Source organism: Gadus chalcogrammus, chromosome 2 (assembly GCF_026213295.1).
Source record: "Gadus chalcogrammus isolate NIFS_2021 chromosome 2, NIFS_Gcha_1.0, whole genome shotgun sequence".
In the NCBI taxonomy this organism is placed as follows: Eukaryota; Metazoa; Chordata; class Actinopteri; order Gadiformes; family Gadidae; genus Gadus; species Gadus chalcogrammus.
Window position 1 is genome coordinate 13,502,615 of NC_079413.1, and position 130,007 is coordinate 13,632,621.

At 43.4% G+C, this 130,007-nt stretch overlaps 8 protein-coding genes, 1 non-coding gene and 1 pseudogene across 14 annotated transcripts in view; 5 read left to right on the top strand and 5 right to left on the bottom strand.

Annotated features, from left to right (window-relative positions):
• The first annotated feature begins 6,284 nt into the window (after window positions 1-6,284).
• On the top strand, window positions 6,285-14,651 carry sdr42e2 (short chain dehydrogenase/reductase family 42E, member 2). The gene is made up of 11 exons (XM_056605905.1): window positions 6,285-6,728; window positions 8,471-8,566; window positions 8,664-8,721; window positions 9,077-9,195; window positions 9,287-9,362; window positions 10,597-10,679; window positions 11,338-11,475; window positions 11,867-11,932; window positions 12,220-12,283; window positions 12,451-12,524; window positions 14,418-14,651. The coding sequence occupies exons 1-11, from the start codon at window positions 6,285-6,287 to the stop codon at window positions 14,649-14,651; spliced, it is 1,452 nt and encodes a 483-aa protein (XP_056461880.1).
• An 869-nt stretch (window positions 14,652-15,520) lies between these two features.
• Window positions 15,521-15,602, bottom strand: trnal-uag (transfer RNA leucine (anticodon UAG)). Its single transcript has one exon. It is a non-coding gene; the product is annotated as a tRNA-Leu (tRNA).
• Window positions 15,603-21,948: 6,346 nt separating this feature from the next.
• On the bottom strand, window positions 21,949-32,785 carry cdr2a (cerebellar degeneration-related protein 2a). Its single transcript, XM_056581969.1, has 7 exons — window positions 30,195-32,785; window positions 29,466-29,578; window positions 27,500-27,648; window positions 26,895-27,071; window positions 25,485-25,817; window positions 24,863-25,160; window positions 21,949-23,912 (listed from the first exon to the last, which is right to left on the bottom strand). Exons 1-7 carry the CDS (start codon window positions 30,271-30,273, stop codon window positions 23,628-23,630), a joined length of 1,434 nt encoding a protein of 477 aa, XP_056437944.1. The 5' UTR covers window positions 30,274-32,785; the 3' UTR covers window positions 21,949-23,627.
• mfsd13al (major facilitator superfamily domain containing 13a-like) lies at window positions 30,535-35,638 on the top strand. 4 transcript variants are annotated; one of them, XM_056581944.1, is made up of 9 exons: window positions 30,538-30,643; window positions 30,715-30,795; window positions 30,908-31,174; window positions 31,774-32,088; window positions 32,357-32,803; window positions 33,386-33,540; window positions 33,810-33,893; window positions 34,115-34,258; window positions 34,594-35,638. In XM_056581944.1, exons 3-9 carry the CDS (start codon window positions 31,016-31,018, stop codon window positions 34,733-34,735), a joined length of 1,446 nt encoding a protein of 481 aa, XP_056437919.1. In that variant the 5' UTR covers window positions 30,538-30,643; window positions 30,715-30,795; window positions 30,908-31,015; the 3' UTR covers window positions 34,736-35,638. The 4 variants fall into 4 exon arrangements, with proteins under 4 accessions (XP_056437913.1, XP_056437919.1, XP_056437927.1 ...); XM_056581952.1 differs by having other exon boundaries at window positions 30,542-30,643; window positions 30,723-30,795; XM_056581958.1 differs by having other exon boundaries at window positions 30,564-30,643; window positions 30,763-30,795.
• Window positions 32,892-45,956, bottom strand: LOC130374994 (immunoglobulin superfamily member 6-like). The gene is made up of 6 exons (XM_056581980.1): window positions 45,845-45,956; window positions 45,343-45,690; window positions 44,606-44,706; window positions 44,446-44,496; window positions 44,083-44,196; window positions 32,892-35,515 (listed from the first exon to the last, which is right to left on the bottom strand). The coding sequence occupies exons 1-6, from the start codon at window positions 45,894-45,896 to the stop codon at window positions 35,483-35,485; spliced, it is 699 nt and encodes a 232-aa protein (XP_056437955.1). The 5' UTR covers window positions 45,897-45,956; the 3' UTR covers window positions 32,892-35,482.
• A 3,696-nt stretch (window positions 45,957-49,652) lies between these two features.
• Window positions 49,653-52,310, top strand: LOC130401893 (leucine-rich repeat-containing protein 3-like). Its single transcript, XM_056605918.1, has 5 exons — window positions 49,653-49,826; window positions 50,706-50,831; window positions 51,167-51,331; window positions 51,517-51,595; window positions 52,096-52,310. Exons 1-5 carry the CDS (start codon window positions 49,653-49,655, stop codon window positions 52,308-52,310), a joined length of 759 nt encoding a protein of 252 aa, XP_056461893.1.
• Window positions 52,311-55,230: 2,920 nt separating this feature from the next.
• LOC130401901 (craniofacial development protein 2-like) lies at window positions 55,231-56,046 on the bottom strand (annotated as a pseudogene).
• Window positions 56,047-61,478: 5,432 nt separating this feature from the next.
• Window positions 61,479-71,800, top strand: psmd3 (proteasome 26S subunit, non-ATPase 3). Of its 2 annotated transcripts, none has more exons than XM_056582000.1 (13): window positions 61,479-61,564; window positions 61,646-61,828; window positions 62,587-62,777; window positions 63,285-63,425; window positions 63,631-63,767; window positions 64,621-64,811; window positions 65,490-65,593; window positions 66,676-66,790; window positions 67,698-67,817; window positions 68,200-68,303; window positions 69,326-69,481; window positions 69,820-69,870; window positions 70,293-71,800. In XM_056582000.1, the coding sequence occupies exons 2-13, from the start codon at window positions 61,669-61,671 to the stop codon at window positions 70,368-70,370; spliced, it is 1,548 nt and encodes a 515-aa protein (XP_056437975.1). In that variant the 5' UTR covers window positions 61,479-61,564; window positions 61,646-61,668; the 3' UTR covers window positions 70,371-71,800. The 2 variants fall into 2 exon arrangements, with proteins under 2 accessions (XP_056437975.1, XP_056437967.1); XM_056581992.1 differs by having other exon boundaries at window positions 61,480-61,564; window positions 61,664-61,828; window positions 70,293-71,796.
• Window positions 71,801-95,898: 24,098 nt separating this feature from the next.
• On the top strand, window positions 95,899-101,625 carry LOC130401909 (uncharacterized). Its single transcript, XM_056605939.1, has 5 exons — window positions 95,899-96,027; window positions 96,411-96,583; window positions 98,207-98,317; window positions 100,750-100,881; window positions 101,373-101,625. Exons 1-5 carry the CDS (start codon window positions 96,012-96,014, stop codon window positions 101,559-101,561), a joined length of 621 nt encoding a protein of 206 aa, XP_056461914.1. The 5' UTR covers window positions 95,899-96,011; the 3' UTR covers window positions 101,562-101,625.
• A 12,775-nt stretch (window positions 101,626-114,400) lies between these two features.
• Window positions 114,401-130,007, bottom strand: part of samd14 (sterile alpha motif domain containing 14) — a 49,896-nt gene continuing 34,289 nt past the window's right edge. For both annotated transcript variants that reach the window (XM_056582025.1, XM_056582029.1), the window contains exons 2-11: window positions 127,227-127,275; window positions 121,588-121,745; window positions 120,944-121,066; window positions 120,434-120,620; window positions 119,965-120,052; window positions 119,544-119,612; window positions 118,220-118,376; window positions 116,122-116,250; window positions 115,799-115,954; window positions 114,401-115,634 (exon numbers count right to left, since the gene is read on the bottom strand). In XM_056582025.1, the coding sequence (XP_056438000.1) occupies window positions 115,479-115,634; window positions 115,799-115,954; window positions 116,122-116,250; window positions 118,220-118,376; window positions 119,544-119,612; window positions 119,965-120,052; window positions 120,434-120,620; window positions 120,944-121,066; window positions 121,588-121,745; window positions 127,227-127,263 (1,260 nt within the window). In that variant the 5' untranslated portion in view covers window positions 127,264-127,275 and the 3' untranslated portion in view covers window positions 114,401-115,478. The remainder of the gene's footprint in view (window positions 115,635-115,798; window positions 115,955-116,121; window positions 116,251-118,219; window positions 118,377-119,543; window positions 119,613-119,964; window positions 120,053-120,433; window positions 120,621-120,943; window positions 121,067-121,587; window positions 121,746-127,226; window positions 127,276-130,007) is intronic.

The following is a 130,007-nucleotide window of genomic DNA, read 5'->3' on the forward strand; positions in this document are numbered from 1 at the left end:
GTGTGTGTGTGTGTGTGTGTGTGTGTGTGTGTGTGTGTGTGTGTGTGTGTGTGTGTGTGTGTGTGTGTGTGTGTGTGTGTGTGTGTGTGTGTGTGTGTGTGTGGGGTTAGCGTTTCTGATCATCTTAGCCTACCTGCCATTTCAAAATCACAGATTTGATAGGATCTAAGAATAATAGGTAGGCTATATGGCAGCAAAGGAATCTTATTAACCCGTCTTCATGGATGAAGAATGAAAACCAAGGAAGAATAGTTGTTGAAAAGTATACTGTGTCTGGTTTCCAACTGTATCTCAAGGCCAGCTCAAATAGGTTACATGGTCTCCCTTTTGTAAGTCTTACATATATATTTCCAATACAATCAGGGGATAATGTTCTGTGCAATAAACAAGTCTGGAATTCAACTTCCACTTGCAATTTGAAGTTGTATATAATAGGAAACATAGTATATGTAATATGTATAATATATGTAAGACTTACAAAAGGGGAGACCATGTAACCGATTTGAGCTGGCCTTGAGATACAGTTGGAAACCAGACACAGTATAATTTTCAACAACTATTCTTCCTTGGTTTTCATTCTTCATCCATGAAGACGGGTTAATAAGATTCCCATTTGCTAACATATAGCCTACCTATTTCTCGCAGCCTGAGGTCACTATGGAGAAGGAAAGTTACAGTTCATGTCAATATAAATGTTGTTAATGTCTAGCCAACAATTTCATCGCAATGATGGATGAATGCATTTGTCCTGCTTGTCGTCTAGTGATCTATGAAACCTTTAGTGAGATTTCCCTTTTCATCCAAAAACACATTAACCTGAGTGACAAACCCCTCTGTTACCTTGGAGCTCTGAAGAAGTCCTTGTCACGATTTACCGGCCAATCAAACTTTTCCATTCTACCCAGTTTGTTAAGGCAGGGCAACTATGCTGCCAAAAAGACGACAATCAGTTTGTACAATAAAATCAATCTTTAAGCACACATGTTTCACTAAAGTGTGATTTCCTGATTATTTCTGAGAATAAATTCTGCTGACTAAACCAAATTTTATGCAATCTGTGCCATTTTTTATTTTGTTTTAATGCATAGAACATTGTCATTTAACCTGCTATGTCAAGCCTTTATTTGTCCATCTCAATACTACCATGATAATATGGAGCAGGAGAAAATAATATTTCACTGGTGAAAATTTGAAATTAATACCGTAAGCCAGGTGGGAGGATATGAAGGACACAGACCTAGACTAGGTCAATAAGAGCATTATATCGGACCTGGTAGGCTTTCTGGGGAAAGGGAGACACACACACACACGCACACACACGCACACACACATTTTACGTAAAGGCTAATAAGAACGAAATAAATAGTAAAGTCACTCTAGCCAATTGATTAACACTTTATTTAGTCTTTCATAGCTTTAAGCTTTTAGCTTTCAGCAAATACCAACAATGAACAGAATAGAGTGCAGCTATGCCAACAACAGAGAAAACAACGAGAGCCTGTTATGGAGTATTAAAATCAAAAACTCAACTTATCCTAACAGGCTAAACAAGTTTGTTTGGAGCGATTAAGATCAGGCCGATTATAAAGTAATTTGTCCTCTGCATCCAAAACAGAATCACCACACTCCTATCTTATTTTTTCTTGCACAGCCAGGCATTTATTATTACATGTTGAAACCTACATGATGACACCTATAAGACACCTATATGACACCATGATGACTCTACAATAAGACTCAACTCACTGTACACCGCCAAATGTATTCGGACCACCTCCATCACTACAAGAATGCCCTCACCACTGCCAAAACCTCATACTACTCCAACCTCATCAACACTGGTACAGGCAACAACAGAGTCCTCTTCTCAACAGTCAGCCACTTACTTCAGCCTCCTAAATCCCTCCCTCCAGACATTTCCACCACCCAATGCACTGCGTTCCTGGACTTCTTCAGCTCTAAAATCAACACCATTCACCAACAACTGGCCTCATCTCGCACCCCCTCTGATGACCCACCCTGGATGATCTCTTCTGGCCAACCTCTCATCAGCTCCCTCTCTGACTTCACCCCAGTAACAGAACAGACCGTTTCAGAACTCATCCGCAAAGCCAAAACCACCACCTGTCAGCTCGATCCTCTTCCCACCTCCCTTGTCAAAGCATGTCTTCCGTCCATCTCCCCCATGATCACCAACATAATTAACTCCTCCCTCACTACTGGTACTGTACCCCCCACTCTCAAGCTGGCTGCCATCACTCCCATCCTGAAAAAACCTGGTGCTGACCCAACTGACCTTAACCATTACCGGCCCATCTCCAATCTCCCTGTCATCTCCAAAACACTTGAAAGGGTGGTTGCCGCACAACTACAGTCCCACCTCGACACAAACAATCTCCACGAACCGTTCCAATCTGGCTTCCGTCCAAAACACAGCACTGAAACAGCCCTAGTCAAAATCACCAACGACCTCCTCCTTGCAGCCGACTCTGGATTACTCACCATTCTCATCCTCCTCGATCTCAGCGCAGCATTCGACACCATCTCCCACCCTCTGCTCCTGGACCGCCTGGCTGGCATTGGGATCACTGGTGCTGCACTCTCCTGGTTTACATCCTACCTCACCGGCCGTCAACAATTTGTTCAACTAAGCAACCACAAGTCTGGGTGTTCAGGTGTCTCACTGGGTGTCCCCCAGGGGTCAGTCTTGGGTCCACTCCTGTTCACCACTTACCTCCTCCCGCTGGGCACACTCCTCCGTCACCATGGGGTCCATTTTCACTGCTACGCTGACGACACACAGGTCTACATCTCCACCAAACCCACCGCTGCCATCCCCCCCAGCCTCCCTCATCACGTGCCTGGAAGAGATCCGGAGCTGGTTGAGCAGGAACTTCCTGAAACTCAATGGAAACAAACCCGAGGCCCTGCTCGTCGGATCCAAATCCACCCTCACTAAATCACAACACACCCCAGCTCCACTCATAATCATCGATGGATTCTCCTCCAAAGTCAAGAGCCTCGGCGTCATCCTGGACAACACCCTCTCATTCGCACCCCATATTCACAACATCACCCGGACTGCATTCTTCCACCTGCGCAACATCGCCAGACTCCGCCCATCACTGACCCAATCCAGCACTGAAATCCTAGTTCACTCATTTGTCACATCACGCATAGACTACTGCAACGCCCTCCTCACCGGACTCCCCACCAAACTCATCAACAGACTGCAGATCATTCAGAACTCAGCCGCCCGGATCATCACCCGCACCAAATCATCTGACCACATCACCCCTGTCCTCATCCAACTTCACTGGCTCCCAGTACACTACCGCATCCAATACAAAACCCTACTCCTCACCTACAAAGCTCTCCACAACCTAGCCCCCAGTTACCTCTGCGACCTCCTCCAAGAATACACTCCCTCCCGCTCCCTCCGCTCAACCTCTGCTGGACTACTATGTATCCCCACATCACGACTCACTACAATGGGTGCCTGCCCGGTCATTCAGCTGTTCACCACCCAGGCTCTGGAACTCCCTCCCCCCACACATAAAACAGTCAGACACCATTACAACCTTCAAGTCACAACTCAAAACGTACCTGTTCAAACTCGCACACACCGTCTAACTGATCACTGTTATAATTGTTTGTTTGTTTTGTTTTGTCTTGTTTTTGTTTTATTTATTTTTTATTTATTATGTTTATTTATTTATTTATTTATTTTTTCCACAATGTCTTGTTTTTTTTTAAACGATTTATGATGACTATATGCTCTGTAAGGTGACCTTGGGTGTCTTGAAAGGCGCCTCTAAATTAAATGTATTATTATTATTATTATTATGAAACAACTGCATATCAACAAATCGTTCCTCACTTGGCAAAATAAAAATTGTTTGGGGGTTGGCTTGCTTTCCATGCTGTCTGAGAACCATCATCATCTCCAAACGGTACTCAAGACTAATATGACAATCATTCTAAGTTTGTTTCTACTATATGTTAGATTTTGGGTTGCATGAACATGGCTATTCAAGGCTGACCAGCGACACAAAAAAAACCTGAAGAAACTTTGGTCGCCTAGCAACCACATGTGCCATGCTTCCCACACAGGCTTCAGTTGGAGTGGGAATGCTCACGTATGCCCAGTGTGTTTGCACACTCAGCTCACAGCACTTCCTAGAATGGTGGTAACTCGGGACTCAAAAGAGAGGCAGATTTTGCGGATGTATAGTCGACCATAAACATCTGATAAAATAATACTCTATATTGTATACTTGAGCAATTTAGAGTCCCTGGATACTGGTGTTGTTTAAGTATTGCCACTATTGATGTTAACCTATTATGGGATGCAGCACCATAGCATTTTCTGTCTTCACCCTGGTGGTCAGCTGCTCCAAGGCCACATCAACAAGCAATGCCAATACACTGTCCCTGGATGGGCAGGCATACACACACACACACACACACACACACACACACACACACACACACACACACACACACACACACACACACACACACACACACACACACACGCACATACATATATGTATAATTTTTTTATCATATGTTTATTTATATATATATATATATATATATATATATATATATATATATATATATATATATATATATATATATATACACACACATGTGATAACACACACAAACACACACAAGCTTTGAACAATGGAATTGCGTTGCAAGCAATGACTGCTGCATTTTTGGTGAGCATTGGAGTAAATAAAGAACTTCAACACACAACCTACTAAAAACATTAATGGAGCACATGAACATCGCAAACAAATTAGTAGCCTAATTTAAAACAGAAAAAAAAAATCATCCATCAGAAACTTTATATAGCAAAGAGATCGTATTTCTCGGCTGACTTCTGAGCATCTCCCGCCAGTACCATGGCCAGCACGATCAGCTGAGAGAGGATGACGTCACATCCACATGCTTCTTCTTATTCTCAGGATTATTTCAAGAAGGTATTAGTTGTTGTTTTTACGAGACACATTGTAGATTTATTTATTTATTTATTTATTTTTTACCGTTTCAATATTTATTATTCAGTATTTCTGGCATTGAGTGCTTTCCACGTGATGCAGCATCGCGCACTCGTCGAGCCAGTGTTCAGATGGGCCGCTTGCCGACTCCGTAGATTTGGGGCGCAGAGCTCTGCAGCGAGTTCTTTACCTCATTACATACGACAGGGGGCACTGGATCCTTGGAGATTTGTGCCCCTGCATTCTGGAATCCGATATTGTTTTCTTTCTTGTTTGTTCAGTAATCACTTGAATACTGCCAGCCAGTGGCGGTGGGTCAATAGAGGGCTCAACACTCGAATATATCTGCCGACTATGAATCCACCATTACAAATACGAAATAAATCATCAAAAATAAATAGGCTAGAATTAATTTGCATTTGCTGAAATGTTGTAGGCCTATAGTGATGACAATAAGACTCAATATCAGAATAATAATCATGGGACAAATAGAGATAGCTGCAGTGGAATGGCCATAAAGTAGAAACCATTCTGTCCAATCATCTGAATCTATCTGAATACCCCCCAACCATTATACATTGTTTTAGTTAATTTCCAAATTAATGTTCTTCTTGGTTATTTATTTCTCTCTGTGGAAATGTGTATGACGTAATCCACTGTAGTGTTTATGCCAAATAGTTTAATTGAATAGTTTAATTGATTCAAATCAGTTCATTAATAGGTAAAAAAGAATTGTAGGAGTTTTTTTGGCTTCATATTGTGAGTGGTTCCGCAACCTTACAGTAGGCGGCGACTTCCTTCAAGACAATTAGAGGTAATATAGGCCTACAGGCACGTCTAATTGTTACGTTGGGGATGATCTCACACACACTGTCCTCGGAAAAGGTCTCTCTCGCATACTGTATGCAACGGAACGATTATACGGTAAGATAATGATTACAATGTTAATTTATAGGCCCTTATTGGCTATAAGGACCTCTTATCACTATGGGTCAACGTTTTTTACTTTAAAAGTTTATTTTTTTAAATGCATTATCAACGGGTCCGATTAAAATGAAATGAAAGAAATTGACCGAGATCACAAAAATAACATATTTCTAAAAACATTGTCAAATGCTGACAATTTTAAAAACAAAACTTTATGTAAGCTAGTGCACCCATATGGATACAGCCTGCAACCGAATAGCATTTTATCAAACTTTTTCCTTTTGTTTTGTCTGCTTATTATTTCTTTGATCAGCGCAAGTCGGTTGGATCTCTAAACTCAGGTGGATGCAGATCCCGTGCACAGGTGGCGCTGACCCCCTGCATTGGTGCTTCGACCCCGAGCAGCGTCGTGTGTCGCTTGCTAACGACCGTACCCCCACTCCGTCGCCCTCACCCTCACACCCACCCGGAGCCATGGGCCGACCCAATCGCTTCAAGACCACCGTGACCGGCTCTAAATCCACTTTTGCCAACCGACACGTGGCGAGCGGAACGGTGGGGGTCAGGTGCAGCAACAATAGCAGTTGCGGGGGGAAGGTGGAGGGGTCCGAGCGTGGAGAAAGGGCATCGCTGGGCAGTGGGAGCCCGCGAAAGGTGCTCGTGACAGGTGGAGGGGGATACTTTGGCTTCAAGCTGGGGAGAGAACTCGCGAGTAGGGGGATGAAAGTCATCCTGCTGGATATACAAACGCCCCAAGCGGATCTTCCGGATGGAGCAGTGTTTTATGAGGTTGGTTGTGACGATAGATTTCTTAATATTGATTGAACAGTGTAAAAAAAAATAACCCAAAGAACTTTCGTTTATTATTTAAAGTTGACACATAGCCATACACATTAGATATGTAAGCCTACTCTGAATTGTGTTGTTTATGTGAGATATAACGTTATTATAACTAATATTTGTTCAGAACATTATTTATTTTTTCACGTTTCAATAACATTTAACTATGTTTGGAAGAATTATGTCAATGCTATTTAAATGAACTTTTATTGATGTGTAATAGACTATTGGCTGTTTAAATAGCAGACGTTTTATAGAAACTTGCTGTGTATGCCGTGATTGGTTAAATTGCTAAATGTACTAATGAACTACTAAGGTTTTCCTTAAAATAGCTTCGGTGTGTCTTTATGAGGCTGTGTTTGTTTGTGTGTGTGTGTGTGTGTGTGTGTGTGTGTGTGTGTGTGTGTGTGTGTGTGTGTGTGTGTGTGTGTGTGTGTGTGTGTGTGTGTGTTTGTGTGTGTGTGTGTGTGTGTGTGTGTGTGTGTGTGTGTGTGTGTGTGTGTGTGTGTGTGTGTGTGTGTGTGTGTGTGTGTGTGTGTGTGTGTGTGTGTGTGTGTGTGTGTGTGCCAGTGCGCGAGCCTTAACTCGCATTGGCTAATTCTGCGTTGTATTTACAATGAGCCGGGAGACAACTGTTGCTTTGCCACGAGAGCTTTAACTTTGTGTGGGAGCACATTAATCTAAACGTCAGTGCTGTCTGTCTCACACTCACTATCTCTCCAGCAGGGCATCTCTCCGACTCGCGAGCATGTTAAATTACAACATCTGAATTAACATACCCACTAAACAAATGAATTTAAACAAAAATACAAAAATAGATTAAAGGAATAAAAGGATCCTTGGTGAAATATAACGTAACTATAAATACACTGGTTACATGCGCTCCCATCCATGTGTGGGTGTGTGAGTGTGTGAGGGGGACCAATACCTTAGTGAACACATGGACCAGGTGAATGATCCACCCCAAGCAGCAGGTGCTAAGTGCCTGGGGCGGGGCCCTGATTCAGGTTACCAGGGCCAGACCCCGTGCCGCTGAGCAAATGGGATCATGTCTTGTATCCAGCTCTCACCTTAATTATACAACCCTCGATTCTAACGCACCAGGTAGCTTGAGCCACTTAATACACCTCACAACCTCACCTCAACCGCTCCACAAACAACCTGCTGTTATCAATAAAGTCAAGTCTTTTAGAGGAGGCTTTTTATTCCAAAGTGACCTCTGATGAAATAGATATGAAAACGGGCTGGTATACAGGAATGGGGCATCTTGCTCAAGAACGACTAAAGGCCCACTCTCTCTCATAGTGGACACATGTCATGATTAAAGGGTGTCAAGACAAATATGTGAGCCTGGTTTTCCTTATAATTCATAATAATTAATAATTCATTGAATTTATTTAGCGCTTTTCTAGACACTCAAAGACGCCTACAGTGAAGGGGGGACCTCACTAACCACCACCAGTGTGTAGCACCCACTTGGGTGATGCACGTCAGCCAATCGGCGCCAGAACGCTCACCACACACCAGCTTGAGGTGGAGAGTGAGGGATGAGGTGGAGAGTGAGGGAAAAGAACATTTAAACACTATCGACCATAATTAAACCCTATTATATTAAGGGGCATCACATGTTGGCCATTAACAATAACCATGACTGTAGAAGAACATAAGGACAGTTCTTTTGTCACTTTCAGGGGGACATCCGGGACTATGCCTCGCTCTTCAGGGCGTGTGAAGGAGTAGAGTGTGTCTTCCACACAGCCTCCTGCGGCATGTCTGGTCCAGAACAGGTTAGGGAGTAGCGATGTTGACTAACTATTCCAGGATATGAATGGATGTGGAGTTTTTATGATTTCTTATGATTGTTTTTACCTTCTTGTGACGAAGCTGAGGAAGGAACTCGTTGAATCCATCAACGTCAGCGGTACAAACAACATCATCAATGGTAAGAAATCAGACCAAAGCAATCATGTTTTCAACACACATCATATGATGATATATTGAACGTGAATTAATGGTTGCTATTACACATTTATTGTTTCAGTATACGTTGCAATCTTGTGGGATTCATTTTTGCAGCAATCAAACAGATATAGAAATTAAACCTTGAAGAATATGCATAAGTGCAGTAAAAGCATCAAGCGGGGTACCAAAGTAAAAGCGTGTGGCCGCAGCATCATCTCCGCAGGATAATTCATATTTGTGGCTGTATTTTCTCTCCTTGTGGCTTCACAATTACAATCATACGAATATGAATACCATTGCCTTCTCCAATTAATTGACCTTTCCATGTTTTCTAGTTTGCAAGGAGCGAGGCATCTCTCGGCTGGTGTACACGAGCACCATCAACGTGGCCTTCACGGGCCAGCCGATCGAGGACGGGGACGAGGAGTCCCAGCCCTGCGTCCCACTGAACATGGTGAGTGGGTGAGTCCCAGTACAACATCTATGGGTTTGCCTGCTAGGCAAAATAATGCATCTAAACCGTGTGAGTATGCTTTCTATTTCAGTATTTAGACCACTACTCAAGAACCAAATCTATTGCAGACCAGATGGTCCGTGAGGCCAACGGATGCGGGCTAAAAGGTTGGGGTGCATGAAACCACCATGACGAAACTTTTTGAATCATGTGATATGTTATTATTGTAATCTTTTGACCGCCCAATTACACTCTACGCTTAATGCGTCCATTTCCTTAAAAATGTCCTTTTCCAACAGGGTTTGTGTGAGCCGTTACTTGGTTAGCGCAGTGTAAAAATACAACTGCAGCCCATTTAGAACCTACATCTGATAAAGAGCTAAGCTTGACTGGAGATGAATTGACTTTTTGGCGGTCTGCGCTTCATTCATGGGCTACAATTCATTACCAAGCAGCAACGTCAAAACAGAACAGCTGTTAAGCCTTTATTTCCTTTCTTTGTGGCAACTCTATACCTACTCACTGACTAGTCTCGCTAATGTATTCAATTATTCTAAAAACCAGTAGACCGGGTTTCGTTCGGCTATATATACGCACACACACCAGTCTACTGTTCCAGCTTCGCCCGCTGAGGATATGCTATTCATGCATTATTTAAATACGGTGCATTAATTATTACACGATTTGTGACATAGATCTTGGATATAACATCTAAAAGGGTTATATAAAACCCTCTCCGGAGCTGTATAGATTTCACCTGGTGTGTATGGATTTACAATCATCTGCCTTTACACCTTTCTGTGTGTTTTTGTGTGTGTGCCTAAGTGAACAGATATGTTTGAAGTTTTCTTAGTTGTTGTTAGTTGCTGGTTGAAAATGAAAAAAAACGTCAATGGTAAAATGACTTGTTCTCCGCACCATTTGCTGGAAGTTGCTGTAGCAATGGTTAATGTGTACATATATGTAATATGCCTTTGCATTGACAAAGGATTGTCAATGGAGATCAAGGATAGAAGGAAAAAAACGAATTTTAAAGAAAGTGGGTACTTTCCCAGAATTATCTGGTAAATGATCCACTGGTAGCAACTCAACTCTTTTTTTATTCATTATGAAAATGTGGACGGTGAGCAGTCAAGTGTCGGAGTAACAGAGATCCGGAAGGGAGTCTAGTTGCTGAGGAGCTCTGTGAGATACTGAGGGCAAGGGCGTCAGGGATCTGGGAATCGGAATCTTGGCCATTTATTTCTGCTCATACTGGAGCCTATCCAGGGTTCTGCCGGGAACCCCTGATAGGAATGCAAACACATAACTTCCTGTTTCCCAATGTAGATTGAACAAATATTTCCGGTTCATAAAAGGGTTCATAAATTGTATTATTCTTCTCATTTATGTTGAACACAGGTGGCGGTCGCTTGAGAAGTTGCGCCTTGCGTTCCTCTGGCATCTATGGGCCCGGAGAGAGGAGACATTTCCACAGAATGATGGTGAAGAACCCACACAGATAAACAAAACAACAAAACAAATCAACAAGACACATTTCAACTCATGTCTTATTCTATCCCAGTTGACGATGGGCTGTTGTGGCAGAATGTAGGTCTGCCTGGAGAATGTACATTATTAATCAGACGTTGGCAGGTATCCAGTTGCTGTCTGTTCTTTCATCCCTGTCTGTTTTCTGGTTTTCTAGATGGATGGGGGCGTGTTTGGGGGGGGCGGGGGTTGAGGAGTGTAGGGTTTGGACCGTGATGGAGCCCCGGTTCTGCTTGTGCCTTGTTGTTTGAGGCCAATGACTTCTTGGTGGAAAATATAGACATGTGTTGTAATGAAATGTACAGATAGCCCTATTGTTACGCATACACCCCCACCTCTCCATCCCACATAAGACTTGTTATCAATCTCTACCCCTTCCCTCTCCTCTGTTTCGCATTAAGCTTTTTAGGAGACACTTTCATCCAAAGCGACTTACAGAGGATTCTAAATACATCTCATTAATGTAGCAGGGTTAGGAGTTCAGCGATTGACTATAGGTAGGTTGCATCGACATTGGGGGGAACCGAAACCAGTACCGTAAGGCTGGTAGTCGAACACCCTAGTCACCACTACATAATCCTCCTCTCCTCCACCTCCTTCTACTCTCTGCAGGAGAACCTGAGGCGTGGTTTGATAGGCTTCCAGTTCGGTGAGGCCCGGGCTAAAATGAACTGGGTGCATGTTGACAACCTGGTGATGGCGCACGTGCTGGCGGCTGAGGCTCTCACAGCCCAGAAACATGGCATAGCTGTGAGTGACTTTATGCACCTCAGCTGGCTGACCAAAACAACTGGGCCATACATTAAACACTATGGAAATATATATGTGGGTATGAATGAATGAATGGATGATTTATCTTTCTTTTCAGTGTTTTTTACAGTTTTGGGACCAATCCACTGCGAAATTATAAGACATTTTAAATCAAATATATATTATTCAAATAATAATGATCGTAAACATTGGCCGTACTTGTAGTTATAGGTTGTTGTAACACATGTTGGCCTATTACCCTGAGAGGAATGCAAGGTTGGAGTGAGCTGTGTTAGTGTGTTTGTGTTTGCGTTTGCGCATGCATGCATGCATGCGTGTTTGTGTTTTAATTGCCCACTTTTAATGGACTGGATTTTTCATCCTCTTTCAGAGTGGCCAGGCCTATTTTATTAACGACGGCGTGTCAGTCAATGTGTTTGAGTGGCTTAATCCATTGGTAAGTAACTATTCACTCCTAGTATTTAGTCATTGATAAGATGCTTTTACCAAAGTGGCTCACTGTGAATTTAGACACAGGTCATTGAGGGATAGGTAGGGGGTCATGATCTGTTGGATATCAGGATGCAGACTGCTGACCTTGGTGATCAAACACAATACCTTTTGGCTGGTAATCAAACACCCAACATAATCAACAAGCTGCTATCAAACTTTATCAGTATCAATGTATTATTGAGGAGTCATCATTTTGTTTTATGACATGTATCTGCCCTGTTATCGTTGCAGTATAAAATGTTTGGTCACAGAAGACCGATGGTACACCTGCCAGTTTCACTGGTCTATTGGATAGGTAACTGCTTTCTTGATGACCTTGTTTGTTTGCCTGTGTCTGATTGTCTTTTTAGTTTTGATAAGTTTTGTAAGTTCATTTACTTTTTTTGATATTTGTTTTTTATTATTAGTTTGTTATTTTTAAGCAAAACTGTAAGACTAACATGTGTATTTCCCCCCTGTCAGCCACCATTCTGGAATACCTTCATCTAGCTCTGAGACCAATCGCTGAAACCCCGCTTCTCTTCACAAGAAATGAGGTGATTAGACTCATTCAAAGCCGAACACAATAACCGCACTAAAAATGCTTAATTTTCTCTATTTATAAAGGTTCACATGTTGCAAAACACCCAATGTGCTTGTCTGTGTAAGGGACCATTGTTGTACTCATTGACACATTGATCTCAGGTGAAATCCGTTGGTCTGTCATACCTGCTCTATAACCCATCTAGTCAAACAATCAAGAATAGACATACCACCGCTATTAACATTGAAAAGTGTGTGATCTTCTATTTGTTGGTATACGTGTGTGTATATGTGTGTGTATATGTGTGTGTGTGTGTGTGTGTGTGTGTGTGTGTGTGTGTGTGTGTGTGTGTGTGTGTGTGTGTGTGTGTGTGTGTGTGTGTGTGTGTGTGTGTGTGTGTGTGTGTGTGTGTGCGTCTGTCTATGCATGTGTGTGTGTGTGTGTGTGTTTGTGTTTGCATGCATGTGTCTGTGCATTTGTGTGGGTATGAGTGCACGCATGTGCACTTGCATCTTTGTGTGTATCTGTGCATGCCTGCATGTGTCACTGTGGGCACGTGTCTGAGTGGAGCTGAAGAGTTTTGATTAATCCCTCAGTCTCACAGCTTTCCTCTTCTTAATGCCAGACTCTCTCCCCCCCCTATCCTTTAATTATGCAGAATTCTAAACCCAATTAAACTATGGATAGATAGGGAGTAACTGTTTATGATCGTTAGGCGGTGATTGGGTTGGTCTCAGCTAATGAAATACCGCCTTTCCTAGGCGTCATGCAGATACAGATACATGAGTTATCGTAACAAGGGGTGGTATGACACGACTGTGGTGTAGCTTGACACTAAAACATTAACGGTAAAATTTCTCAACACCCTAACAAGACCATATTAAAGGGACCTGGTTGGCGACAAAGCCTCGGAGGGCTTCATGAATGTGTGATGAGTGGGGAAACTATAGCTGGGACTGCTGGTCTGAACCGTGCGCAATGCGTTCTCTAAGACATCTCCTGGCTGTTTGCTAGGATATCACTGTTTGCAGCATGAATAAAATATAAACTTGCTTGGGCCACAACGGAAAGCTTGTGACGGACACGAAGGGTGTGAGACAACTTTGGCGTGCAACCGACTTTATCTGCCAAATTTGAATTCAGGCTCGAATTTATGCTCCTCTCCCGGGAAGGGCAAACAAACCAGTAAATGTATCAGCAAGGTAGAGACCGGACAGAAGTAACATTTGCCCAAGCCAGTCAGACAGGCCAAGGTCCCGCCCCAGGGTGACCTGTGTCCTTGAGTATCTGGCCTGTCCACGGGCTTCCGCCAGTATGTGTTAACTTTCCATTCAGTCACCCAATCCTGAGACAGTAAGTAGATAGGCCTGACGACGGAGATGCTGCAAGGTGACGTGAGGGCATTTCTAAGCTGAAGGCCCATGGATTACAAATTCATTAAATCAATGAAATTGAAGGTGCTATGTGCTTGTAGAGGGGGCTTTTGTTTTCAGGAATTAATTAATGCTAAAGACGAAATAACCCTTTTATAATGTAAGGGTTGAAGAGGTGGAAATCCATGTAAAGGGTAACATTCTGAGGTTTGATTGATTAATGGGACTAGGGCTGCAACTAACAGTTATTATCTCTTTAGATTAATCTATCTATATTAGTCTTTCATTGTGTTACCTTGCCTTTTATGCAGTTAAGAATTTTATGTAGTCATCCAAAAAACTGAAGCATTTAAAAATGTGTGTTATTTTTTCTGATCATTCAAACAGTTACATTTAAAATGGCTAATATACCTGCGAATGGGCAATTAAAAAAACATTTGAATCGATCAAGGTTAATCAATGTTTTCAGCGCGACTTGTGGCCCCCAGATATCCCTCAGCTAATCCAGATCCATAAATCTCCTGTGACGCCAGGTGAGGAACGTCGCTGTGAGCCACACCTTCAAGATCGACAAGGCCCGCAGAGAGCTGGGCTTCTGCCCCAAGCAACACGACCTGGGGGAGTCCGTGGAGCACTACGTCAAGACCCAGACGCTGACCTCCGACCCCTGGGACCTCAGCCTCCGCTGGAAGTTCCCCGCCTCATCTCACACCTTCGTCCTCCTCCTCTTCATGCTGGGTCTCAGCGTGGTGCTGATTCTGATGTAGTGATGACAATCACAGACCACCAAACGATCAATAACACATGTTCAATGGCCAACGTCTCTCTATAGAGGAAACATGGCATCTGTGTAATCCATTTGAATTTAAAATGCCGAATTAGGGGATTCATTACATTTGGAGTTGTGGAGAGGAGGGATCCATTATTTAGTGTCCATTTATTTCAGGGAGTAGGTAGAAGGATTTGAAGTCGGTGGCAGTACGTTGACTTCATCTTTGGAATGATGAGCTGCATTTTGTGATTTGTTGTGATCAGATTGGGTACAGTATCAATATGATTGAAACCATCTAGAAATCGATATGGATTTGCTTGAATTTGAATATTTTTGCAAACTAAATGTGAAAATGCTATGCCGATAACAGTAATCAAATGTTAATATCAATAAACATGTTAATTTGAATGCTTCATTCGCTGTGTTTTTTTAATGTGATATGCATGCAACAGTGATAAACAATGTGTTATTGAATATAATAGTGATATTTGCATATGTCTAATGTACCCAAAATGTATTAACAAAACCTGACGATTATGGTAATCTAGGAGCTTCAATGTAGGCTACAATATTTAAAAAAAAATGATATTGTACAGAATGCAAGGTATACGTTACAGTATATGTCATAGAAAATGTATTTTGGTAAAGCTATGATTTTTTTTATTATTAGCATAGTATCATAACATGATATACAATTAATAAGCTGTTAGTGTATAGTGTTAGTGTAAGCAGTATACTGTGTTAGAGCGATATAAGCTTCCTTCCAATGCGGGTTGATTGGGGGAGTTATTATATAATAGATATTGACGTTTTGTCCAAATTTCTATTCGACAACATGTTAAATTTGTATCCTGAAAAAATAACTGGCAGCGGTGGGATTCGAACCCACGCCATCGAAATGACTGGAGCCTAAATCCAGCGCCTTAGACCACTCGGCCACGCTACCACAACATGATATAAAGATATTCTCAAATATTAAACATATAGCTATATACCATATAGTCGTTTAACTAATATTGGCACTTATCTAAATAATAATAGATAGTTTGAGCATATAATTATTTTATTAATTGTAGTACTGTCATTATTATAAAATTGCTGTTTTAATTTAGTCTATGAAATTGTATTTCTTGGTTAATCATTAATGTACCTGTATTCATATTAACATGAATGCATTATGAAGGCCTTGTTTTCTGTTGGCGGGTCGCCACCGTGGATACGACAGTTGCTATGCAATCGCTGAAAACACAGCTATCAAATTACGTCAGTTCTCTAGGTAACGTTGACATAGGGCCTAACTAGAAAATGCATTTCCTGCAGAAAATGAGGTGAATGCTGTAGTGCAAAGGGAGGTTGAAAATATGTTTTAATAAGTCACATAGTTTAAGACGTAAAGAAATGTTTAAGATCTTAAATCGAGTGAAGGGATTTGATGTTCAAAAGTCTAAATGAAGTAAACAATGTACACCAAAATGTAAATGGTTGGAAACAAATAAAATGACAGCTGAATGAAAAGCCCAAAGCATTGCTAAAAATTCAATATTCTGTGCCCGTATCGGTTGAGCCAAACATTGTCAGAATAAGTGATGCCAGTTCCTGATTGTGGGGTACTGATACTGACTAGTATCAACGGCTGCACACAGAAACCTGATTTGCATGCAACTATGTTTCTCCTTTATTTTTATTTATTTTTGCATGCAACCTTGCGGGCCAGAAAAAAATTAAGAGGGGCCGCATTTGGCCCACGGGTCGCTAGTTGAATAGGCCTGGGCCCCGTTTCCCGAAAGCGTCGTTAGCCTAAGTGGATCGTGAAGTGAGTCGAAAGGGCATCGTAGAGTTTTCACCACGTTTCCCGAAAGCATCGTTGATCACGAACGTCTTGAAAACGCTCGTAGCTAACGAGTACTCCAGGGGTGCTCGTAGGTACTCGTAGGACGCTAAGAGCATCGTCAGCTATAGCCTCAGTGGCGTCACCATCGGACATTCCGTATATTGGATGCGTTTTATTAAAACGCATTGCGCCTTTATGTTCTTAGTTTGGTAATTAATAAAGATTATTAATCAATTTATTAATAAAGATGTTAAAATGGCCAAAATAAAACGTGACAGTCCAGAAAATGTTTGCGCAGGCAGGGTACTCAAAATGTGTGAGAGAAAGTGGGGGGATTTGTGAAGACTGACATAGGCTACTCATAAAACGTAGCATAAAATAATGTAAAAAAAAAAATTAAATTAAAGAAATTAAAAAAAATTAAAAATAACGAAATTAAAGAAATTAAAAAAAATAAATAAATATTTTTTTTATAAAAAACAAGCAAAGGAGCAGGCAAAAGGCTGGGATATGGTGGGGATTGGTCACGTTGACGGGAATGTTTAGTGACATGAGGGAGGGTGGAGGGGGTTAAAAAAAAGTCTCAATCACTATTCGACGCGCATGAAAACCAGCCGCGTAGTTATGAGGGAGGCCGTCCTCACACCGATCTTCCTCATCGTCATCGTCCTCAACGTCCTCCGGTTCAAGCAATGCCACCCCAGCCTTAGCTGCAATGTTGTGCAACATAGCCGTCACACATGGTGTGAAGAGGAATTATTTCAGGGGGGAAAATGCCGTGAAACGCACAGTGCATTCAGGATTAGGACTGATATATGTCGGTTTAAGCCTAATCAATTGTGTTTTGATTAGGCTTAAACATCGTTATCGGGAAACGGGGCCCAGCTCAGTTCCGAGGTCGCGTTTCAACCTGGTTTCAACTGCCGACAGTACCCTTTGTGGTAGGCCGGATGTCGGTCGCCGCGGCAGCTACGTAAACATCGTAAACAACGTCCTCCTCCCCAAGAATGCAGACGAACGTCTCCACCTCCTTGTTCGCCCAAGCAAGCGTTTTACGCGACATGTTAATTGTAAAGAATAATACCTCGAGGCTACTGTTTGTTTGTTTTTATCCCCGCGTCACCCGGAAGTGATGATTCTGTCGACCAATCAACGGAGGGGGTGTGTAGCTAGAATTTCCCGGGACCCTTTCAGGTGTCTCGTCTCGTTTTCAGTACCCCAACGGAGGAGTCCTGAAAACGAGGCCAAAACGGGTACGGCTAAGTCCGGGTCACGCCCACTTTTGCCGGTGGAAACGCGACCCGATCCGCACCTTTGCGATCCGATCCGTTCCGCACCCTGCAGTGGAAACGCGCCATAGGTGTATAATTGTGGCAGGAGATAAGTCCCAATGTATGTAGAGAATAATAAACAAGAAAGAATACAACTTAAAGAGCCCATGCCATTAAAATCACATTTTTCCTATTGTTTGTTAAATAACATAGGTCTGAATAAGTTTGTGAGCTGTGGTAAGTTTGAAATCTATGCAGTTTGTCTGCTGAATGCAATAGGCAATGAAAGGAAAAAGGCAGAAGAAATGAGCCGATCTGGATAAGGTGACACTGTGACGTAGCGTTGTCAAACTATTATTCATGGCCCTGCCCACTCGCTGGGTTCGTAACCACCCACAAGAATTCTGAAAGAGTCGTGATTGAGCTAGTGCTAAATGCTAATACGTGTACGGTAGTTGCTTAGTTCGTAGTAACAGGCTAGTTACAGAATTTTGAATGCAATGGCAGAACGACATCGAAGTACATGAACTGCGACATGCTGCCTGCCGCCGGTTGCCGCGAGGCACCACCGCCGCGAAGCACCACCGCCCGGCAGCGGGCAGCCGGGCGGTGGTGCCTCGCGCCGGCAGCAGGCAGCAGGCAGCGCGCGGTTCTGTCTACTACAGATTGATGTGGAAGTGGAAGAACCAGAGACGTCGGAGAACCCGACGAAGTCCTTTGTGATTCATTATATCGTCTGGACGTGCACACGGCTTTTGGCCGTGATAATATGTATTATTTGATATAGATATCTGTATTATATGATATTATTTAGATATAGAGCTCCAGGACTGTAACGCAATTGTTGTACACTTCCTTGTTATTTGGATAACCGTCCTGCTGTTGGTGTGATGGCGCATAACACGTCGTACTCTCGTCTCTGGTATTTCTACAACGAGACTCGTAGTGGGGGTTATCTCAGCCATGGCCAAGGGATTGTTGACCGCGGTCGTCTCCCGCCGGAGTCTCGCTGCCGATGGACCACCACCTCGGCTTCAGGAGGCGGTGATTAGCGCTGACCGCTGCCGAGGCGGTGGGAAGCAGGGCTCAAGCGGGATACATTCGCGGCCAACAATCCCCTTCTCCTCCATGTCGTGGTTCATGTACTTCAGGGAGTCAAAGCCAAAGTTCCTTTCCCCCAATTCATTATCAACCATGGCTGCGATAACCCCCACTACGAGTCTCGTTGTAGAAATACCAGAGACGAGAGTCCGACGTGTTATGCGCCATCACACCAACAGCAGAACGGTTATCCAAATAACAAGGAAGTGTACAACACTTGCGTTAGAGTCCTGGGGCTCTACATCTAAATAATATCATATAATACATAGATATCTATATCAAATAATACATATTATCACGGCCAAAATCTGTGTGCACCTCCAGACGATATAATGAATCACAAAGGACTTCGTCGGGTTCTCCGACGTCTCTGGTTCTTCCACTTCCACATCAGTCTGAAGAAGACGCGGTCGTTTGAGATTCATAATAGCCTATCGTCTGGAGGCTCACACAGCTTTTGGCCGTGATAATATATATTATATATTATATGATATAGATATCTATGTATAATATGGGTTTCTAAGAGCCATTGCGATACATCCACCGTAAACAGAGCGCATGGTACCGTGGCTACAAGCTGCTCAGGGCCAGGTGATATTATATAGATATCTATGTATAATATGGGTTTCTAAGAGCCATTGCGATACATCCACCGTAAACTGAGCGCATGCTACCGTGGCTACAAGCTGCTCAGGGCCAGGTGATAATATATATTATATTATATTACATAGATATCTATGTATAATATGGGTTTCTACGAGCCATTGCGATACATCCACCGTAAACAGCGCATGGTACTGTGGCTACAAGCTGCTCAGGGCCACACCCCCACCCCCCTCCTTGACCTGCCTTGACACGCCCACCGTAACCAGAGCGAATGGTACTGTGGCTACAAGCTGCTCAGGGCCACACCCCCACCCCCCTCCTTGACCTGCCTTGACACGCCCACCGAAACAGCGCGTTTGGGGGAAGCTCAATGTGCGACTAGTTCGGAGTGGCTGTAACTCTGCCCCACGGCTGAATTTCGGGGACGTCTTTGAATACTGTGTTTGTGGCCCACTAATACCTATATTAAAGCATCCATAAAATAGCATGGCATGGGATCTTTAAAGATCCCATGGCATGCTACTTTATGGATGCTTTTATAAGTGTGTTGGTGGGCCCCTAATACAGTACTTGAAGTGTTCAATAAATTCACTCATGATGCACAATTACAGCAACTACGAGCCAGTCCCACAATGATCTTTCCACAAACGTGCCGTTTTTATGGCGCGTTTCCACCAGAGGGTGCGGTTCGGTTCGGTTCGCAAAGGTGCGGCACGGATCGCGTTTCCACCGCCAAAAGTGGGCGTGACCCGGACTGAGCCGTAATGAGCCGTACCTACTCGCACTCGTCTCGCAGCACTCCTCTGTTGGGGTACTGATGGTGTGTTCCTGAATCCTCGGACGCCAGCCTTCCGAGTTGGACTTGTGTCATGAAATTGGCTAGTCGTTCTTTATTGTTAGCTACATTAGCCTGTTTAGCAAACCAGGCCGAAAACAAACAACACAACTTTACATTGTATTGCACGCCCAGCAAGACCATGCAATGTATAAATTGGTGACCGGAATTAAGTAGGTTTTTAGGCACTGTGGTGACTTTTTAAGTCGCCGAGGGATTTGTAGACAGAACTCTCGCTTATGATGCTACAATGATAACAATGCTAGAAAAAATATATATTTCTGCATCCGGCCGTCATGCACTAGGGCGTTGCTAGGCTCCCATGATGCGGAAGCAAATCTCTCCTTGATGTTGCCCTGCGCCATTGAGCAGTTTTCATAGGAATGAATGGGTGCCATTTTTTTATCCCCTGTCCTTTCTTTAATAGGTCCATGGGTCCCTGAGCAGCTTGCGGCAACGGTCCCATGCGCTCGTGTTCACGGCCAAAAGCTGTGTGTGCCTCCATACGACATTATGAATCTCAAATGACTGTCGGTGGTTCTTCCAATTCCACATCAATCTGAAGTAGACTGAACTGGACATGGAGGAGAAAGGGATTGTTGCCCGCGATTGTTGAACGCGATGCCGGAGCCCCGCTGCCGAGGCACCACCACCAGCGGGCAGCAGGCAGCGGGCAGCGGGCTGCAAGGCTCTGGCGGGAGACAATGGCGGGCAAAAATCCCTTTCTCCTCCATGTCGCAGTTCATCTACTTCAGGGAGTCAAAGCCAAAGTTCCTCTCCCCAAATTCCTTCTCAACCATGGCTGAGATAAGCCTCCACTTCCACATCAACCTGTAGTATACTGAACCGCGACATGGAGGAGAAAGGGATTGTTGCCCGCGATTGTCTCATGCCGGAGCCCCACTGCCCGCCCCGCGGTGGTGGGGCCTCCGGCGTGAGACAATCACGGTCAATAAACGCGGGCAACAATCCTTTCTCCTCCATGTCGCATTTCATGTACTTCAGGGAATCAAAGCCAAAGTTCCTTTCCCCCAATTCCTTCCCCCAAATCATTTAATGGCTGGGAAAACCCCACTACGAGTCTCGTTAAGGAAATACCAGAGACGTCAGAGATCCTGACGTGTTATGTGCCGTAACACCAACAGCAGAACGGTTAACCAAATAACAAAGAAGTGTACAACACTTGCGTTACAGTGTGTGTGTTCACACATACACACTTGGCGCTCGCACGGTCGTAGCTCATCGTCTCATTGCTGATTGGCAGGCCAAATTCTCGGGGCGGGCAAAGCAGAGAAATGTCCCCATATGGCAAGTCTGAGCTTTGTTTTTTCAAAAGCAGAGCAGGATACCTAGTGCTTGTTTTACACCTAACGCTATTTCTAGCTACTGGGGGACCATAGGCAGGCTAGGGGAACTCAAATTAATTGTAGCAAACTCATAAAGTGAAATGTTCATGCCATGGGACCTTTTGGAAGAACAATAGTTGAGCACTGCATGCACTAACCTAATAATATCACTATGAAACACTGTTTGGTACCTATTTAAGTGTTTTCTATGTTATACAAGAATACATTATTTATAATACATTTTAAATCATAACAACACATTGTTTATATTTCAATATCTTTGTTAAACTGTATTTCTACACTGAGGGACAAACGAAAAAGGTAGAGGCGTTTGCATAAGTGCTTTAATTATTGAACAGGACCCTAGAAGCAGTAATTCCTTCATCCACATCAAGCCCAACAACAACGATATATTGCTGTAGTTATAGGCTACTGCACAAATTTGCATCTTAGAACAATGATCACCAGCAATAACAATCTGTATACTTAGTCAACTAGAAAGGCTTACAGCATTTTCTGAAGCACTTACCATCAGATACCATTGTTTAATCCACTACGAAATTGATAGTGCATAGGTTATTAATAATAATTAAGAAAAAAGGTATAAATAGCATTTCCGAATAGAAACAACTATTGTCTAAGTACAGCAACAGTTATCTCTGACGACTATTTTGATATAGAAGATTTATTTAAATAAATTGAGTTAGGGTGTCGATTCAATGTTTATCCAACCAGGTAGGGATAATTACAGTAGTGTTAGTCTTATGAATAATAATCATACAAAAATATACGTTATTTAGTAAAAAATAATTTAAATACTAATTGGCCTCCAAACATTTGAGAGTAAAACGCTGTTCAAACAACAATAATTTAGTTTGTTAGGAGTGACTGTAAGACACATATGGAATTAAATAATTCCTTATTTTCGAATATCAATAAATACAACTGAACGGCATTCAGTATTGGTCAAATTTAAATCTTCAAAGTATTTTGAAGTCAGTATTTAGAAATAATAATCACATTAAAGATCAGGTACACAGTGACATCTTGAAAAGTCAATAAATCATTGAGAAAAATAAATAGTTTGACAATTATAAAAAAGCAAAAGTAGTATCCTATTGGCACTGGACTATAATCTTTTCATCAGATGCAATTACTATAGCATACAGTGTCAAAACAAATCATCAGAACAATCAAGAGTTAGCATTTCTGATATAAAATCCACCTTGTGACCTATTAAGAAATTGTTACAGTCAGCCAATGCATTCTAACATGCATTCTGTGGGGTCTTTTTCTCTGTATTGCTGAGAAAAAGACCCCACAGGTTTTTCCTCAGGAATACCCTTTGATAGTTACCAACAACTTCAACAGTCCAACCTCTTAACTGTACAAAGCCCTCTATTCAGTCCAGTCCATGGTATTACGGTTTTTGCATTATGAAAAAAACCTGCATGTAATAAGCATTAGTGTGAACAAATGGCCTTGATACACTGTTCATTGAACTATGCAGCAAAAGCTCAAATACTGGAATATAATACTTCTCGATTTTAAATACCGTAAGAGGAATTTCAAGCTTTTGCAAAACTATAAAATACAGCCCAACTCCCCTCTATCAATACATTGACTCAATATTGATAATAATACATATCTGGTTGAAGGAAGTATTCGGGTGACCTAAACAATTGAGGTGTATACCATCTGAGGAGACAACATCGATCAACATTCACGGATAATTTCAAGTGTGTGCCAAAAAAACACAATATAAAATAGTAGAAAGACCGGATTGCCAAACCTTTCACATCCATCGACATGGATGATGTGCATATCTACATACACAGTACAATCGGTGCACAGGGTCATTATTGGAGGTCTCTGAAACAATGGACATGGCATGTTATCCTTTCACCAAAACACTTAATAGTAAAAATGAGTGACACCCCGTGAAAGGTGTAGGAGAATCGTGCGCGAGTGCAGCCGTCAATCAGAACAGAGGACGGGGGCAGGGCCCTTCATCTGGGGCCCTCCGGCGGTTCTGACTCAGGTCCTCCTTGGTCTTCTGGATTCGGGAGAAGATCTCTGCGAAGAGGACCTTGTACTCAGCTGGCGGGCCGTCCTCTGGAACGATAGCCTGCGCTGAGGGGGAGAGGTCTGGGGGAGGCAGGCCGGCACCGGGGCCCCCCACCTGTGGAGTCTGCATCGCCTTGTGGCTGAGCACCCCCGCCGAGCCCCCCTGCTGGCATCGCTGCAGGAGCTCCTCATACTTCACCTGGGAAACACATTATGGGATGATAAATGTGAATCAAATATATATCGAGCAGCTACCTAACTCATGGCTCCTGGTTATCGTTAGGTTGCTTTCATGCAGTAACAGTAAACGGCATTGTCAAAGAATACAAGAATCTGTTTATCAGGGAGTGTTAAGGATATAAGGATCACAATAATGATAAAAAAAAAGGATCCACACTGTTTAGCTATAAAACCTCGGCAATGTTGCTTTGTCATTTTTGTCATGATTTATTTGAAATCATGTGTAACAATTATTAATTCACTGATTCACTTTTTTGTCTTTTCTTCTTGCAGGTAAAATAGGAACCCCCCCAATTTCCACTGCATGAACGTTTAAGGCAGCAATTATACAATCCGAGACAACACCAGTTATGTGTTAAGGGGCCCACACAAAGCCCAGACTCAAACCAACGGCCAACTGCCTTTATCCGACCAATCCTTTGCCTCTCTTCTGACCCGTTCGGCAGAAAAGTTGCATTGAGAGACACCGCGAAGATTCCAGCCAACTACATATTAGTTTGTAGGTGTACGAGATGCAATAAGTCTCCTTACCATCGGGTGGCACTACTCTCATGGCGCTAGTTTTCCCCCTCCCAAACACTGTGCTGATTCACAGGTTGTGTGCGAGCAGCACATAACCAATCAGAATATCTATTTGCTCCATTCCTCAGACCGCCAACGCTCTCAGACTTTGCATTTTCGGACCAGACACCGTCCGCGCGGTTCCAAAAGCTTCCAACACTGAATGCAACGCTGACTACACCAAACAGATGTTATTGAACTTGTCCGAGGCTCCCCAAACAGTACTGATGGCTAACAGTTGGTTCAGTGTGTACCACACTTAAAACAACACCAGTATGAGGGTAGACAACACAAGTATGAAGTAAGAAAACACCGGTATGGGGTTAAACAACACCAGTATGAGGCTACCTGCAGAGCACTGTACTGAGCGTCCACCTCGTTCAGCAGAGACACGCCCCTCTGCTTCACAGCCTCCGCCCGCCGGATACACATCTGGTCGTGTCTGCGGCTAAGCTCCTCCGCCAGCGCTCCACTCAGGAAACTGTCGCTGCTGCACCTCTGACGCCCCAGCCTGGCTCGCTGCAACTCATTCTCCGGATCCTCCTCCTTCTCTCTCGCTTTCTCCTCCTCCGGCTGCCCCACCTCGTCATCATTCCTCGTGTCCTCCACCAGGGAGAAGAAGACGGTGTCTGGCAGGAGGCGGGTACTGCAGCGAGACAAGACGACAAAAACGTGCTGAATCCTACAACAACTCCTTATAATATTATAATTTCAAATAGAAGTTTTGATAGAATTATTATTATCTCCACTTTTTTCATTTACTAGCATGAGGGGGTTTGGAATGCCTTAACAAAGATGCAAAAAATAAGCTGCAGAAATGAGTAAGGTTGGCCAAGTTACCTCAAACCCTAGTTACCAGGAATAAAGTAAAAGAAAAGGTTTGCTTGGGAAGTCGATTCGACGGTTGATTCTCACGTTTACAACTACCAGCCCATCCTCGTGACACATACCCATCCCTGGGAGACCTCACCTGCTGGCGCGTTCCGACCTCCATAGCAGTCGCATCTCCTCCACCTCTGCCTCCAGCTCCACCTGCCTGGCCTGGCAGCCCTCCAGCTTGGCCAGCTGCTCCTCCAGCGCCCCCTTCTCCCCGGCTGTCACCTCCGTCTCCCGCTCGGCCGCCTGCCGCCGGCTCCGCTCCGCACTCATCTGGCTCTGCAGGGTCTGGATGGAGCGCTGCAGCGCAGCCTGCTCCACCGCGGGGTCCGCGTCCCACAGAGAGTCCCTCCGCCATGGCGGTGGAGCGGGGGAGGACCAGGGCCAGTCGGAGTGCCACTCACCGTAGCCACTGTTGGACCTGGATCTGCATGGATGTAAAAGGAGCCTGCATCAGACCGCAGTGATGGAGCTACTTGGGATAAAACAACGTGGCTGCAATTCAAGTTTATTTCATGACATTGGTGGCATGTGATAAATTATATTGGTATTTTTGTAGAGTGGAAAAACAATGCAAATAAGGATATTATATTCATTATATTTCTATATAATTGTATCTTGATAAATTAAAACATGGGTGTTTGCTGCCTTTTTAATATCCTATTACGAGAACCACCATGATAGACAGAATAACAAACATGCACAACTATTATAGATACATCAATTTACAGATAATAACAAATACATGTCAAGCTCAAGAAATGTGTCCTATGAAAACTGTGAAGATTAGAATATGAATAGAACCTAACCTTAAAGTTATGTAACAAAATGTAAAACAAGAATGTGTGTTGTACATTTTGAAATACGTATTTATTACGCAAGAGGATTATCCAAAGGCCTTGGGTAGGACTAAGTGGCTCTGTGTTAGCAGGCAGGGGATAAACAGTACTCTGTTTACATGGAAGAATCCAGTGCCCCAGTATGAAACACACTCACAATCTGAAATAAACTTCCTGGTGTAATCGCTTCACATTGTTTAAACTTCCTTCTTGAGAACAGTTCCTTCTTACCCTGATAATTGCACTGATATCTGATCATAACACACACACAGACACACACACACACACACACACACACACACACACATATATACAGAAACACACAACACATTAAGGCTCACTCACACACCTGTATCAAACTATTCAATTGTTATTTGTCTTACTATTTCTATGAAAGTTCTATATCATAATCAATTGCCCCTAACAGAGTGCTTGCCACACACACACAGCAAACATTCTTCCTCTACCACTTGCATTCAAATACTCTCACACATAATGTTACCATTCTCTCTCTCTCTCTCTCTCTCTCTCTCTCTCTCTCTCTCTCTCTCTCTCTCTCTCTCTCTCTCTCTCTCTCTCTCTCTCTCTCTCTCTCTCTCTCTCTCTCTCTCTCTCTCTCTCTCTCTCTCTCTCTCTCTCTCTCTCTCTCTCTCTCTCTCTCTCACCTGTTTAGTTGCAGGTTGTACAGCTCCTTCAGACAGGACACACTCTGGGCCCCTAGGGTGCGTTTCGGGTCAGCCAACTGCCTCTTGGCGCGCTCCACTTGGGCCGCCTGAAGCTCCTCCATCTGGGTGTGCAGTTCCTCCATGTGGCCCTGGAGCCCTTCTACCGTGTCAGTCAGACTGACGAGGAGACAACAGTAGTGGGGGGGTATGCATTTAGCGCTTGAGGATCCAGAAGCAAAACATTCTTGCAATGCGCAATATGAGCAGAATGATGGATCAAAATCTTCGAAAGCATAATTTATAGATAATATATCATTGATATAATTTTTTGGATTCATTGCGGCAGTGCAGCACGCTATTAATAATGACACAATTAGGACTTTAATATAGAAAACCCAATTAAAAGGACCATCTCTGCAAACACAAATGAATAAACCGGTGTATCAAAAGACAATACACATCAGTGTAAAAAAACACATTACTATAATTGAGGAGCTATAACAGTAGCTTCAACTCAAGGAACTAAAGGAACTTTCATAGTGCAGGTTTAAATAGTTACTATGAGGGAACCACAGGCCTGCACCATGCCAGGGTTTGATCCAGACCTGTTGATCCTGTGCTGGGCCAGGCGGTTGTCCGTCACCAGCCTCTGGTTGCTGTGCTCCAGGTCCCTGGCCACGAGGTCCAGCTGCTCGTACACCTTGGCATGCTGTTCGTTGGTCTGCCGCAGGAGCTCCACCTGCTTGCTCAGGTACTGTCCGAGGGGTAGAGTCCCATTTTAAGTCGATTACGAAGCGCTCCACATACATAAATCAGATGTTGATGCCAAATTCTCTGGCCCATAGGGGAGAAGAGAGGAGTAAATAATTTCAGTCACCAAGTTTAGCGGTCCTTTATAAGCAGGTTGCAAAGTGCTCCACAGATAGGCCTATACAAATCGGATATCGGTACAAAATTGTTGAATAAATGTTACTGTAAACGCAACAAATGTTGTTTTTTAACCGCAAAAAATATGGAGTTGTTTGGTCTTCAATGCTGGGGCATTATGGATAGGGGTGTGTAGCATTTCAACCACTTTATGGCCTAGCCTACAAAGGCTCTTAAGAAGTACAGTAGTTCACCCTATAGCTCTGCTTGCTACTTAGTATTTGAACATCCAACCACAGTGAATCACATATGATCATATGATAGAGTCCTCTCTTGATGCACTGAGGGCAGGTTTGGACATAGGCAAAAGTATGGACATTTTTTAAGTTCATATTCAAAGTTAATAATACAAATGTGAAATTCAGGAACCTCAGAAGTTGAAGCTGAGGTATGGAGGAAAAAAGTTGGATATTGGTCAAAATAAAATACTCAATAAAAAGGGACTTTAGTGTATATCGGTAGAACTGGGGTAAAGCGTGATACTAAACAACGTCACCACAGTGATGAAAAATATGAAAAATGTAAGAAAGATGACCATAAACATGTATTTCAAGTACAGTTCTTTAAGTCAAGTCCCTCAAAATGGTGACTATTTGATAAACCAGTCCAGTCTAGAGTCTAAATATCAACAGAACTAAACTTAAACCAACGATTGGCAGCTATCTAGGTGTGTATCAGCAGGGATAGGGGACTTACTCTGACCTTTACAGTATAGGCTAAGGCTGGATGCTAGATAGGGGTCAGACAGTTATAGATAATCCTATTAAACTCAATCTCCCCTGAAGCCACCGGCCCACTTTCTGCATATTAAGGCTATTATCTCTGACGAATGGCCTGTCTTGCAACCAAGAGATTAATAGTCCAAAATAGGCTGTAGCGACGGCACAATGAATGAAAATAAATGAAGGTTAATTATGAATGTTGCAGGTATTCTGCATGTTACTAATGGAAACTGGTTAGCATGCCCACACTTAGGTTTCAGCTCTATCCTCTTATGGTAAACCACAAACTAGAACATGGATTAATACGGTTGAGCAATGTGGATTTGCATAACAGCACTACAGATTGCTTCATATTCAGGACTTTGCAAACAATGTCATTTACAGATGGTTGTTTGTTCGGCCACCCGAGACAAAAGGTTATGCAATCTTCTCTTGCGCCAAGTAATAACTGGCATGATTGGCGACAAACTACAGAATGTTTTTCTGTCTTTTAATGTCTCTTTTTTTTACCGGTTTAACTTGTAACAAGGTAAAGAAAAATACATTGTTTGAAGTATTTTAAGTATCATTTTCTGTGATGGTAATGAAGCACTCGTAAAGGTGTCGCTACCATGAAAGAGAATGGGGGTCTAGCATGGATCTGTCAATGCAATACTCTTCATCCCATAAAATGGGGTAAAGTAGGTTTAAATAGCCTACATCAAATGCATACATAAATACGTTCAAATTGAAACAAACTGCCAGGTGTCATTATAAAAATGAAGGTTATTAATATGAGTTGACCAGAGAAGTATACCGATCCTTTGAATGTTGATAAGGCATCACTCTAGGCTGCCAAAACAACAACAACAACAACAACAACAACAACAACAACAACAACAACAACAAGACAACAACAACACCACGACAGTTTTCAGGTCACCTCTATCTCCTGAAGCTGTTCGCCGTTGGTTGCATACATCTCATGCAGAGATTGTTCCAGCTCATGGTTCCTGTCCAGTAAGGTCTTGCCCAGTTGGGCTGCCAATTGGAGATCTATGAAAACACACGGAGACACGGAAGAATCATTCATCATTCTCAGAAGAAAACCTGAGAACGATATCAATCAGCTGTCAATCAAAAACGATTGACAATAAAGCGCTATGATCCGATAATAAAATGACAACCGTCAAAACAATACCATGACCAACATGAAAAAGAACTGCCTAGGGGAAAAGGGGAGAGAGAAGATAACTCTCACGGGTTATCAGTGAGCTCTCATGAATACAAAGTGTGACTTTCACAAGAGTAGGCTATATTTCATGTAATCGATTTTTCATGATTAAAAGTACTATTTTATTTTTATTTTTTATTTTTATAATGCGTAATTATCTGTAATAAGTATTATACATTATAAATTAATTATTACTATTATTATTATTATGATTATGATTATTATTATTAATAACTCGATAAAAAGCGCAGGATGTTTAACATTAAAGACTTGCAACTTTAGAAAACATTTTAAAAGGAGCAGCGGGTAGGATACAATGTTGACATTTGTAGGCTATTGAATCAATTGCTACACCAATCAGATGGTATATTGCTATAGCAGAAACCCGTTATTATGATAACAATTGGCTGTAGGGCGCGACCGCCAAAGGTTCTTTACCATGTTCGAGATCCTGCCTTCCATACCAAGGCTCTTCATCCTTCTCAAATTCTTCTTCTACTATCATATCTGTTAACATTTTCGGAGGGAACTTTCGAGGAAGCCTCCGACCATAATAAAACCAGTGGCCATACAAATATAGATGTGTAGGCTATGTATAGCATTTCCCAAAGGAAGTAGTAGCCTGCCTACTACTTCTCCAGGCATCTCCCGCAACGTGGCAGACAAACGCTTATACAGGATAGACACCCGAAGTGGATTTCAACTCCATTTGACGTCAGCGAGGATAGAACGATGATTGACCAATTGATAATAACTGGGCGGGGCCAACAAATTCCCTTGTCCAATAGAATCTGTGTTGACAACTGGAAGCGGTGCACACATCCTATTTCCGCGTACATTCAACAGGATCTGCAAAGATTTGTCTGGTGAAAGTGTTTTCTACAAAGGTAAATAAAATAACTAAAACGCCGTTGCAAATAATTGATTACATTACTTTAACTGTTTCAAACGGTTCAAGAAATATAGAAGACGGAAGATGGATTTTTAACGACTGCATCCCATGCAGGACTAAAACGCTACTATGTAAATGTATCCAGAGGTAGGCCTCGATGTTTAAGAGCTGTATCCACAGTTAAATCTTACATTAATCAATGGTGACGCTCTTGAAGATCAACGGTTCAAATTCTAACGTATACATTCTTTACCAATAGGTTACAGTGACTCTGTGGGACGTATGACATTTAACCACCGAACAGAGATACCCCGCATCAGAGATACCCCGCTCAGGTGCGCGCACCTACGGCGGAGGAATTAACGTCATGCGACACCTGATAAAACTCGGGGCCAACCCTGCAGCCGTGGCCTTCTCCATGACGACTCTCGGTGCTGGCATGATGAACAGTATATTCAGCTTCTATTATGTCAAACTCTTTCTCAATAAGTACCAAATATCAGAGGGTGCATTCCATCAGTCACAAGTATGTAATTTGTGTTAGCATATGTTTTTATTCAGAATATTTGCTGTGATGTGTAGCCTGTCCTTAATATATATAATGTATAACTTGTTTACAAGGACAAACAAAATCAGTATGTCTCTCTTATGATATTTATCTTACAATATTCTATTTGTTTATATGTTAATCAGAATAATGTGTCCTAATATACAGCACGATATATAACTGGTATACATGGACAAACTAAATCAGTGTCTCTGTATTTTATTAATGTCAGCATTTGTTATATGTTATTTAGAATAGTGTGTAGCCTAAGCCTGTTAATAATAAACAGAACGATATCTAACATTTCAAGGTCTTTTTTTTAACGGAAACATGTTATGCTCAGAACAATATACCAACCCTGAAGGATATGGCCCTAAGAGTATTTGGTCATAGCCTTTGTATCTTACTCCTAACGTATCCAGTGGACTGTAAGACCGAAAGTGGATAGATAAAGGTCACATATGTTTCCTGTCCGTTTTTGTTGTCTCTTTGTTGAATACTGATGCATGCTGCTTGACCTGGCCAAGATATATACGTATATATTTTAAGGCTTTCATTTCCTTCCTGTTGTCCATCAGGTCGTGTACATGATCTGGAACGCGGTGAACGACCCTCTCTTCGGTTACCTCCAGGACAACTCCAAAGTGCAATGCTGCTCACGCCGCCGCCTCGCCATCCTGTACGGCGCGCCGCTCTACTCCCTCGCCTTTCTGCTGGCCTGGTATCCATGGCGAGAGTACAGCCCCGGCGATTGGATGTGTGGCCTGCATCTCACAGTGGCGTTGTGCGCGTTCGACGGCATGCTGACCTTTGTGCTGCTCTCCCAGTGCGCCCTGTTCGCCGAGATATCCGGCCACCATCAGAGCCGCTTGAGACTCATTAAGTACAACCAGGTGAACAACTTAACAACAAATCAATGACATTTTTCTGGATGCATGTAAAACAATCATTTAGACATTGACTGTATCCAAAGAAACAGACATTTAGTTCAAATTAATTTCATTAGGAATGGATGCTTAACTTGGTGCCCATCTAACTCCTTAGCCACACCAATATCATACATACATACATACATGTATGCATGTATAAGAGAGAACAACCACACCATTCAAAGGATCCACCTCTCCTATCTTTCATCCCTCTCTTCTGTGTTCCCCCCAGGTGGCGTCTCTGATTGGCTCATCCAGCGTGCTGTTCTGTGGCCTCTATTCCAGGAACATGGAGGACTACTCGGCCTTCCAGAGTGCTATGGTTTTGGTGGCGGTGCTGAGCTGCGGCTGCATGTTCTACACTGGCCTCCACAGCGAGAGCCGCTTTGACAACAAGGGCTCCGGCACGTCATCGCCGTCGTCGGCACCGACAGAACCCGGGGACGACAAAAAATCCGGCCAACCGGCCCTCTCGTTCGCCGCGGTGGTCTCCATGACATGCCAGATCCTGTCTGAACGCAACTTCCAGCTGTTTGTGGTCATGAACTTCTTCCAGGTGTTCATGTTGGCGTTCTTCAATAACTTCACCATGATAATCACCGAGCACCTCATTCCACTAAATGTGCTCCCGCCGCTGGCGAAGAGTCTGATGTACGGCGCTGGATTCATATGTCCACAGGTAACCGTGCATCTCTCTATCTCTCTTACTCTCACTCTCCCCTCTCTATCTCTCTCCCTCCCACCCAAGGTCTTTTTGCGACCCCGACTTCTTCCACTGTACTTCTGCTTCTGTTTCCATACACATCCTTATCACTCAATCAACATCTGCCCATTATGTCACTGTCCCAGCCAAGGTTTGCACATTGCACAACGCTGTTTCCATTGTGGCTATGAATCATTAGGGGGACTGTTTTATATACAGGATTGTTTTGCATTAAACATATCATTACGTATTTGTAGATTATAAGGTTCTGACCACATATGCATATCAGGCGACCCCAAATGGTTTTGGTAAACTCTGAGATTGGACAGTAGGATCGATATTTTGTGTCATTCGTGCTGTAGACCCCACAAAAATCAAACAGGACTCAAACAGTAACCCCTGACAAAATCTTGGGACTGTCGCCTATTATTTTTTCACTTAACAATACTACAATTTGGGGATCAGTTTGTGTTTAATTTCTCAGTAGCACATTCAAGACATCAGTCATTTCTTTGTCATGTGTGTACAATTCTTAAACACTACCTCTTTCCTCCTCAGATCCTAGTGCTGAGCAGCCAGAAGCTGCTCCTTGATCTTGGGTACTACAAGATGATTCTGTACACCTTCTATGTAGAGGGGGTCATGGCCATGGTGATGCTGGCCCTCGGTCCCCAGCACCACTACGTCCTGGCGGTCTTTCTCTCCGTCAACATGTAGGACATTGATGTTACATTGTTGTTACAGTCAGGAGTCACACACAGTTGAATTGGTGCGGATTGTTCCAAAGCAAGAGTTTAGATAGAGGCAAAGGATGTTGTGGTTAAGGTCCTATTTAATTGGACCACATAGTCCAATATATGTGCACTCAATGTGTGTGTATGTTGTCAATATGCCTAGCATTTAATGTGTATTTAATCCATGTATGTCTGCTATGTTTTTGCTATCCATGAAAGTACTCCATGAATTTGTTTCTTATCAATAGGGTTTTAATACAGGCATCGTTCAGTTTGTTCAACTTGCCTTTGGCTGACATCATCGACTCAGACCTACAGAAGTATAAACGCAGGTAGGATTTGTGTGTGCAAGTGCGCGCACGTATTGGTCGTACATTTAAACTGATCGCTCATGGTGATAATTGGAACAATGCAGCAAAGAATCTAGTCTTGTAATCCCAAATGTAAAGTTGAAATGATGTGGTTGTCATTCATTGACATTGCTGCTATCCGACATGATGTATACTGTATATACTGCGAAAGATTATTCATTTCCCCCCCTCCCCATCTGCAGCTCTCCTCTCTCATCAATGGTGTTCGGAACCAATGCTTTGTTCACCAAACCCGCCCAGTCTCTGGCCCCTATGCTCGTGGTGACCATCCTCAACCAGTTTAACTATGAAGACCTGAAGGTTATCACCAAGACCTCCAACCCAGAGTAAGAACACAAAGATATTTCATAAGAAAGCCTACGGAATATGTAATTTCCTCTTTCTAAGGGAGTTACCGTTTTTAACGGAATGTCCACTCTGTGCTAAGTTTGTGACTTGCAAAACAGCTCTGTCTGGTTGGTGTCCTTCTTGGTCTTTGGTTTATCTTGTATATCTTGTCTCTACAACATTCACAATCTTTAAGTATAACAGAGAGCAAGCCGCAAGTATTTTAAAATGATTATATAATTAAGAAAAAAAGATGGATACATGTTTAAACAATGCTGACTCATTATAACGCTAACGACTTTTATAATCACGTCTGCTCTCGTCTTACTTCCAGAGCCACGGAGAGCCTGCACAGCGTCATGTTCTACCTCGTGTGTTTGATCCCCCTGATAATCTCCACCACACAAGCCCTGGCCTGGAGACCGTTCTCCATCCGCAACAGTCACACAGTCGACACAAAGTACATCGACGGATAACTTCAGCCGCAGTTTAACCTTAGACAACTAGTTTACAGTTGTAGGTGACGTCAATGTAATGTAGCATTTTAGAGGACAAGGGATCTTTGTCATTTACTGTGGGGGGTTTTCTGTCGTTACAAAGGGAACTTTTATATTACCAGCCCCCATGTTGAAATTAGACTGTGAATGTTATCTATGTTCTTCAAAGCTCTGGAGCCGGTCTGTGCCTTTAGTTATCTACTACAATGTAGTAGACGTACATCTCTTGATTTGTTTTTGTGAATGAGGGAGAATGTGGTTTGGTATTTTTTTTTGTCTTATTATAAATCAAATCAAACAATCGCCTAATTTGACTTTGTATTTGTTTATTAAGAAAAAATTATGAAACTAAATTAATATACAATAATATATAATGCTGCATTAATAGTTTGACCACATCTTGACTGGATCTGTGCTGACTTAATTGATGATGAAGCAAAACAATAAAGGATGTGATTTGGGGAAAAATAGTTAATGTCATTATTTGACCCTTCCATCCTTCCAGAAAACTATTTTCAAAGCTTGACGGCCTGTCTGACACAATCGAAAAACATCCTAGATTCTGTAACAACCCTTTCAATATACATATTGAGATGTGATTGATAGTACACATCTCCCAATTTTCTTTCATTTATTTCGATAGAAAACACCAATGCGTAACTTGTTTGGGGTTTTGGTGTCACCTTGATGCGTATTTCATTTCCTCGGGTCGGTCGGGAACGGTGCTTAGACATTTTGATAGATGTCATCATTGGATGCCTGTCAAAAGATGTTAATTGTTTAGTAATTAATTGTGAATTTTTTTTTAATGCATGCTTGTTTCCACAGTGTTTCTCATGCGAGTCGAGGCAAAACAAAGTTTTATTTAGGTTACAGGGCGATTCTAGGGTCAGAGCTTTAGGGGAGCTGAGCACTCAATGAGCCCCACTGCCACACCACCCACCCTTTTTTCACACAAAAACAAAAAATATGTCTATTGAAAAATAACTATCATTTTAACATTGGTTCAACTAACTCAAAAGTTTTTTTTTCTTTTTTTGGAGCCCTTTCCAGAGCACCATCTTTATTGTGACAGTTCACACAGCCCCCTGTAACAAACACAAAACCCTCTTCACTGACCGTTAACTCCATGTGCCTCCTTTTGTATCAACAGTCATTAGATTAGATTAGATTAGATAAAATTCAATTTTATTGTCATTGAACAAAGTAACAGGTACTTGGACAACAAAATGCAAGTCATCTTCTGCAAATTATTTACAAATGGCCATCTCTAATCTACTTGGTTGCACACCTGTCTGAACTTTCATAAAACAAGCTTCACATCTAGAGCAAGAAAAAGAAGGTAAACCCAAAAAGTAAAAAATACTTTACCCAGGACTTGAAAATACTTAGAAATTGAATATATACAAAAAGAAAGAGAGGGAAATCTTTGATAGTATTTCCCCTGAATCCCCATCTGGCTCTTCCATGTATGCAGGTAATACACTCTACTTTGGGAGAGTTAATCTATGTCGCCGAACTTTGAGGGTGGCAAACCTGTCAATGACCCTTTGGTGTTCAATTCTTTCAAGCAACTCCTACTCAATTGTAAGGGATCCTGATATTTAAGTTCCTGTTTTTTCAGCAACAAGTGTTTTTTATTATTTATTCACATTTTGTAGGTCAGTTGGTGGTGTTTTCTGTTTGTTTTGGATTGCAATGTACTTTCGACTCCACCCTGCTACTTCCTGCTTTTCTTTGGTTTGCTGATATCCCCTGAGTTTGTGAACACACCTGTTGCTAATGTGTGTTGATTGGTTTGTGGCTACTTAAGCTCAGTGTGCCCATTCAGTCTCTGTCGGATCGTGCCTGTATGATACCTGTGCCTTGCTGGAATAAACTCCGAGAAAATTCTTATAACCAAGCCTTCCGTCTGCGATTGGATCCTTTTGTACCGAAAGCCTAACATCAATGGACATCACAGCTAGGTGCTGGAGTCTGCTTTGGCCTGTGGTCCTCCTGAGCCATGTATGGAGCCGACGCAAGGCATTAAAAGACCGCTCACATGTACAGCTGCTAACTGGTATTGTCAAGGCAACCTGCATAACAGCTTTCAGTGAAGGGAACATTTCAGAATCTAGGAGTTTGTACACTGCTAGCATGTCCTGAACTGTACCTGCCTCACTCTTGCGCTTTCTCCTTCTCCATCTTTCTCTCTTTCCCTTGACACTGACAATAATACACAAATATATTGCAGGAGAGTTGAGGTCAGTTTGTCATGTCAAATTTTTTTTATGGAGACCATTTACAGATTCTAAGAATATGATCAAAGGCACACAGAGGCGTGTCATTTTAAATATCTTTATTATTATTATTATTATTATTGGGCTTAGAAACACAATAATGTTTTAATCACAAATTCCTTTCACAAGAGAAGCTGTTCTCCATTGCGGGTTTGAAAAAAGAAAGAAAGCAGGGGACCTTTGCCCACATAAGTAATTTGATACAACATAGAGATAGCTGGTTTATATTATGTTACTTTAGCTTAACACTTTTCAGAAAAAAAAGAAAAAGAAGATCCCTAGTCTCTCACCTGAATCCGTCTTTTTTCTTTTAAAGAATTGTCGTATGTCCATTGCTCACTGGCAGGCCACACACACACACACACACACACACACACACACACACAGAGTGTAACGCTAGGAGTTAGACTGCTACGCCTGCATGAATGTTATGTGATTATTATTGTTGCAAAGCCTGGTTCAGGTTAAATCCTCTGTAAAACATGAATGAATACAGCAAAAGAAAAACATTTAACTTTAATTATTGTCGAGTTTGATAGTCAGACACAACTGAAAAATAACTGATATAAATCTATGATGATGATCTATGATGATCAGAATCGGAACAACTCTAGGTAAAAGGAAAGAAGTGTGAGACACAGCTTTGGAGCAACTTACTTAGTTGATTCACAACACTACAACTAAACGGATCTCACTCTGCGTGAGTCGCGCTGGACGACGGTCGGGCTGCGGAGCGTTGCAGGTACAGAAGAGAAGGAGTGGGTGAGAAGAGGATGATACCATTTGCTAAGCGGGGATGTTTTCATTTTCGTCCTTAACATATTCCTTTTAAACCACAAACTACAGAGTATGTTTTGGACATTATTTAACAATTTCAAAGACAATCTTTCTTCACATTTTTTTAGAATAACAACATTTCTTACTCCCAAGTTTTAGGGGTGCTGAGCCCCTTTTTAGGGGTGCTTCAGCACCCCTAAAAATGGGCTAGCCTCGCCCCAATGCCGTTACACTATCATTAAATGCCGCTTTAGGATTTTACAGTAATTTAAGAAAACCCTCTTGAGTCCTCTCTCAATGGAGGAGTATCAACAAAAAAAATCAATGATGCATTGTGTGATGTAAAAGCTCTTTAAAGGTGCCATGACATGCTATTTTATGGATGCTGTAATATAGGTATTAGTGGGCCACTAACACAGTATTCAAAGACGTTCCCGAAATTCAGCCATGGTGCAGAGTTACAGCCACTCCGAGCCAGTCGCACATTGAGCTTCCCCCAAATGCGCTGTTTTGGTTTCTGCAGCTATAATGCAAATGAGGAGAAGCGAGGCGGGTCAAGGAGGAGCGTGGGGGTGTGGCCCTGAGCAGCTTGCAGCCACGGTACCATGCGCTCTGTTTACAGTGGATGTATCCAATACATCCAATACGCGGCGCACACAGCCTTTAGCCGTGTTCTGTAAATATTCTAGAACACACGGAGTCCTTGAGCTCTATATCTAAATAATTATGTAGCAGAAACTATACCAGAGTTCTCTAACACTTCGACTAACTGAGAGATAGCAAAAGAAACGAGGAGTCTGGAGCAAGTATTGACAGAGACTTTACTGTTACCCGCAAACAAGCAACAACAAAGCCGAGTGAGGTTTGCAAAGACACTAACGATCATAAGATCCCGGGCTATTTAACCTCACAAACAGAGCTGTTCTCCATATCGTATGCCTGCCCACAGCCGGTCAGTCATACATTACTAGCTATGTGGTCAACATCCTCAGCAAATCTAATCCAAACATTAGGTTGACGCTAATCTGAACATTAGGTTGACTAATCTAAGCATTAGGTGGAGCTAATCTAAACATCTGGTGGACGCAAATCTAATCTAAAGAGGGTTGACGTCAGTACGCCTTGACCTCAGACTCTCGGGCACCATGCCGAGTCCCGTAGTATGCCTGTGAATTCAGAGATGATTTTAGCTGCTTTCCACAATTAATGTATCTATATGATATATATGTAACGGGTATAAGAAATACTTTAATTATTTTATTGAAATTCCTGCTAAAATGTGTATATAGCCTGTATATTGAATTGTCCTGCAATGAGTTTAATTGTGCCATCTACTGTTACCTTTAAATCTATATATATGATCGCAAACCGGATGCTCTTCCAGTTTTCCAGCTCTCTGCTGGGGTAAGCCACTGTAATGTATTGTTTGATTTACTCCCATGACTACGGTCTGTTCTGTCCCTCCTGGGTACCCGTAGTGCCGTTTGTACGCATGCGCAGTTTAATAAACCTACTGTTGTTCATAATTCTACTTATTGACAACAAGCATCAGTCAGCTCGTCAAAAAACTGCACCAAGTGTCGAAAAGACCCGCAGCACAAGTGGAACCAAGGAAAGTGTCCAGCAAAAGGCTCTGTTTGTTCCTACTGCCAAAAACCCAACCACTGGGTGGCAGTGTGCCACAAGCGTGCAGTAAACACTGCGAGTATTGACTCGGACCAAGACTCACCAGATGATGAGGGAATGCTGAGCATAAGTATGATGCAGCCCAAAGACCCCACTGTTGATAAATGGGTGGTCAAATTGGAAATTCTGTCTAAAGAAGTGAAATTCAGAATTGATACAGGCGCAAAGTGTAACACATTGACTCTAAATAGCTACCAGTTGCTTGCCCACACAGGTGAGTTGAAGCGCTCTGAGACAGTGCTCCGCTCATACTCCAATCACCGGCTAAGGCCTGTAGCTGCTGTTAATCTACAAGTCAAGTCAAAAAAGTGTAAAGAGACCGCAGTGTTTGAAATTTGGACATCGCTCAAGAGAATGTGCTCAGTGGCGCTTCAGCTGAAGCGTTGGGGCTGATTGTGCGCCTTGACTTACTGGAGAGTGATGCAGATAGGCGCTACACACGAAACCCTGACAATACTGAAACACAGCGTATTCCTGCTGGACTTCTTGAGTTCCCAGAGCTGACGCGCACCACTGGAACCATGCCAGGTAAATACACCATAAAGCTTGAACCACGTGCAAAAGGTGTAGTTCATCCTACGGAGGTAACCAGCCGCTCTCAGAGGCAAGATACTGGAGAAACTGCATGAAATGGAAGAAGATGGCTACATTACCAAAGTTGAGCAGCCTACTGAGTGGGTGAGTTCCATGGTCGCCGTAGTAAAAATTGGCAAGGTGAGAATCTGCATAGACCCAAGTGACCTAAATAAAGTCATAAAGAGAGAACATCACCCCATGCGAACCGTAGAGGAGGTTGTCTCAATGATACCAGGTGCTTAAGTCTTCTCAGTCCTAGATGCGAAATCAGGATTTCTGCAGATAGAGTTGGATGAATCATTGTCCTTCCTCACAACTTTCAATACACCAATAGGTCGGTTTAGATGGCTTAGACTCGGTTTAGAATGCACGCCTGAAATCTACCAGTGCATCATGGACCAGATGCTCGAGGGCATTGAAGGAGCTGTAAGCGTGATGGACGACATCCTTATAGCTGCCCCCACGGTGCAGGAGTATGATGCAATTCTGCGCAGAGTGGTCGAGAAAGCTACGAGCTACAACCTGACGCTTAACTTCAATAAATGCCACATACGCCAGCCTTCTGTGCCATATGTGGGACAACTGATAACAGCTGATGGTCTGAAGCCTGACCCAGCGAATGTGGAAGCTGTTCAGGGCATTGTCGCCACCGTTGGATAAAGAAGGTGTCCACCGCTTCTTGGGCTTCGTTACTTCGTTACTTGTCGAAGTTCATCCCTAACCTCAGTGAAGTGGATGCGCCGCTGCGCCAGCTCCTAAAGAGATAGGTGGAGTTTGCATGGCAGCCAGCTCAGCAACAGGCATTTGACAAACTAAAAGAGCTGTGCACACATCCCCCAGTGCTGAAGTATTTTGATCCTGCAAAGCCTGTTGTGATATTCTGTGATGCCAGCAGCAGTGGACTAGGAGCGGTCCTGCTGCAAGAGGATCAGCCCATCGCTTTCTCCTCAAGGTCACTCACTGACGCAGAGACGCACTATGTGCAAATTGAAAAAGAGACACTCTCCATTGTCCATGCCTGCACTAAGTTCCACAATTACATATTTGGAGCACATGTCACAGTGTACAACGATCACAAACCTCTCGAAGACATCTTCAAGAAAACCCTGTTGTCTACACCCATGCGGATTCAGAGAATGCGTCTTCGCTTGCAGTGGTATGATCTCACTAAACAAGTATAGAAGAGGAAAAGACATGGAGCTCCCGGACACACTGTCCAGAGCACAGCTATCGGAGAACACGCCAGAGATGGATGGCTTAGAGTGCATCTCCATGCTGAACTTTGTCTCTGTCAGTGATCAGAAATATACAGAACTACGCACAAAGTACGCACAAAAGGAGAGCTCAGCTGTCTCCAACAGATTATTCAGTGTGGCTGGCCAGAGCACAGGCGTGAGGTGCCTGTTCAGATTCAGCCATATTGGGACTCGAGAAGCCAGCTCGCGTTGTCTGATGGACTCATCTTCAAGGGACTCCGAATAGTAGTACCCCCCACCATGCGTGAGCACATGCTGAGGCTCATACACCAATCACACCTGGGAATAGTTAAAAGCAAACAGCGAGCTTGTGAAGCCCTCTACTGGCCAGGTATGAATGCACAAATTGAAGAAGTAGTCAGAAACCTCCGTTTGTTTGCAGATTTTCAAAATAAACTGACAACTGCTAAAAACCAACTGAAACACCCAACATTCCCTTTGAGAAGGTAGCATCAGACCTCTTCGAATTCGAAGGGAAACAGTACATACTGCTTGTGGACTGCTACTCAAAGTTCATTGAAGTGGACGGATCGAGAGACACGCGCAGTCTGCGCACTTTGGCAGGCGCAGTTTGGCAGGCACGGCATCCCTGCAACCATGAGGACAGACAATGGCCCACAGTGCTCCTCAGAGGAGTTTAAAGACTTTTGCAAGAGTTACAGCATCCTACACGTCACGTCTTCCCCACAAACGCCACACTCAAACGGTGAAGTGGAGCGTGCCGTGCAAACTGTGAAGAGGCTCTGGATCAAGGCACCAGACAAACATCTTGCACTACTGGATTACAGGTCTACTCCCCTTGAGTCAGTAGGCCTTTCACCAGCTCAACTGCTCATGGGAAGGAGGCCACGCAACAAGCTGCCTATGGCACGTTTTGGATCAGTTACAGTTAAATGTGCTTATAGGGTAGGCTACCAAGAGGTTGTCAAAAATAATATGAGTAAATAACATAATGCATGAATGTATTACTTTTAACAATTTAACTATTACGTATTTAAGTGCTCTCGTAGTTCATTATCGTGAATGTTGTAGCGTACATGGGTCGTCGGAGGTTCCATGTACGCTTTCGTCTTAAAACGTAAAACCTAAAATATGCCATCGCTTTCTGTAATAAGTTGCTCAACTTGTGATGTTCTGATATAATATAAACACTAATTTTGACTAATATTGTCAGAAGGAAGAGCGCCTCGAACTAAATGAAAATATGGGGCGTTGACAATAAGTTAATGCGTGTTCACGCGAAGGGGGGGTTGTAATATGTGGGGGGGGGTCGAGATTCGGCACAACACCGGGTGGTGGGGCTTCGTGGCGGCGGTGCCTCGCGGCAACCGGCTATGGAAAGCCAAGAAGGCCGGACACTGGCCCAAGAATGGCGCGGTAAAAGTGCAAAACCGCACTTGCGGTAAAAGTGCTAAAGTGCTAAACGGTTTAGCACTTTTACCGCACCATTCTAGGGGCCAGTTTGTGGCCTTCTTGGCTTTCCATAACCGGCGGCATGTCGCAGTTCATGTACTTCAGGGAGTGAAAGCCAAAGTTCCTTTCCTCCAATTCCTTCTCAACCATGGCTGAGATAACCCCCACTACAGTCTCGTTGTGGAAATACAAGAGAAGTCAAAGAACCGACAAGAAACACTTTACACACGTTACAGTGTACACACATGTGGCGCTCGCACGGTCGTGTCTCATTGGCGGGCCAAGTCTCTGGCCGAGTAACCCCTGACTGCAGCTCGCAGATCGAGGAGGAGCTAAATGTGGGCGGGTTTAAACGTTTAAGCCCGCCCACATTTAAGGAAAATTCCGCGCAGTATCATACGTTCTCCCGCTTTCGAGCGGAGGAGCTAAATGTGGGCGGGTCTAAACGTTTAACCCATGGTTTTATCCTCTCGGGCGCCATCTGGTGGCGGAGATCCGGCAGCACATTCTCAAACATCAATACAGCACAGCACTGCACAATGACTTACCGGTAATATGGAAAAGGGTTCATGTATTTGATAGACATTCCTACTTTTAACTTATTTCGTACACTCGTACACAATTATATTAGCTAAGTCAACTAAACGAAGCGGGAGAACGTATTTCCGTCTGGTCCATGATACTGCGCGGAATTTTCCTTAAATGTGGGCGGGCTTAAACGTTTAAGCCCGCCCACATTTAGCTCCTCCTCGATCTGCGGGCTGCAGTCAGGGGCACTTGCTCTGGCCGGGCAAGGCAGAGTAAGGGGAGGGGCTTACTGCAGTGTTACGACATAAGAAACCAAATTCCAAATCAGCGCGCTTGAGCCTCCGTTTTCTTCGAAGGCGAGCAGAACACCTAGTGCTCGTTTTACACCGAACTCATGTTTTAGACACTGGGGGACCATAGGCAGGCTAGGGGCAGGGCCGGATCTACCATTAGGGCACACGGCACTGTGCCCAGGGGCCCCAACCATTCCCAGCCAGTGGGGGGGCACCACACTTTTTTTTTTTTTATGAATGTTTGTACTCTTAAAATAGTTATACATGGTATTATTAAATAGGGTATTCATTTAAAATTCATTATTAAAACGAAACTTCAGACATTTGTGCCCAGGGGCCTATGATTTGTTAATCCGGCCCTGGCTAGGGGAACTCATATTTATGTTAGAAAACCTCATAAAGTGAGATTTTTATGCCATGGCACCATCAGGAGGGCCTGACGAGGCTAATTTCTTTCAAAACAAGCTGAAACACCGATGTCTTGATGCAACATCAGTGGGTGGGAAATTTCTCACCTTGCCTGGCGGCTCTTCTCCGCTACCGTCATCTGAACCTTTGCCGTGCAAGTTCCTCCTGTTGTACAACTCTTCCACCACACTCCGGAACTGCACTCTTGTTGTTGAGGAACTCTATAACAAATGAATAACAAACAATATATCTTTGTCGGTTCATAACAAGCATTCACTTAACATTGAGGAACTTTGAAGTTTGAGGAAGGAAACAGTCTCATAAAGGACTCTGAAAAATAATGATTAACCACAGCCATAGTTTTTCTTCCTAAGTCTCTGCCAATGGACTTACCTTTAAGGCCGATTGCGTCGAGATTGCTCTATAGGCCCGAATAACCACAACACACAAGATACCATCGATTAACTTACCTTTTTAGGCGACTCACAGTTTCCTATAGAAGAATTCCGGTGAGGACCTGCCTGAAATGTAGATAAAAAAACAGTGCATTGCTGTGAGTTTGATGGTTTGAGGCTTATGAAGTGGTTGTGTCACCGTTACAATGGAAACGTGAAATAAACAAACAATGACCTTCTTGCGGAAAATCAGGATTATTAATGTAAGGGTGTAAATGGCCAACAGGGTGAAGAGCAGCCACAGCAGGCTATGCCAGACTTTGTGCATGACCTTCCCTGAAAGCACAGAAAGACAACAGCAAACATTGCTCAAAACTCAGCAGCAGATAATTCAGACTAAGTTAATTTAGCCCACATTAACTTAAGAGCAGGATGTACGGAGTTCAGTAAACATAAGTTTGGTTGAAAGTCCATTCCTGTTCCACCACCTACCTACCAATCACCACCTATATTTAAACCCTCATTTATCCACGTTTCTTCTAGTGTTCTTCACTCGCACCCATCAACTCCCCGTCTCCTCCCTACTATCTCCTTCTCCCGGTCCAGAAGGTGGATCCATACATGGAGCGCAGGCCACCAGACGTCCACCCTGGGGCTACAGGCCAATCTTCACTGAGTTCTCATCTTCCCACTACCTGGCTCGTACTTTCAGAATCTATAAACTAACTCAATTAACACACTGTTGAAGACATGGTCTCTACTCGTGAAATGTCTTTTGGCTAAGGTGTTCCCTGCTGGAAATTTCTGGGTTTGAGCCCCAACGCCCGCTGTCCAACCTAAGTCGTCCTTGGTTAAGCTGCCCAATCCCCAACCTGCTTCTTCACAACTACGTATCTAAAATTCACTCTAAAAGCGTCTTGGATAACAGGGTTTTCTAAATGACTACATGTAAATATCTGGGGATACTCTTACCTCTCACGACGAGAGTAGTGACTGTACCCATCACCACATGTAAGGGGGTCAACTTGCTCCGTACTGCACAGAGGTAGTAGCCACTGTCATCTGGGCTGAGCGAGTGAATGGTTAGGTTCTCCGCTTGGAGGGTATAGTTTAACCCTGGAGACATTCTCAGCTCGTGATGGCTTCTCTTCGCGTCAAACACAATCCACAGGACATCGGGGGTCCCCTCTTTACATTGTAAGTCGATGTTGCAGCGGATGGAGGCGGATTTCCCTGTCTCTGTCCAGATCACCCCACTCGGGGGCAACAAGGATAAGCAACCTTTCTGAGAGATGTCTGTGGGGAGTCCATGGACACTTACTGTCATTGTAATAGAAGACCGGAGAGAGATACGTTTTAGTACAGTAACTGAGTTAAAATGGTTTAAACATTTTTTATTAATATTGTCAGACCTCAATCATTCTCCCTCCATCTGCGGATGAGAGTCTAAAGCAGGATAGGGCAGCACTCTTACCTGCTACAGGGTAGTAGGTGAGAATGAGGGAAATCCACAACATCAAGCTCATTTCTGAAGACTGAAAGGGTCTGATTGTCAAGGAACTCACGAGTTGTTTCACATAGACAACCCTCCGAGACAAGAAGTGGGGAAGTCTGAAAGTCCCCTCCCATTTCCTTCTTAGTACTTCCCTTGCGTGACCTGTTGGTCATTGTTGCATTGGATGATATTAAGGAAATATGTGTCTGTGTGTGTGTTGGTGTATGTGTGGTCTATGTGTGTTTGTGTGTGTGTGTGTGTGTGTGTGTGTGTGTGTGTGTGTGTGTGTGTGTGTGTGTGTGTGTGTGTGTGTGTGTGTGTGTGTGTGTGTGTGTGTGTGTACATAATAGGATAGCTCAATGCGCTTGGTCACAGCTTTCATTTAGTATGAATTTCATGTAGTTCCATTCATGCTCTTTTGCTTATATATATATATATATATATATATATATATATATACATTGCATTAAAGAAATGTAGACACATTTAGCTTTCTAATTATATGCTAACTTACTTACTGTATTCCAACCATGGTCCTATTAAAGAAGATTAAAACCAATACACATTACCATTAATACCGTTAATAGTTTAACAAAATGCAGAGGTTTCATTTAAACCTCAGTAAGTTTAAAACTAAATGTCTAGGCTTACTTGTGTATTGTTTTTATATTGAACAATCTATTATGTTGTCCATAGTGTACATAGATAGACCGACCGACCGACCGACCGACCGACCGGCCGACCGACCGACCGACCGGCCGACCGACCGACCGACCGACCGACCGGCCGACCGACCGACCAATAGATAACAACTTTATTAATCCCCCTTTGTTAAATTCCTTTGTTAAAGCATGACTTCTACTTGCAACTGCACAATATATATATATATATACAGAATACTCATACCATATTCTACTGGTATTCCTACTTATGTTCATATTATTCTACTGTGTGTATCTTATTATATTAATCACCACGGTGATACTGTCAATTCTGTTCATGCTTTATAATGTTTGTCTTAATATTTGTATACTCCAATACTTATGTACACTTTTGGCACTTCTGGTTAGATGCTTAACTTCATTTTGTTCTCTCAGTACTTGTACTCTGTGCAATGGCAATAATTGTGAAACTAACGTTATCTAATTAATGTTTGTTTGAAATGAAGGCCTATCTTTTCTTAGTTGAAATGTATTTGCAGGAGAACCTCTTAATTTTTATTTTCATATAGGCTATACATTGTTGTAAACAAATGTCCAAGATAACACATTATTTTGAAAATAATATTAAAGATTGAGTAGAATTCTAGAAATAATATAAATGAATCACTGCCTAAAGTCTAGTTAACGTCATCATACTTTTTTTTATCGATTGAAACAACATGCACATAGCGTCAACTTGTATACTAAATTGAGTTTATTATCCACTAGTGGGCAGCGTTGCTCATCATGAATTTTCTATTTTATCAAACGAAATATTCTGGTGTTGTTTGGCAGGCTATTATTATTCATTTTTAAATAAAAATGTATTTTTTACAGTATGGACCTAGGTCATATGATGTTTCCATGTCCGTAGCATAGCCTATATTTGTCTAATTTAGCGCCTTTTTATTTTTTTACCATTCAATCCATGGGCTTCCAAGACGCGCATGTCTATGGCACTAGGTCCGCCTGCACTGCCTGAACTGTCTTGGGGACTTGTGAAACAACAGCGTCAGACCTGAGGAGCTCGGCTGGTTTTCATCTGATAGGCCTACCGCTTCTTCCCTGCAGGATCACACTCAGGTAAATATACAACTTTTAAATTGATCAGCCTTTTACATTTACCAATCCTTCTAATTTTGATAATGCCGTTACAGGGTCCTGACCAACATGTGAGCACTCAATTGCAACTTGAATCGGTGGGCTACTCCTGGACTATAAATTTGTAATATAATTTAAAGAGTCCATAATCGATAGTATATTTACATTAACTAATGTTAGTTATGCTAATGTACCATTATGTTTATGAATGATAAAGAAAACGCAAATTGTCCCTCCGATTTATTTTTTCTTTCATTCCTTCTTTCTCTCGTTCTTTCTTTCTCTCTTTCTTACTTTCTTTATTTCTTCCTCTATTTCCTCCCTTCCTTCTTTCCTGTCTTCCTTCTTTATTTAATTTTCTTCTTTTATTTATATTTCTCCATTTCTTTCAATCTCTCTTGAGTGTAATTGCTAAATGTGACGTGTTGAGAGAAGTAAGCCGTAAACCCAAACCAGACACCACCACACAGCAGGGTAGATCGTAGAAGATCGTTTAGCGGGCTTGTGCGCCGCAGAAACGGCTGCGGCTTGCTCCTCACGAGCCCTTTACATAATCAAGAGAAGTTGAATTCAATATCTTAATTAATGCGGAACATCAATGGATCACTTCCTTTATTGCATCGAATAGCTTTTTCCGGTTGTGTCACTGCTGTTAAGTCACACGTTGTTGGAGCAAAAGTGTAACATTTAAATAAATGAATAACCTATAGGCTAGGTCTGGATAATAATGAGTTTGACCATTCGTAGCAGCAATAACACATCAAGAAATTAAATGTGTAAAATCCTAGATTTACAGTAGATAAAAGGTTGTCAATTTCAAGAAAGTAAATCGGACAATCCAAAAAATGCTCAAACGAGTTTATGGCTGCGGAATTCTATCGTAGTATTTACTAAGAATGCTGATCAAGGAAATAATAAAAAATGCATCCCCACAAAAATCGGTATAATATTGTTGTCTCATGAAAGAAAAGTAAGCTAACACACACACACACACACACACACACACACACACACACACACACACACACACACACACACACACACACACACACACACACACATGCAGTTATGACTATTGAATTGAAGTGATTCTTTTCCCCTTCACAGGAGGCCTCCCCCCACAGCAGACATCAATTACATCACCTGACATTTCCCAGATCTGAGGAGAGAGAGGATCTTACAGACTAAGGCCACCTGCTCTCTTCCTTCTCTCTAGTCCACTGCAGCGCCATTTCAAGACACAACGAAGTCAGCTGGATCCTTGGTCTAAACATCGTTGACATGTTTGACGATCATTTAACAGGAATGCAATCTCAGTCCCCACGGCGATAACCGTGCATTAATCCAAGTCACGGCTGGTATCATTAAGTAAAGTTAGTCGTTCATTTGGAAGGCCTAAAGGAGACATTTAAAGCAACATATTTTTCTCTCCGAGCACTTACCCGATCAGAAAATACCGTGAATGGACCATAACTCTCTTCCCATCACTGTGACGACCTGAAATGGGAAGTGTGAAAGGTCTCTCATGGGACTGGTTTGGCTGTGGATGCACCGCTCATTCGTCTTATGAAAGGCCACTTTAAAGGCTCGTTCGCTGCTGTTTGCGCTTGTCTACAATGAGTGAGAAGATGGACTAGCTGAAATAAGCGCCATTTCAGAAGCGTGTTTGCTAATGAGTGGTTTCCAACCGAAACACAGGCCAATAATTGGACTCTCAACAAAGGAGTTTCTCAGTGGATGAACTTTTTTTGGGTTTTCCTACTTCATATTTTGAGCTGCTCTATGAACCTCAAATGAAAATCACGGCACCCTTGCGCAAAAGAACATCAGTAGCTTAAAAAAATCTCTCTTTAGGGTTAGAATCATGATGTTACATAGAAAGATCTTGATCTGCTTCTCTTAAACAAAGGGGATATCCTTTTCCCCCCATAATGCATCACCATGCAGTTCATTGGATAATTTTCACATCTTCTTTTGTGGACTTAATGTTGATGATTGTTCTCCTGCGGCCCACAATTGTTATGACATCGTCCACTGTGGCACTCTTGCGCCATGGCGATGACATGCCTGTAGTCATGGTTACAAGTGATGGCTGCTACCAGTCCAGGACAGAGGAAGGGGCAATGACTGTACGCTGCAGTTGGATGGGGTTGACACAGGTGAATGTGTGTGTGTGCGTTTTAGGTAGAGGAGTGAGTGTTGGAGACGGTGTGTGAGTCTGTGTGTATGTGTGTGTGTTTGTAATTTGTGTGTGGTGGAGGAGGGGGTCCAATAAATCTGTACGTGGGTGATTGTAGTGTAAGGGGGAACCGTCTGTTTGTGTTTGTTAGTGTGCTTGTGCTCTTAAGTTTGTGTTTGTGTGTGCGTGTGTGTGTGTGCGTGCAACATGTGTACAAAAAGAGTAAAAACTCAGAATTACTGTAATGAATTTTGCATGCAAAAACATTACAGTCGACAATTCTCGCCTCACCCCACCCGCAAAAAATGTATGCATGTTGAAGTCGAGCAGGCATAATGTTGTCAGTCAGGCATATTGCAGACGGCCAGGATAGATAGCATGGGGCTGCTCGGCTGCCTCATAATAAGTGAATAATAATAAGTACAAATGTGGACAGGGCTAAAAGGAATGGGAGCTGTGGAAGTGTGCCCTCACTGATGCACAGATCCCAGCACAGGCCGAAGGCCCAGGCTGGACTCCTCCTGGACATTATGATGTTCAGCCAGACCTCGTTCCGAACTCCATTCCACCCAAGCCTGGAGGGCCACTTCATCACAACGTGGCCCACATGACAGGTTTCCGTCAATCTGTCATAGTGAACCCTAGCGCTGGGAAATATCCAATAGGCGAGGAGCATGGGCCTTTTCTGCAACAAAAGAGGATCAACCTTTATTGATCAGTGTAAAGAAAACAAGCAAGAAATTAACATAATCATGTTGCTAATACATTTACTATTATTTTTACTTTTAGTTTTTTTATTATCAAAGCTAGTTTTAGTATAATTGACTGTTCTCATTTTTACGTGTGCGTTTCAACCCAGGTCCCTGCGGGCATTCCTAACCTGACCTTTCACCTGTTACTGGATAACAACCAGCTCAGCTCGCTCCCTTCAAACTCCTTGTTTGGTCTCAGAGTGCTACACAAGCTCGACCTCTCACACAACCAGGTACACACACACGGGATGGTACACCAACCACTGCAGGTCCCGCTGGAGCTGCCTGAAACTTTTTAAGGGTTTTGCTGATACTTTACATTTGCGACTTTCTGTTTAGACTCTGACGTACCAACCCACGAGTTCACTGTGTTTACAGAATACAAAAACATGGGACATTAGAGTATCAATTATTTTTCTTTATTCCGCCTGTGCTTTTGAATTATCTGCAGTCATTTAATGTTATTTTTAGCACCCCTATCAACCATCCCGGCTGAAGCTGTTGCTCACATGTCCCACCATGCCATGCATGACCCATCATCACTGACTCCTGTTCTCCTTCCTTGCAGCTGACCCTTTTGGAACCAGGCTGCTTCCGTGATTCAACACCCACGTTGCGCTTCCTGGATCTGTCGTCCAATAGACTTTCAACTCTCGATCCGGCTGCCCTGGGGGGGCTGCGAGCCCACGCTAACCTCACAAGCAACCCCTGGCACTGTGACTGCAAGCTACAGGTAGGGGAGGGCTCGTCCAGTTCGGATTGGCTTGGGTGTATGCGTAAAAGCAACTTAGAACTCTGATCAATTGCTATCTTTGTACACCTCTGCTCTCTCTCTCTCTCTCTCTCTCTCTCTCTCTCTCTCTCTCTCTCTCTCTCTCTCTCTCTCTCTCTCTCTCTCTCTCTCTCTCTCTCTTTAAGGTGTCTATGCCCAAGTTGGATCTGGACCCCTCCTCCCTGGCAGATGTCATATGTCACAGTTCGGATGTTCCTGAAATGGGTATGTTATTCTCTTGACCTTTGACCTCCTCCACATGGTTCAGCCAGGGAACCAATGACCATTATATCATAAGAAGACTGAGAGCAGGACATTAGAAATTTGAACCAAGAGGATGGACTGAGACGCAGCCCTAGATACATTGCATTATATTTATTTAGCTGACATTTTTGTCCCTAAGAAAACTGTAAAGAAGTATCTGTAAAGGTTTCAAACAGCACTGTACCAATACGCATTTGAATCCCTTATTGAAAGCTTCATCCATTCTCAATTCTCACGCAAATTAGTTTCCTGTTTAGAACATCTCTGTAATGAAACAGAAACAAGGCAAAACCTAACCCTTTGTTGTCTCTGGTTTCTGGCGCAGGCTCTGTGTTGGCTCCCCCGTAAAGTTGTAGTGTAACATAGTAGGGCGGCTGGATCCGACATGACCAGTGCAAGGTGTTCAATCTAAAGCCCATGCAGTGCTAACGCCCTCTGCTTCCTCCTCCTCCTGGCCTCAGGTGGGGTGGGGGTGCCGTTTGTCCTGCTGGCGGAGGAGTTGGACCTGTGTCTCTCCATGAGGAGAACCACGGACGTGGCCATGCTGGTCACCATGTTCCTGTGGTTCTCCATGGTCATCTCTTACTTGGTGCACTACGTACGTCACAACCAGGAGGACGCTCGCCGGCATCTGGAGTACCTCAAATCCTTGCCCATGCCCCAAGTGCAACTTTAACCCTGGGTGGGTCGATGGATGGATTGGTGAATGTGTGGATGGATGGATGAATGGATGGGTGGATGGGTGGATGGATGGATGGATGGATGGATGGATGGATGGATGGATGGATGGATGGATGGATGGATGGATGGATGGATGGATGGATGGATGGGTGGGTGGGTGGGTGGGTGGGTGGGTGGGTGGATGGATGGATGGATGGGTGGATGGATGGATGGATGGATGGATGGATGGATGGATGGATGGATGGATGGATGGATGGATGGATGGATGGATGGATGGATGGATCGATCGATCGATCGATCGATCGATGGATCGATGGATCGATGGATCGATCGATCGATCGATGGATCGATCGATCGATGGATGGATGGATAGATAGATAGATAGATAGATAGATAGATCGATAGATAGATAGATAGATAGAGATGATGTAACTTTGCATGATTTCTCTTTCGAATATACCCACTCCAATACATCTATCTATTAGTTCCAGAAAGTAGCCGGTCATATATATTTTTTAATCTTTTTTGTGCTGAAAACAAATAGTCTTGTGCCATGAATGTATGAGCAACAATGTTTAATGTCTGAGTAATGTATAAAGTTATATACGTTTAAAGAATAAAGAGTTAATTTCCATGATCTGGGTTCAGGCAAGGCACTGTCAAAATATGGGCAACATTTTATGAATAATTTCAATAATAAATTTTGCCCCACCAATATTAATTGACACACTTTAAATAAGAGTGTGTGTTTGTGTTTGCATAAACAGAATAGAATAAAAAACGATGCTGAAAATAAAATGTCATCCTATCATTCTTAAATACTCTTTTTGCTTTGAATGTACATTCAAAAGCTTAAATACATTTTGAAATGTACACATTTAAATGATTCCTTTACATAAAATACAAAGGGAACCCATTTGGCTGTGGAAAGGACAGTTCTTTCCTGAATCACAAAGCCTGCATGTATCTGCTGGGTGTCCCGCTGGTGTCCCTCTGTCACAACAACTTTAATGTCTCTATTAAAAGTTCACAGTGTTCAGGTTCTCCGCAGCTGGCTCGGTCCTATGAGCTGAGTGACGTCAGCCGATGGGCTATTATTCCGTTGTCCAGGCAACAGAAAAAGACAGAGTTGCGGACATTAGAGATAATGTCCTGAGTCGTGGTTTATTTCGCGATATGACCAGCTCACTGTAAATGACCCGCTGGTTACATGGCTACTTACTAAAGAAATCAATAATTTGAGGCAAAATATTTAAAATAGATTATTTGAATGATTTGAAAATTATGTAATTGCTTCCACTGAAAACATAGTCTGTTAAAAGACCCCTCCGCTTCGGTTTATTACATGATAATAAGCGGTTTATTATTATTATTAGTAATCCTCTTCGTCCCATGTGGGACATTAGGCCTCCACAATCTGCCTCCATCGGGCCCTGTTTTGCACTGCATGCTGTGCCTCGCCCTATGTAAGATTCATCTCCTTCAGCTCAGCGGTCACGGTTCGTCGCCAGGTTGTTTTTGGTCGACCTTGACTCTAGGGAAGGCACCGTGGGCCTTCCCTAGCCTTGCTCTGATGTCCTTTGAGTTGTCTTTGCTGGCAAGACTTCCCAGGTAGCGAACACTTCGACATTGTCGAGGGTTTCTTCATCCACTGTGATTGGTGCATCTGGAATGTCATTTATGCACATCATTTGTGTTCTGGAGGTGTTGATGTTCAAACCTGTTTGTTTTGCATACCGGTTAAGTCTGTCAGTCTTCCCCGGCAGGTGAGTGTATTTAGAGGAGAGAACAGCAAGGACATCGGCAAAGTCTTGGTCTTCGAGTTGGGGGAACAAAGTCAACTGAATGTCCCTGGGTTTATCGGCAGTTGTCTTCCTCATTACCCAGTCGATGGCCATCAGGAAGAGAATGGGAGACATGGTACACCCCTGTCGCACACCTGACTCTACGGTGAACCAGTCCGATGGTATTCCATTGACGATGACATTCGAAGCGGCGATAGAACAGCCCCATTAGTGTGACCATCTTTGGAGAAATTCCACATGCTCTCACGATCTTCCATAGGGTGCCGCAGTGAAGGCTGTCAAAGGCTTTCCGGAAGCCTAAAACCAGAGTCAATTCTGCCGAGTAGAATCCTACAAAAGACTTTCGATGGTATCGACTGCAGCTTGATCCCCCTCCAGTTGTCACCGTTTTGGAGGTTGCCTTTCTTGGGCAGTTTGACAATGAGGCCCTTGTCCCAGTCATCAGGTATTGTTTCCTTATCCCAGATGTTTCTGAAGAGTTCTGTGAGCACCTTAGTAGAAGTGGTAAGGTCTGCTTTCAGCATCTCGGCGTGGATGGCATCTATGCCGGCAGCTTTCCCACCCTTCATGGCTTGGATGGCACACTTTACCTCTTCATGAGTTGGGGGACTGGTGTTGATGTTATGTGCATCCTCTGCTAGTGAAGGGTTAGCAGGATCGTCTGGCTCGGGAAAGTTGAGTACCTCACAAAAATGTTTTACCCATCTTGTGGTTTGTTCTTGTTCTGTCCTGAGGATGTTACCATCCTTGTCTTTGACAGGGGTCGCCTGGCTGGTGTATTTGCCACTGGGTTTCTTGATGATGTTGTATACCGTACTCATCTCGCCTCTTATAGCAGCTTGCTCTACTTTTTATGCTAAGTCCTCTATGAAGGCCCTTTTGTCACTTCTGGCACTCTTCTTCACCTGACTGTCTTTGTCTTTGGAGGCTTTTTGAGCCCGCTCTAGGAGCCTGGGTGATTTGGCGCACAACATCTTGGTCTTAAGTTGTTTTCGTTCCTCTATTCTTTAGGTGCCAGCAGTAAGCCATTCCTTGTTGTTTTTCTTTCTGTAGCCAAGGACCTTAGTGGCTGCCTCTACATAGACTGTTTTGATTGCCTCCCACTTGTTGTTAATATCTGGGTCTGGGTCTTCTGTATGGTCGGGAAAAGGCACTGAGGCGGTTTCTCAGCTCTATTCCGAAATCTCTGTTGGTGTTAGGCCATTTCAGCTTTGCTACATCAAGGTGTTTGTGTTTGCTCTTCTTTGCCACCTTCCTTAACTTCAGCTTAACTACGGCAGTTAGTAGGTGGTCGCTGTTCACATCGGCTCCGCGGCAAGCTCGAACATCTTGGAGGGACCTGCGCCACTTTCCAGTGATCAGGATGTGGTCTATCTGGTTGATTGTGGAACCATCAGGTGACTTCCATGTGAGCTTGTGAATGGATTTGTGTGGGAAGATGGTACCGCCGATTACACAGACATTGTTCAGGCAGAAGTCAAAAAGGCGTTTGCCGTTGTTGTACATCACACCGCATCCGTGTCTTCCCATAGCTCTCACACAGTTGGAGTTGTCATCGCCAACTTTGGCATTAATATCTCCCATGATCAGTAACATATCGTGCTGAGGATCTCTGGAGACTGCCTGCTGTAACTACTCATACCAATCATCTTTGTCCTTCTCCTCCGCTTCGTTAGTTGGTGCATAGCACTGGATGATGGTGAGTTTGCAGTGCTTGGAGTTGAAGCAAGCCCTCATCAGGCATTCGCTAATTTCTAGTATGTCCAGCTTGTATCTACTAATTTCCCCAATGACCTGTGCTGCTTTGGATGTCTCGAACATCGTGCAGACATTCCATGCACCAAGGCGGATCTTAACTTTGGGCCTTAGCAGACTTTCTTTCCCTCTCCTGACTTCCTGCTGGAGGCTTTCATCAGGAGAGTTCATGCTGCAAACGAGTTGGCTCAAGTCCACTGCTTGGTCCGTGATGGTAGTAGTGATTGTCTTAGTTTCCGTAACATGTAGTGTTTTTTACAGGATGGGGGCATTGTCCCCACGCCAAACCCCCAACCTGCCGGACCACGCGCTGATTTTTGTCTGGCCTCTACCTGGGATACCTCTCAAACATGGTTGAACCTGCTGGGGGCTAAGTCCCCGTCGGTATAGGTACCCAGGTCATAGAGACACACAAGCTTCCCCACCACGACAAGGTAAGCAGCACAAGGGGAAGAATAAGCGGTTTGCTGTAGCTATATCATCTCGTACATGTTAAGCATTATTTAGTCTTAGTGATTAGCATCGATTTTTAGAAGTTCAAGATCTGTGGTGCATTAAAACATATGTGGTGCATAAAGGCTGGGTCATGCTTGGTTCAAACCCTGGGAAAAGGGAACGGTTAAAGGCACCCAGTGCAACTTTATGTAAACATTCAATGAAAAATAAACATTCAATTTCTAGTCTTTTTTAAACGTAGTAAGTTTCAATAACTCCATACCATTACATATCGACATTCAAGGAGCAAAGATGAGACGTCGCTCCTCGCAGACGTCGCAAACAACAACAATCGCCGGTGGGGAGAAGCCATTTTTCCATTGACTGGAAGCCTGCTTTATTTATTGTAGGTTACAAAAAATAAAGAAAATGGCGGCATTGTTGTTGTTATCGATTTTCTATCAGTTCTCACCACACAACGACGTCTCATCTTTGCTGCTTGAATGTCGGTATGTAATGGTATGGAGTTATTGAAACTTACTACGTGTAAAAAAGACTAGAAATTGAATGTTTATTTTTAAGCCTCGAAAGTTGCACTGGGTGCCTTTAAATCATAAATGTGTACAGTTAATAATGATCTGTTGGTTGTCCTAGGCCCAGCAGGATATTGCTAGTTGGCAGTTCTTTAAACGTTTCATCAAATGTTTTTTTTTATGAAGAACATTCTTTCAAGGAAAACAAGAACCATGCATTAATTCAAACATAATTAGGCTCCCTGTAGGGAAACAAAAACAAGAAAATGTTTAGAGCCGGAATGGGACTTTATTGACCAAGGAACATTGACGAGTTCCCTGGTGTGTCTCTAAAATTAGAATGTTTAGGATTGGATCTGGTTCTCCTGCTGAGCTGTGTGACGATTTCCATCTAACGATCAGGTGTTCAACACGCAGAACACTCCAATAATACATTCACATCCTCTCTCTCTCCTTTTCTCTCTCTCTCATTCTCTCTCTCTCCCCCCCCCCCCCTCTCTCTCTCTCTCTCTCGCTCTCTCTCTCTCTCTCTCTCTCTCTCTCTCTCTCTCTCTCTCTCTCTCTCTCTCTCTCTCTCTCTCTAGTAGTGTAGTGCAAAGACAGAGCCTTCCCCAGCTCTAAAGACATGTAATTGTAGTCAGGAGTGAAATTTACCATTAGAACAACTTCGGGGGCTGAGTTACTGCAGATGGTGTTACGCTCCTTAAGGACTGACTGTTAGGCAATGATTGACCTAATTGGGAGTCTGAGTGCAGGACCTTCATGATTTGAACCAACGAGGCACTTCTCTGTGCGATCGTCATTCGAATTCACATCCTTTCGAACAAAAAGTTTGTAGTAATACCACTGATGTACTTTGTAATCAAGACGGGACATTTGAGAACTCGGAGGAGAAATTAAATACAACTACATAAAGCGATTTACTATTAGACAAATATTGCTACAATAATGCATACCTTTGTCAAACTAATTTTGAGAAATAGACAACGATATACCAGGGAATGCAAATGCATGGTCTTGTTAGATATGAGTAAGCAAGCTTTACTTTATGAGATGCAAAACACTGCTGTTGTCTTGTTATGTTCTGTTTATTAATGTTACCAGATGCTTTCCAATCACAAACCTGACCTTTGGCACGACTCACTTGAATAAATGGCTTCAATTACAGCACAACCATCCTGCTTATACGCACTCTCAATTCATTGAGATGTAGGACGATGGGCCCATAATGTATTCGATATAAGACCCAATATGTGTAGCCTTTCTAAATAGGCTCTGCTTGTTGCCTAAATTTAAACCAACTGACCAATAAATGCAATAGGTTATTCCGCTACTGGTTTTAAATACAATGATATGTTATATGCAAGAGTGCTACATCCGTAAGATATGATCATTATTTCTAAGGCATCTCAGCCATGACATTGAAATTCTAATGAGAGGGGAAAGAGTGAAACAGGGGGTTTATTTCCTTATAACATCTCTCTAAAGCAGCTCCTTGCTTGGTTTCATTCTGTTGCAGTCTGGGTAATGATCTGTGGAAAGGATAGAATGGTGGTAGAATGCTAAATGTGATTTTCCTGGATTTCCTCTTTTTCCTTTCTTTTCTATCTGTCTTTCTATCTTTTTCTTTCTTTCTTTCTTTCTTTCTTTCGTTCTTTCGTTCTTTCTTTCTTTCTTTCTTCAATTAGTTTTCTTTCTTTGTTGTGTTACCCGCACATGTTCGAAATAAACTATCTAAACTAAACTTCAAACTTTCTTCATTCCATTTTGTCTTTGATTCTATTTATTTATATATAATTTTTTAATTAATTCGTTCTTCCTTTTTGCTTTATTTTTTTCTTCCTTCCTTTCTTGTCGTCTTGAATTCTGTATTTCTTTTATGTTTTTCTTTTCCTTCTTCTTTCCTTCTCTTCTGCCTATTCTCTTCTCTATTTCCCTTCTTATAGGGTCATTACCCTAAACTCTGTTCCATTCTGTTCCTCTACTCCTGTTTTTTGTTCATCCCCCTGATTGCTAGCAGAATCACTGTTATTTCACCTGATTATCTGCTGTAATCAACAGCTGACGGCTTCCGATTGCATCCTCCCAGCTGCACACAGTGCCTTCAGAAGACTCTCCTACACATGTCCTTCCTTCTAATTTTTCTTGTGAAATCATTGTGAATGTCTGCATGGGCTTGCACGTGCATGAGTGCATGCATTTGTGCGTGTGCTTGGGTGTGAGTATATGTGTGTATGTGTGTGTGTGTGTGTGTGTGTGTGTGTGTGTGTGTGTGTGTGTGTGTGTGTGTGTGTGTGTGTGTTTGTGTGTGTGCGTGCGTGCGTGTGTGCGTGCGTGCGTGCGTGCGTGCGTGCGTGCGTGTGTGTGTGTGTGTGTGTCTCTGTGTGTGTGTGTGTGTGTGTGAGTGAGTGAGTGTATCAATTAGTGGAATAGCATTAACAAAAGTGTATGTGCATGTGTACAGGATGTGTGCAACTTCCAATTAAATGTACAACACCAATATCCAGCTAATGTAGCTTAATCAATGCAGCCATCTTGGTTTGTTGCTGCCAAGCATCACAAACCCTTTCAGTGTGATCATTGACTGCATTCCCAACCTACGCAACAAAGTCAATATGCAGTTGTGGTCGTTTTACCACAGTAAAATCATGCCATCTTCGGCCATTAAAGACAATGGTCTGAAACCTGGAATGGGTAACTTAGCCCTTTCTTCTTCCGTCTCCCGGGTCTTGATTGGTACTTAGAAACAGAAACACAAGAAATACATCGAGAATTGATTTGAAAATTATTTTTGATTTGCTTTCTACAACATCATAGACATCATGTTTACACAAACAAACACAAACACACACACACACACACACACACACACACACACACACACACACACACACACACACACACACACACACACTAAATGTACACACAAATACACAAACACATAAACACTAATCTCATCCAAGGTGGATATTCAAATAATCCTTAATATGTGTTGCATGTTTTGTCTGCATTACTAATAATAAAAAAAAGCAGAGCTGTATGGTGATTTTTAATATTGAGTTACACGTTGCACAGTGATTGTGCCAAATGATGATAATGTCAACTCCCTCAACCAAATTATTTAAATTCACCTATGTAACAATAGCTTTTAACAAGATACATGAGAGTCATGGAAGTAGCTCAAACCGGAACATGCGGGAGACTTATTTGCTTCAGGGTGATTCATCCAGTGGAATGGCTGTTTCAGGGAATTAATTAATGAATTAACAGTTTAAAACAAATCGAATGCTCGCAGTGAGGGGAAGTGGGGATGAGACAGTATAATAACAGGATGAAACTGTTAAATTAATGTGTATGACTGGTTGTGACTTAGTACACAACACAGCGCGGGGGAAAGGCCATTTGTAATTAGAATTAGCTCCAACTTAACAAAACAAAAGAGGAGGAAGTATCTGGGAAGACAGATAAAGACAGAAACAGAGAGACGATGAAAGCATCAGCGGTGTGCTCCATTTTCTACAGTGTTCAATGTTGTTTAAAGGGAAATCAAACAGTCTTTTGATGGACTATAAACCAACCCAATCAGGGCCACAAAAAGGGAGCAAGGAGCAGAAAGGCAGAAAGATGGAGAAAGGGTCCTAAATATAAAGATTGAGCTATAAGGAGAATGATCAATTAAAATACAGAGAGAGAAAAAAAGGGAGAGAGAGAGCATACAGAGTAAGAGAAGGAGGAAGGCAGAATGAGAAACATAGAGAGAGAAAGAGAAAGAAAGAGGGAGAACAAAAATATGTGATACACACGTCCCAGTGGGGGGTATTTACTGTGCCCATGTCCTCCCCTCAGCTCCTCATCACTGCCTCATTCCCCAGAGCTATGCTTATAACTGATGTCTGTAGTCGCATGACTTTGCTGACTCTTCCCGGCTCGCGGCTCATCCTTTGTTGCTATGGAAACAGGTGGCCCCTAAAAACACACACACACACACACACACACACACACACACACACACACACACACACACACACACACACACACACACACACACACACACACACACACACACACACACATTTTCCTCCACTTGCACCACCAGTGTATCATTAAGAAGTCATGATCAATCAAACAACCTCTTCCCTCTCTGGTGAAGAGATGTCTGTGTTTTCGTCTCTGCACTCCCAATATACTGTTTCCCTCTCCCCAAGCATACCCTTAAAATTGACATTTACACACACTCTTGTGGTTTTCTAAATGTATAACTTTTGATTAATGCACAGAAGAAATAAGGACATTTTTCACCCCAAAAAGTACATATCTGATTAAAAATACAGACAGTCCGGTATCACACAACAGGCACAAATTAGAGAAAAAAATAATGCATAAAATAAATAGATGAAAGACAGTAATTGGGGATGGAATATTCACAATGGTTATCCATTTAGTCCTGTTTTGCTTTTTAGATTTTCCAAAGTGAATTGTGCATTTATTAAAGATAATCCATTTTTGTAGATCATTGCATCATTGTATATTTGTTTGTCAAAATATTTCAAACTTGTGCTGCATGACAATTGCAAACACAGAAGACGAAATGAGAGGCATAAACTGAATCTGATATCCACTAGTTGCGACTGTTTATCCTGTATTGACCAGTAGGGTCTGTATCCCAGAGTCCTTTGCGCACCACAATAGTTGCCAGTCATCGCCGAACGAAACGAGCGAACGTGAGTTATGACTTGCTGATAAAAACAACCAGAACCTTTTATGCCCCATTCAGATCTATATTTGAAAGGTTTTATCAATAGATAATACTGTTTTCACAGACACTATGAAGGAGACAACAGCGAAACGACGCGAGAAACCCAAGGACTCCAAAGCCGACAAGCAGAAGGATGCGGGCCCCGACCCGCAGGACGTGGAGATGCCCGAGGAAGATGCAGCTAACGCCGTCAAACTACCCAAGGAACTGGATAACCTCACTCTCGACGGTAGGATCGGGTCGTAATTACAAATAACCCAGGGAAATCACACAGTTCACAGTAACTTGGTTTAACCTCTCGCATGTTTACCATGGTATTGAGCTACTACATAGCATAGCCAGCTAGCAAACTAGCAGTCGAAAAACTGTCTGTAGTCTTTTCAGACTGTACACATGAACTTCCAAAACTGAAATAAGGTACCCATTACCTGTACATGTTAATTGAAATGTGTTCTGATAAGAATGTGATGCTTATGGCGAAAGATCTTATGCGTCACTCAACAAATACAAGTCACTGTTATGACTGACAGCAATTGGAGACCCGTTTTAGCTAAGCTAACATTAGCTATGTTTCTGCTGTGCTTGTGTCAGTGACTTATGTCCTCGTTGTCTGCGTATATTGTTTGGCTGGATTTTGAGAAAACCTTCTATTCTGTTTTGATATGAACTGTGGTTTTTACCTTGTAATTTGAAATTGATGCATTAAAGCAGTGATTCTTAAGTTTACAATGGCATTTCTATAACCTTTAGATTAAGTGTCAATGTTATTTTTGTGCTGCCCATTTATTGAAATTCATATGCCATGTGTCTCTAAACATTTGTTCACAGTACTGTTTACCATCCCACATCCCACTACTACCTTTGGTCTCATTGTCTTGTCTCACATATTGCCCTGTTGCCACAAACCACAAACGTTCCCTCCCTTTCTCATCCCCGCTCTCTTTATCTCACTCTCTTACTCTCTCTGCCTCGTTCCAACCTCCTCAGACATCAAGGAGCATGTGAAGCAGATAGAGAAGGCGGTGTCTGGGAAGGAGCCGCGCTTCGTACTGCGCGCTCTCCGGGCGCTCCCCTCCACCAGCCGCCGTCTCAATGCTAATGTGCTGCACAAGGCCCTCGCTGGCTTCTACACCAGCAACGCCACGGCCCGGGACTACCTGCTGGGTTTCCTGGAAGAGGTAGGGTCTGGCAGGAGAGGCACTGCAGCCTGTGAGCTGAAGGGGAAGGGATACACCAGGGCTTTCATAAGATGTTCAGCAGTTATCGGATTAGATTCACTGGACCTGATTTTTAGTGGGATCCCCTAAAGTGGTTCTGGGTCGAATCATGTATTTAGAGCCTCACCACTCACTTAAAGAAAAATGTAGCCAGGAATACTACAAGCTGTTTTGTCTGACTTTTTCAGACTTTCTGTGTTCATTGAAAGCTTTGAAAGGTTTCAATTCATTACTTGGCCTGCTGTACAGAAATTAGCTGTACCCTCCACTAGCTTGACGGCAAGCATCTGTTAGTCTCTGTCTTTACATCAAACAACATCCTATTCATTATGCTATGATATGCAGGGAGCTGCCAGTTCTACATCCTGATAGTGATGTAGATCTGGGGAGGGAAGCAAGACTTGGAGCTCCTCATTATTCTTAATTAATGTCTATCCCTCCATCCTCTTCTCCTTCGTCCCACATCAGCCCATGGAGACAGTGGAGGGGGACATCCCCTTCCGGCCCAGGACAGGGAAGGCAGCCGCCACACCTCTGCTGCCTGAGGTGGAGGCCTACCTCCAGCTTCTGGTGGTGGTCCACCTCACCAACAACAAGAGCTACACAGAGGTGGGTTGTCTTTATGAATATGTCCTATTGAAATGTGTCTGTTCAAATGGAACCTAAGGCATGGGTTTTCATTGTTACCTTGGCTTACGTTTTGAAGAGGGCCGAATCAAAACCACTTTTGACAAGTTTTCCAACTGCTTGAGCACTTTGAACCATAATAACATATTGATTGGTAATTTTCTTTTTTGGGGTGTTCTCCCTGCAGGCCCAGAGAGTGTCTGACGACCTGCTCCAGAGGGTCGGCTCTCAGAACCGCCGGGCTTTGGACCTGGTGGCCGCCAAGTGTTATTACTATCACTCACGCGTCTACGAGTTCCTCAACCAGCTTGACACCATCCGCAGGTACGCACATACACACACATACTGCGGACTAGGGCCCGACCGATATTGATTTTTGAGTGCCGATGCCGATGCCGATTATTTTAAGAGAAAAATTACGATTACGATTTAATAGTTCGATTAAAAGCAAAACAAAAAAAAGCCTATAAAACTTAGTTTTTGATACCTTAAATATACTTTAAACACTTTTGACGAATATGTGAATTGAATGCAGAACCTTTGAGTGTTTTACATATACATTTACAGTCAAAAATGAGGAATGTAAAATAAATAATTAACTCCCAATGTGCTGCGCTCGTGAGCAGTGACTAACACGTGCGTGCTGAGCAGTATGGTCTCACCGTTAGAGTCTACAGTATAACAAATTAACATGGCCTGGGACCTAAAGAAAAACAGGCACAGCATGCTCAAACAACGCGTCTTGTGTACATTGGTGAGGGAGCGAGCGTGCTTTCATGTTGTACGGTAAAATTCTATCTCCTCTTTTTTACTCCAGCTAAAGTTGTTAGTTAGCAAGGCGAGTAGGAGCGCAATCTGCAGGATACTAAGCGCAATAACATTTCTAAAAAAATAAAATAAATCGGTTGTAATCGGCGTCTTTTTGGCAGATGTCGATTATTTTCAAAAAGGCTATAATCGGCAGATTAAATTGGTAGGCCGATGAATCGGTCGGGCCCTACTGCGGACATAAAGGATCGAGCCAGGTACATTCTGGGAGTGCAAAGGCCCTGGCCACTACACTATATAAAGCATTGCTAGCCATCATTAGTGGCTATTGAAGCACTACATGATTACAGGCGGCTTACCCAGACTAACCCTAGCAAAACGTCTCCCTCTCTCTCTGCCTCGAAACCAGTTTCCTCCACACCCGGCTGCGTACGGCCACGCTACGTCACGACGCAGACGGGCAGGCCGTGCTTCTCAACCTTCTGCTGAGGAACTACCTCCAGTTCAACCTCTACGACCAGGCCGAGAAGCTGGTGTCCAAGTCGGTGTTCCCCGAGCTGGCCAACAACAACGAGTGGGCCAGATACCTCTACTACACCGGTCAGTGGTGGGGGTGCTACCAAGTCCCTTCGCTCGAAGAAAGGCGTGTGGTGTTGGTTTTTCCACTGTACATACGCTGTGTGTGCAAAGTGGTACCAACAAATCAACAGCTTGTAGGTGGCCCAGATTATGAAATTGTTGGGATGGATTGAGATGTTGGAGTAGTTGGGATGGACTGAGCTGTTGGGTTAATTAAGGAGACCCAGACGTGGATATACATCCAAATACCCTGCTAGCATTGGATAAATTAGTTCAAATTTTCCTTTTGAACCTGCAAGGTCTGCATTCGAGAAGTTACATAGAATCGGTTGGGGTTTAATCTAGAACACTGACTCTTAACATCCTCTGAAGAGAAATTCGGCCTGCAAGTGGCTCAGAAGATCAGCATTGGCTCCCTTGATTGCCGCCCAACATGTCAGTCCAGGGCCGGCGCTCGGCATAGGCACCTAGGCGATCCCCTGGGGCGGCAAATGTGTTGGGGGCGCCCTCTGGTGGCATCTTTAATTAATTAATTAAAATATACGAAACAGGCTAAATGAAACCAAACATGGTCCCAAATGGAACGGAGAAGGGAGGGGGCGGGGGAGTAATTGTTAAGCCCCCCCCCCCCCCTGTGTCAGTCAAGGAACGAGTGCATTAGAAGCCGGCTGATGGGATTCCCCCCTCCTGTCTGCCCAGGTCGCATCAAGTCCATCCAGCTGGAGTACACTGAAGCCAGGCGGACGCTGACCAACGCCCTCAGGAAGGCTCCTCAACACACCGCCGTGGGCTTCAAACAGACAGTGAGCCCAGCACCCCGCGCATGCATGGGGAGCCTACATGTGCTCATCATATAACCTTGAATTGATACTGTTTGCTTTAAAGGACAGTCCTGGTCTCGGTAAACACACCATTGTCTCCCCCGGCTTCACATTAATGCGCTCCAGTCTGTACAGAGTCTTTGGACAAAATAAAAGTAAATCCCCAATAGGGTTACCGCGGTATACGGTATTACCGGTGTTACCGGTGTTGAGCCCAACACCGATTACTCTGTGTTGCACACCGGCAACACCAAGTTTTTTTTTTCAGTAATAAAAAACAAATTCAGTAAAAATGAATAATATAATTAAGAAAATTAAAATGTGTAGAATAGGCCACAGTTCTGCTCTGTGCGGAAGAGAATTGGCGCGCCGAGATTTGGCGCGCTTCCTTACAAGACCGGTAACCATAGCAACGCCGGTAAACAAACCCTGCAAAGCCCAATCCCTACGTGAGCTCCCCGCGCTACGGCCACCCGGAGGCGAACAGAGCTTTTGGCCTAGATATTATGTTATATAAAATTATATTATACTATTATATATAGAACGTTATAAGACGCCGATAATTGGCACAAGAAGTGCTGTACTGCCTTGTTTACATTAGGGGCAGGCAGGTGCAAGCAAAATGCTCTTTGGTTGAACCGGTACAACAACGGGAAGAAGTTATATTGTTAACGGAAGGGTCAGTGAAGCAAGGGGCGAAAGTTGCGATGCTTTGATCACCAAGACCGGTATTGTTCTTCAATGTTATGGTGAAGAGATTAAGTTATCTCTGAGTGAAAGGATGGGTAATGCATTTAACAATGTTACCCATGTTGTGTTCTCCTAATCCATTGGTTTGGTATTAAATATCAAAGTCTAGACTGCAGTGGGTTCCGTATCATTGATATCGGGTCAATTACGGACCATCAGTATTTTTAACAGCTCGATGGGTCATATGGTTTCGCTTTATCCTTTTCAAATAAATGTATGTTTTTATTTCACGCAGGGTCCACGTAAGGGTTCCATAAAGGCAAGAGAAGAGATGTACTTACATGCCACTCAAACATGTCACATCTGCTTCTCAGGTCCACAAGCTGTTGATTGTGGTGGAGCTGTTGCTAGGGGAGATTCCAGACAGACTGCAGTTTAGACAGCCCTCACTCAAGAGGTCCCTCATGCCGTACTTCCTTCTCACGCAAGGTAACTCACTCGCTCACCTACACTCGCTCACTCCCTCTTAGGGCTGGGCGATAAACCGATTTTATCGATTAACTCGAGTGTGTAGCTCACGGCGAATTGTTTAAATGAAAATCGGTTTTCTCTTCAACATCCACCAACGCTTCCCTCTCAGCTCCCGTAGTTCGGAATGGGCTCAGCCTTCCCCCCGCACAGAGTGCGCATTTACCAAAGTGATACACAAACATGGCAGCGAGCGTGACAAGTTGTATGCAACAATTTATTCATATATGTATAATCCATTTTGAGGTAAACATAATTCATTTGAAATATATGTGTGGTTTAATAATTCGTCGATCTGTTGGTAATTCGTCGATCTGTTGGTAATGCCTCGGGGCTCCAGTAGGGGGATCGCGGTCCTCTTCCTCATTCAATACAGACGAGAGAAGGAAAGGGCTGCGTGTGTGTTTTTCTCATTCTTCTCCTGTTACTATTCCCTTTTTTAAGGTAATTGCCGTTTGCAAAACAATGTATATTTAGGAACACATGTTGAAAGTTTGAATGTTATGTTGGCACTTTATCAGAATTACCTCTTATCATTAGTAATATTTGATGTTTACAGAAATATTTTATTTTACATTTTATGTTATGTTACAGGTTACACTGTTTACAATGGCAGGGCCTGCCATAATGCCTTTTTATCTATTTAAATCGGAAATCTGATTTTTTGTGAAAAAATCTGGGATTTTTTTTTTTAGGCCATATCGCCCAGCCCTACTCCCTCTATGTTGGCCCTAAACACAACGTGAAAAAGGGAAACAAAGAAACAAAACAACAAATGAAATCTGTTTTTTAAAGGACACCTAAATATTATTACTTATCCGAATCAAGGTGTGTGAGTAAGAGTGTATCGTGGGTTTGTGTCTTGCAGCGGTGAGGATGGGTAACCTGGCCAAGTTCAACCAGGTTCTGGAGGAATTTGGGGAGAAGTTCCAGGTGGATGGGACATACACACTCATCATCCGCCTGCGCCACAACGTCATCAAGACCGGTGGGTCACCGGGCTCCAGCACCAACTGGTTCAGTGTCATGGTCGTTGTTGGGATTATTGTGGGTTTTGAAGTGGATCTGTAAACTCCACTTAGAATCAAGTAATCGGTTGTATGGTTGGACGAATTATTTTGAAAGCATTTTTGGTTCTCCAATAAATTTTAATTTGTATCTATGAATAGAATAACCTATACCAAATTCAATTCATCAAATTAAACGCTTACAAGTGATGTATTTGATTAGCCCTAACCCGTTCTGTACCAAAATGATAAATTAATGTATGACATAACATTTTGCTTTACTCTTACTCTGTACACCGCCAGCGCTAGTTTAAATGAAGTCCTGTAGTTTGGGATTATAGATTCTTTACATATACTTTCCAGGTGTGCGTATGATCAGCCTGTCCTACTCTCGCATCTCATTGGCCGACATCGCCCAGAAGCTGCAGCTTGACAGTCCAGAGGATGCCGAGTTCATTGTTGCCAAGGTAACATTCACTCTCCCAAAAAGAAACTCGCACACACATTTGCACAGAGACATGGAACAAATTGTATGCGAATTGCAGGTGTACTCGTTGTGAAACTCAAATGGTATATAGGTCATAAAATGCAGTTAAATTAAGCTATTTGTTTTGAGATAATTGGAAGTTATCCTACTCTTATTCTATGCAATCCTATGTGATATTTTATTTTAATTTTTTCCAATATTAAAATGATATTAGAAATTAAAAGGAAAGACGATCTACAGAAGAACTCGATTCTGCCGAAGTGGTCTTCACTCCTATTCGTATTTGTTTGGATGTGACAATTATACAAAGCTTAAAGTTATGTTCTCAAGCCATCCCAGAAGCTGAACAACAAGCCAAATTGACTACACAAATCTCCTTCCTACCTGCTTTGGAATTGTGAGTGCAGTGCCTGAACATGGAGTGCTTATTTTTAGGAAAGGAGGGAAGAAGAGTTGGACGCAGAAATATTTAGGTTGACTGCGATCGGGACGTTTGTATGACTTGTCTGCGATCATCAGTCAGTTATACAAAAATTTGGCTTAGCCCTTGTAGTTGTATAATGAAGGGGGAAAGCTGCCCTATAGACATCTGAAGAGTAAGTCCCGCCCTCGAGGCACCGGTATCATCGGTACAATGTCTATAGGAAAAAACATGTTTTTTTTTAATGATCGTACATAACAAACTGTAGGTGGCGAAGCTACTCATGTTTTGAACTACACACTTTTTCCATCTAGATTCCACTTGGGTTTTGGATTGTCAGTGCCATTAAGGTAGCAAATGATTATAAATGCTACTTTTTACGGCAATCCAAAACCCAAGTGGAAACTAGATGGTAAAAGTGTGTAGTTCAAAACGTGAGCAGGTTTTACTTCGCAACCTACAGAATTTGAAGCTCAGCTTTTGTGCTCAGTGTAGCTCCTGGGTTACACAATGCAATTACATTTTATCATACTATTCACCAATGGTTGCGCATTGGAACAATGTGTTTATTTGCGATGCAGGCCATCCGCGACGGAGTGATCGAGGCCAGTATTAACCATGAGAAGGGCTACGTGCAGTCCAAGGAGACCATGGACATCTATGGCACCAGGGAGCCTCAGCTGGCCTTCCACCAGAGGATCTCCTTCTGTCTGGACATCCACAACATGTCTGTCAAGGTCAGAGTCCATGCACTGAGCAGCACACAGACCCACTCACTCACTCACTCACATGCTGTAGTGAAAATAGGGAGCATTTAATTATTATTGAACAAGAGTTAAATTCAACTACTCTTAAAACGTCTGTTTCCAGAATGTTCCCATGTGCATATTAATCGAGCCCTAATGAGCCAACTTGATCTATACACGGAGTCATGGACGATATCTGACCTATGTGCATGTTAAACAAGCTTGAATCATGCAAGGCCTTAGGAGCTCTTGGCCCTGAGGTTGGGGAAACACTGTTGGAAATGTCTCCTGTTAACCGGCTTGACTCAGTGTTTTAACTCCCACTACAGGCCATGCGCTTCCCCCCCAAAGCCTACAACAAGGACCTGGAGTCAGCCGAGGTAATGGTTTCGTTCTTTACCTTTTATTTTACTCCATCTCTTAATTTCTCAATGTAGACGTTTAGTTGGGTGTAGCGGTTAGGGTGTTTTACTCCCAGCCCATTGGTTCTGGGTTCGTTCCCCAATGTCTGCAGTCGACCATGCCTTACATCTACCTGCTGTTTAATAAAATGTATGTTAGGATTAGGGATCGACCGATATGGATTTTTTTATTGCCGATAGATTTTTTTTTTCAGCAGCCTTAGCCGATAACCGATACTGATTTTCTTGAGCCGACACTATCCTGGAAATCCAGAGTAAATATTGACCGATTATATCAGCCGGCCGTTATATCGGTCGATCACTAGTTAGGATTATAGTGGGTGCTGTATGAACGTGAACGTTCATACATTCTCTGAACGTGTTTCCTATTCGGTCATCAGGAACGTCGGGAGCGCGAGCAACAGGACTTGGAGTTCGCTAAAGAGATGGCTGAGGATGACGACGACAGTTTCCCTTAGTTAGAATCCTGCTTCCTGTGGCCGCAGGATGTTTGTTTTGTTCCGTTCCGTTTGTATGCTGCCATCCATCGGTAGATCATAAACACCCACAATACCTTTTATCGTCCTTCCTCCTTTTCTTTTGGCTCTGTATTTTCCTGCCTTACCGTTGCACAGTTGACTGTAGAGCGAGCTAAATCTGGCCTGACATGGTCCATCCGACTAATCTAACCTATAGCATGTGTCTATCTGTGAGGCAGGGCTTGAACTGAAATAAAATGTTTTGTTTTTTTTGTCTAAATAAACTTGTTTGTGTATGATGTTATGGGGTATGTTTAGCCTATTTATGGTCAGCTAGTGCTACAGTCCCACGTGTCAATAGGTAGGTTAAGGGTAAAGAATGCAAAGAATTAACATGTATTGGACTATGCATGGAAATTGTATATTTTAATGTAACTGGTGGGGTGGCATTGAGAATTAACATATTGTATCCAGTCTCACATCCTATACAAACACATCTGCTGCCCTGATGCTCCTGAACAAATATATCATTGACCTCGTTGAAACGTATGTAACAGTTCAAATGGCAATTTCTGGGGTTAGGGAATTAGTCCGGTTGATGTTGCCAACGCTGTTTATCACACTAATATAGCTCACCGACCTCTACCAATGCTCAATATGTGCATGTATCGCTTTGCCAGTGATTGTGATTGGAAATGACTTGCATAGTACGTTATATTTTATTGGTGCGACCACATCGCTGGAAATTATGGGGAAAACGTTTTCGCGACGTCGGAAAGTTTGCGTGAACGACACCTCATGTCATGACTGTTATGATTCTACTTCCGTTCGGCAACTTGGGACAAATTTAGATAACAGTTGCCCTGTGGGTGACGTACGGTTTACTAGTGACGCGCATGAACAAGCGGAACATGAACATTTTACTCAATATAAAAGAACCATCCATCATATCACATACTTTACTATTGATTGACGTTGTAACGTCTGTTGGAAATCGACTTTGCTCAGTTTTAAATGTTTACTGGTAAACCAGCTCTAGATAAGGGGAAGTGTTGCCTTCGATACAGTGGCAATACTACTGTATGTGCTTCTCATAATTAAAAACAAAATGATAGAAGGTGATAGGCATCAAGGGACAAAGGGCATGCAAACTTGAAACTGATCCTAAGTTCTGTTTAGTTCTGACTGGTTTTTATCGGAACCCCCCCTGCTGTGTAGAACTTTTAGATTCCGGCTGTTTCCCAAGTGCACATGAACGGTCGCTGTCGGGAACCCGCGTAAGCGTGACCGTCATCACTGGCGAGCGTTCTCGTTATCACCAGGGGGGTATACCACGAACCTCGCTGAACATTCCCAGGCTTTCTTGGGAAAACCTGGCTTGACAGAGACGCGACTCGCAATCAGAGTCAAATGGTACCACTACCACGACGCTCACTTTTGATTCAATTAGTCGAACCAGTTTTTCCTCTTTAGGTTAAATGCGCGTTCACATAAAAGGGGCGTTTATCGCGTCATTTGACTCACCCATATGCAAAATGAATCGAGCGAGAGCGGTATATTTCACCCAAGACGAGCAGTGCATTATTATGAATTCCTACGAGGAATTCAAAGTCCAAATCACAGCCAAGGGGTACACGGTTGCCCATAATAAGGCTAGGGTGGCGTGCTGGCAAAAAAAGCTGACCGTGTTAATTCGTAAGTGAAAAGATTCTGCATATTGTCTAAAAATATCATGTATCATCATGCCTTTTACCCCCATGTATGTGGTTCCAGCACGCTCCTACAAACATGGGGCCAAGTCAAAAAATAATTATAAAGATATTATTCAATGTGGTAAGTTCACATGACTCTTCCTTTTGATCATTTATTCTATAGAGAGAAATGGCACTGGATGGGCCACCTCCACCCCCTCAAGAGACGGACAGGGTTTTTATTGAGGTTATTCCAAGGTGCGCCACAAGGCATTGACCATGGTAACTGAATTACGATTTTAACCCATAATTTCTTTAGATTGGAACAGACACTATAGGGCACTGTACAAGCGCAACTTGGAGCTGGACAACGATATTAAAGTCTTGGTGAAAAAAAAATTGAAGATCGAGATCCAGCTCGGAAATTTTTTATTGCCTAGATTTTCTTTGGTTAAGCTCGACTGACTACTGAATTAATGTTATTTTTTCTACTTTCACAGCAAATGCATGGCGATGCGACGGCTAATAAATAAAATAATTCAACACTTGTTTTTCTTTCCATTGTATTTATTGAACAAAAGTCATGAAGTTAAATGAGACTATCAAATGGAATGACACATTATCATTCATACCAAATGTAACCTACTTAATAAGCAAAAACCAGACAAAGTGATCTAGAGTTTTATTGACTCACTCAGTGTGTGGGATGAATATGAAATTTACGGAATACCACAAATTAGGGAATTGTAAACAGGCGGTCACTTAGGACCCTGCAAGTGTAATTGAATGTAAAGTAAGTGGAACTAAACTAAATAATTTCTGATACGAAAAATAGGCTACAAAAGAGAATGTGCGTCAATTTGGATTAGTCCCGTTAAATAAATCGCGCAATTAAAGCGTTGACTTGCCCAGCCCTAAAAAAAAAAAAACTGCATCCTTGCAAGAGGAAAACTAAATGAAACCAAAAAAATAACCAAAAAACTGGTTAGAGATGGCCCGTCTGACCGCCGTTCCGGTGGGATGATCCACCGTGATGGGGTCCACGACATCATCTGCCACCAATGGCACAAGTGGGGCTCTCTCTTTACGAATTGTTGCAATATTGTGGAGCACCACACATGCCGTGATGATTTGGCTTGCCCTCTCCGGCTTGACCTCAAACCACGGAGGCAGTTCCAGCGGGCCTTGATTACCTCTATCCTCACCCGGCATGTTCTTAAGGCCCTGTTGAACCGGGCCTCCGATTGAATCTGTGGGTCGCCGTACGGTGTCATTAGTATATAGTATTATTTATTTTGCACTTTATTTTGCACTATGGGTAGTGAGCACCACCCCAATTTCATTGTACAAGTGACAACAATGACAATAAAGTCTGAATCTGAATCTGAATTAGGAACGGCATGCAGGCGTACCCTCTGTCCCCAACAAGAATTCCATCATAACGGCCTATTACAAAGAACATAATGTGATCAGTGCCTTAATCAACATTTACAGTTAGTGATCTTTTGTATTGCGCCACACCTTGCTGAAACAGTCGGCAAAGACTTGACTCCCGAGAAATACGGGAGTCATGGACCGAGCCAGGCCATTTGGCATCCACACTGGTAACCATAAGTCGATGGTCACAAGTCATCTGAAAACGGCATTTCCATAATGGCCCAACAATAGTTGGGCCATTATGAAGCATATAACAAAGTTTTAGTATACCTGCATGCAATTTCACTTCCCACATAATATAGCCCAGATAGTAGTTACTTTACCTGCACATTGATGCTATGGGTTGACTTTCTGTTGACAAAGTCAGCCTCATGTTCCCCTAAAGGTCCAGTACATTAGTGCAGTCAATTGCTCCAATCAGTTTGGGGAATCCTATAAAGGGATTCTGTAGAATGTTACAAATGCAAACGTGTACACACTGCATTATTCCGTAACCTTTAGTGAATCAGTCATATTCCATATGACATAAGAATTGGGACATTTTAAGCTACATGTAACCCATGCTATTTCACTCTCTCTGCTAATATATGTATATGTCAATTTATATGAATGTATATATTATAATAATATATATAATGTAGTGTGTATGGTGTATATCTATAGTATATATATATTCCCAGTATATTGTAGCGACCAGTGTTCACGTGCTACAATGTATTCCTGACGGCCGCTAACTGAAACGGTTGCCTGGAGACCGTGTTTTGTTGACGCTCCCAAAAAGTGGCTCTCTGCTTGACGCGTAAAGAAGAGCGAACATAGACTTGAAGAGCGAACATAGACTTGAAGAACGAACATAGACTTGAAGAGCGAACATAGACTTGAAGAGCGAACATAGACTTGAAGAGAGAACATAGACTTGAAGAGTGAACATATAGACTAGAAGAGAAACGAAGAAAAGGTTATATTCCTGACGGCCGCTAACTGAAACGGTTGCCTGGAGACCGTGTTTTTGGTGACGCTCCCTAATAGAGCGAACATAGACTTGAAGAGCGAACATAGACTTGAAGAGCGAACATAGACTTGAAGAGTGAACATATAGACGAAGAGAAACGAAGAAAAGGTTATTACGGAAGAAATAGAAGATATGGAGGAAGATTTGACGTTACTTTGAACAAGAGGACAGCCTGTCATCGACTGGCCCCTGCTCAAGAGCGTTCGGCCGTAGCGGTAGTGGTAGGAACAGAACGCCCCCTTTCATTTAATCGAGTGCACTCAAAGACTTGCTGGGTACCCATTTTATTTAGTTTGTTATTTTTCCTCTTTTGGGTTCAGTGTATTGAGTTCAGTGTTTTAGGTTCAGTGTTGTTATTATTATTATTATTATTATTGTGTAAATAATCTGATTGATTCTGATGGTTAGATATGGTTAGATCGTTAGACAAAAGGTCAAACGTGCCTCACTGTGTCTGTGTGTTATTCCTTTTATCAGAGTTCTATTAAGAATACAAGTCAGTCTCCTTATAACCTGGGATTGATGCACCACTGCATTGTTATATTACCTTTAAAAATACAGTTGGTTACATACACATAAATGCACATCACTTGGGAGACGAATCTCGCACGCCGAAATTCAAGACTGACGCGCTACCTCCACTCAGGAGGTTTTATTTGACCTGAAAGTGTGTAAAATCCTTCCTTGACAATTTGACTGGGCAAGAAGCTGGGTAACGCCAAGAACATATTGAGCAAAATATAGAGCTCAGCTACAACCTTGTGATTAGCACTTGTATCTCTCATAATGAATATCGTCAGATATTCGGTTCTGTCCCGAAAAACCCTTTGTCTCCTGCACGATTAGTGAGGATGGGCGGCGGTTTGCGCCGCTTTATATACACGATGCCTTGGGAAATGTGGGCGGTGCCCACGTTGATTGGTGCATAGTTGAAAATGTTCAGCCCATAAGGAGAAGCCTAGATGGCGTAGCGGTCCCCAACCACCGGGCCGCGAACCACTGGTGTAGTCCAGGGTATACGCGGGTATACGGCGTATACCCACTTCTTTTTCAGTCATCATTGCGTATACCTGCGACGGGGCGACAAGATCCCATACAAGTGAACGTAGAGACGCGTATCGGGCGAATTTTTCGCGAGAAAAAAGTTTTGATTTGTCGCGCCACACTTTCGCCGTGCACAGGCGAGCGTGTTCACGAGGATTTGTGCAGCGACAAATTCGCTCGAGTTGAAATATTTCAACTTTGACGCGAATTTCGCGTGATGACAGCCAATCAGCGTTCAACAGCGTGGCCACTGAGTGACATATGTAACGTAACAGCCAATCAGCGTTCAACCGTCAAACGCAGTGCAGTGCAGTCCGGGGTGAACTGCAGCATGGATGAGAAAGTGATTGTTGCCGTTTGCGACTACCGGAGCTCTATATATAATAGTATATAATATAATATCACGGCCAAAAGCTCTGTGAGCCATGACCCACCCTACTCTGCCTCTTATTGGCTAATACTCGCTGCCTTTACTGATTAGATTGTTGAATAATTTGAATGATGATGTTCAATCATCATATGATATTTATATATATTGATATTATATATATATATCTAACGAGATGATTGATGTGGAAGAGAATGATGTGCGTTTTTTTTAATCTAAGGTGAAATATGAACAAGGATTCATTGTCAAATTCAGATCTGAAGTATTTTATTTAAATAAATGTTCAAAAGATTACTGAACACCATGTTTGCCTCATCTATATTTTACATTCATGCAGGCTGCATGTGTGACCAGTAATACCTACAAACTGCTCCTGATCAAGTCATGTTAATTTTATAATAGTGGCCCACTCTGGCCCATACTATGTGTTGCAAATCAGCTGTTCAAAGACACAGTTTACAAAATAAATTACTGACTTGCCAAGTGAGAGAACAGGTGTCATTCCAGGAATAAGGAATAGTTCATTCAAAATGCATAGTTGTCTGTCACTAGTCTGTGGGCCAGTATTGGTTTAGTAATTTCATAATCCTTCCTCCCTGAGATCAAGCAGCAGAAATTATGTGACAATGAGCAAATACTACTGAAGGATTTTTGGGTAAACTAAATAGATTAGTCTCACATGTCACTGTTTCTAAAACAGGGCGTTTTTCTGGGCTGCGTTAAAAAAAAAGGGCAAACATTTAGAGTATACCCACTTCTCCAGGGACCACTACACCACTGCCGCGAACGTGTACACACTGCATTATTCAGTGTGTACTGAATAATGCAGTGGGGAGAGGCATCGCCGTTGTCCCTTGCTGAAAAGGTTGGGGACCCCTGGCCTACATGACATAGAACCCTCTGTCTCCGGAGAGACGCCTGTACGATAAGTGCACCGAGGTCCACGGGAACACCCACAAATGGTGACGGCGCCATTGTCGGAGGAGGGGCTAGGAAGCTGCGCACGCCGATTTAAGTAGCCGATCGTCACCATGGTGATACAGCGACGCTAAAAAAGATCGACTTTCATGGTCCAGCTAACCCAGGCTTTGAGCTCAACATACCTCGAAAACCCTCTAATCGAGGTTCGTAGTACACAGGCCCCTGTGAACGCGCCTTTAGTCCCAATCTCTTGCCGCCTTCAAAACGGTCAGTTTCCGGGAGGTTCGGACCTTTGTTCCTGAATCCTCGGACGCCAGTCTTCCGAGTTGCATCCACTCCGTCATTTCCGGTCTCGGAGTATTTATAGCATTGTTCGTCTTTGTGATTGTGTCATGAAATTGGCTAGTCGTTGTTTATTGTTAGCTACATTAGCATCTTTAGCAAACCAGCCCGAAAACAAACAACACAACTTTACATTGTATTGCACGCACAGCAAGACCATACAATGTATAAATTGCTGACCGGAATAAAGTAGCAATGTAATCAAGTGTGTAAGAGCATTTAAAATGACCAACGTGGTACAAATACAAAAAAAAAAATCTCTTCACGGGCTCAGCCTCTGTCTAATGTCAGATTTCCGAAAGAGCCATTTTTGTTGAGAGCGTCATCAATGCTCTCCTCTCGGTCTACTCTCAAGGCTCGATTCCACCGGAGGCGTACGAGCCGCGGTCACCGCTGCTGATCGCTTCCACTCTAATCAATGAGACCATTTCCACCGGGCGCGCCGCGGAACGTTTCAGCAGCGTCCCAGGAGCGGCGTGCCGCGCCGCGGCGCTATCTTTCCGTCGCACTTGCCGCGAGCCGCTGCTAAACCACGTCAATTTCAACAGAACAGATCGAGCAGGGCAGGAAGTGAAAAAGTAAAAGCCATAGAGCATCCGGTCAATTTTCAAAATAAAACACAATACTCAGCTCATGTAACTTCACATCAACATTATTACGTCATGACCGGTGGCACCAGGTCAGCAGTCAATCAATCAAAGGGTCTCAGAGGGTCGGCAACATGGACGACGAGAGACTCATTGTCGAAGTTCAGCAACATCAAGTCATTTATGTACCAAATCATCATTTTTATAAGGAAAATGTCAGAAAGGACAAAGCGTGGCATTTAATTGCAATAGTTTTGGGAGTGGAAGGTGAGTACATTAGGTTTAGGATTATCGCGTGGTCTGGTGATCTCGCGTGAATACGGCTGGCTCGCAAGGCAGCGCTACGCTGCCGTCACGCGCCCGGTAGGAATGGACACAGGGCAGAGGACGCAGCCGTTCCGCGGCGCAGCCGTTCCGCTGCGTGTAAAGGCGGCTGCATGCTTCAGCGTTGGTGTTACGTTGTTGCGCAAAATTTACTCAAAGCAATTCATGCTCCCTTTTAGGTTGCGCGTAATGCGCGTGTTGCCAAGCAATTTACCGCCAGAACAGTAGGTGGAGTAATATGTGGAGGAAAGTTTTTCGTTGAAGACGACCTCGAGAATGACGTCTTTGTCTGTGAGAGTCGTTGGTTTGTTTATGTGCCAGATCGTGTTCTCCCCATACACAGTGAATGATGGCAACAGACAGAGGAATAGGGGTGATGAAGTTGTTGATCATTGGGGTTGTATAAATGTGCATATCTCTCTACATTTTAAAACGACATAATGTGTTGGCAGCAAAGTTAACTTCACTTCACGTTAATGCTTTTGTATATGAGCCTGCCGGGTGATACTCCAGACAGGAAGTAGTAACCAGACCAGCAGACCAATCACAGCCTTGCAGGCTGGGCGGCTCGCGTAAAAGCTTACGTAAAAAATGACGCAAGTCTAGAAAAATCGCCCGACGCACGCAAGACGTGAGAAGTCGCGCAAGGGGTGCGCAAGGGCGCGCAAGGGCCTCTTGCGCTTGCGCTTGCGCTTACGCTTACGTAACTGAGCATAAATCGGCCTTAAAGGCCTCTGCATACCTCCGGATACGGACAGTTTCGTCCGGTCCCGGAGGTGTTTCGTCTTATCTATCTATCCATCTATCCATCCATCCATCCATCTATATATATATATATATATATTATTTGTATATACTTATATTATACTATATACCTGACATTTTTATTTTATTGTTCATTGTTATTGTTCCCACGAAACACCTCCGGGACCGGACGAAACTGTCCGTATCCGGAGGTATGTAGAGGTGGAATCCTGTTGTCAGAATTCCGAGATGAAGACAAAAAGGGGGCGTGCCACCGAGAAATGCCGCAAGAAAGCTGGGAGATCTTTGAGTTTCGACTCGGAAGTCTGGCATCCAAGGATTGAGAAACACACCATTAAGCTCGGAGGAAAGTGCTTTGAACACTGTTGGGTCTGAGTTTTCGCTTGGTGTTTCGTGCGCAAGTAGAGCTACCCGAGTCCTCCGAGTTCACGTCACAACAATGGCTCGGGAAATCTCCATTATCTCCCAGCTTTCTAGCGGCATTTCTCGGAGGCGTGCCGCCTTTTTGTCTTCATCTCGGAATTCTGAGAGTAGGCCGAGAGTAGACCGAGACGCTCTCAACAAAAATGGCTGCGCCCGTGAAGAGATTTATTTTCTTTCTATTTGTACCACGTTGGTCATTTTAATGTCGATTTTAAATGCTCTTAATGCTGATTACATTTCCAATTCATTTCGGGCATTGCACGGCCTTGCTGTGCGTGCAATACAATGTAAAGTTGTGTTGTTTGTTATCGGGATGGTTTGCTGAAGAGGCTAATGTAGCTAAATAAACATCGACTAGCCAATTTCATGACACAATCACAAAGACGAACGGGAACGCTATAAATGCTCCAAGACCGGAAATTACGTCAAAGGTGCAACTCGGAAGGCTGGCGTCCGAGGATTTTGATTTGGCGCGCCACACTTTTGCCGTGCACAGGCGAATTTGTCGCGCGAAAAATTTGCTCGAGTTCAAATATTTGAACTTTGACGTGAATTTCGCGTGATGACAGCCAATCAGCTTTCAACAGCGTGCCCACTGAGTCACATGTGTAACGTAACAGCCAATCAGCGTTCAACCGTCAAACTCAGTGCAGTGCAGTCCGGGGTGAACTGCAGCATGGAGGAGAAAGTGAATGTTGCCGTTTGCGACTCCCGGAGCTCTATATATAATATAATATTTGTATGCATAATATCACGGCCAAAAGCTCTGTGCGCCTCCGGATGGCCGTAGCGCGGGGAGCGCTCATAGGGATTGGGCTTCTCGGGGTTTGTTTACCGGAGTTGCTATGTTTCCGGTCTTGTGTGTTCCAACGGTTTATCTAATAAATCTCTGTCTATTCAATACTTCATTCACTGCCTCTTCTGTGGTCATTACAATATTATGAATATACTGCGTCGGGTCCTCCGACGTCTCTCCCTCTTCCACAAAAGGTAAAGACATGCAATGGTGGTTACCTGGTTGTGGTGCGACAAATTCGACAAAACTTGCACAACGACAGATTATGATGTGTGGCGCGAAAACGCGAACGGGCGAAAAATTTCGCGTTTGGTGTGAACACACAGTTAAGAGGCAAACTTAACACCCATTCTAACATTTGCATTACGATACATTATACATTACAATTTATACATTACCTGATCAATTCTCGCTCATGTTCAACCATCACAAGCAGTTGATTCATCTGATTAAGCAAAGAAGCGCAAAGAGGTCCCTGCGGGCATCCATACTTGTGGGTGTTATGAAGTCTAGTTAAGAGTTACGACACTCTGATCTCGCAGGCGGTGGGCACGTGGTTCATGTAAGCCTGTATAGTTCCAAACACGCCGCGCTGCTGTGTTCTTCAATGGGACTGACAGCAGCGATTGCAATATTGAAGGTAAATATAAATTTAAAAACACATAGGGGCCTACCCAAGTACTTTTCTGACAATTGTTGCATATTTGTAAAAGTCAGTTTTACATTTGGAGTGGTAGGGTGACAACTTCAAGCTACTTAGATACGTTTTTAATAGAGCTGTCCGTTAAACGCGTTATTAACGGCGTTAACGCAAACCAATTTTAAGGGCGTCAATTTTTTTATCGCGCTTTTATTAAAAAAAACGTTTTTTCTTTTTTTTTTTGCTCAAAACAAAGAAGCAGTAGCCTGACTGCTATGTTCAAGGCAGTATCTTTGTTGGTTCATCGTTCAATTGCACTATAGGCTTTTTTTTTTATCGTCCTGTTTTGCTAATGTTGTTATCAATAAAAAAAACATTTGCACAAGGCAAGCCGATGTACTTCTCCATGTTGATAAGAGCATTCAAATGAGAAAAATTTATGGGACAAAGAAATCAAGGGATATTTAGATTAATCGCAATTTAGAATTGCGATTAATCGCGATTAATCATGAGTTAACTATGGCATTAATGCGATTAATCACAATTAAATATTTTAATCGCTTGACAGCACTAGTTTTTAAGTTTGAGGGAAAGCTTCACGTTCGTGTTAGCATGGGTAGCACTAGGCTACTGACTTTAGTGGCTTAACCTTAACTTTTATCTTACATCTGTTCTGAAATCAAAGACGATTCAAGATGTTCATTTTTGCGCAACTTGATTTTGCTTGTAATTCCGATTCACTAACCTGTGGTCAGAGAGCAATTGAGAAAGCAGAGTAGCAACAGTCCATTTAGCATTTAGTTTCAAGGCAACTTCTTCTGATGAGGCAGAAGTTGACCACACAACCATGATACTTTTCAGACTAAGCCATACACAAAGTATCACATATATTAAATAATAACAAATCATTACGCTTGGATGAATGAAAGTATTTTTTTTATTAAACAATGGGTGAGACAACAAGAATGTGTGTGTATCCAACTTGAAAAAAAAGAACAAAGTGAAGGAATAGGGATGGATATTGCATATACATAAGTGTTAACAAGAGAGGAATACGGTGAGGAAAGGAGTAAAATGGACCACTGGTTATAAAACCCTCCAGCGAATGCAGATTCCACTGCCTTTCATCTGCACGCTGCAAAGGAGGATGCACCAAGTAAACCCAGTGTTTGAGATGCTGAGTATTTAGAAAAATATCCTTTGCACATATATCAGGCTGAGGCTTGTGGAACCAAAAACAAGTGGGAACAAGTCCGACTAAGAACGAAGCAAACATAGGCCTACAGCAAGTGTGAATAAGAACCGCAAAGTAGAGCCAGGGGGTATCAATAAATAAAACAAAGTCAGTCATGTGTGGAACAAAAACAACAAATGTGTAAACAGGTGTGTGTGTATATCTAACTTGTAGAACAGGGAGTAATATTATAAGTTATTAATAAACAAAGAAAATCCTTAACCTCCTTACTGAGGTTAAGGATAGTAAAGTGCATCCGGGGCCTGTACTACGAAGCTCGATTAGAGGGTTAGCGAGGTATGTTGAGCTGAAAGCCTGGGTTAGCTGTACCACGAAAGTCGATCTCTTTAAGCGTCGCTGTATCACCATGGTGACTTATGCTCGCAACCAAACCTGGTCGGGAGCAGCTTTTCGGCTTAGTTAGTCTAGCCGGAGTTCGGCTACTTAAATCGGCGTGCGCAGCTTCCTAGCCCCTCCTCCGACAATGGCGTCACCATTTTTGGGTGTTACCGTGGACCTCGGCGCACTTATCGTACAGGCGTCTCTCCGGAGACAGAGGGTTTTTCGGGACAGAACTGACCCCTTGGCATTTTCTGACCAAATTCTTTATGAGAGATACAGATTCTCATCAGAGGGTATTCGTTATCTGATCGAGCTTGCTGTACCGTATGTAGGCAATGCGACACAAAGAAGTTTAACATTTGAGTTAAACTGCATGTGTTTCAGATAATGTTATATGCATTTTTATTTTTTATTATTCTTATTCTTATTAATATTATTATTATTATATATATATATATATTTTATTTTTGTTACAATAGTATTGTGTTACTTCTTTCAGTTTTACTATGCTAATGCTATGGCCAATTTGTGGTCATTGAGAGGTTGTGTTCATTCTTGTACGGTACCCATTTCTGCTATGTTTGTGTTGATGCCTGCTGTCTTTGTTGTTGTATGTCTGTAAATTGTTGATTGTTTTTTGTCTTGTAATGTACTTTTAGGACCCCCTCGAAAACGAGAGGATTCCTCTCAAGGGTTTTATCCGAACGCAAATAAATTTCTACTACTACATTAACCTATAGTCAAGTGGCGTGTTGTCCATTATCCCTTATATAACCGCTATGTAGGCCTAGGCATTTTTTATTCTACAAATTCATATTATAGCTGTGAGAATTGTTAAAAAAAATCACCTCCATAGTCGCCCTGGAGTCACAGGGCGACAGAGTCTCCTGCAAGAATCAGGGAAACCTAGACATTCTTTCCAAAAATTAAACATTTAGAAGGATACGTGATACTTTGCTTTGATAGTTATATACCTCTGATTGGAGATCGATTGTCGGCGGCTCCTCCAAAATAATGTTACCTTCAACTAAAAATGACACAATAATTTTACCCTCAATCATTTCACATTTGATTAGCAAGACAATTATTTATGTCCATTGCCAATACATGAATACTCATTACAAACGCCTTGGATGTCGAGGCAGTGGGGTCAGAGGACATCCCCCCTTCCACCATCATCGGCCGACCTTCGATATTGGCGAGAGCCAGCTCCTCCGAAGTGGTGAAGGGCGGTGGAGCGGTATTAATTTGGGTTTTCTTTTTATTTGCTACAGGTAATCAACATGAGATTAAAGGTTGGAGCCTAGGCCATTGTAAATCATAGGCTAGATTCACCTGAAATTATTCAAATGGATGATTACAATTTACCACATTGAATAATATTTTTATATTTATTTTTGACTTGGCCCCATGTCGAAGGATCCAGTGCTATTCTTTTTCGAAACCAAATCCTCCGTTTCCATCCTTTTTTCTCTCTCTGGCTGTTCTCACTCACCGGTCGGAGGTACACACACCTACAGCAGCGCGCCTTCCAGACTACGTCACACACGCGCGTCCATGAGAATCTCGTGGACTCGCAATGGGCGGGGGGAGTGAATGTGTTTAGAGAGCCACAGGAAAGAGCGAGAGAAGGGAACGCTGTGCGTTAAACAAACCCAGAGAAGCCCAATCCCTATGAGCTCCCCACGCTACGGCCATCCGGAGGCGCACAGAGCTTTTGGCCGTGATATTATATAAACAATTATATTATATTATATTATTATATATAGAGCTCCGGGAGTCGCAAACGGCAACAATCACTTTCTCCTCCGTGCTGCAGTTCACCCCGGACTGCACTGCACCGAGTTTGACGGTTGAACGCTGGTTGGCTGTTACGTTACACATGTCACTCAGTGGTCACTCTGTTGAACGCTGATTGGCTGTCATCACGCGAAATTCGCATCAAAGTTGAAATATTTCAACTCGAGCGAATTTGTCGTGCCACAAATCCTCGTGAACGCGCTCGCCTGTGCACGGCGAAAGTGTGGCGCGAATAAAAATTTCACTCGATATGCGTCTCTACGTTCACTTTGTATGAGATCTTGTCGCCCCGTCGCGTGAAAGCACCACGAGTATGCCGGCGGCGGCTAAAAAGAAACATTGCGTGCCAATTTGTATTCGATGTTCGCGACAGGGGCATTTTATACATCCCCTGGAGAACATCTCGCGATACATCGCATATATTCGATATATCGCCCAGCCCTACCCCAACCTCCACAGGAATGCCAGAAAAACTCAGCCGGAGGTGTGAGTTGAAGATACCTAGGACGGGGGCCTCCTCCAGACGTTCCCAATTCACCCGCACTACTCGTTTGGGCTTACCAGGTCTATCCGGAATTTTCCCCCATTCCCTGATCCAACTCACAACCAGATGGTGGTCGGTTGACAGTTCCGCCCCTCTCTTAACCCGAGTGTCCAAAACATGCGGCCTCAAATCAGATGACACGATCACGAAATCGATCATCGATCTTCGGCCTAGGGTACTCTGGTACCAGGTACACTTATGAGCACCCTTATGTTCGAACATGGTGTTCGTTATGGATAATCCATGACTAGCACAGAAGTCCAATAACAAACGACAGCTCGGGTTTAGATCCGGGAGGCCGTTCCTCCCCACCACGCCTCTCCAGGTGTCTCCATCGTTGCCCACGTGGGCGTTGAAGTCTCCCAGCAGAACTACGGAGTCCCCTACTGGAGCCCCATACAGGACTCCATTCAGGGTCTCCAAGAAGGCCGAGTACTGCTCTGAACTGCTGTTTGGTGCATACGCACAAACAACAGTCAGAGTTTTCCCCCCTACAACCCTTAGGCGCAGGGAAGGCGACCCTCTTGTCTACCGGGGTAAACTCCAACACCGCGGCGCTCAGCCGGGGATTTATGAGTATGAGGCTAAATGAAATTAGCCCAAATGGGGGCGTGTCACGAGTCCGGTCAATCACAATGAAATGGCCGCTTACGCTACTGTGCTTGGGCTGAATGACTTTAGCCCAAATGGGAAGCATATGAAGGGGGCGTGTCACGATACCTTACAAGCTTACACCGGGATCCAACCGGACGCGTACGCGCCGCGGAACAGCTGCGCCGCGGAACAGCTGCGCCGCGGAACGGCTGCGTCCTCTGCCCTGCGTCCATTCCTACCGGGCGCGTAACGGCAGCGGAGCGCTGCCTTGCGAGCCAGCCGTATTCACGCGAGATCACAAGATCACGCGATAATCCTAAACCTAATGTACTCACCTTCCACTCCCAAAACTATTGCAATTAAATGCCAAGCTTTGTCCTTTCTGAAATGTTCCTTATAAAAAGGATGATTTGGTACATAAATGACTTCATGTTGCTGAACTTCGATAATGAAGGTGCGGCCACACCAGACGCGTATCTCGCGTAATTATTACGCGAGATACGCGCGTAAAATGTTGCTTGACCATTTTGTGTCAAAACTGGTCGCATACGCGCCTACGTCACTCGCCTAGATGAGTCCATGTCCATGCAAGTGAACGGAGCGTTCCCTCTTCGTCATAACTATCAAACCAAACATCCTTCACATTCACAGAGCAAACATTACGAAAGTAAAATGCACATTTCTCGCTAAAAATGTTTCCATAAACGCATTTAATGGCGTAACTATGTTACTATTTCCACCCAGAATAAAGAAAGTTGTCTGCCGTGGCTGCGCTGGAGTCCGAGGTAGGAAACCCAAACGCCGCCGTGTTTGGGTGATAGAGTTTAGATCGGGTTAGAGTGGCAATGCAGTTTAGTGGCAATGCAGTGTTTTATTCTATGCCTTTTAATTTTCGTATATTATTTCCATGAATACAGTTTATTTATTTATAAAAACAAGATCTGGTCTTCAAATCTTTTTTCCAAACATAGGTCGGGTTTGTGTTTATATTCGGACCAATACGGTACAGCGGGCGCTCACATGACGTTAAGCATTTCCTGGTGCATAATGTGACGCTTCAAAACCTAAAATCCCGTTTCTCCCCGTTGACACGACAACACATAACCGGCGTTTTCAGAAATCTCCACTTTGGCCAGAGTTTTTAGAAATAATAGTTTTCTGTGATAAGACAGGGCCTCAGACAGGGGGTGCGGCAGCACCCCCAGCACCCCTACTTCCCGCGGTACTGTTTATAATTATCATAATTCGTTCTTGTGTTTTCTTCTTCTCCTTCTTCAAAATTCTTCATTCGCTTCTGTCACGGCCTTTTAAAAATGGCGCTATTATGTTGTAAAACCGGAAATGTGATACTCCTGAAAGGATGTAGTTAGCTGGCCAATCACAGTCTTTGCGAGCTGCGTAGGGCCGTAGTGTTTTAGTCGCATAGTCAGGAATTCTGGGCGACGCACTTAAGCACGTAAGGGGGGATATTTTACCGCGCAAGGGGGGGTTATGTATCTTACATGCTTACGCGTTACGTCTAAAACAGAGCATATATCGGCCTTCAGTGTTATTACGATACTCACTTTATCTGTCCCGTTTTAAAAAAAAAAGAAAAAAAAAGCCGGCTTTTGTCTGCCGGCACTAGGACCCGGAGGACACCACTGGATTTGATGTTGGAGTGTGGCCATTGGTCAGGTTGCAGCGGGAGAATTTCAGATCAAATTGTCTGAAATTCAAGCGCACTGTCCGCTGTCTTCGTTCTGACATAAATTAATGACAGAGCGTGATATTGTGAACAATGGCCACACCCGCTGCAGCTAAAACTAGGCCATTCCAGTGCTGCTGGACACAAGAGTTTGGTTTTGTATTTGTGAAGGACCGTGCTGTGTACATTTTATGCTGTGAGAATGTTGTGTGCAGAACGTCAAGTTTTAAGCGTCATTTTGAGACGAAGCACGAGAAGACCTTCAAAGACCAAGCAGACTAATTAGAGTCAATCAAACGCGCTGTGTCCAGATATGAAAAACAAGCTTGCTCCTTCAAGGTTTTTACCACTGCTAAAGATCACGGGACAGAAGCAAGTTATCGCATTGCGCATTGCATTGCAAAGCATGGGAAGCCGTTTACAGATGGCGAATTTATTAAGGAGGTTAACAACGGAGCACTCTGAGGCATGTTTGCAACTCAAAGTAGGCCTAACTACCTACAAGCCACAGATCACAGAGCTCAGTCAAGCAAAGCAGGGCCAGGGATCACACTGACTGTCTGGTAGGCATCTGATAATTTGATGTTGCCTCAGCCTACACTAGTTTTAGTTTAAATGTGTAGCTGTTTTTCAGTCTTTGAAATGTTGATGTGGCTATTTTGTTAAGAATACAGATACTGTTATTGTTGAGAATCAAATTCCAGGTATATTGGGAAGAAAAATGTATTTTGTGTCATAATTTATCTTTGCATTATTGTTGATAAAAGCCAGGGATCACAGCCAGGGGTCTGGTAGGCATCTGATAATTTGATGTTGCCTCAGCCTACACTAGTTTTAGTTTAAATGTGTAGCTGTTTTTCAGTCTTTGAAATATTGATGTGGCTATTTTGTTAAGAATACAGATGCTGTTATTGTTGAGAATAAAATTCCAGGTATATTGGAAAAAAATAAAAAATTGTGACATAATTTAACTTTGCATTATTGTTGATAATGGCACACTAGATGAGAAGAAAATTTCAAACTGGCACTCCATGTCACAAAGGTTGCCGACCCCTGCTATAGGCCATAGGCAGAGATACGGACGCAGTAAGGTATTGCAGTAATACGAGTGATTGAAATTGCCATTTAAACCACCAAAGTGGTCCAAGCACAATGAAAACAATTCATACGTCAAGTCACAATGGGCGCAGCAATCTTGAATTCTGTCTCGGAATTTTGCTCAGTCACCACTGAGTTCAACCGAGATGGCGAGTTCGCCGTCCGAGGAAAAGGGGCGTGTTTGTGCGTGTCGCCAGGCAACGTCCTCGGACCTCCGAGACGGATGGATATTAAAACGCAGCAACCGTGGTGAAGTTAGTTTGATGTTGGTTATTCAACAGATATTCAACAGATATTCGGCCATTCATTTCCTATGGGAAATTGCTTTTTGCTCAATAGCTTCCGAGTTATGGGACCCAGAGGCCCCAGACCGTTGTTGACCTGTCCTACTATGTGGTACTAACAACACACACCTCACTAAAAATTATTATTTTGCACCTCCTATTTTATTTAAATATTTTAAGAACCCCTTTCATTTCCTATGATAAATTGCTTTTTGCTCAATAGCTTCCGTGTTATGGGACCCAGAGGCCCCAGACCAATGTTGACCTGTCCTACTATGTGGTACTAACAACACACACCTCACTAAAAATTAATATTTTGCCCCTCCTATTTTATTTAAATATTTTAAGAATCCCATTCATTTCCTATGGTAAATTGCTTTTTGCTCAATAGCTTCTGAGTTATTGGACCCAGACACCCCAGACCAATGTAGACCTGTCCGACTATGTGGTAGTAACAACACACACCTCACTAACAATTAGGATTTTGCACCTCCAATTTTATTTAATTTTTTTAAAAATCCCATTCATTTCCTGTGGAAAACGGCTTTTTGCTCAATAGCTTCCGAGTTATGGGACCATGAGGCCCCAGACCAATGTGGACCTGTCCTACTATATGGTACTAACAACACACACCTCGGTAAAAAAATATATTTGGCACCTCCTATTTTATTTGAATTCTTTAAAAATCCCATTAATTTCCTATGGAAAACGGCTTTTTGCTCAATAGCTTCCGAGTTATGGGACCCAGAGGCCCCATACCAATGTAGACTTGTCCTACTATGTCGTAATAACAACACACACCTCCTTAAAAATTAAGATTTTGCACCTCCTATTTTCTTTAAATATTTTAAGAATTCCATTCATGATATACTAATCAAACACACCTTCATTTGTTTTCCCACTTCATTATGTGAACTTGCAAATTATATTTTAGCTTCAGACCTTTCTGTAATATTTCCTTCTTGCAATCCATGGCAATGAATGAGACTATGCACAGTATTGGTGCAAAGCGATTCTCAATCAACGCAGCTGTTGTGTTTTACACTCAACAGAATCTTTTGATAATCAGGCATTGATCTTCAATCATTACGGTATAGCCTAGGGTTAGAGTAAGTGGAAGGGATCCAATATGAAAGTGTATATGGCTGTAACCAGAGAGAATAGATGAAATGGAAATGTGTGTGTGTGTGTGTGTGTGTGTGTGTGTGTGTGTGTGTGTGTGTGTGTGTGTGTCTCCCCTCCCCATTCATGCTTTCCACATTTTCTGATGTAAACACACCTTTTAAGTTTTTTTGTTTTTTTTAATCACATTTCTAAACAAAACCTGGCACTTGGACGAGGCAAAATTTTCCTCAACCTTGTCATCGGCATAAAACACACAGCCATTGCCTTTTCTTGACTTCCTTTAACTTATTTTGGTCTGTTGAATTGCAAAAACAATTAATGATTTATTCATGTACATGACTTTGTCACTTGGTAGGACACTTAGGTTTAAGTGGTATGTCACCAGCATTGGGGAAGTTACTTCATTACGTTACTTTACTACCATGTGTGGAGTAATGCCTTATGTCACTTGTTTTTTTTACGGCCGGCTTTTTCCCAGAGAGTCACAATTTTCACAGAGTAACCCCAAGTTGCACCCTGGTTGAAAGTCTAATGGACAAGTTTGTATCACTTGTCAACTAATTTAGACACATTTCTAGCAACGGCTTGTTGCCAATGCGTTTCAATTGCGCATTTGATGATGCTGTGTAAGCCTTAACCGTAGGGCTGGAGCCCCGAAGTTGTTAATAAGTGTCCTATGAGACCCCCTTTGATATAAAAGAGACCCCAGGTCTATGGAGTGGCGAAGTCACGCCCCTTCCGGTAGGGCTCATGGGACCTATGAGATCGAAAAATATGAATGGGAGTCAATGGAGAGAAAATAATTATTTTCTGGTCCCAGTCTTTATATGCCCTGGATTACACATATGTTGTTTGTGGATTTAAAGGATAATTTTTCATGCAAAGAAAACTAAAAATGTTCGTGAAGAAGTTTGATAATTGTAGGTTTTATGTGAAGCCGCTTTGTGAACTACAGCTCTTCGCTGCTCTCGACGCATATGATATACGTCACCACACCCGCACTTGGAAGTCGGCACAGAGATCTCTCTGCTCCACTTCACCACTTTTTTTCAAGGCAAGGATAAAAGCATAGAAAGAGGTGAAAACCACTATAAGTCGGGGCATGTGGAGAGTTTTATTTATGCCGATGGGGAGATTGTCGGTCTTGTCCACGCCAGTCGCAGGGAGCGGCGTTACAAGGCATCGGTGAGTAATAATAATAATAATAATAATACATTTTATTTGTAAAGCACTTTTCATAAAAATAATCTCAAAGTGCTAGGACTCCATTAGCTAAGTAGCCTGCTAGCTAGCCAATTGCAAGTGCTGTAGTGTAGTGTAAATTAAGCTAGATAAGATTGTATGCACCAAGGGTAAATATAGCCAATCGTTTTGTTTTAACAGATCTCCCTGCGTGACGATGGCAGCATTTTGAGGTCCTCTTGTGAATGCCCATTGGGGTTTTTTAAATGCAGCCATGCAGCAACAATTGCTATTTTTGCAATGCGGGAGCTCAGCGTGACCGACGTTGAGTGTCAGTGGAAGAAGACTTCCACCCCCAAAGTCACACTGCCGTTGTCAGAGCTGTACCCCCAGGTGGAGGACACCTACAATCCTCTGGCCAGAGATATCAGCATGGAGGATGTGGCCTGGTTCAGGTCAGCGCTCCAGGGTACGTAGTGCGGGATGGCATGGCTGTTGTCACCAGAGCCAGAGCCCCAGCCCCAGCATCAGGCTCTTCCCACTGTGCCTGAGCTGGTGAGGGAGTTCAAAGGTCAGGGGCTAGAGAGTCTCGTTGCTGCATTGGAGCTCACTGAGGAGCAACGTCTGGCCATCCAGACAGCCACCGTGGGGCAACGGACAAATCCTCAATGGCAGCGGCACAGACAGGGACGATTAACAGCGAGCAATTTTGGAGCTGTTCTTTCACGGTGGTCTGCTTCTACCTGTGCATCCCTCATGAAGAGGCTGCTTGGGGGACAGAATTTGGATGGTGTGCTCTCTGTGAACTGGGGGGTTATGAATGAGCAAGAGGGGGTGAAAGCCTTTCAACAGGCTTGTCAGGTGGAGGTGCTTGACTGTGGACTCTCTGTGAGCAAATCAGGCATCCTGGGAGCGTCACCTGACGGTTTTGTTGGACCATCAGCCCTGCTTGAGGTGAAGTGCCCGTACAGCCAGCGCAACTCCACCATCGCTGAGGCTGTCGAGGTCCCATCTTTTTGTATGTTTGTGGAGGGGCAGGGTTATGCCCTCAAGAAAACCCATGCGTACTGGCACCAGGTCCAAGGTCAGCTCCACCTAACTGATCGGGACCTGTCCTACTTTGTGGTGTGGACCCCGAAGGAGGCATTGGTCATCCCAATCCCCAAAGACCCTGCGTGGGGACCAAACCTCGTAGTTCTGGAGGAGTTCTACCAGCAGCACATCCTCCCAGTGTTGATCAGTAGAGAGGACTGAATCTGTAAATAATATGTAAATAGTTGTTTTTATATTCAATCAGTTATTTTGTTCAGTTCATTTTGGGAGACAGTGGATCAGCGTTCACGTCGCGTTTCCTGTCAGTACCTGTAATCAGGGAAGCCAATGATCCAGGTAAAAACTAGGTGTCGTAAACTAAAATATTTTGGAATATGTGAAAGAGTTATTAACATTTACATTACGTTATACCAACTAAATGTAACATAAAGTTACCAAGGTGTGAGTTAGCAATTCAGTCAGACTACATTTGTTTGTCATAGAAAAACATTTATTTGCAGGGGAAGGGGACCAATTGAATAGTTGCACCAAAGGCTCTCGATGGGCTTGTTTGTTTCCTGTGGAGCCAGGCATGTTTGAACCTGCTGCTATTCTGGATGTAATTAGTGTAAACACGTCCTTCCTTATCGTAACATTCTGATTCACTAGGTGCAACACCCCACCTGGTCCGTGTACACTAATTACATTCAGAATAGCGGCAGGTGACACACCTGGCTCCAAAGGAAATAAACTAGCTCACTGAGCGCCTTTCATGCTACTAATCAATTAGTTAACAGAAAGGGTGCTGCTGATTTCCTTAATTAAGGGATTTTGAAGGTTGACCAACTCGCAGCACAGCTGTACAAGCACGTTGGCGGAACTCCTTAGGTGGGAGGGGATCATTTGGAGGATTCTAAAATACTTTATGCGAGCATTGGCCCTTTCAACATGGACGCGATTACGTGCCACTTCCCTGGTTGCCCTCACCTCACTCTCTGTGAATTTTCCATTATTCAGAAAGGGAGGGATATTTACAGAGACACCATCTGGCACAATGTCAGATATCAAGAACCCCTTGTCTGCCAGGACCATATCACCAGCCTCCAGGTGCTCAAGTAGGCCTGACTGCATTGTAATGGCCTTGTCAGAAACAGAGCCTGGGAACAAGGGTTTCTGGGTCCCATAACTCGGAAGCTATTGAGTAAAAAGCCGTTTTCCATAGGAAATGAATGGGATTTTTAAAAAATTCAAATAAAATAGGAGGTGCCAAATATTTATTGTTAGTGAGGTGTGTGTTGTTATTACCATATAGTAGGACAGGTCTACATTGGTCTGGGGTGTCTGGGTCCCATAACTCGGAAGCTATTGAGCAAAAAGCAATTTCCCATAGGAAATTAATGGGATTCTTAAAATATTTAAATAAAATAGGCGGTGCAAAATATTAATTTTTAGTGAGGTGTGTGTTGTTAGTACCACATAGTAGGACAGGTCTACATTGGTCTGGGGCCTCTGGGTCCAATAACTCGGAAGCTATTGAGCAAAAAGCAATTTCCCATAGGAAATTAATGGGATTCTTAAAATGTTTAAATAAAATAGGAGGTGCAAAATATTAATTTTTAGTGAGGTGTGTGTTGTTAGTACCATATAGTAGTACAGGTCTATATTGGTCTGGGGTGTCTGGGTCCCATAACTCGGAAGCTATTGAGCAAAAAGCTATTTCCCATAGGAAATGAATGGCCGAATATCTGTCGAATATCCAACATCATACTAACTTCACCACGGTAACTCAGCACAGTGTTAGCCCATTTATACCAGCCGTCCCTGTAACAGAGAGTTGACAATTCAAAAAAGGTAGCAATTTAATAAATTTACCCCGGAGATACCTTCACAGATGGCGAAGTCAATCTAACAAACTAGCAGGTAATCGGTCGTCTACAAAGATAAAAATATAATTACGCTTTTGCATATACAAATAAATATCAGTAGGCCTATATGCATCATAAAGGGCCTCTGATACAATATAGACAGTTGACAATTCAAAAGAGGTAGCTATTTAAAGCGCTTACCTCGGAAGTTAGTCGACGGCCAGCAATGGAAATTAATCATGAAGGAAGTAGGCTGCAAAAAAACATGCAAAAAACGAGAGTCCAATGGAAGTGTCGCCACTCGGTTATATCTATCACTCTGGTCTAGCGAACTATCTGTTTTTCCGGTGTGATGTCATAGCCTAAGCAATTCTGATGGGTGTTCCCTGAACGCTCTTATTTCTGAAGAATGGAAGATTTACGCTAAGGCTTTCACCTTTCAATATGAGTAATTTCTACAATTGGTTGTAAGATGAATGAATCATGTGGAATTACAATTCACCCTTCTCCTTCCTTAATGGCGTTAATGTGGACAATATTGTAATATTGTATACCCAGTGGTAGGCTACATCTTTATCACAAGGATACATTAATTAACCATTAACACTATGCATTAAATAATTTATGAATTAATACCTTGGTAAACATGAACTACATTAATTAACATGAACATTATGGCCGATGTCCAAATACAGTAACGTAGGCCCGCCCAATTCAGCTACGCACAATTCACGCTGGAAAACCCATTTATTCCTTAAAATTATATTATTTATTGTTAGCTGTAGCTGTTGTTGTAGCAAAGTTGTAGCACAATAACTGACACACGCACGATTCCAAGGTAATATTAACATTTTAAAAGTAGAATGGAGTCTCTAGCTGAAAGAAAGAAAGAAAGAAAGAAAGAAAGAAAGAAAGAAAGAAAGAAAGAAAGAAAGAAAGAAAGAAAGAAAGAAAGAAAGAAAGAAAGAAAGAAAGAAAGAAAGAAAGAAAGAAAGAAAGAAAGAAAGAAAGAAAGAAAGAAAGAAAGAAAGAAAGAAAGAAAGAACGAAAGAAAGAAAGAAAGAAAGAAAGAAAGAAAGAAAGAAAGAAAGAAAGAAAGAAAGAAAGAAAGAAAGAAAGAAAGAAAGAAGAAGGCCTAAGAATAACAATAGTTGAGAGCTGCTTGCAGCACTCACCTTATAAAGCCTAAGAATAGCAATAGTTGACCGCTTCTTGCAGCACTTTTTACTATAGCCTACCTTTAGTTCACTATTGACTGTTGTTAGTTAACTTATACATGCATTAACTCATGTTAATAATGATTATAATGAACCCTCATTACATGTTGTTACCCCAGTAATAACTTTGAGTGAGGATTTTATAGTCTATTTACCTGTGAGTCAGCATGCAGGATTCGCATGTGGGTGGAAGGGGATTGGGTTTTATGGAGCGTTCTTCAAATGTCTTTAATGACTACAACCATATGCCTTATATGATTATTTTATGCCTACTTCTTCCGTTGAGGAGAACCTGTCACGTCTGGTACTACCGGAAACGTTCGTCGTATTTCGGCGGGGTGGGGTGAAACTAATCGTGGGAATTTTGGATACAGATTACCTAACCGGTAGTGGAGCCAGAGCTCGTGTACGTCTTCCTATTAGACATTCTCTAGTCTAGGGAATGTCTAAATGGAATGTCTTCGTAATTTTCCTTGTCTTTGCGCAAGATACAAGACTTCTTAAAAGGATGTAGACAATTCTATAATTAAATACACCCACGCACACACACACACACACACACACACACACACACACACACACACACACACACACACACACACGCGCGCGCTCACACACGCACGCATACACACACACACACACACACACACACACACACACACACACACACACACACACACACACACACACACACAGACAGACAGACAGACAGACAGACAGAGAGACAGACAGACAGACAGACAGACAGACAGACAGACAGACAGACAGACAGACAGACAGACAGACAGACAGACAGACAGACAGACAGACAGACAGACAGACAGACAGACAGACACCCGTTATAATTGTAATATGACGATTATATTAATTGAAATCAATCCACAATATTTTATTTAGTTAATCGCATCGATTCGATTAATCATCTAAAAAACTAAATCTTAGTAGGCTACATTGGACCTTGATTTTATATTAATTGGTTAAAATGTAATTGTTGAATGGCCTCTAGATAAGCCTTATGCATTTCATCCCCTTACTTCACTCTTTTGACGCATGCCGTTCCCACTTCGTCACCGAGGAGTCATCCACTTTACTCCAACTAGGCTTATTAATCCTTCTTCATAATACATGATCGCCGTCAGTGGGGAAATCCCATGTCCTGAATATTTCAACATAAATAGTACATCTGTTAAGCAAATGGAAGACAAGACACTTATTGTTAGCCGTGGTGATAACGAAGGTATAGGCTATTACAACCAACTGACACGGAATGAACCTTCTTCATTGTAAGTGAATATCCCTTTGTGCATTTGCAATCATTTAAGGTCTTTCCTATGAGTGTATACGTCTATTTTGCGCTTTATAAAAAATGCGGTGTACCATTTGCTGATACTTTGTATTTGAAATGCTGCATGATTGGCATTTTTGTTATTTTTATATTTGTGATTGCAAATGCGTCACAAATGCGTGCAAAACGATCTTAACCCGTTGTTGCAATGAGACGTAAACAACTTTTGGTGTCTGACAGGTTATGTGCGAAAAATTGCGCCCTTTTTACGCGTACCGTGGGCGCTCGAAGTTCATTCTAGAGAGTTCTATGATCTTGTGCAGAACCTAGTGTAACCTCGCGGTTAAAACTATGTTGGTAACTTTATTTCCTTCTGCGCAGTTTTAGCCCTGCAATGCTGTCTGGCTTTGTTGGTCCTGTCTGCACCATTACAAGACAGTCGACTCACCCTTGCTGATCCGGAGTTTAAACTGGCAGTTGTACGCTCAAATACTTTAGTAGAGAAGATCCTTGAGGACATACCTGTCGTGCACAAGAACACCATTCACAGTACGGTAAGTTTAGACTAAAACTTTTTTGAATGAGGAATTAGCAGTCATTTAACGGAATAGACGCGTGGTATTCACCTCAAAATCGTATTATGTAAAAAAACAAGCAGGTAATTAGAAATGTTTAAATAAATGTTGAGCTTAAAGGGGACATATAATTAAAACAAAATTTTTCCTGGGATTTGGGGTGTTGTTTGAAAAATTTGAAAAAAGTCTGTACATGATTTTTTGAGTGAGGTATGCATTTCTGAAAGCCTACAGTTACCAAACGAGCGAGTCAGTTTCGGCGCCCCCTCATACGTAGGAAGGGGGCACAGTTGAATATTACCTCCCACTTCCCCACTCCGCTCCAATCAGAGCATAGCTAAGATTTTTTGGACCAGCGGATGAGCAGCTCCGGCGGGGGGAACTCGACGGCAGCCCGGCAGCTCAGCTCCGGGACTACAATCCCTTTCTCTGCCACATTGCCGCCGAGCTCCCCACGCCGGAGTTGCCGGAGTCCGGAGGAGGAGACATGGAGGAGAAAGGGATTGCACTCAAGGAGCTGAGCTGCCAGACTGCCGCCGAGCTACCCCTGCTGACCTGCTGCCGAAACTTAAGCGGCAGTTTAACTCCCGGAGTACACCCGCCGGAGCAGCCAGAAAGCATCGGCGGCAGTTCAGCTCCCGGAGTACACTGCCGGAGCTGCCGGATTGCCGCCGAAGCTTCCGCGGCGGCCAAACGGCTTTGATGGTGGCCGGGGTGGCAGTCCAGCAGCTACGGCGCGGGGAGCTCGGCGGCAGTCCTGCAGCTCAGCTCCCGGAGTACAATCCCTTCTCCTCCATGTCACGGTTCATGGACTTCAGAGAGTCCAGGCCAAAGTTCCTTTCCCCCAATTCTTCTCAACCATGGCCGAGATATCCCCCACTACTAGTCTTTACTTGTTGTGGAAGTACCAGAGATGACAGACGCAGTCTTTATGATTAATAATATTACCCGAGGCACACATAGCTTTTGGCGTGATATTAGATATAGGTTGCAAACGGCAACAATCCTTTCTCCTCCATGCTGTGGTTCATTCTGACAGCTCATTGGTCAATGGGCAGCAGCTCATTTGCATTGAAGCTACAGACCCCAGAAACAGTGCATTCTGAAGGGACTGAAACAGAAGAGAATAGCGATAGGCGTGATTTTCTTTCCTAAAAGCTATTTCCAGCCAACAGCTTCAAAATCATGTTTTCTGGAACTCAAACGAGTAGGCATACTTGTGGCTGCAAGTCCAGGCACGTGTATTCCTTAAACACTGCCCAACTGTGCCATGCTTTGATTAAAATGACATAAATATGTGCGGCATGTGCCCCTGCATCCCAACCAGGAACATTAGTTATGAGAAAGTCAAGAGTTTAGTGGATGCTAGTATGTTCAATTGCCAGCCAAACTGTTCGGGCTCTGATCTCCAGCATCCACAGTCGACAAACCAGGGATAATTTTAGCCTCGTTGCGGAAAGGAACTGAATTCCCAATACGTCGCTTTGGATAAAAGGGCTAAAAGACAGAACTGTGCACCAACCACAACCTTGATCAACTACTGTGCATTTGTATATCGTGCTGCTCTGTTCAGCTGTGTAACCAGAGTGTGTGGCTTTGTAGGGTCTCATCCTGGAGCCCTCCAGCCAGGGGCCCATGCTGCAGAGGATGGTATTGACCCTGGGCATCCCCACCCCCCCGGCTCTCATGCCCCTGTCGGCTCATTTTACTCTGGTTAGTATTTCGAAATGTCCGTCAGAGAGAGAGAGAGGGACAGACAGACAGACAGACAGACAGACAGACAGACAGACAGACAGGCAGGCAGGCAGGCAGGCAGGCAGGCAGGCAGGCAGACAGACAGACAGACAGACAGACAGACAGACAGACAGACAGGCAGGCAGGCAGGCAGGCAGGCAGACAGACAGACAGACAGACAGACAGACAGACAGACAGACAGACAGACAGACAGACAGACAGACAGACAGACCTTCAATTGTTTTTTCAACCATAACAGAATCCTTCAGCTTTAAAAGACCTTAAAGTTACCATTAGTTAACATTATTTTCTTAAAAACATTAAGGAAAGGGGCCTGTTTCACAATAGTATCTTATCTCAGAATAAAAAGGTTCGTAATTGCCTTTTTTATTAACCTTTCTTGGATTTATAAAGAAAGTTAATTAAAATACAAAAATATATCTTAAGAATGGTCATACCCTACTTTTTAGATATTTCTTATAAAAAATAAACTTACAATTGTTGTCACATTGAAAAGTTATGCCTTGCGTTTAATTGGTTCTATTGATTTTATAGCTTTATAATTTTATCATAGATTTCTTCTATTCATAATATGTATATATGCTCATTGTAAGGTGTTGCTACTAAAATATTACAATTTGGTATGATATTATTATTGTAATAATATAGAAATAGACATGGTTCTAGGCTACTACACTGTAAATACACAATTTGACTTCACTTCTTAGGAATTTACTTAATCACTGAATGAAAGTGATGATTTATACTAAGTCAAAAAGTTGGCAAACATATATTAGAAAGTTTAGGTGGAGCTCGGATAAGTGATACTGATAGGAATGACAGCATAGAAAAAACAAATAGATCGAAAAACCCAGGATGGAAATGTAGGGAAAATCAAAACAATGTCTATGCTTTCTATGCTACTTAAAGGTCCCATGACATGAAAATCTCACTTTAGGAGGTTTTCTAACATAAATATGAGTTCCCCTAGCCTGCCGATGGTCCCCCAGTGGCTAAAACTTGCGTTTGGTGTAAAACACGCCTTTGAAAAAACTGAGGCTCAAGCGCGCTGATTTGGAATGTCTTTAGGTATGTCGTCACAAAGCATCTAAGCTCCTCCCCTTACTCTGCCTGGCCCGCCCAGAGACGTTGGCCCGCCAATGAGACACGACCGTGCGAGCGCCACATGTGTGTGTGTAAATGCATACACTGTAACGCAAGTGTTTCTTGTCGGTTCTTTGATGTCTCTTGTATTTCCACAACAAGACTGTAGTGGGGGTTATCTGAGCCATGGTTGAGAAGGAATTGGGGGAAAGGAACTTTGGCTTTGACTCGCTGAAGTATATGAACTGCGACATTCCGCCGGTTGCCGCGAGGCACCATCGCCATGAAGCACCACCGCCCGGCAGCGGGCAGCCGCCAGCAGGCAGAGCGCGGTTCAGACTACTTCAGATTGATGTGAAAGTGGAAGAACCAGAGACGTCGCGTATAAGCGGATAAGCGTTCTGCTTTTGGTGTTATGGCGCATAACACGTCGGACTCTCGTCTCTGGTATTTCTATAACGAGACTCGTAGTGGGGGTTATCTCAGCCAAGGTTGAGAATGAATTGGGGGGAAGGAACTTTGGCTTTGACTCCCTCAAGAACATGAACCACGACATGGGGGAGAAAGGGATTATGGCGGCGAATGTCTCCCGCTTGAGCCCCGCTTCCCGCTGCCGAGGGACCACCGCCGGAGGCGGAGGTGCCTAAGCGCTGCCCGGCAACAATCCCTTTTTCCCCTCCTTGGCGCGGTTCAGTCTACTTCACATTGATGTGGACGAGGAAGAACCAGGAAACGTCGGAGAACCCAACGCGGTCATTTGAGATTCATAATATCGGCTCACATAGCTTTTGGCCGTGATAATATATATTATATGATATAGATATCTATGTAGGCTATATGATAATATTTAGATATAGAGCTCCAGGACTCCTGTGTGTTCTAGAATATTTACAGAACACGGCTAAAGGCTGTGTGCGCCTCGCCATTGCGATACATACACTGTAAACAGAGCGCACGGTACCGTGGCTGCAAGCTGCTCAGGGCCACACCCCCACCCTCCTCCTTGACCCGCCTCGCTCCTCCTCATTTGCATTATAGCTACAGACACCAAAACAGCGCATTTGGGGGAAGCTCAATGTGCGACTGGCTCGGAGTAGCTGCAACTCTGCACCACGGCTGAATTTCGGGAACGTCTTTGAATACTGTGTTAGTTGCCCACTAATACCTATATTAAAGAATACATAAAATAGCATGTCATGGGACCTTTAAAGATCGAGCAATTCATGAATTTAGTGTAAATTAATGAAAAAGGTAATGGCAGTAATGTTAACAACTTTTTTTAACAAGAGACATTTTGCTCACCGCAGGAGAACAGCTTAAGCCGCATGTCAGTGGGGATCAAGCTGCAACAGGACCTGCTGGGAGCTCTGGCTGCCCGTCTAGAGGGGCTGGACGACCTCAGAGCCGACCTACGAGACCTCCTCACTCAGATCAACAAGGTAAAAGCAGCACGCACACACACACACACACACACGCACACACGCACGCACACACACACACACACACACACACACACACACACACACACACACACACACACACACACACACACACACACACACACACACACACACACACACACACACACACACACACACACACACACACACACACACACACACACACACACACACACACACACACGCACAGCAGCACCCCCCCAAGCCTGGCTATGGCCCTGCATGTGCAAACATGCACCTGTCATGCACAAACACACAACAAAAATTGATGCATGCATGCACCCAAACGATTTCACCCACCCAACCACACTTACACTTTCATTTAAATTTGCATCTGCAAGTTTAATACAATGAACTACACGTACTTGCATGCAAAACCACACATTACGTACAGCACTCACATACATTTGCATTTGCACTTACGAAAATGTTTGTGTTTGTGTCTGAACCCACGTGTGTTTGTTTTGTAGATGCAAGAGCTTGGCAGGTGGAGTAGCGACGAGCCGTACCAGAGTCCCGACATCGCCGCTCATCTCCACGGTGACTATGAGTTGCAGGTGGCCACTCACCTAACCTTGACCCAGCTGCGGGCCTTCTGCCAGGACATCGTTCGCAGCATGAGAAACATCAGCGTCTACAGACCACAAGAACAAAGATGATCGGATATTACTAAACCTCTTCAACCATTCACTCTCTCTCATGCTCTATACTAACTCATCCTTCCATTTCCCTCCCTGTCCTTTCCCCACAATGCTGTTTATTTATTTATTCAATCTTTTTTATTATTAACATGTGCTTGACATAGACACATGACAACAAAGATAATATATATTTCTTATTTATGAATAGTATTTATTATGTATTTATCTGTATTTTGCTTGTTATTTGAATACTTTTTGTATTTATTTGTTTATGAGGCTTTGTGATTGAACTCTCCCAACAGTTTTTTGCACAACTGTATTTTCTATGCTGTTTGATGCTGTGTATGTTGTGTAGGCTTATTTATGGGATATAACGTAGGTAGAGCTGGAAAGAAATCCGCGTCACAAGCTTGATTATTTGGAGAAACTTGAAGCACAGCATTTGTCCTGGTTGAATCAAACACAAGAAGCACAGTGTTTTGAGATTGAGCAATCTCACTGATGAGTTCCTCGCTGCGCCATTGCTTCACTGTGAGACATGTTTATGACAGATGAGTATCCACGTGGTTTGGAAAAATCTCTAAAGTAAACTCTCATCTCATTTTCGTCCGCTTATCCGGGGTCGGGTCGCGGGGGGAGCAGCTCAAGCAGGGGGCCCCAGACATCCCTTTTAAAGTAAACTGTAACAGTTTTTTACTGAGATTACCAAGCTTATTTTCCTGACTTTTCCCCCTCAATGCTTATTCTTGCTTGCCTGTTGGAGTCAATTATTGACCTGTGGGAAATGAGAAATGAGGAAACAGAAGCTTTGCAGAAAGTTATAAAAGTGCATTTATTATAAATGAATTATTTGGGCCTTTTGGCTCTGTATTCAGAATTTTGTGTTTTAGATGTATCATCTTTTAGAGCTTCCTGGCCTTGATTTTTTATTAACATTTAGCTGTAAACCCTATGGGTAAATTTGTTCTCTTTTGAGACGTTGCATAATGTAGAGAAAACTATTCTGTCATATTTATTTTTGTGTTGTAGGCTCAACAATGACATTTTTTGATCTTGTTTTCAATAACTTAATTTTATGGGCAGTTTTACATTATTTACAATAATAAAATTGAGGTACATTAAATGCATGCAGTTTGCTTGTTCTTATAGTGTCTCATATTAGTTCATTGTGTTGTGTTACTATTTTTAAGGCAGTTATGCCAGAAGAGTGAGTGAGATACCAGGCCGATGCACTTTCTTTGGGTAAGGCCAAAAAATGTACTTTCTATGCTGTTTGATGCTGTGTAGGTTGTATGGGATATAACGTAGCTAGAGCTGGAAAGAAATCCGCGTTGCAAACTTGATCCCATGTATCCCGGAAATGTCCCTAATGGCGCGTTTCCACCAAGTGGTGTGGTTAGGTGTGGTACGTTTGGTGCGGGTAGGGGCATTACGGTTAGGTGCATTATGGTTAGGTGCGGCTCACGTTTCCACCGAAGACAGTATGGTAGGGCGGGGTTTAAGCCAGATGGCGATAGCCGCGGCAGCTACGTAAGCATCGTGACATCATAGCACCCGACACAGTGCAGCCTGCTGATAAGTTCAATGAAAAAGAAGAACGCGACACACTAAACAAAGAGCAACAATGTAGGACGTCCAAGAAGGACGGCAAACTTATGCGTGACATTTTATTCAATAAACTAAGCTTTGCCCGTTCAGAAATACGTTGCGGGTACTGTGTTTGTAAAGGCGGCTGCATGCTTCAGCGTTGGTGTTACGTTGTTGCGCAAAATTTACTCAAAGCAATTCATGCTCCCTTTTAGGTTGCGCGTGTTGCGCGTGTTGCCAAGCAATTTACCGCCAGAACAGTTGGTGGAGTAATATGTGGAGGAAAGTTTTTCGTTGAAGACGACCTCGAGAATGACGTCTTTGTCTGTGGGAGTCGTTGGTTTGTTTATGTGCCAGATCGTGTTCTCCCCATACACAGTGAATGATGGCAACAGACAGAGGAACAGGGGTGATGAAGTTGTTGGTCATTGGGGTTGTATAAATGTGCATATCTCTCTACATTTTAAAACGACATAATGTGTTGGCAGCAAAGTTAACTTCACTTCACGTTAATGCTTTTGTATATGAGCCTGCCGGGTGATACTCCAGACAGGAAGTAGTAACCAGACCAGCAGACCAATCACAGCCTTGCAGGCTGGGCGGCTCGCGTAAAAGCTTACGTAAAAAATGACGCAAGTCTAGAAAAATCGCCCGACGCACGCAAGACGTGAGAAGTCGCGCAAGGGGTGCGCAAGGGGTGCGCAAGGGCGCGCAAGTGCCTCTTGCGCTTGCGCTTGCGCTTACGCTTACGTAACTGAGCATAAATCGGCCTTTAGTTTCCCCCTGTCGCACGCATGTGACGATTCTGTCGACCAATCGACGGCTTGTGTGGCTCGCAATCGGACCAATCAGGAATGTGTATTTACGTGCCTGCTTTGTTTCGTAGTATGCCGCGTTTCCACTGCAGGGTGCGGAACGGATCGGTTCGCAAAGGTGCGGTAGGGAGGGGGCGGTATAGCCCAGCTCAGTTCCGAGGTCGCGTTTCCACCGCCGACAGTACTCTTTAGAGGCACCCAGTGCAACTTTCGAGGCTAAAAATAAACATTCAATTTCTAGTCTTTTTTACACGTAGTAAGTTTCAATAACTCCATACCATTACATACCGACATTCAAGCAGCAAAGATGAGACGTCTTTGTGTGGTGAGAACTGATAGAAAATCGATAACAACAATGCCGCCATTTTCTTTATTTTTTGTAACCTACAATAAATAAAGCAGGCTTCCAGTCAATGGAAAAATGGCTTCTCCCCACCGGCGATTGTTGTTGTTTACGATTTTCTATCAGTTCTCACCACACAGCGACGTCTCATCTTTGCTCCTTGAATGTCGATATGTAATGGTATGGAGTTATTGAAACTTACTACGTGTAAAAAAGACTAGAAATTGAATGTTTATTTTTCATTGAATGTTTACATAAAGTTGCACTGGGTGCCTTAGGTAGGCCGGATGTCGATCTACGCGGCAGCTACGTAAACATCGTAAACAACATCTTCCGCCCCAAGAATGCAGACGAACGTCCCCACCTCCTTGTTCGCCCAAGCAAGCGTTTTACGCGACATGTTAATTGTAAAAAATAATACCTCGAGGCTACTGTTTGTTTGTGTTTATCCCCACGTCGCCCGGAAGTGATGATTCTGTCGACCAATCAACGGAGGGGGTGTGTAGCTAGAATTTCCAGGGACCCTTTCAGGCGTCTCGTCTCGTTTTCAGTACCCCAACGGTGGAGTACTGAAAACGAGGCCAAAACGGGTACAGCTAAGTCCGGGTCACGCCGACTTTTGGCGCTGGAAACGCAACCCGTACCGCACCATTGCGAACCGATCCGTTCTGCACCCTGCAGTGGAAACGCGGCATTAGAAGAATGGGGGGCAGAGAGAGAGAGGCGATCGCTACCCGAGATCGCCAGGAACGCACCCTGTGACAGCTTGCAGCGGAGTAAAATTTACGTTTAACGACCTGTAGTTTGCTGGACTGCTGGGCGATCGCACCAGAGATCGTCAGGAACGCACCCCGGGGCCGCGTGGGAGCAGAGTTATAATTTAAAAACACGGTGTCCAAGTGCTCAGTGACTCTTGTTAGTAGGCCTACCCCAACAGAGGAGTACCGGAAAATAGATTGCGGCTAATCGCGGCTCAGTATGCTTATTTTGGGACCCCGCCTACTTTTTGCATGGAAAAATGAACCCTACCGCACCTAATCGCACCTAACCGTACCCCACCACTATGCCATCCGGCTTAAACCCCGCCCTACCATAAGGGCCGAACCTAGCCGCACCTAACCGTAATGCACCTAACCGCACCAAAACGTAACACACCTAACCACACCACTCTGTGGAAACGCGCCATTAACGGCCGTTTACTGCCTGTGGCGATCGCATCAACCACGGGCAGTGGTGGGTGTGTGAGGCAAACGTTATTCAGCATATTGCACCACAGTCACTATCACCATCTGCCCCAGTTGACAATTCTCTTTGTGCGTCACAGTGGAGTTTTGTAACGCTTTTCAATGTTTTGCGTCACAGTCGGCCCCTAGCTGCCCCAGTTGACATTTCACATCACTTACATACATACATTTCTCTACGTTTTGCGTCACAGTGTGCCCCTTGCTGACCCTGTCGAGTATTTCAACGTTCTGCGTTCAATTTCAATAAAATAATGTAATTTATATATAACAAATGGACAATGTGGACAATGGAAAAAGTTGTAATTGCTTTATATTCCTTTTTTTTTAATAATGCAATAGTATCTTCTCATGGAAAGAAAAGGAAATATTTGATTTATAGTAAATCCACACACTTAAAAGATTTCAAGGAATACTCTGTATGATAATGATGATCTTTGCAGCTGCTCGACATCATCAAATAAATGCTGGCCATGTCTTTTTTTCTGCTCCAATGGAGATTGGAGCAAAAACCCAACACACGACACGCAAACAATGGTCAAGTTCAAACCAGGGTAGGCAGGCAATTACTCAGATGGCCAGAGTTCGGGGTTTCTTGGCCCCGAAGATTGGTAGAAAGTCTGTTTAGAATGCCATTAGCTTCCTCCATGGAATCAGAAATTCTCCTGCTGTGTCTGTAGAAAAATATCATGAAATTTGAAGGGGTGATACTGACAGACAAACAATAACAATTATAGTATAGTATAAGTATTTTCCTCATGATAAAGGGAGAACGTTTGTGTGGGTCCAATTTTTCAATATTTCTACTCATGCAGTCCATTTCTCAGCTACACATTGATTTGCAATAGAAAACAGTGAATTTAATTCCAATGGGTGTACTTACCAGTCTGAAAGGTTCACTAAGAAATTTTGAAAAAAATTATCTATTTTGTACTTCTGGGAAGATCTCCCAATTCCGGTTTATCTCTGCTTTGGGAAAGGGAGGGAGGGTGTCATGGTCTGTCTGTTTCCTTGTCTTGTTTTGGTGTGTTACATGTTTTACTTTGGTATCTCCGAATTGTTTCTCCCCATGCTGTTACTCTTTGCGTGCCCTGTGTTTAGTATTTAAGCCCTTGTCTTTCCTTTGTTCCTTGTCGGATAATTTTAGTTTGTGGTGAGTTGTGTCCGGTGTGTTACCTGTGTTCCCGGTGTTCCCCGCGTCACCCGTGTTCCTTGCCTTTTGCATTAATAAATTATCATTTTATTGAACTGTCTGCGATTGGGTCCTACCTGCCTGCCTGCCAACCGCTAACCTTGACAGAATGATCCGACCATCATTGGATCCAGCAGACGCTCTTTTTGTTGGAGGCTGTGTTGGGGCGTACGTGCAGCGCTGTTGCTTCAAGGCCCGGGTTGGAGGGTGCGTTATGGACCATCAGAGTGGGGTGGTGAGTTTGGTGTGCCATCCGGTTCCACATTTCTCTCCAGCCCCTGAGCTGACTCCGGTCCCCGAGCCCTGTCCTGTTCCTGAACCCTACTCCTTCCCGAGGGTGCCCCTCTTCCAGAACTTCCAGACCTTCCAGAAGGGGTCCGCCCTCTACCTTGCCTTCCAGAGGGGTTCCGCCTTCCAAACCTTCCAGACCTTCCAGAAGGGGCCCGCCCTCTACCTTGCCTTCCAGAGGGGTCCCGCCTTCTAAACTTTCCAGAAGGGGCCCGCCCTCTACCTTGTCTTCCAGAGGGGTCCCGCCTTCTAAACCTTCCAGAAGGGGCCTGCCCTCTACCTTGCCTTCCCGAGGGGTTTCGCCTTCCAAACCTTCCAGACCTTCCAGAAGGGGCCCGCCCTCTACCTCACCTTCCTCGAGAGGGGACCCGCCCTCTAACTCGCCTTCGTCTTCGCCGATCCCGGCCACCTGTGGGTCTTCGCCGTTGCAGGCCTCCAGAATTTTTTTGGGTTCTTTCCTCCTGGCTCCCCCCCACCCACCCTATTTGGCTTCTTTTTTTTTTGCATGTCGTGGGTCGCCTGGTAGTCTACCCTTAAGGGGGGGTACTGTCATGGTATGTCTGTTTCCTTGTCTTTTTTTGGTGTGTTGCATGTTTCTCCCCATGCTGTTACTCTTTGCGTGCCCTGTGTTTAGTATTTAAGCCCTTGTCTTTCCTTTGTTCTGTTACGTATTTTAAGAATCTAAGCTACCCACACATAGACCAAAATGAAGCAGGACCAAACATATAAGCCGTAAATACTATACATAGCCACAAGGGGAGCAATACCTTATTGGAGGCTGCTCCAGCCACAGATAGCAGCACTTTTATATATACGAAGAAGCCGAAGTCATTACGTCACCCCGGCTACGCCCACTAGGCCACGCCCACTTGGCGGTCTCTTACCTGTGCGCCCAGTGTGAAGAGACCAGAGATTAATAACCACACGCGCGCAGGGTCACGGGCCTCTGCCCGTGGCCCATAGATCAGAGATTTGCAGCGACACCCGCGAGGGGACATGGGCCTTTGCCCATGTCCCGTAGTAGCCAGAGTTATTATCTCTCACACGTGTTCCATTCTTTAGCTACAATTCCCTCCGTATAGCTTCAGTTACCATGCCGAAACATGCAGACGACTTATAATAAATGAAGTGAGTCTAAAGCAACCCGGGATTGGACAACTTTCTTTGAGAAAACGCAACATATTTGGTGACCCGAGACGTTTGGAAGAAAGTCCTGAGAAATCCCGGCGGGCGCGACGCTAAAACAACTTCAACAGGCCCGCACGTCTGAGGTAAGTATAACTCATTGTTTTAAAGATTAAATCTGAAATAGGATTGGTTATAAGAACATTTAGGTGTAAGTTTGTTTTAGCCACCGTCCGGTCGTTACCCCCCTGACCCCCGACACACGTGAAGTCCCCACCGCCCCCCCCCTCCAGGCCCCCTACACACGAGTACCCTCTCCCCCCTCTCCCCATCCCTTTGTTTACCTGGGCGCTCCTGGCTGTTTGATAAGGCAATGGTAGCCTGCACAAAGGGACCCCCGGTGTGTTATGTCTGTCTGTCTGTCTCTGTCTCTGTGTCTGTCTGTACCACGTGGTAGGTGGTTTTTGTGTTATATGATGAATGTGTCGAAGTTAAGCCGAGAACATCATAAGGTAATTGGTGAATGTCTCGAAGTTAAGCCGGACCACCATAAGGTATATTTATTACCGACCATAAAGTTCCAAACTCTTTACGGTGGGGGGAGGAAAGGTCAGGTTTTTAACGTTAATCTAGCTTAGTTGCATATTAAAACGGAGGCTTGGCCAAGGAGTTCAAATTGGATTGATTCCTCCCGGTTCAGTTAAGTCTAATGTGCAATTTTGATTAATATAGAACGCAGCCGTAGAGTGTAACCACGTGGTGTTAAAGAGACGGCGCGTCTTCGTGACGTGGGTTTCCTTTGTCCAGACGTCCGCCATCTTGGGTCTTGCAGAGACCAAGAGCAGCGGGGAGCCCAACTACGGTGTTACATTCTCTCTCCCTCTTCCTCTCCCTCTTCCTCTCTCTCGCTCGTGAAACCCCCCCACTCCCTTTGTCCCAGTCTTCACAGGTCCAGTAGTCAGACCCCCCCCCCCCATCCCCCTGAGAAGGCAACTCGCCTCTCTATTGTTAGTTAAATTGCCCCTTACCCCCTCAAACCCTCACACCTAGCCATGTGTTGGAACCAGGATGTAAATTTAGCCTTCGCGACCTGTGTGTGTGCATTGATCTTAATATTCTCTCTCTCTCTCTCTTCAGGAAATAGCAGTATATGCAGTAACGAATGCCTAACACTCAGACATTATGTTTTTCAGGTTGCTAAGCCCTTCTGTCTATTCAACATGCGTTTTGTGTATCAAAACAGGAGTGCAATAGACACGGGTTGTGTCATGCACATTGATTAGGGAACCAGGATGGTTCAAATAGACACGGGGTTCAACTGTTAAAATAATGTTTAATTAATAAATGGTTTTAACCGGTGCACAAGGCGGGAGTTAGCTCAACTGCTGTAGTTCAATTACAATAACATTTGTTTCAAACGATAACTTCTGAATTTTTCTCTTAGGTTCAGTTTTTGTTTTGTTTATAGAATATCACCATATATTTAATACCAAGATGTGCATAATTGTTGTAAGTTTGGATGACTCTTTATTCTACCTAGTTTAGACGGTTTTGATTGACCTAGCTCAAGATTCACCAGGTGTCAGACGTAGGATTGTGGCACTTCCTGGGAGCCCCCGAGCCACACGTCGACTGCACCAGGTGTCAAGACGTAGGATTGTTGCACTCCTTGAGGAGCCTCCGAGCCACGCGTTAATCGACTAATCGTTCCTGCAGAGTTCTGAGGTGGTAACGGTGGAGCTCAATGGGAGGCTCCGGGAGAGTACAATCGCGGGCTCACACGGGGAGTGGTGGCGGTGGGGCTCATGGGGAGGCCCCGGGAGAGTTGTCATTCGCGGGCTCACACGGGGAGAAATCGGGTGGGTCAGTAAGTCAGAAGGTTGAATTAATGTATCGATTTGATGTTGACCAACAAAAAACTAGATAATTATAATAATAAATACTGTTCATGTAATGGTATAGTTAGGTCTGGGACCTGCGTAGCTAAAAAAACTGTTTTGGAAATAGTAATGAACGTGTCCGGGACATGTGTAGCTATAAAATAAGTAAAGATAAAACTGAGTTTTACTTTACTTCACTTTGCTAAGACATATTCACGTTTGATGTGGTATGCAGAAAGTGGCGCAATAGGATATTGTGCAGAGAATAAGGCGTATTCACGTTTGATGTGGTATGCGATGTACATAGGAGTGAATCAAAGTGTGGGCAACATCAAATGCGAGCAATAGGTAGAATAAATGAAGATTAGGTCATCCAATATACATAGTTAGTGTAGGACAATCAGGTAGTATGATGAAGGTAACTGTTATGAGATACGGTTAACACAGAAGTGATATTGAACATGCACATTTCAACATTGTTATTTCCCTTTTACATCTTTTTGGTTATAGCAACTTGGTTAAACTACGGCGTGGTTAGCTTTAGTTGTCATTCAATGCGCATGGCTGAAGCAATGCGCAAGGAGGGATGTAGTGTGAAATTAAACCAAAGTAGATACTGTAAAACAATTAAAATTAGAATTCATGGAAATATGTTTTTGAACAACTAACTGCTGTACATGAGTTTGTATTTCTGCAATAGAAGCAAAAAGTTCCAGATGCAGACACACCCGGAGCCTACAAACTACCACCGCCAAGCAAGGCAATATCCCGGATTTACTTGAATAACACATTTTAAAACAACCATACCAGACTATGTTTGTTATTGTGTAATGTTGCTTGGTTGCGAGTGCAACCCGTTATTTCTGAATCGCTGCATTAATAATGGTACAGTTGATCTTCCTTGAGGCGATTGTTTTACAGGCCACCTGTTACTGACACGACGACGACGGAGAACCTGTTTGAAGGCTCCCATGATGTAGGAGTAACCTCTCTGAGTTGAGCCCTTGACAAGGAGGGACGAGTCTTGGGTTCATGAATTACAGGCCAGACGGCGACAGAAAAAACAATGACTGCAATAATAACAAGCCCAAAACCACCCACATGAACCGGCGCACCAATACACGAAGATCACCTGAACCCCCCAAATCCATGCCCAAACCACCCACATGAACCGGCGCACCAATACACGAAGATCACCTGAACCCCCCAAATCCATGTTAGCTTATCAATCATTTTGAAATTTTAAAATTGTATTATGACTACCAATTTTTACTTTACTTTTGCACATGATGAAAATTGTATGGCCTATAGCACATAACCAAAAGTATTAGCTCAGGATTTCTATGAATAGTTTTGTTTGTGTGCTGTTTGGACATGTGATTGTATGATAACAAGATTTATGTTCATTGTTGTATTGTTAAATAATGACCTGTATTCCCAATGAGACCCACAAGGTGAATGACGTCTCAGCATTATGAGCGCATTGTGGTTTTTTCCTCTATTCAAGAGTTTTCCACACGTGTTGATTGATCCTAATTTGACTATGTTTTCGGTGTGGTAAATGGTGTTTATGATTTAAAATATTATTGTATGGTCATCTAAGATGACCAAGGAGGGATTGTTACGTATTTTAAGAATCTAAGCTACCCACACATAGACCAAAATGAAGCAGGACCAAACATATAAGCCGTAAATACTATACATAGCCACAAGGGGAGCAATACCTTATTGGAGGCTGCTCCAGCCACAGATAGCAGCACTTTTATATATACGAAGAAGCCGAAGTCATTACGTCACCCCGGCTACGCCCACTAGGCCACGCCCACTTGGCGGTCTCTTACCTGTGCGCCCAGTGTGAAGAGACCAGAGATTAATAACCACACGCGCGCAGGGTCACGGGCCTCTGCCCGTGGCCCATAGATCAGAGATTTGCAGCGACACCCGCGAGGGGACATGGGCCTTTGCCCATGTCCCGTAGTAGCCAGAGTTATTATCTCTCACACGTGTTCCATTCTTTAGCTACAATTCCCTCCGTATAGCTTCAGTTACCATGCCGAAACATGCAGACGACTTATAATAAATGAAGTGAGTCTAAAGCAACCCGGGATTGGACAACTTTCTTTGAGAAAACGCAACAGTTCCTTGTCGGATCATTTTAGTTTGTGGTGAGTTGTGTCCTGTGTGTAACCTTATAACCCTCCTAAAGGTCAGGTTATAAGGCTGCTGACATATTTGGAAATCAATGAGAGGCTTCTCACTGCAGAGCCAATTGGCTCTAGATCCAGCCACACCCGTGGCTCCATTCTAGCCCCACAACAACTCACTCATACGACTTGGTAGTGCAACTTTGAGTAGCAACTAGCTGCTGCCCTGAAGAAACCTCTGGCTTGTTCAGCCTCTGACATGACGGAAGTACAACAAAAAAGTTTATCAGTCAGATAGCGGAAACATATTTATTTTACGTTTATTTGACAGGGACAATGCACGATATATAATTGAGCCAGATTATAGCCACAAGCAGTAGCGTGCGGTGACCCTAAATTTCAGTAGGGCAGAAACTACTGGCGTATGACTAAACCCACAATTTGTTTATGTATATATTATACACATATATAATATTGTATTATAAATTACGGTATTATATATATATTTATATATATATATATATCCTTCACATCACTCACAACCGTGGTCCATATATCCCATTGTCCTGTGCACACACTTGTTCAAAAAAGTAGACATGGGAATCAAAACACAGCGTTTCTCTTTGAACAACCACGCAGCCATTATTTATTTTCATGCTATGCTCGGGAGAAAGTTCTGTTGTTAGTTTCCCCCCTATCCTTTGTTTGTCGGATAATGTTTATGTACGGTCTGTCGGGGACAAATTCTTTTAATTTCTAACTTCTCTTCCAATTGTAACCTCTCAAATGTGATTTTTTAACAGAAACTCAACACTGTTAAGCAAAGTTGCGACACCACTCGCCATATCTGCATCTGATAAAGAAACGACTAAAGATACGCGTGGGATAATTTGAGTTAAAACAACAACAGTTCTAGAATATGACGGGGCAGACTAGACCATAGGCGTCTTTTAGGGCATCAAGAGACCAAACATTTTCGGAAAGCCTGCAGAAACTATAGACAGATAATGTGAAATTCACATTATTAAAAATAGACTTAGAGCCATGATTTACTGAGGAACTATTTTTTTGGGAGCATGCTTTTGTAAGTAGTTTGCTGCCCCACCTGTCCATATGGACGGCATGCGCCTGGCCACAAGGCTAATTTACATTTGTTGTCCCTTTCTTTGCGGTATGTTAAAGGTTGGGTATGGAATTCGCTTTTTTGGCAATTTTTGCAAAATTACTTGAAATCCTTATCATAACCCACTTACAGCCACTGAGTTAGAAGTACTGACATGAAAATTAAACAAGTCAACCATCTGTGGAACGGGCAGGGCTCGAAAAACTCCAGCCAATGATTTCCAGAGCCACCGAGTTGCATTGGACAGTAAGTACGTCAATCAAACGGTCGCACTGCAATCCCCCTCCCCCGCTCCCCGCGCGACCCCTTCGTGCACGTACTCAAAGCTCGTGACCCAGAGCAAGCTTCTGTTTGTTGTTATCCTGCGGTAGCTACTGGAGCTAGCTAACTAGCTAATGGCTCGCTCTCGCTCATCTGTGTTCACTCGTGCATGATTGCGCGTCCATGTACTTGGAATGGGTGGAGTCAGAGTCAGCGTTGAAGGAGAGGGGGTAGGACCATTTGAGTTGTTTATTTTCAAAATCTGCTGGCGTGTCGCAAATCCCATACCCAAGCTTTAAATAGTTTGGCAGTAAAATAAAAGGGCTGCAACCCCTCCAGGCTTGACGTTGCACAATAGGCTCACATTACTGTATGAACAGATACTGGAAATGTATGACACTGCAATACTGATATTCTTTACTTGTACTGAATACTACAAGTAATATATCATCTACCAACCATGCATGAAGTTGTTGAAGTTTCATTAGTTTACATTTACATTTAGGGCAGACGAATTTAGCTGAGGCTTTAATCTAAAAGATCCATGCCAGATTCACTACTAAATATACTTCAATCAATACAATCGGAAGTGCCATATTTGATGTATGTCATAGTTTACCGTCCTCAGTTGTCTGGCTCACACATTCACATGCCCGCAAAAACACACTATCACAAACACACACACACACACACACACACACACACACACACACACAGACACAGACACAGACACACACACACACACACACACACACACACACACACACACACACACACACACGCACACACAGACACACTGATGAGAGAGACATTAACAAAATACATTCAATTAATAACATTTATTAAGACGATGAAAATAAACCAAGGAATGCTTTTGGATACCATAAAAAAATAATAGCAATAATAATAATAATAATAATAAATATAAGATATTTTTCATTTAATAAATAATAATAAATGCTTAATATCTGGGACCAATGTTGTACTCAGAAACTCTGAAGCCTTGTATCACCAGGGGTGGATCGTTTTTCTTCTTAACTTTCCTTTCTTTAAACCAGCTTTCTATTGATTCAGGTTTCTAGCGGTTTCTATGTCTCAGTATTATCGCTAACACTATATGACATATTATTTGACAGAGAGTAGTCTCTTGACTTTTGCCTACTCTCTGTCTTATTGAAATTTAAATGATAGGGTTTGACTTGTATTGCAACTGATCGTTTGGTGTTTAGGAGTCTGTAGAAAATGTACCCAAGGTTACAAAATCGATACAATCTTCTGGTAGACAATAAAACCTTATCACAGGCTATACTTTAGCCAAGTCCGATTTTTCTTTCTTTCTATAAAAACAAACCCTTTGGTGCTGTCGCCAACACTTTCAAAACAAGACACTTGTCAGTTGAATGGTTAAGAAACCTGGTCAATATCAGAGTCAAGGTCACACAAAACATAAACTGATTTGTTTTTTTGCCTCTCCAAAGCCACACCTATAAAGTTTAAGAAAAAAATGAATAACCTATTTTCCATGCATTATTAAAAATGGCGTCCAAGTTCAGGGGGTTCATTCTGCAACGTGTAACAGCCTGCTTATTACATTATATCATATTTCCTATTTGATGTAATTTCAGAACATCTAAACACACCACTGAGTGTGCTGTTGTTTCTTACATTGAAGTAATGAGTTTTTAAATTCATATTTTATGTTTGACTTTGCAGGTGCCCATATTTTTATATAGCATTTGTGTTTAGTTTGTTTTACCATATTAGCAATATAATGTTTCAAAATGATAGCTTGTTTAGTCCAGAAGCTGCATGGCTGAAACATAAATAACCCAACATTCATGTTCAATGGTAAACAGTAGCTTCTATATTCTTCAGTGACATCGGTTCAATCGCCTGGGTTTATAAATTGTAATTGGTCGTCCTCTAGTGGCAGTGCCTAATTCCTGCGCTGTTCTTGGTCTTTTTTGCGCTGCTGTTTCTCTTTCTGTTTCTCAAATTTATCCAAAGCTTTGCGTTCTTTCTCCACCGCAGTGTGGATTTCTTTGATTCTACGCTTCAGTGTGGTGCGGTCGGAAGAGTTCACACCAAGTTCCTGGAGAGGATAGGAAAGGAGAGGAAGACAAGGTGAGGAGGATAAGGAGAAGAGGACAAGGAGAGGAGGGGAGAGCAGAGGTGAAAAATAAATAAAAATAATAATATTGATTACTAGATCCTCTGTTGATGTCACCGGTCCAATTTGTCCGTGATTGTCCTCACTTTCATCTTGTTGCTGTCAATCTGGAGGAGCTGTCGGCCGTCCACGTCGTGGGCGGTGAACTCAGGGACGTACTGCTCCATGCTGAGCCCCCGCAGCCACTGGCACACCTGCTGGGTGGTCCACGACGACACGGCGCACGTGGGCTCCTCAAAGGGCTGCCGGTGGGGAATAAGAGGGAAGACGTACAGAACTGGTCAGACACACAGAGCCCTGAGCTCTGGTGGGAAAAACTTTATGGGAAACCATGGAGGGAAGAAAAGGATGAGTTAAATAGAAAGAGAGTGCATGTGTGTGTGTGTGTGTATCCACTGGTACACCCCACCTCGTCGGAGGACTGTGACAGCGTTTGGTAGGGGTGTGAGGAGCGGGAGGAGGAGCAGGGGTCTAGCGGAGGGGTGGTGGTGTCCTCCGCGGGGCTCCGGGGGGAGAACTCCTCACTGAGAGCCGACTCCTAGGAGAGAGAGAGGGCGGGAGACATAGACATTGTTTTCCTTACTCTTTATCAAAGGAATTTGAAGCAACACAATAAATCACCATGCTCAGCATCATCATCGTCATCACCATCACTATCACCATCACCATCACAACCAACATCAACACCATCACAACCTCTACAAACACCATCAGACTACTATCACAACCACCATAAACACCATCACCATCGAGAACATTTCAAATCTATTCTCTGACTGATCTAAGAGAAACATAAAGGCATGCATCTTTCTGGTTCTCTAGAACAGCAGAGCCTCTCTGATTAGCCAGTGCCCACCCACGGTCCTTCTCTAATGCAATACTAGGGCTAATACTAGCTGATTATTCAAACAGATTCCAATAATCAAATCATGACCATTTACACAGCTTCATCTGAACGATGGCTGATATACTGATATAGTGCACGTACACAGGTACTCACAAACACAATATATGCACAGTACACACACAACCCCAATGCAAGGCGTTCTCAAGCTACACATACACACACACACACACGCACACACACACATGCACGTACACATTAAACACACGCACACACACACACACACAGACACACACAGATGCTCATCAACTAATGGGCATGCTTGCATACTCCCACTGATGTTTCTGCACAAATGTGTATGCAACCCTACACACAGGCACGCACACAATCACACACAAAGACAGACACATACACACACACACACACACACACACACACACACACACACACTCCCACATATTCATTGTAAGCCTTAAAACCCATTAGGAAGGCTTTTGATGGAGATTTAATGGCCTTTTTTCCACTTATCAGTAATGGAGGGGAGAGAGAGAGAGAGAGAGAGAGAGAGAGAGAGAGAGAGAGAGAGAGAGAGAGAGAGAGAGAGAGAGAGAGAGAGAGAGAGAGAGAGAGAGAGAGAGGGAAAGAGAGAGAGAGAGAAAATGAAGAGAGGAAATGAAGAGAGGAAAAGGAAGAGATACTGACAAGCAGGATGGTAACATTATGTGTGTGTGTGTGTGTGTGTGTGTGTGTGTGTGTGTGTGTGTGTGTGTGTGTGTGTGTGTGTGTGTGTGTGTGTGTGTGTGTGTGTGTGTGTCTGTGTCTGTGTGTGTGTGTGTGCGTGCCGTGCATGCATGTGTGCATGCGTGTTTGCAAATATCGAAGCTATATGTTGGGCTTGTTAAAAGAACTACATCGGTCCGAAATGTAATCAGAAAAAAAAAAGATATCTCTCTCAGGCCATCCCCATTTTATGCCCAATATAAATACCCTCTCATCCTCTCTCTGTCATATATATGCAAACCATACAATATAAATATATAGTTGTGATTGTCTTATAATAAGGAAGTCTCTCTACTGTATTAATAGATATCTGATAAAGGTAACACAAACTAACTAAACATTAAAAAAATAACACAAAGTGACCACACAATACAAACCTACTACACAATACAAAAAAACAATACAAGCCAACTACACAATACAAACAAATAATACATACCTACTACACAATACAAATGAACAATACAAACTAACTACATAATGCAAACAAATAATGCAAACTAACTACGCAATACAATCTAATAATACAAACCTACTACACAATACAACTGAACAATACAAACTAACCATGCAATACATCTAAGAATACAAAACTACTACACAATACAAACTAAAAGTACAAACTAACAACACAATAATACAATCGGCTAAATCTTCTTCATATATTAGGGCCCTCAGGAGCGCTAAGTCATAACTTCCAACCTTTTACCCAGCATTATATATTATAAATTAGCCTAAAGGCTCTTTTTTTTTTAAGTAACATTACAACCTATTAATATATTGGCAATTTACATCTCTCTTCTCCAACCTGCTGTCCTGTCTCTCTTCTCTTTCCTGCCCATAAAGGCAAAAACACGCAGTAGACACACATAGGGGGTCCCACCTGTGAGTTAGACTTGCAGGGGCTTTGTGTGCCGAGGGGGGCTATTTTGGGGGAGCAGGGTGGGGTACCAGTTGACGAAACGGACCCCCGACTCTCTGTGAACCAGGAGAACGGTACAAAGGTGGCGGACATCCGTGACGGGCTCTCCGACGGTTCCCTAGGGAGCAGAATCAGCGGTGAGGAGGGGAAGGATCAGACAGGAAACAAACCGTCCACACACAGCTAATTATTTATTCATCAACATTTCAGAAACAATGAATATTCAATTGAGAGCAAGCGCATGCATGGTTGGCCGGTCAGACAAGTAAGCCATAACATAAAGATATATTATATGCTATATACCATGATGGCTTAACCTGGAAACAAACCAGCTTGTTTTAGCTCTAACACTCTGTGGTCGCTGGTGGATCTCCTCTAGGGTATCCTGCCACGAGGTGCAGGGTAGTGTTGTAGTTAGGGCTAGGATGGAGAGGTACGGCTCAGTATCTGATCCCAAATAGACACCAGGGCCGTGGCTCAAGCAAATAAGGAGTCAGGATTTTCAGACGAGTCACCGCGCAAGAACAAATGATGACCACATTGAGTTTGATCTGATATGTTTAGAATGATACTCTATTCTGAAACAGTATATGCATTAGTAAAAACGACAGCAATAGAACAATTATTCAGATACATTTCCTCATTTTCTTCTTCTGGCCACTTTAGACAAAGAGGGCAAAGGGGCGGCGGCCTGGGCTACTGGAGCCACGCCCCTATCCACATGCCTGCACCGTACTGAGACTGCCAAAACACACCAAAGCTAGAGCTTAGAGCGCAAGCATAAAGTGCATCGTCTTTCAGTCCGCTCCCGTGTTAATCAATGACCACTTCCACACCCGCTGCGGTGCATTGCGGAGCCGGGTGCCTCTTTCGGAGCGGGGTCGAGTATTCCGGCATATGCACTTTTTGACACATTTTGCCCGCTGATCAATACAAATGGCCTAGATGAGTAAGTGTGTGTGGGATTTAGTAGGTCTCTGGTGTGAAGACAAAAACGCAATAAAGTCTTCCATTCGGATTCTAGGCATGGCTTCGGTGTGTTTGGGCCTTTTGACTTCTCTATAGTATGAACTGTCTGGTTCTGGATGAACAAAGATAGAAAAGGAGAAAATACAGGTGTGTTGTATATTCACACCACTGCTCAAAACACTAATGCTTCTCTATGTGTGTCTGTAACGGCTACATTAAACAGATGTCTGAAAACATAAGAAACCTGCCTGTATGTTTGTTCATGTTGGTTCATTTCTAAAAAGGAAAGTTGACTTCAGGACCTCCGCAGACTCACCTGCTGCCCACAGACAGCCTGTTGGATTTATCTTTCCTCACCCGGACATAGGAGCGCCTCAGAGTCACACTGGGGAGAGACAAGAGAGAGGGAGACAGAGGGAGTTAGAGAGAGAGAGAGTTAGAGGGGGAGAGAGAGAGAGAGAGAGAGTTAGAGGGAGAGAGAGAGAGAGAGAGTTAGAGAGGGAGAGATTGAGAATGAGAGAGAGGCGAGATGGTGGGAGAGAGAGGGAGGGGGGGGATGGTGGGATAAAGAGGGTATTGAGAGAAGGGGGAAAGAGGCCGAAAGAATAAAAGGAATGTGTGAATGTATGTGTGTACTTTTGTGATTGTGACTGTGCGTGACTGTGTGTTTTCAGGTTTGCGTGTGTGCTTGTTTATCTGTTTGTGTGGGGGTGTGTTTATGTGTGTGTTTCAGTCACCCCAGATCCAGGAAGCGTCTCTTGGTCTTCTTGTCAAAGATAACAGTCGGGCTACCGGGGTCAGCTGGGCTAGTATCTGACACCAATACTACACACACACACACACACACACACACACACACACACACACACACACACACACACACACACACACACACACACACACACACACACACACACACACACACAAAAACAGTTTTCATCACTGCAACAATTCCCAGAGGCCCCTTCTTAACGCACCAAAGGGGAAAGCAATGGAGGCACTACCGCTTAAAGAGTGTGTGTGTGTGTGTGTGTGTGTGTGTGTGTGTGTGTGTGTGTGTGTGTGTGTGTGTGTGTGTGTGTGTGTGTGTGTGTGTCTGTGTGTGTGTCTGTGTGTGTGTGTGTGTGTGTGTGTGTGTGTGTGTGTGTGTGTGTGTGTGTGTGTGTGTGTGTGTGTGTGTGTGTGTGTGTGTGTGTGTGTGTTAACCTTCGCTGTCAGGTCTCTTGTTCCTCCTCATGTAAACAGGGGAGCAGTTAGAGGAGGGGCAGGACTTTGACGGTGAGCTGGAGGGTGTGACCAAGGCCTCCTGAGACGTGGCATTGGTCAGTTGCCGGTACCGCCTGCGTGGCGTGGCAGCCAATGACGAACCTCCATCCTCTGCTGAGCGACGCACCTGATCATGGCAGCAGTTGCATCTGATTTTTTCTGTATATTTTTTAATTGTTTTCATTTCGTTTATAATCAGTTATAGTTGGAGGAAATTTATAAAACAAATGCGAAATTTATAAAACAAAAATACATAACATCTGTAGCACCACACCCAGCAACACAACCACTCAGTTTCAACAGACAGAAATGGACCTCATCAAGCAAATGTATGTTGTGTTGTTAGGAAAATGTAGTGTACTTTCAAGGTCTTTGAAACACATCAATTTTGTGGCGACCATTGAAATGTGATGCTCATTGTTGAAAAGATATTAATGCATGAATTATTACCAGGGGACTGTCGAATGAGAACGCAGTACTTCTTGACGAGAGCAACGAATCAGGGGAAGGGATGGAGCCGGTTGTGGCCAATTGGAGTGGAGAGCGAGCCGAGTGTAAGGGGCTGTCCTGGTACTGACACACACAAACACACACATACACACGCACGCAAATGGGAAATCAAACCAACAAACACAAATACACACACATACACAGATGGGAACACACACACCACACATAAATGGGCACACAGACATATATAAAAACACACAAACACACACACAAATGGACAAATGGACACGCTCACATTAAAATAGACTTTGCAAATTTGCAAACACACACAATCTCTCCCTCTCCCTCTCTCTCTCTCTCTCTCTCCCTCTCTCTCTCTCTCTCTCTCTCTCACACACACACACACACACACACACACACTCACACACACTCACACAAATAAAGAGAGAGACACACACAGACACAAAGAGACCCACGCACATTAATATAAACACCATAATAAGAGTTGATGATTTGGTACATCTACATAAAGGCGTTTATGGATCTATACTATGCGTCCGTAGTTAGTTAGTGTGAGATTTCGAAATGATGCAGGTGTGGTTTTGGAATAAAAGAAACACTATGCATCCAAAGTGTCACCTCACCTTCCTCTCTAAGCTGTCATCCCCCTCTGTGGAACTGACGCTGTCACGGTAACGGGACCGTGAGGGCCGCTGCCTCCGCGACTTGACGGACAGCTGGGCCCGCCCCTTTTGGATGCTGTTGTCCAATAGCTCTGTCTCTGGGATGGCCTCGTTCAGGTCTAAGAGACAAGCATTCAAAATCAACACAGCAGCGGGAAATCTCCAGAAAAGTACAGATGACACAATGGTACCCGGTCCAAAGTAAAAATGAACCCTGTTAAAGATGTGATTGTGATTGTTGTTTTTCCTACTTTCCTACCTTCATACCAAGAGGTCTGCTAGGTCAAAAAGGCCCATTGTGAGTCCTGCCTATCCACACCCTGAGTCTTGTTCCAGCACACCCTGAAACCAATCCGGACCTTCATTTTTTAATTCTTCACCCCCATGCATAAAGGCGAGAGGGACGTTGTAAGACAGAGAGAGAAATGGTGGGGATAATAAATAACAGGCATAGGTTAGGAGAGCGACCAGAAGAACGAGTGACCACTGAGCAAACAAAGAGGCAGAGAAGATTGCTTTTGAGTTGTGACCTAAATCCGCTTCCATTTCCCATCACTCGTCGTCAATTATCCAATTGCCACCTGTTCTTGCACAACCCCTTTCTCTCTCTGTCTCTTTCTTATATGTGTGTATGTGGTCATTCTACCAGGTTTAAATATGTATCACAGCATGGCTCTTACACACCCAGGGGAATTAATTAATGAATTATTCAAAAAGCATCCACACCATCAAATCCTCTTTGATAATAATAATGTTAGGGTTAGACTCGTTTTCTTTATTATTTTTTTGTGCTTTGCAATTTAACATTATATGGAGCTTTCATTGATTGATTTCTTCCATGTTCGAGAATTGAATGTTGACATTTACGAGTGTGTGTGTGTGTGTGTGTGTGTGTGTGTGTGTGTGTGTGTGTGTGTGTGTGTGTGTGTGTGTGTGTGTGTGTGTGTGTGTGTGTGTGTGTGTGTGTGTGTGTGTGTGTAAGATCCCCAGGGAAAGAGTAGGTGATTGTAGGGCGTCATCATCTACCTCCCCCCCGAATACGTTGACCCCATCTGCAGGCTATCGATGCGGTTTGATTTAGCAAGACAACACGTCTGGATTGTAATGACTAGCAAGGGACTGAACGCTAAAACATGTCAGCAGAGTTCCGTCATTGCTCAGAGGGTGAAAATTAAGCGCTGAATAGAGGTTTGCGTGTCAGACGCCCGGCCAAAATGTTGTGGGTTTGAATGCTCAAATCCACAGTCCACCCCAAACCCTCTACCTGCTCATTAATGACTTATCAACAAAATACCATTTCATTGTTGCTTTCGATATTTGTTCAATAACAATACTTGGTCGTGGACCGTATTTTTGGTTTGAAGTGACGTCAACTCTTGAAATGTTCTCGATCTCATCTCATAATCACTTTGGACTAAATGGAATCAAATCTTTCCTTTATATTTCACATGGTACAGAGTGTTGTCTGAGATGCCTGTGTCGTCTGAGGTGACGAGCTTGGAATAGGTGGGTGGAGGGAACTGGGCGGAGGTGGGGGAAGGAAGTGGAAGGAGGTCGGGGGACAAACTGTACCGTCAACCAAAGGAAGAATTGAGTGAGTCAACAAAATATTCTGCTGTGCAGCTATTCACACGCCCACGCTACACACACAAATCCGAGTACGTGCGCACACACATGCACAGAAGATGACTCATCCTGGTTAAAGGCTCTGGCCCTTCCAACAGTTATTTTTGATACACATAGTGTTATTGTTGGTGGAACAAGTGAATACACACACACAAACACCTACACACACTCTGGTTTTAAACAAAGCCTTGCATCATTCCACCACACTAGATTTAAGATGGCTTGTTTACTTTGATTGTACTTCATATATGCTATAGCAGGAAATATAAATACGATAAGATAAGATGATTAAACTAGATAATCCAAGATAAGAAATTTGGGACCAAAAATTAAAGAAAATTCTCTATATTTCTTCCTTGGTCTCCAGAGTTTGAGCACTTTTACAGTCAAGCAAATAAAGATTTTTTATTTTTTATTTCTGCATGTAATTAAAACTGGTCATACTAAACCCCTAGAATAGCTAATGATAAAGGGGAATGTTACCCTCTTTTGAGTAAGTAAATTAACTTCTTATTGATAATAATAAATAGAATCGTCCCCCTGCCCTAAGCCCCTCCCATCAAACGATGTCCAATCATACACGCGCAGATGAGCGCAGTTGGGCAGAGAAAGGAAACGTGACTCTGCAGAGAATTTCCTTCCTTTCCTTATTTCCGTATAATTGGCTGACTCATTAATTCCTTCACTCTCCACCTCAAGCTGGTGTGTGGTGAGCGATCTGGTGCAGATTGGCTGCTGTGCATCTCCTAAGTCGGTGCTACACACTGGTGGTGGTGTGTGAGGTCCCCCCCCTTCACTGTGAAGTGTCTTTGGGTGTCTAGAAAAGCGCTATATAAATTCAATAAATTATTATTAATATATTTTATGCAGCCTACTTCACACGTCATTAACAATCGTCTTGTGTACATTTTTCTTTGGGGCAGAACATTGGATCTACAGATAGCTGTGATGTTTTGATGTAGATGGATCATTTTGACCCAACTATTTTACAGAAATATTGCCTAAGCATTTGGGTTGTATAGCTTCCATTTTGTGCTGTCAGTGCTAAGCTGTACATCTGGTTTTCTGAACATATTGTGGATTTTAACTCAGCCTTGAATTATAATGAATTGAATTCCAATGGAAACGGTGAAGAATGATGAATCGAGAGTGAAAGAATAGACTAAAAGTGAGAGATGTCCTCACTTATTCTACAGTTAAAATGCAAACAGGAGGCATCCATGACCTGACCTTGAAGCCACTTGTACTTTGTAAATGAAACAAAGAGATTTAGTGGCGCTGCGGTGCTCTACCTTCACTGTATGGAGACAGAGTCAGAACCTGATTGGTTCTGACAGGGTAACCTTCCCCAGAACGGAGACGGTATATCGCGTGTGTGTGTGTCTCTGTCTATCTCCTTCTGTTTCTCTCTCTCATAGAGTCCTCTCTCTCTCTCTCTCTCTCTCTCTCTCTCTCTCTCTCTCTCTCTCTCTCTCTCTCTCTCTCTCTCTCTCTCTCCCCCTCCCTCTCTGTCGGTCTGACTATCTCTCCTTCTCTCTCTGTCTCTCTGTCTCTGGTCCCTCTCTCCCTCTCGCTCTCCCTCTGGCTCCCTCTCTCTCTCGCTCTCGCTCTCTCTCCCCCCAAGGTCTAGCCGATATAAGGGGACCTTTATGTGGGCATATTTATGCAGAAAACATTCTAAATCTGCACGTCCTAATGGCTCTTCTTTGTGTCTCCCACATAATTGCTCCTCTGCTATGGCAAAAACAGGCTGCAACACCAGCATGGAGCATTCTCTGTTCACAAGTATAATTTAGCCTAACATCCAATCGAACACACAGAAGAAAGAAGAAATATATCCTGGAGGATTTCGGATGCCCTTGGGCCTTGGGTATCCGCCAGGTGTGCCCGGGACGGCAGCCAGAGAACACCGTTTTGTTAGGCAGTGCAGATAAAGTGCTGAATCCTGCTCTAAGGGAGTCTCTCTCTCTTCTCTTGCACTATCTGAGTATGAGTCACATATGGAGTTGAATGAATGGATGGATGAACTAAGCAACTGTTACAGCTGTGTAAAACATGAGATGTTCACACGTCACATAGTAGCTCAAACTGTACACATAAAACATGTTCCAAAGCACCTACATCTGTTTCATCATTTCTGTAGAGGAGACACCAGACACACACAGGATACACATGCACCTCAGCTCACCTGCAAGACTTGCAGACACCCCTGTGTAAACAGTGCTGACACCTGAGGTACGCACGTTTGCGCATGCACGGACGCGCACACACGCATGCAGCCATGCAAGCACGCGGCCATGCACGCAAACACAAACCTAAACACACATATTCTCTGTCCACACCCACAGACTGGATTGACATGGCTTTAGAGAGGAAGAATGGAGAGGGGGAGGAGAGGAGGGAAGGAAGGGAAGAGCAGAGAAGAGGTGGAGGAGAGTAGAGAATAGGAGAGAAGAGGTGGAAGAGAGGAGAGAATAGGAGAGAAGAGGTGGAGGAGAGGAGAGAATAGGTGGAAGAGAGGAGAGAATAGGTGGAAGAGAGGAGAGAATAGGTGGAAGAGAGGAGAGAATATGAGAGAAGAGGTGGAGGAGAGAAGAGGTGGAGGAGAGGAAAGAAGAGGTGGAGGAGAGGAGAGAATAGGAAGGAAGAACTGGAGAATAGGAGAGAAGAGGCAAATAGTGGTAGAGATAGACAGGTAGAGTCATTGCATTACAGCAGGGGGTTGCAGATGAACAGACAAAAGCAGAGAGAGAGAGAGAGAGAGAGAGAGAGAGAGAGAGAGAGAGAGAGAGAGAGAGAGAGAGAGAGAAAGAGAGAGAGAGAGAGAGAGAGAGAGAGTTCATTATAAGTGGAAGCATTGGCGCAGGGAATCAAAGCAGTCGGAGAGCATGGACATGTGAGAAGGGGGGGAGAGGGAGACAGTGTGGTTGAGAGAGATGTCTCTGATCAACTGATCAGGAGACGTATAAAAGTCCAGAGCTGAGCATCAGATGTAAAGTTACGGCCTGTAGAAATCAATATGTTATTGGTCGGCCCTTAATGGAGGTCTGCATGAGAGGAGAACACGCACGATAAGAAGAGAGAGGTTATCAATGATTCATGGGAAGGATTGAAATCATCAAAGCACAGAAGTCACAGAATTACAGAGAGTGACAGTTGGTTGATTGCTCATGGGCCCAACTGAGAAAATAGGGTTAGGGTTAGTAATACACAATTTAGTTTTTTTGTTGACCACAATATCAGTTGGTCCAAGGCGTGGCAAATGTCTAGCACCACATAATGAAGTGCATAAAAACAAGAAGAACCAGGGGTAGTTCTACACACACGAAGCTGTGCTTGTCAAGGCATGTCCAGCATGTTATTGACCCCCTAGTGGTCATATGAACACACTGCAGCGGGAGACATTCTGGACCCGTCTGGCGGAAGCTATAAAGAGTAACTACATAGAAGTATGTGTGTGTGTGTGTGTGTGTGTGTGTGTGTGTGTGTGTGTGTGTGTGTGTGTGTGTGTGTGTGTGTGTGTGTGTGTGTGTGTGTGTGTGTGTGTGTGTGTGTGTGTGTGTGTGTGTGTCTATGTGCTAGAAATGACCAAAGAGGAAATAGATCAACAAAACCCAGCCAAGCTCTGTAAGACACAAACAGCTGAGTCCACAGTAATAAACACACACACACCCACACAAACACACACACACAGGCTTAGATTTGGGTAAAGGTGAGCGGTACATTTGGTCAGAGCTTCAGAATGGATAGGTTTGTAGACCCAGGCGACCAAGCACATTCTACTGTAATGGAACTAGAGATTGGGGAGAGCATGATAGTAAAGTTGTGAGTGTTAAACTCCCAGCCAGAAGGATCTGGGTTTAAACCTATGTTCACAGTCTACAGTATGTTCTCTTAATATGTGAACTGTATAAGAGGTTTACGGACGCGTGCATGCATGTGTGTGTGAGAGACAAAGCGAGAGAAAGACTTACCAAACACGTTTTCTGTGTCATCCAGGGTGGTAGACATTACGAGCCAGAACTAGCAACAGACCAGAAACGGAAGGGTCGTTAAAAGGACACGTATTCATTGAGATGGTAATTAATTTATAAAATGCCAATAGTTATACACCTTGTAGCAGGGATAAAATATTTAATATTCTGGGATTATTCAGCAGTACTACTCTGCTATAGCAGAACTTTGGGGGTAGACGACACAGCCAGGGCTTGAATAATATATGTTCTCCCGAAGAGATACTAATTTGTGCGACTGAGCGACTTTTGGAAGGGATTGTACAGTGACCAGTGCACATGGGGTTAATTTGAAACGTTTACAGACATGTTTTATAAGGACATTGTTGTCCAGACAGGATGTGAAGCTTATCTCTTCACATTGGAAATCATCACCCGCCACCAACAACATGATTGGTTGAAAAAAAGAAAAACGCCCCGTTTTAGAGCTTGCCTGCTGTCAGACTTTAAATGGTTAATCTAAAGTCTAACTTGTGAGACTACGTATTAAAAGGCAGACACCATAGACCCTGTAAAAGCCACAGATACAGTCCAAAAAAGAGTTTCTCTGAGACAAACGTTTAACCCGCTTCACACTGATGGATGAGAAGGTGTTTCCTCAACTGGAGGACCGCGGACTTCTCCCCTACCTACAACACACTTTCTGAAAAGGGGCTCCTGGCCCTTGAGAGTCAATGGTTGACCCCAGGCTGCAAATGGACTCAGGAGAACCCTCCAGAGTTCAGGCGAGCGCAAACCTAAATAATGGACAAGGTGCGTTCCCCAGTCCAGGTGAATCTTTAATACGACGTTTACGCGTAGTCAGACAGTCCTAAAATGTATTATTCAGTGTCAGTCCCATCGTCGTTGTCTGTCCAACGCACAATGGATTGAGAGTGAGCGGAGACCGGTGGGCGGTGGGCGTCATGCGATTTGTTTCAGATGTAAGGAGCCCTGTTTACGCAGGTAGATACGCAACCTCTTCGCCATCAACAAAGTACAGTTACATGACGCTGTTTATTTATTTATTAATTACATTTCACCAAGACAATGCAGTCTGAAACCCCTTCTCATCTCACCCCCATATTGCTATTTCTTTCCCTTCCTGCGTCCCTCACTTACATTGCCCAACCCAACACCTCCCCTCCCAATTCACACACATACACTTCTTCTACATGTCTTCTACATCACCTCGTCCTCTCTAAGGGTCTGACCTCCCAAGAGCCCACTCTAGCCTCTGCCCACTCTGGCCACACACAAACACACATCACACACACATACACGTGCACACACACACACAAACACACACACACACACACACACACACACACACACACACACACACACACACACACACACACACACACACACACACACACACACACACACACACACACACACACACACACACTCATGTTGTCTGGTGTTCTGTCAAGGCAGTGTCTGCACAGCGGAGGAGTCATGAGAGAGTTGGCAGGGAACTCTGATGAGCAGATGTTTGTGATACTGCTGACCCATTTCTCTGTGACGTGGGGGAGGAGAGAGGAAAGACAAAAAGAGAGGAGAAGTGAGAGAAGAGGGTAGAGGAGAAGAGAGAGGAGAGGATGAGAGAGGTTTTAGCCAGAGGACAGAGGAGAAGAGAGAGAAGAGGGTAGAGGAGTAGAGAGAGGAGGAGAGGAGAGAGGAGAAGTGAGAGGACAGAGGAGAAGAGGAGAGAAAGAGAGAGGAGAAGAGAAAAGACAGAGGAGCAGAGAGAGGAGAGGAGAGGAGGACAGAGGAGAAGAGAAAGGACAGAGGAGAAGAGAAAGGAGAGGAGAGGATACATGGGAGGACAGGAAGGTTTAAAGAAAGGAGAACCCAAATGACCTTTTTAACGGCAGACAAGCACTTGAAATAGAAAGGTTTCCTCAGCTGAGGATGTGCTCACTATGTCAGACATTAACCCAGTGGCCTTGGTTACAGCCACGCCTCCTGACCCCCTTCCAGCTCACAGCAGAATACCTTATTGTTATGAGCCTTGGAGCAAGGCCATTCAATATTCATGAACATACGTCTTAATAAATTAGCCATAGGCCCTGTCTGTGCTGAAATTTCATTTGAAAGCCTTTACTTTGACCCTCTATTTTGGTAGATTGATATGAAAGCTCCGTTAAATGCACCATATCACTGTATTAATATGATTAACGCTTCATACCTCTAACTCATTCCTTCTGTCCTCTTATGCATCCGATAACATCCAAAAATGATCGGTAATTAGCACTGTAGATAGCCAGCAGGAGAACTCAAGCTTGAAGCAGCCCATCTGAAAACAGTGGCTAAACGAGAACGTTGGCTGTTTATTTATTCATGAACTTCCTTCTTTCCTATCTATTGTTTTTATTTAATGTGCTTATAGGGAAATGTGTTAATTTATTTTGCTTACAAAAGAAGCAGGTGAGTTGACGTTCTCCAGTGGCTTTTCTTGTTCACAGACTAAATAAACAATTGCGGGTTTGAAGGTGTGGTGGACAGCATGTTGTGGGTCAGAGGTCAGCATAGCTCACAACCAATCACCATGCGCACTCGCGCTGAAATGCACAGGATGCCAGTAACTATAAATTCTTTATCGGAGGTATGACAAAGAGAGAGAGAGAGAGAGAGAGAGAGAGAGAGAGAGAGAGAGAGAGAGAGAGAGAGAGAGAGAGAGAGAGAGAGAGAGAGAGAGAGAGAGAGAGAGGGGAAACACTGGGCAGGTAGCCTAGTAGAAAAGCCATCTGCTAGCAC

Excerpts from the sequence above, each read along its gene's own strand:
- LOC130401893 (XM_056605918.1), top strand. The coding sequence starts at position 49,653 with ATGTTGATGATTGTTCTCCTGCGGCCCACAATTGTTATGACATCGTCC. Across the intron at positions 49,827-50,705 it reads GTTGGATGGGGTTGACACAG|GTCCCTGCGGGCATTCCTAA; the intron begins GTGAATGTGTGT and ends GTTTCAACCCAG. Across the intron at positions 51,332-51,516 it reads ACTGTGACTGCAAGCTACAG|GTGTCTATGCCCAAGTTGGA; the intron begins GTAGGGGAGGGC and ends TCTCTCTTTAAG.
- LOC130374994 (XM_056581980.1), bottom strand. The coding sequence starts at position 45,896 with ATGAGCTTGATGTTGTGGATTTCCCTCATTCTCACCTACTACCCTGTA. Across the intron at positions 45,691-45,844 it reads CACCTACTACCCTGTAGCAG|TAAGTGTCCATGGACTCCCC; the intron begins GTAAGAGTGCTG and ends TTACAATGACAG. Across the intron at positions 44,497-44,605 it reads TCCTGATTTTCCGCAAGAAG|GCAGGTCCTCACCGGAATTC; the intron begins GTCATTGTTTGT and ends TCTACATTTCAG.
- psmd3 (XM_056582000.1), top strand. The coding sequence starts at position 61,669 with ATGAAGGAGACAACAGCGAAACGACGCGAGAAACCCAAGGACTCCAAA. Across the intron at positions 63,426-63,630 it reads ACAACAAGAGCTACACAGAG|GCCCAGAGAGTGTCTGACGA; the intron begins GTGGGTTGTCTT and ends TTCTCCCTGCAG. Across the intron at positions 65,594-66,675 it reads CCGTGGGCTTCAAACAGACA|GTCCACAAGCTGTTGATTGT; the intron begins GTGAGCCCAGCA and ends TCTGCTTCTCAG.
- LOC130401909 (XM_056605939.1), top strand. Across the intron at positions 98,318-100,749 it reads TGTCGGCTCATTTTACTCTG|GAGAACAGCTTAAGCCGCAT; the intron begins GTTAGTATTTCG and ends TGCTCACCGCAG. Across the intron at positions 100,882-101,372 it reads TCCTCACTCAGATCAACAAG|ATGCAAGAGCTTGGCAGGTG; the intron begins GTAAAAGCAGCA and ends TTTGTTTTGTAG.
- sdr42e2 (XM_056605905.1), top strand. The coding sequence starts at position 6,285 with ATGCAGATCCCGTGCACAGGTGGCGCTGACCCCCTGCATTGGTGCTTC. Across the intron at positions 9,196-9,286 it reads CCTGCGTCCCACTGAACATG|TATTTAGACCACTACTCAAG; the intron begins GTGAGTGGGTGA and ends TTTCTATTTCAG. Across the intron at positions 12,525-14,417 it reads TTCTCTTCACAAGAAATGAG|GTGAGGAACGTCGCTGTGAG; the intron begins GTGATTAGACTC and ends CTGTGACGCCAG.
- mfsd13al (XM_056581938.1), top strand. The coding sequence starts at position 31,016 with ATGCGACACCTGATAAAACTCGGGGCCAACCCTGCAGCCGTGGCCTTC. Across the intron at positions 31,175-31,773 it reads GTGCATTCCATCAGTCACAA|GTCGTGTACATGATCTGGAA; the intron begins GTATGTAATTTG and ends GTTGTCCATCAG. Across the intron at positions 33,541-33,809 it reads GTCTTTCTCTCCGTCAACAT|GGTTTTAATACAGGCATCGT; the intron begins GTAGGACATTGA and ends TCTTATCAATAG.
- cdr2a (XM_056581969.1), bottom strand. The coding sequence starts at position 30,273 with ATGTTAACAGATATGATAGTAGAAGAAGAATTTGAGAAGGATGAAGAG. Across the intron at positions 25,818-26,894 it reads TACAACCTGCAACTAAACAG|ATCCAGGTCCAACAGTGGCT; the intron begins GTGAGAGAGAGA and ends ACATCCATGCAG. Across the intron at positions 25,161-25,484 it reads AGGTCGGAACGCGCCAGCAG|TACCCGCCTCCTGCCAGACA; the intron begins GTGAGGTCTCCC and ends GTCTCGCTGCAG.